General features: G+C 43.9%; 1 protein-coding gene across 2 annotated transcripts; it reads right to left on the minus strand.

The window, feature by feature from the left end:
* Positions 1 to 2,952: 2,952 nt before the first annotated feature.
* On the minus strand, positions 2,953 to 116,182 carry CREB3L2 (cAMP responsive element binding protein 3 like 2). 2 transcript variants are annotated; one of them, XM_059171957.1, is made up of 12 exons: positions 115,664 to 116,182; positions 51,790 to 52,066; positions 35,645 to 35,820; positions 34,075 to 34,162; positions 30,351 to 30,535; positions 28,240 to 28,386; positions 27,151 to 27,209; positions 25,830 to 25,898; positions 12,905 to 13,004; positions 12,506 to 12,632; positions 10,168 to 10,384; positions 2,953 to 8,524 (listed from the first exon to the last, which is right to left on the minus strand). In XM_059171957.1, exons 1-12 carry the CDS (start codon positions 115,763 to 115,765, stop codon positions 8,449 to 8,451), a joined length of 1,623 nt encoding a protein of 540 aa, XP_059027940.1. In that variant the 5' UTR covers positions 115,766 to 116,182; the 3' UTR covers positions 2,953 to 8,448. The 2 variants fall into 2 exon arrangements, with proteins under 2 accessions (XP_059027940.1, XP_059027941.1); XM_059171958.1 differs by having other exon boundaries at positions 51,850 to 52,066; positions 115,664 to 116,179.
* Positions 116,183 to 144,179: the final 27,997 nt, after the last annotated feature.

Raw genomic sequence — 144,179 nt, forward strand, 5'->3', positions numbered from 1 at the left:
AATAAGAGCTTTTTAGTATCCTAATTTTTTAGCTATGTACCATATAACTGAAATATTTTAAAATTTGATTGTACTGTAGGAAAATTTTGCCATTGATTCCAACAGCATTCTTTCTACCTCTTCTTACCCCCATTATGTCATATATATAGTCCCTACTCAGACTTTCCCTATAGCGCCCCTCCTAGTTCAACTACCGCCTTCCAGTTCTGATCCTGAGGTGGGTTTGCATGGAATTACGTGTGCAGTATTGGACATAGCACATCAACTATACTTTCTTTTCTGCATTTACTTACCATTTACACTCTCTCAAACGAAGTTTAAAAACTGTATCAACCCTTGAAAGCATTTAAGTAATAACTAAGTCAAACAAGGGAACATTTGGGGATTGAGGACATCTTTTCTGTCCTGGTGGTCTCTGAATATGTAGGTGGTTGTATTTTTACATTTGTTTCTCAGGGTGGGGGGTTTTCTTGGAACCAGCCCAAGCACCTGGACCGTCTCATGCACCCATTAGGAAACTCAACCTACCATCTGTTTTGCAGTAATACTGGGGAGGACATTACCGATGAACACTCTGGCAGCCCCAATTCCCAAATACTTTTCACTCAAGAAACATTAAACATTTTGAAACAGACTCTTGGAGAAGAGCACAACAGCCTCTCTGGCAGCTTTCATGGTATTCTTCAATGGTTATTTTTGTTCCTCCATCTAAAAACAACAGCAGAGAGGGAGGAGGAGAACACATGGGCTCCTCATGGGGCCAGAATGCTTCTTTTGAGTTGCCAAAAGATCTAGCAACAGCTGTGCCCATTGGAAGACAACATCAACTTGTGCCACCTGCCCAGGCTCACCAAATGAGGGGTCAAGTGTAACCAGCCTCTCAAACGGTGACTTGGATTATTTTTTAGGAAATGACTGAGATGAGCCATCTTCTCTTTTTTCCCCCCTCTGTAGAGACAGGGGATTTTTGAGGGAGATACTTTATCTATCTATCTAACCATCTATGTTAAAACTCCACCCTGTGAATTTCAGAAAAACAATATGGCAGTGGCACCTTGAAAAGCAATCCCACTGGCAGGGTCATCGGTGACTTAGATAACTTTGTGTCACATGCCCAGATGAGGCATAGCCTGGTGTCTCCCTACTCAGGCCTCTCAGCTCCTGTCTTTTGGGAACCTAGTTCTGTCATCAATTCAGCATCTTATCCTTGATTCCTTTCCCTGTGAATCCAGATGACAGAAGGACCCGGGAAGCGACGTACATGAGTGAACCAGCAGAGGCAGAGACATGTGGCCACCCAAGATGACCCATGCTACTGAACGCTCGCATTACTCAGCACCCAAAGTTAGTGGATCCTCCAGTCTTCTAAGGGAAGATAAAAATCTGGTGTTAGGAGAAATCTCTGAATGTTGAAAGTTAATGGGTAATTTTTAAATGTTTGAAACATCATGGGACCAAACCAGAAATATTTATGCACAAGCTGAAGGTCTGTAGTCTGACATAGGCTAACTCCTGTATTTTGACAAGTAAAAATCTCCAAGCTCTAAAGCACAGCACAGCATAGTTCGAAGACTCTGTACTCCGAGTTAGAGAAGAGTAAGGCTCACTTCTCTCATCTGTATGACTTAGAGTATGTTCCTTACCCTTTTCACATTCAGCTTTCTCAACTATGAAAGGGGGAAATTATATAACCTTCATAAAGTTTTTAGAGGAAATAAAGATCACAGATAATACATAAAGGTCACCTGGTGCAGAATAGGTGCTCAGTAAATATCTTCTTTTCCCTCACAGCTAGCAAGTTGATAAAACTGTGCAAAAATCCATTAACGTTTCTCTCCTGTATCCAGCCGGTTTCTTTCCCCCACTGTATTTACCACTGTTTCCTTGCCTTGGTGGCTCCCATTTTCAGAGACTGGGATATGTTTTTTAGCCTGGAACCTAAGCACAGGACTGGGCCTTTTGACATCTGCTCTCTGATTTACCTCTTTTCCTGGGAATGAGAACCACCACCCTCTACAGGTCTCACAGAAAAATATAAAGGCATGATTAATACAGAATGTTCTCAAATCAGAGTATTAGCCCCCTCCACTCATCACTGGGCAGATATCAGCATGTCAAAAGGGGGGCTTCCACAATCAGCTCCCAATATAAGAAGAAAAGAGGGAAAATGTGTTACTTAGAGCTTTTACAGGGAAAGGCCCCTTGTGTGTAAATAGAAGAGAAGGTCAAGGTGCTCAGAGGGGAAAGGCAGCAGGACACTAATGTACCCTTTGGCCCAAAGCAGGGATAGTCACGCTGCTTTAAAAAAAAAAAAAAAAAAAAAAAAAGGTACTTTTGTAGGTAAGCGCAGTCCATGGCCTTCATCTCTTAACATCCTGGGTACTCTTTCTGAGGCTAAATGAAGCCCCACTCTCTCTGAGTGGAGAAAATTAAATTTGAACGCTGAAACTGCAATGGAATCATGATGATTCTGCTTGAGTGTGTTGACCTTTATCAACCATTTCATTAGAATTTCTGGAGCACGACGCTGGGCTAGGCGTTCCCTGTGACTGTCCATCTGAAGAAAAAGCCTTCTCTCCTGGCTCCAGCCCAGACCATCATTCCCAGCATCCCAAGATGGGGATAGCAGTATTAAATCGGAAGAATTCCGTAATCTAGTTAGCGCACAGTTGTAGTAGACAGTGAACTCAGCAGTCAGGCGGCAAAAATCTCCAGAGAACGCTGTTTTTCTTCCTGGGACTGACTGAGAAAACAATTCCATGTCTCCATATTCCTCCAATGGAGGCTTGGATTTCAGTCCTACATATCAGACAAATTGCCGTTGGAGGCTCTTCTGTCAGCTAGATAATCAGAAAAGAATGGTTAGGCACACATAGATGAAAGCCACGCTCCTTCGAAAAGCAAAATGCTTTCAAAACCAGATGAGCAGAATTTGAAAGACAGGACAACGTGTTACTAATTAAGAAAAAAATATTTTTATTCGCAAGAAATGGAAATACAAAAGCGTAACAATTTTTCAGTTCATTTTTTCCCCCCACACTAAGTACAAGTATCCTGCAAAGCTTTTTTTAATTCTTGGTATTTACTTAGCTATGATAAAGACTAAAAAGCCATTAAAAAAAACAACAACAGCACAATATGACAGATAACAGACTCACAATCTGTTTAGACTTAAACACTGCTGGCCTACAGAACTATTACAAGAGAGAGTAGAAAGTTCGGCCTGTCCGCATGGCCATTAAAGCTCACAGGAGAGACAGTCTAGAGTCTGCTTTTGTTTCAGTAGGGTCCCTCACGATTCGCCAAGGTGTACTGGTGCTTTCCATAGACTCCTAAAGCATTTTCTCTGCAAGGGCAAGGCTCTAAGGAGGGCAGGCCACGGGTCCGTGGTGCAGAAAGTTCTCACTTAGCTGGTGAGCAAAGGACAGGAGCAGAGGAATGGAGTGAAAATCCCTGGTTTTTCTTTTCCAGGACGGAAAGCCTGCTAGTTGGAATTCACAGGGGACTAGATGAACAAGACAGGACATGAGTGTCGGGTGAGTACCTCCAGCAGAAAGCAAAGAGCTGAATGCTCACACAGTGGCCCCAGCACAGGGACCGGACAACCTTACAGGATCCCAGAGAGGAATCTGCCCAACCGAATCCACATACTGTACTTTCCACATCTCTTAGAGGTCTACCTGTCTCCTGGTAACGAGTTGCCCTGTTTTCTCTATAAAATGGAAAGCCTCGATGTATTAAGCACAGTACCCAGTACTTAGAAGGTGCTCAAGAAATAGTATTTCTCTTCCTTCTCCAAACCAAGACAAAAATAAAGCATTCCTGAATTACGATGCCCAAAGTGACAACTTGAAACAACACCTAGATTTTTCCTGTGCTAAGCGTGGGCTCTTTGGCCACAGAGAGGCAGAACATTAATCCTTGAACGGGCCAAGTTCCTTGGCCCTGAGAAAATGTTCTGCTGTGAGGATTGATGATAACTTTAATCCAGGTTGGCCGGTTTTTGATGTGACTGCAGCTCTACAAAATGGGATTTTCCTGATGGACAAAACCGCATTTCTTTTCTCCTGATGTGCAAATCCGATTGTGGTTCATTTTTAGGAAACCACTTTTGAAAAAAGTGGAAAAAGGCTCTTTCCCCACACTTGCTTCAGCCTAATACCACAAGGCTATCCGTAACATCTCCCAGGGACCAAGGAGTCTTCAGTCATCCTGGCGGATGTATATAAGGCACATTTAAGGCAGATATGTGCTAGAGACAAGGGGGACATTTGTGCATGTGTCAGAGAGAGAGAGGCTTAGTGCTTTTGTCTTTGAATAGCTATTGATTAATGAAACCTCCTCAGACCCCTGACTCCTCAACAATCCCTAGGGCTCCATGCAGAACTCTGCCTCCGTAAAACTGAAAAGCCTGAGGACTGACTGAGGGACTGATGGACTGACAGACTGATGGAACTGACTGACTGGGAAACCTGAAATCCATCTCTGGCTCCTTCACAGCCTCCCACTGGCTTCTATAACTGGCCTCCCAGAGGGGCTCACACTATCACATGTCCCCTAATTGTCTCAACATTCCAATGAAATGGCTCTCACTAGAGCGCTACCTGCTAATGGTTTCAGAGGTCCTGTCAGCACTTCGAGCAGGAGAACCGGGGTCTTTAATAAAGGTTTTGCAAAGGTTGCATTCGACGGAACCCAAGTTATGACTCATGCAGACCAGGGGGAGGCCAAAAACCTCCTCCTTCATCTCCAGTCTCCCCCACGTGAGCAAGACCAGCATGGAGGGTCCATTTCCTCCAACTAGAGTGGGATGTCTCCATTTGGTGGTCAGGCTCGAGGACGTGCCCCATAGGATGAGTGCTCGAGAGCTGGCCCCAAGATGCCTCTGATGCTCGCTTTGTGGTTTTCTTGGTCTGAGGCCGTGGAAGAAAGAAGCCATGAAGTGTTGAAAAATTTTAATGACACACATGTGACCAAAATTCTGGACAGGGTCTCACTGTGTCATGAAGCTGAATCACTTCAACACTCCCCGCTTCTATGGGCATCTGACATTCACGCCCTCTTTTGGCATTCAGGCTAAACGGAGAGATTGAGAGGAGGGAAAAAAAACCTGGGAATGATAGTTGGTTTGTAACTAAGTTGAGCTAAAAGCTGCTCTCACAACCCACAGATTAGTTCTCCAAATCAAAATCATTTTTATTAACAAAAAGGTGATCTCATTTTGCCTAAGCTGATGTCAAATCTCTCCCCGCCCCACCAAAAGCAGCAACCTAGTTCAGCTGTCAGATTTTTACATAACACTCTCCTTATGTGACCAAGGCTCCAGAGTCCTAACACTTCACAGGAATTCTTTCTTAAACGGGCACCGAGGCCTTTCATCTCCAGTATCCTTTTCTAAGCGGAGTTAAGAGCTGTGTAAAGGGCCAAGCTGGGGGGTGCCTGGGTCACTCGGGGCTCAGCCAGTGAGCAAGCGCTTGTTCTCGGAATGTCTGCAAGACATCTCCTACACCAGGGGAATCAAAGAGAAGGAAGAGGAAACGCTGTTTACCTGATGAAAACCAGAATTAATCTACTTATGAGTTGCCTATTTATTATTTATGGTTTATGGGGACGCTAACAGTCTCACAGATTTCAAAACTCAAGTTCGGAAGCCAACGTCTGCCTCTCTTTGAAATCTTCAGGGTTAACCAGGCATTACCGACAGGGGTATGGGACTGCTCTCTGGGGGGAGCAAAACCACCGATACCGGGGCTTAACCCCAGAACAGCAAAGGAGCACACATCCCTTCATCACTTGGCATTATCCAACTCTTTTGTGTCTTCTCAACCCCCTGGCATCCTCCTGAAGGGATAAGTGTTTCGTTCCCTTGACGTGTCCAAGTAGGGAGTGGAGGGCAAAGGCTGTGCTCAAAACAGCGGCAAGGTTGGTTCTTGGAACCCCCTTTAACGTGGCCATTGGAGCTCCCAGGCCGATGTCTCCTGTTTCCACATACAGCTTCAGTTCTGGAAGAACAGCTTCCCAGAGGAAACAGCCTGCTGTGTGGAGGTCTGGAGAGGGGGATGACAAGCAAGGGTAGCTAGGGAGAAAATAAAATCCTCAAGGTACTAAGGGGAGGTACCGGACATTTGCTGGCCTGTCCCTTCTCCTGCCTCAGTCAGGAGAGCGGGTTTCCCACGCTGGCTAATCCAGGAGGCTTCAAAACCTGATCTGGTTCCACCGCAGCAGGTCATTCGGCTGACCCATGCTCACACTTCTGCCCCCAATATAAGGCCTTTCCTTTCTCATTGACCGAATACTACTTGAGTTCCTTCTTCTTGCCTTTTTAGGCCCCCATCGGTGCCCTTGCCTGATAATTACAAGGCATTGTAAAGAGAGGGATGGGTCAGCAGTAGCCCATGACTACCTGACGCCAGCCAGGCCCAGGAAGATCTGGAGGCAGGAGGGAAGGAGGGAATGGAGATCAGAGAAGCAAGGGGAGGAGGCACATTAGTAAGCCCTCTTCCTCCACAGCTCACACAGCCTCTGCTCTCCCTCCCCAATGCAGGGGACCCTGAGACGGTGGACAGCAGCCCCAATCCAGCTTTACACATGGCTGAGAAGACACCCTTGACATCTCCTGGTCCGGAACTTTCCACCACAGCAGAGAGAGAGAGAGAGAGAGAGAGAGAGAGAGGAATCACTCACAGGGAGCCCCAGATGTACGTAGGCAGACAGAACAGGGATCTGCTTATGAGGTACGATGGAAAAATGCTAATGACAGCAAGTCCTGCATCCAATATGAATGGAAGGCCCAGGCATGGGCTTAATCCCTTGTAAGTGCAGGTTTCAATGACAGTGTAGACCGCAAAGAGAGAGAGACAGAGACAGACAGAGAGAGGAGTTAAAGCTAAAGGTCCTTTAGCTACTACTAAAAATAAAATACAAAATGCAAGCAGATTTCTTAAACAAAATCTCTCCCAAGCTAGGGAAAAACACTTAAAGGGGATCTTCTACATTATACAATAAAAAGGCAATTTCCATTTCTTATTTGTATGAAAGAGGAAAGAATTTTTTCAACTACAAAAGTTACTTTTAATCATTAAACAAACAGACAAAAAAAAAAGTAGGTCGGGGGGGTTTAGGTTTTATCTCTTTGGGTAAGCTGCAAAGTAGCCAAACCTGACTATAAAAGGTAAGACTATGGATACACAAATGTCACCTACTCTGACCCCAGGCCTCAGGCCCACCCCTTGTGTTGAGGCAGAAGAGGAGGGTAAAGCAGAAGTGGGTGGTGGGGGTTGGGAGTGGGGAGGCGCTAGGAGCAGGCATGGAAAGGCAAGCCAGCAAGGTTGTCTGAAACGCCTGTTGTCAAGGACAAGGGCTCCCTTCTCTTATGGGAACAGGACAGAAAAAGCCTCTGAACACAGAGCCACAGACCTGATTAAGGCATTACTCCATCTTTCCCTCTGACTTCATTCTGCAGGAGGACACAAGCTTAAGGGGATTTCCCGATTATAATTAGAGGCCTCCAGTGGAAGAAGGAGGAAGAGGAAGAAGAAGCAGAAAAACACGGGAAAAAACAAAAATCAAAAAACACCATCTGGAGGATTGGGGAATCCCAGAGCTCGGGTGCCCTCCTAGTTAGCTCCAAAGACCAGTTTGGAGGGAGACATTGGATCTTTTCAGTGTGGTTGCTAGCAGGGAAGCCTCAGCGAGCTAATAAATACTATTTACAAATGGGGAGGAGAAGCCGGGGAGGCAGGCCTAGGGGTATGTGGGGACGCCAGTTGTGGGGATGCCCTACAAGCAACAAGACGGGGCAGGTTTGCCTGGAGTAGAAAAGCCTGATTCTTTCAGGCATTGCACTTGCGGCCTGAGAATGGGGACGGGAGAGCCCTCGCTCCAGTGCGGGGAGGACGATCTGCGAGGGCTCTGATGGGGCAGAGTGGCTGGGGTGCTCACTGAAGGCGCTGGAACTTCCGGGGCTGTCGGGGTGCAGACACACCAGAGACCAAGGCTGAGGAAGGCAGGACGTCAGTCAGAGCTTTGCCAGATCCCAACAGGCATCCTGGAATTTTCAAGGCTAGAGTCTGGGGTCTCACATGAACAAGAGTCATCTCTTCTCCAAACAGATGGTCACATCCCATAGTGAAAATCAGGCAGTATCTTTTTGGCACTATTGGTAGAAACGGGCCTGCTTGTTCCAGCCCCAACCCTAGAACAATTTCCTATGGCGGTAAACAGGAGGGGGGGAGGGATGCTGGGCTCCCTCCTTCGGGGGGGGCATGGGACGGAGGGAAGGTGCTCTCTCACCACAGGTGGGAATCCCAGGCTGTCCTCCCATCCAAAGCCATGACGGCTTGCCCATGTCTTCATCCAGATCAAAGGCAAAAAAGGAAAAGCTTATGACAAAGGTGGTTTGGGGACAGGAAAGCAGAGTGAAGAGAAAGAGGGAGGTGGACAGCCTCTTTAGAAAGTGGCGTTCACTCTTCTGTCGAGTTCTACAACTTTTAGTGTCTCGTTCCCCTCCAGTTTGGCGTTGACCCTGGAAAGATACCAAAAGGGAAGAGTCTTAGCTGACTGACAACTACAATTCTCGTGCTTGGGAGTATGATATAATCATTCCATGACGGCAACTTCGTCAACTTTGAGGGCAGCCCCAAGCGGGTTCTCATTCTTTGCCCACCTACTAGAAATCCTCTGTTCCTACTAGAAATTCTCTGTAGTGTCTCCCGCTACCAGCCCATCAGCTCGTTCACATTCCTTCCTTTATCCCTACCCAAGAGGAAACATCCCAACCCAGAGGATAAGCATGGTTTGATGCTGATTTGTTATACATTGCTTTAAGCAAATATATCATCAGAGGATGAGTAACCCTATGATACACTCTGGAAAGAAAAGAATAAAAGGAAAAAGTCTGATCCCTGGTTTAGAATTTCAGATAAATTAAAAAAAATTAAGTTGAAATAACACTAAACATATAATAGAAAATAAACATGTTATTAAATTATATAACAGTCTAGAAAGTCTCTAGGCTCTCAGAGGAGGGCTTTGATGTCAGGGAGACATCTTAGAACAAGTGAGAGTTTTAATGGGGCCCCGAATAGTGGAGCCAAGAGGGGAGAGGACTTGGGGCATGAGCCACGTAACCAAGCAGTGGAGTGTTCCATAGCTCCCAATGGCACCTCTACAAGTTTCTCTGTAATGGAAATCATAACACCTAGCCTCTTAAAGTATTTAAAAGGATTTATAGATCACATTTGCATAGTACTTACGAGAGTAGGTGCAGTAAACATTCAATATGCATGTATCATGTAAACATACCAAGTACATGTAATTATGAACCTTTCCCACAGCTGTAGGGGGAAAAGCATTAGAATTTGCAGTTGAATCTTCAAGTGGGAGCCCTTGCATTGGAAGAGCATCATTTCTGGGAAGCACAGGGGTTAGTTCAGCTAGATCACCAACCAGGCCACACATAACCAGGAGTGTGGACGCAGACCCTCCTTCCTGTGCTGTCTGGCATTTTCAGGAACCTCCCCCAGCACAATAACACTATTTGACCATCCTTTATGCCTTTAAGTTTCCCAAAAGACTTTCCCCCCTAATGTCCTAAAAGAAACAACATACGGAGAATTGGAGCTCAGTGTTATTTTCCATATGGAAACCCATCTGTGCAAAGTGCCTCTCAAATGATGTCCCTCAATATAAATCTATAATTAAAATTAATACACATTTATTTGTATATAAATCATAAAACTCTACGCTGACATCGAACAGAACATACACACATCTCTAGAGGGAGAAAGGGAGGGAAAGGTCCTGAGGCTGCGTCTGCATGGTAAGCGCGCCGCTTCGGCTGGGCTGTATTTTTTCTATATGAGGTTCTGAGGGGAGGAAGGAGGGAGTCAAGCCACCATGGCCAGCTCCCCAGTGACAAAGCAGACACAAGGGCAGCTCATCCTAGGTCCTCCACCACCACACTCCCCCCACAACTCCATCTCTGTTAAGGGCAGCTGTTGGCAAGTAGTAGCCTCTCCAGAGTCCCAGGTCCCGGAGAGAGGTCCTGAAAGAGCACAAGACCTGGACTGGGCCCATGGGTAAGTCGACACCCCACATTCCAGGTTGCCAACCCACAACCCATCATGCACGCCTCAGGGGAGCCAGATCTATGTGTACTTGACTCACAAGTGTTGCTGTAGCTCCAATAGCATGGATTTCTCCAGGCTGGTCTCATTGGAGATAATGAAATGGGGAAGATCCACATCAGGCCTGGTCTCCAGGCCTGATGCCCTGAGCAGAGAGGATCCTCGGTCCCAGTGCCCAAGCTCTCCAGCTGAGGCTGGGCTGGACGGCTCTTCCAGCGGGGAATGTTCCTCGTAGATCAGCAGATTTCTGGATCTCACTGAGGACAGAGCAAAGGAACAGGTGTTAGGGAAAGACCACAGGGTTTATCCTATCCCAGCGCCAGAAACAGATGCTAACTTGTGGGTTCTTTTGCCCAGAATGGAGGGTGCCTGTTGGTGCTGGCTTTCCATAAAGGCTTCAGGGTTTCAGAGTTTTGTGCAGTGAAACATTGTATCAATTATCCAGTGCTGTAAGAACAACAGAAAGCAAATAGACATGAAGCAAACCTCCATCCCCACAGCTTTGAAAATAAAACTCCCCTCCTTGCCCAACCATAACCATCTGAGGGGAACAAGTCATGAAGAATGGGAGTCAAATACTTGGAGATGTCCAGACCAGCTAAAACAAGAAACATTTCCAATGAGTTGATCTTGCATGGAGAGAAGGCACGAGGGCAGAAAACTGCATTTTCATCTGGAAACCAGAGAGAAGCCCCAAAGCCAAAGCCATAAATCAAATGACAGAGACAGTTTCTTTGTTTTATAGGAGAGTTGCAGAGCTGGATGGCTCTGTAGCAATTTTCCACAACACAGAAACTCTGCTTTCATTGGCTTCCATTTAAATTTACAGATACATTCCCTTAGGGGGAAAAAAAAAGAATTTCCCAAGAGATCACTAAAATTATGTGGTTGAAATGCTAGCATTTCTGTCATAAACCTGGCAGAGAGATAACCACCCGGGGAAGATCAGAGACGTTTCAGAACAGCAAGACTGAGCCTGCTGCCAATCTAGCACCCAATTCCACACTTGCTCTTATTAGTGTGTGCAGGTATCTGTGTGTATGTTATGATGCCCAAAGGCTACTTCATTATTTCCTACATACCTAAAAGGGATCATTGAACTAGGTGAGGTTATCACACTTCTAACGCCTGAGTTAAATTCTCTAATTCTAAATTCTCTAAATCTTGGTCATAATGTGTTGTAAGACAGACCGATTCATTTCACGAACTCTTAACTATGGCAACATACAATTCCAATGAATAGAAGTAGAAACCCAGGGAAGTCCTTTAAAATGTCAGGGAAAGGGATGCCTGGGTGGCTCAGTTGGTTAAGCAGCTGCCTTCGGCTCAGGTCATGATCCCAGCGTCCTGGGATCGAGTCCCACATCGGGCTCCTTGCTCCGCAGGGAGCCTGCTTCTCCCTCTGACTCTGCCTTCCACTCTGTCTGCCTGTGCTCGCTCTCACTCTCTCTCTCTTACAAATAAATAAATAAAATCTTTAAAAAATAAATAAATAAAATAAAATAAAATGTCAGGGAAAGCTTAATGTCCCCCCTCCACCTACTACTCCCCCCACCCCGCCAAATCTACCTCCCTCCCCCTTATCAGAGCTCAAAAAGGAGACCTCAGAATTTGCCTAGAGCAAGAATCTGCAAACTGTATTCTGCCATACTCTGCTCTAGAGAATTCCCAGTGGAGCCTCAGGCTGAGGCAGGAGGGGCACAAGAAGGGAGCCAGATGCCTGGGCACCAGACCCACTGTGCCTTCTTCCCTCCCCTCAAGAGAGAAGCTACGCTTCTACCAGTTTTTTTTTTTTTTTTTTAATTTTTTATTTTTTATAAACATATATTTTTATCCCCAGGGGTACAGGTCTGTGAATCACCAGGTTTACACACTTCATAGCACTCACCAAATCACATACCCTCCCCAATGTCCATAATCCCACCCCCTTCTCCCAAACCCCCTCCCCCCGGCAACCCTCAGTTTGTTTTGTGAGATTAAGAGTCACTTATGGTTTGTCTCCCTCCCAATCCCATCTTGTTTCATTTATTCTTCTTCTACCCACTTAAGCCTCCATGTTGCATCACCACTTCCTCATATCAGGGAGATCATATGATAGTTGTCTTTCTCTGCTTGACTTATTTCGCTAAGCATGATACGCTCTAGTTCCATCCATGTTGTTGCAAATGGCAAGATTTCATTTCTTTTGATGGCTGCATAGTATTCCATTGTGTATATATACCACATCTTCTTGATCCATTCATCTGTTGATGGGCATCGTTTCTACCAGTTTTTAAAGATAAGACTTTCTCATAAGACCTCCCTCAGAAAGATGAGCTTCCAGAAAGCTCCAGACAAATGAAACAAGACACTTTACAAGTTGCCTAGTGCCATCTTACCGACAGAGGCTGTATACGGCTCCTGCAGAGAATGCTGGCTGGGCAGAGCCATCTTGGTGGCGGAAGGATAGGGCCCGTAGCCCTGAAGGAAGCTGCCGAATGCGACAGCAAAGCATAGCACGACCACCTGCAGGGGGGAGAGGGAGCACGGGGAGCTGTCAGTAACCGAGCCCAGAGCAAACCTCAAGCCCCGCAACAGCTAGGGAAGTGCAGGGACTCAGACTCCCCTTCCCCAGGCTGGACTGGGCCAACTGGTCAGCCCCGGGGAACATCAGAGAGAGCCACACAGCATCTCTAACCCCACGTGGACGTGGATGTGGCAAGTTGGGGATAGACTGGTGACTGGGGGCGGGGGGGGGGGGCAGGGCACTTGCGGCGCTGTCCCTTTGGGAAACTCACCATGAGGCATGTGCCCGTCTGTGTGCCCGCCAACTTGCAGGTGCGCGAAACCTTGCCCATCACCAAAGTCTGAAGTTTTTGTAGTTGCTGCAGGAGAGTTCTGCAAACACAGCAAACCAAAGCATGAAGAGTCTAAGACAGAGGAGAGTGCTTTCCAGCGACCTCTGTCCCCAGGCTCCAGGGAAGCTGCCAGAGCTTCGCATCTCAATTTGAATGCAGTGTCAAGGGAAAGTCTCGTTCGGAGGGAGATACTACGGACCCCAGTGCCTTTGAGCCTCCGTGCGGCAGGACTCCCCAGAGTTTGGAATGTGCCCCTCACTTTGGCAGCCTGTCCAGTTCTTGCGCTGTTTTGTGTAAGAGCTGAATGCCCCAAGTTATCCCCTACAATGCTGGGACTTGTCTAACAGTCCCTGAGACAAAACAAAAAAAAAACAAAAAGAACATTTAGCTGGGTGGGTGATGGTGGAACCAGCGGATCTCATTTATCTACGAGAAGGGAAACGCTGAAGAGGACATAAGGAAGGAGAAACAGAGACCTGAAGGAGTGGCCAGAGGTGGTGGCTGTCACTGGAAATGGCGGCAGGATCCATGAGCCACGGTCACTCAGATGGCAAACTTGAGGAGGAAGAGAGGAAAACCAAGGATGACAGGGAGGCACACAGCCAGGGGCACCTCACACCTATGGTCCTTGCAGGCTCACGGCATCTCTACGGTCAGAAACAAAGCCAGACTACGACAGAGCAAAGAAGTCTGCCCGACTGGACGCATGCTCAGAGCCAGGGCTCTTGGGAACCATCCCCTCCACACAGACTCTGCTCCTTCTCCAGGAAGAGACAGGGAGCAGAAGCAAAAAAGAGTTGTTCTCTCCCTAAAATTGGACAACTGTGCATACCCTTAAAAGGGAAGGTTTGGGATGAGAATCCTATATTCTGGTCTGTGTGACATCAGGTCACAGAGAGAGCAGATGGTGACATTCTTTGCAAATTCTGAACACTGCAAGCCGCAGAAAAGGATCTTACAACACAGCCTCCTGAATCAGAGCCTCTGGGATCAACCCGTGTGAGCAGCCGAGAGCTGAAGCTTCTTTTTGCTTCACTCCTTCCCCAAGCCCCGTGCACACGGCAAAGTGGAACCATTTTATAAGCAGATGCTTTTTCTCGAGGCTCAGAAATTTTCAACAAATTCATGCTGTGATGTCACATCAGAAAGCCAGACAAGCTCATTTGGAAACATCAGCAAATCACTTGTTTGCAGAATTCTGGGCTCTCCCGAGGAACCTGCCTCTAGACACAATCTACCTCCTGAAGAGCCTTCAAGTACTAGAAGGACAGGCTAGTCTTCTCAGAGTTTGCAGCCTCCACCCTGACAAGCACCAATGACATGAGTTTCTCCCAGGGTTAAGCCAAGCAGGGACAGGGTGGCCATAGCAGCTAGCTGGCTAAGATCTGGGGCAGAACTAGGGCAGTGCACAGCACACACACACACAAAAAAAAAACCCCAAACCAAAACAACAACAACAACAACAACAACAACAACAACAACAAACAATGCTGTGTGGTCCTGATGAATTTAATTTAAGCAAAACAAAATCATTCATCCCATGAATCAGTATGATTAATTTAAATTCTATTAACATGGACGTCTTTTTAGTACCTTATGGTACATTTTGTTGTTGTTGTTCATTGTTAACCTAGAAGTATAATCAAACCATTTGGACCTGGTTTCTGTATATTCAGGCAACATGTTCTTTAAGTGTTCTGTTCCTCAAAAAGTTGAAAATAGAGCTATCCTACGACCCAGCAATCGCACTACTGGGTATTTACCCTAAAGATACAAATGTAGCGATCCAAAGGGGCATGTGCACAGGAATGTTTACAGCAGCAACGTCCACAATAGCCAAACGATGGAAAGAACCTAGATGTCCTTCAGCAGATGAATGGATAAAGAAGATGTATACATATACAATGGAATACTATGCAGTCGTGAAAAGAAATGAAATCTTGCCATTTGCAATGACAATGATGGAACTAGAGGGTATTATGCTGAGCAAAATAAGTCAATCAGAGAAAGACAATTATCATATGATCTCCCTGATATGAGGAAGTTGACAGGCAGGGCAGGGGGTGTGGGGGGAGGGAGGGAAAAAAATGAAACAAGATGGGATCAGGGAGGGAGACAAACCATAAGAGACTCTTAAATCTCACAAAACAAACTGAGTGTTGCTGGGGGGAGGGGGTTAAGGGGAGGGTGGTTGGGTCATGGACACTGGGGAGGGTATGCGCTATGGTGAGTGCTGTGAATTGTGTAAGCCTGATGATTCACAGACCTGTACCCCAGGGGCTAATAATACATTATATGTTAATAATAAATAAATAAATAAACAAATAAATACCTAGATAGCTGGATAGATAGATAAAAAGTATCTATATGTTACTCAAGGCTAAGAAATTCTGATAGTGTGATTACATTAAATTCCTCATACAGAGAGCCTGTCATTTGTGACAATACAGATGATGAACCTGGAGGGCATTACGCTAAGTGAAATAAGCCAAACAGAGAAAGAAAAACACCATATGGTATCACTTATATATGGAACCTTTAAAGAAAAATCTTCTTTTTTTTTTTTTAAGTTGAACTCAGAAGCAGAGTAGAAAAGCAGTTGCGAAGGGGTGGGGGGTGGGAGGCATAGGGTGAGGTTGGTAAAAGCCATAAGAGGATTTAACGTACAACAGAATAACTGTACTCTGTCGCACTGTATTGGATGACGGAAATTTGCAAAGAGAGTGAAACTAAAATGTACTCACTAGGAAATGCAAAACAAAAAACGGTAAACATGTGAGGTGAAGGATGCATTAATTAACTCGATGTCAGGAACACTTTCACAAAGTATGCGTGTTTCAAATCATGTCTATTTTGAATATCTAACAATTTTGTCAATTATACCTCTAGAAAGCTGAGGAAAAAGGGAAAAAAAGAGCTTGCAATGAAATGATCAGATAATGCAGCAAGTTCTTCTCCTCACGCCTTTTTCTTCTTCTCCCAGCACTCTGGACGAGCCCCCTATTCTTAGCTGCTGGCATAGCTGCCTTTCCCAAACAGGGTGCTAAGTGACCTAATGCACACCCACTTCCTGGGGGAGCATTCGTTCTCCCAGCCCTAGGATGTGGCAGGCAGTAGCTTCCATTTTCTTGACTACCTCAGTGGTGCTGGCGCCAAAGCTTTCCCTGGGTTCTCCCTGCTGTATGTTGGAATTCTAAGACCTGCATTTGGCCATAGGGCACAACACTTTTCTCTCATATTCTGGCCTCCTTCTGTGGTACTGAGTCATGTGTTTGTTGCCCGCTAGACTACGGTTTCCTCACTTGCTTCTGAGGAGCCATCTTGAAGCAATGGCTGCCTTGGTGGGGGGGCCAAGCACCTCAACTCCCGCGGGGCACCCCTGTTGCCTGAGCTGGCAGCCTGAGGTACTCAAGTTCAACTGTGCTCTGTGCAGCTTTCCAGATGTTTCCAAAAACACTGTTTTTTGCTCCAAAGTCTTAAGGTGATTTTAAAGTGAAACCAATTCCCTATTTTACCAACCAACCTTATTCACCCACAATCATCCCACACTTCTTTCCTGCGAAAACCAAATCCATCAATTACTTGGAATCACTCCTCCCTTCAAATTTCTGGTTGCGATCACTAACCCTTCCCTAGACTGAAGACGCTCCATTGTGGCGCCTGAAAGCAGACCCTTCACAGACCAGACCTGCCTAAGCATGTCTACCAGTGGTAGGATGTTCTTGCCTCAAGCTGGGACCCCTAAGGACAGAGGCAAAATGCTGCAAGTGTGGAAGAAGGACCATCCAAGTCTGGCTGGGTGGGCAGGGAAGGCTAGATGTTTTCCAGTTGGGTGGAAGTTTACTTGGCATTCAGCAGCGCATCATCTCCCAACTCAAGATAATTATATTCTGAATCCACTGCAAATGAAAATAGTTGTTTAATGGTCCCTGATTTCTAACAGTCTATAATCCTTCTCTTTGAGATGAGCAAATGTGTAGTTTTAAAACAGATTTTTTTTTTTTTTTAAGCTTGAGATGTTGGTGGAAAGCAACAGCGATCGATCATGTGCTGTTTCCTGCTGCTGCTTCTCCTGCTCGGGTCAGTGGGAGTAAACTGAGCTGATGGTGGAAATGATGACATTCTGAAGCCCATCAATCAGCAACTCAGAGTGATTTCACCCAAGGAAAGTGATGGAGGTCATCCATCCCCAAATCTAAACAGATTCCAAGGATCCAATCAAGTCTGAGAAACTCATATATATTCATTCCTACAGCAGAAACACTTATCTTCGTCATAAGGAAAGGAAACTAAAAGGGAGCACCCGCTGACTGAGTTCTAGGAACCCAATATACTGAGAGATACCAAAGAACTGTCTCAAAGACATGTAATTCCTAAGTTGAAGCCCTCATATGTAAAAGCTGATTTTGTAGTTCATGGACTTTCCAATGTGCTATGACACATGCCCTTGTTGATAACCTAATAAAATCAAGAACCAAAATACCTCTCAGTTAGGTAGATTTTTCTTAAACCCAGTGACATTAATGTCATATCAACAATAGCCCAATGAAGAGATACATCCATCCTTAGAAAAGACAAGGTTACTGTAGGGGCACCTGGGTGGCTCAGTTGGTTAAGAGTCTGATTCTTGACTTCAACTCAGGTCATGATCTCAGGGACATCAGATTGAGCCCATCAGGCTCCTTCTGGGCATGGAGCCTGCTTAAGATTTTCTCTCTCTGCCTCTCCCTCTGCTCTTCCCCACATACACTCACTCTCAAGCTCACTCTCTAAAAGAAAAAAAGAAAAGAAAAGGTTACTATCAACAGGGGTCAAGCCACAGATGGCAGAGCCACAATAAAAATCAGGGACCCATACTAACAAGGTTTCTATGACAACGATACAAATAAAAACAATGACATGACATTGTTTGTCCTGTGGCACATCTCAGGCTATACCAAAGATGAAATGCCAAGTGAGAGGTTAAAGAATCAAGGGTGCTCCTTGACCTACGTCAGGTGTCTGGAAGTCAAACCTGGGCCCTGATTAGGAAAACGGAAACTACAAGACCTGTCCCTCCTTGAGACACTGCAAGAATGGACGGGGTGGCTTTAGAATTGGAGCATCTGCACTGGAACAGAGGATTGGCTGAGTTTAGATCTTGGTACCACTACTGCATAGTTTTAATCAAGTTATCTCAGTCCTGATTTTAGGTAGCCAGTCAAAGTGAATCCCTTTGACCTCCTCAGCTAATAAAAGAAGGAGAGAATTCCCCTTCCTGGAGTACTCTTGGTTTCTTGAAGCAAAGACACTCTTCCAGAGTGCCTGCTACCCCTTTCCATGGGTGACAGAAGCAGCCAGCCCTTTATAGGGAAGCTTGGGGCCTCCTAACTGAAGCACGGATCTGAGATGATGTGGGATTCTTCCTGATGCCCCTGGGACAGATGCCATGGCCTGTGACATCGGGAGTGTGGATGACGGACGTCACCCTGCTTGCACGAAGGGCTGGCTGAAGGAAAGGCAGCCATCAGGGGAAATGGAAGAATTATTTTTAAAACTAAAGCTATAAAAACCCAACCATAGGACAGACCCAACAGTGCATGCACAGCCCAGAATAAACTTTTTCTTTATTACTGTATTTTAAATCATCAGTGACCATGGCTAATTATGGCTTAATGAATTCTTGGGCTTCCGGGAGCAAGGTCTCAATTTAGAGAAAGGAGTACTCGTAGCAAACATTTATCTGGGCCAAGAGATTTTTCCACAACTTGTTAAATTGGAGTGTCCAACTCTTGATTGAAAATGCGGATTTTGTCCTGTGATGAGATGTAAAAATAAACTTAGTGACTGTCCTCACGCAGCTCCTTGTAAAAGAGCAGTCCGAGGTAGCAGCCGGCCTCACCCAAAATATATCGTCCCCCTGTATCTTAGGAGGAGGATGAAGGGAAATCGGACAAAGCGCTCAGAAGTCGCCAGGAGGGCGAGACATACTCTTATTACAACTGGGAATATATCAACAGCCTCGTGGTTTTGTCTTTCACTTAATCTAGTATTCTAAATTATGTTTAAAATGTTAAACATAAAAATTATGTTAAAATTATATTAAAATGTTAAAAATGTTTCCTTCATTTATGAGACACAGAGAGGATGAGAGAGAGAGAGAGAGAGAGAGAGAGAGAAAGAGGAAATGGTCATATAGTTATTACTGCCTTTTGTACTTGAAACATTCAGCTACCTGATTGCCCACCAGAGTAACAAACCAGAACCAGGGAAAAAGAGTAAACTGGGGGTTCCTGATAACTCGCTATGCCAGGAACTCTCGATAGATGTATTTTCCAACACATCTTCTAACACACCCGTAAGTGTAGGCACACGAACCACTCTCTGGAAAAGTCAGCCTCCTACAGAGATGCGGGAAATTTTTTTCCCTCCTTCCAGAACTATCAGAGCAGTGTTGTTTTCCAAATTCGCCATCATGAACCATTAGTGGGTTGTGGGAACACTTGGGTTGTCAGTGGTGAATTTTTTTTTTTAAGATTTTATTTATTTATTTGATGGAGAGAGAGAGATCACAAGTAGGCAGAGAGGCAGACAGAGAGTGAGAGGAGTGAGTGATACAGGGTGACGATATATTTTGGGTGAGGCCGGCTGCTGCCTCGGACTGCTCTTTTACAAGGAGCTGCGTGAGGACAGTCACTAAGTTTATTTTTACATCTCATTACAGGACAAAATCTCTCCCCACTGAGCAGAGAGCCTGATGCTGGGCTCGATCCCAGGACTCTGAGATCATGACCTGAGCCAAAGGCAGAGGCTTTAACCCACTGAGCCACCCAGGTGCCCCAAATTGTGAATTTTTTTAATGAAACAACCAGCTGGAACACATGGGATTGGGGGCTATCACGCATCGTAAATAAGCATCCAGTTGTGAAGTTATGCGTGTGGGGTAGAGGTTCCCATGGGATGCCTGGGTCGCTACAGAAAATGCAAAAGGATCACTACTGAAAAGTCTAAGTGCCACTCAGCTGGTGCACCCAAGCACAATAATTATATATGGCTGCATATCAGGTTGCTTTATGACAGAAGAGCCAAGCACCTGTGTCCTTCTGAAAAAAAAAAAAAAAAAAAAAAAAATCCCACCTGAATCCTTCCCCAACCCCATGCCCACCCTGGTCTTTTAGAGTAATTGTCTCAGAATTTCTGAGGGTTAGGAGGAGGGTGTTCAAAAGCTAAACCATCTACTTCCAAGTCCTGGGGTGGAGACGGCGAGAAGCTGGGGTACAGTGGACCATGATTTAAAGTTCCACACGCTGCATAACGAGATGTAAGGAGACTCACGAACCATCTCCAAGACTTCTAAATACTGAAGCGTGACATATGCAAATAAATAACAGTCACAGAGCGCTAAAACCCTAACCTTTGCATAATATTTACGTATGATCTTTTACTTAAGCTTTGAGGGCTGTTCATGGGGCTTTGGCCTCAATAGGAAAAAAAAAACAAGGAAGCATTTTTTCCTTTCTCTTTCTGTGTAATCGCTGTATCACAAAGGGTTCGCTGTGCTGGGACCAAAGGATACTTGTGAGATATTCCATTACCTACTTGTGCAGGACCAGGAACAAGAGAGCTCTAGAATGTTCTCTGGGGCTGTGGAATGGCTGACTTTGCCACAGACTTCCAGTCTCTCTGGGGAACTCTGTCTGGTACCCAAAGGGAGGTTTGAAATATTAGAAAGCTTATACTCTTCCCACAACCAGAAGTCACAGATACCAAAGAAATGAAAGTGAATTAAAGCAAGGTGAAGGTCTGTTGAGTGGTAAGTCACATCATTCATCAGTACTCCAGTGGCCTCCCCGAGTAGGGCAGCAGGGGGGACTGGCAGTGACGGTCAATCTACAGAGAACAGGGGAGCCTGGGGAAGAGGGTGACAGTGCGTCATGCAAATGGGCACAGGCATAGGGGCCAAGTAGAAAAATGAGGAGAGGTGGAACTCGGCGAAAGCCCAGTGCACATAGTTGGAAAGAGCTGTATCAGGAACCATGTGTAGATTCCAAGAACGAGACAAGTGGAGGTAGACAGAGAGGGTTAGAGCTGAGAGGACATGAACCCCATGCAGGACTCCAGGCACACAGCAGCCGGGTTCAAACTCCTGATGCACCAGCTTCGGGGATGGCCCCTGGTGGCTTGGTCTACCCTTCGGAGAAGAGAACTTGGGGTAGAGACCCACGCAGGCCCTGGAGATGACCCAAGGCCCCTGGGGCAGGGAATTCCAGAGTCCCAGGTTACCAGGGTGAGGACTGAGGGGGTAGAGTAAGAACTCCACATGCAAACATTGCCTTGGGCCTGCTGACTGTCTTCCCATGGACGGCTGTGTGGCTAGAGGTGAGCCAGAGCAGGGTCCCCGAAAACACAAGTCCAAAGCAAGGCCCTCCTATTCGGGTTTAAGTTAGCCCTGTGCTGGGCGAAGGCAGTGGTCCTTGAAAGAGAAAGGGGCATAGCAGAAGAAAAATGAAGATCTGTATCAATTTAAAACTTGAGTGGCTGAGGTTTACCGTTCTACCTCTAGACATTTGGATGACCTGAACCTCACGGTGCCTCAGGTCCCCCTCCAAAAAATGAAGTCAAATTAGGTAGTCTGTGCTAACGTGGAATTCAGGCCTAAGCTCCCACGCATGGCTCCACACATCGGGGCAGGAGGAGAGGGCCTGTGGCTCACAGCCTGACAGAGGCAAGGGACACAATATGGAACCAGAGGGCCAACAGAACCACCGACATGGGAAACTGCTGGGCTGAGCGGTGTGGGTCACCTGCACAGGAGTCCTCTGGAATGAGACGAGGGTAGGGCCGTCCAGAGGACCTGCAGCTTAGAGGGGTGAGGGATGGGCATGGGAAAACCAGCATGATTGTCCAGCAGCCACACACACACACACACACACACACACACACACACACGCGGGCCTCACCCGGACCTTGTAAGTGAAAATGTATTTCCTGATTGAGTGCAGGAAGACAGGCCCCCTGGGAAGCTATCTCTCTCTCATCTCACACATCTCCTGATGGCACGCAATTAGTGGCTCGCCTCAGCAGTGCAAGTGTGAAGGTGCTTTCTCACGGCTTGGCTCTGCTCCGAGAGGCTCCGGGTAAGGCTGCAGAAGTGTTAAGAGCATTTCTTCATTTTCTCTCCCGTCCTCATCGCCTTCCAACTTCCTGAGCTCAGAGAAAAGGGTCTTTACACCTAGAAACCAACAATGCGCTCTACCAGGTGGCCATTGCTAAGTCCAGCATTAACCAAAAGATTCAGGATTGACTCTGAATTGGAGCGCTCATTTTTATCCAGAGAGATGGAAAAGTCCCTCTTGGGGTGTAACACGGAAGTGGGAAAATGAAAAAATCATCTTCCTTTAATGTGGTCAACAAGGAAATAGCCACTCACTTTCCCCACCATGTCAGGTCCCATGACATCATTGCGCCCGCGATCCCCCAGCCCACTCCAGAGATGTGGGATCCGGTTCATGCCTGGCTCTTCTGTGTCTATCCAGCTACCTCCAAAGGATGATAATCCAAGAAACAGGGCCAGGAACACAAACACAGGTGTGTGTTCATTAGGCCCAGCCCTGTACTTAGTTCAAACACTGTGTCACTGACGCAATGTTGTGTGAGCAAAGGGTCCAAAAGTCTCCCTTGCCACATGCCCAAACCACCACCTCTTCGGGACAGGTGGATGGCAAGAGACTGCCAAGGTTACAACAGAGTCACTGTGGTTAGTGCCGTGTCCTCAGAGCAAGGCGAGGCCCTTGAGGAGGGCAAGACGCCAAAGGGATGCAGACCCACTTTCCTTGTCTCAATGAGAACAGCCCTGCGCTCATGTCTTGACCTCTCAGGCTAAAACACACTAAAAATTACTTAGAAATTATAACCCCAGGAGTCCCCTGATAAGATTATCTGATAAGAGCACTGACTACAGGTCAGTCAACTGTCAGCCACAAAAGAAGGGTTGTCTGCCCGCAAGGTTGAGTTTTGAAGGCAGAGAATACAGGGCCGCCAAGAGACAGAGCAGGCCTGGGGCACGTTGTTTCTTCAGTGGAAGTTCCAACAGGCTAAATGCTGGGAAGAATTTCCACACAGTCCATGAAGAAGAAAAGAGGAAACTCATCATTGACTCACAGGGAAGAACATGAGATAGGCTGACCCCACGCTCAAATATACCATATGTTCCCGTAACTCCTGTTCCAGAATAACTAATATTATTGAAATCGCCATGGCCATTATTTAAAAAGATAAAAGTAATTGGCAAAACACAGATTGTGTTACACAGAATCAGATGTACCTTATGTCAGTGTTCCTCACACGATAGCTCTTTATCAGCTTCTGACAGAAATAAGGACTCTGAGGAAATACACTGATATGAAAATATGCCCACTGTGTTCTGTTAAATGGGAAAAGCTCTTAATGAAAGAGGATGTGTGTATGTATAAATACGCACGTATAAAATATTACAAAATATAAATATCTCTGGGTGAAAAGATTTTAATTTTTTCTTTTTGAACTGTATTTCTAATTTTTTTCTGTGATGAGGAATATATTACATGTGTAAGTTGTTTATTTTTTGAGATACAGAGAGAGAGAGAGAGAGAGAGCGTGTGCACAAGTGGTGGGGGGTGTGCAGAGGGAGAAGCAGAGTCCCCATTGAGCAGGGAGCCCTATGCCGCATTTGATCCCAGAACCCGGGGAGCATAACCCAAGCCTCAAGGCAGACATTCAACCGAAAAAGCCGCCCAAGCACCTGGGTTGTCTTTTTTTTTTTTTTTTTTTTAAGATTTTATTTATTTATTTGACAGACAGAGATCACAAGTAGGCAGAGAGGCAGGCAGGGAGAGAGGAAGAAGCAGGCTCCCTGACGAGCAGAGAGCCTGATGCGGGGCTCGATCCCAGGACTCTGAGATCATGATCTGAGCTGAAGGCAGAGGCTTAACCCACTGAGCCACCTAGGCGCCCCACCGGGCTGTCTTTTTAAGTTTAAAAAATATGGGGGTGTCTGGGTAGCTTCTTTTAAGCATCTACCTTTGGCCCAGGTGGTGATCTCAGGGTCCTGGGATCCAGCCCCAGGTATGGCTCCCTTCTCAGCGGAATCAGCTTCTCCCACTCCCTCCCTGCCCGAGTACGCGCTCTCTCTCTCTCAAATTAATAAATAAAATCTTTTTTAAAAAAAAAAATACGATACAGTAAGGTCATCCGGGAGAGGGGAGGAGAGGCCCTTTCTAGGAGAAGCGGGCAGCAGAGCACTTCTCATCCCAAGCACCCCGCTCCCCAAAGCTGAGCCCGTACTGCACCTCTGCTGCCCCCGTGTGGCTGCGAGAAGACCTGGCACCTGGAGCCCTTCGACAAGGACGAACCTGGATCAAACTCCAGGATTATCTTGGATACATTCTTCTTCCTCTTTCACCAGTTCATAATGTGAATTTGTCCCACTCGTGAACATGGAGCATTGTAAGTGCTAGGACAGGCGTTCAGGACGCTAACAGGTGGACACAGACTCTGGTAGGGGTTCAGGGCCCGGAGATCTACTACGGCAGGAGTGAAGTTGGAGGTAAGAAGGGGCAAAGCCTCAGGAGACTACTTGACCACAAGGAACCATGAAAACAGAGCCCTAAAGCCCTTTGCCGCAGGGGGTCAAGGCGAGAGCACCTGGAGCCGGGGGTGTTTATTTACTTCTGCCATCCTCTGTGGAGCACCTGAGGCAACTGCCCTCGACCTGCTGTTTGAGCACAGACGTTCCCAGAAACGCAGAGGGAAGTCCAGTGGGTTACAATGTCCGATGTTCCCACTGATGGTAGTTTAAGCTTAGGAGTAGACAAGCCTGCTGCCTAAGCATCGCACCATGAAGACGGGAGCCAAATTTAGTGTTATCAAATGACAGGCAAATAGATTTAACCTGATCTCTTAACGATTGCAAAATCATTATTAGGCATTAATGCTAAGCCTTGAAATGATTAAGTAATATTCTTCTTACCTAAAAGGCTATTTTTCTCGGCTTGCATTGTCAGATCTGTAAAAACTAAGGGCAACAGGATCCCCTAACAAATATTTTAATTTTTAAAGTGTAGTAGGCACTGCGTACACATACACACATTCTAGATTAAACTCCCCAACTCTTAACCCTATACCTTAACCCCTTTTTCTTAATCCCATACCTCAACCCCTTTCTCTTGCATATGACCCAGGACAGCACTCAATACACTTCTCCTACATTTAGGCTCCAGAGCCAAGTTGCCTGCATTCAAATGCAACTCCACTATTTTCTGTGTGACTTTGGGCATATCACCTAACCGTCTGAGTCTCAGCGATCTCCTCTATATAATGGGGATATTAATAGGACCACCTCATAGGGTTGCTGGAAGGTTAAGGAGTTGACATCTGTGATGCGCTAAAAACAACACCTGACAAGAAAGGGCTAGAAGAGCCTGTTAACTCACTCTGTCCTACAGATTTTTTTTTTAATGGGTTTGAAATGTCATTAATTTTTATACACTGGAACTTAAAACAAACCTGGTGTCCTCTTTTCCTTTCACGAGTAAACACCATCTGTTACTAAGATTGGGTGACAATGAAGAGGCCAGTCCCTCCCGTCCACCTCTAAAGCTGAATGTCTTTTTCAGGAGAAACAAACTTACCATCCTTATTCTCCTCCAAGCTTCCTGCCATGTATTTTAGGAAAAGTAAAGAGAGTATGTGTGTGTGTGTGTGTGTGTGTGTATACAAGTGTGCGTGTGTGGAATATGGCCATCCCGAGTGCCTTCATACCTTCCTCCTACTCTAGTCCTGGATCTGCACCCCCCCACCCACTTTCCATTAGGCAGTTTCAACAGCTCTTCACACTAGCGACACTCACCTATTGGTGTTCTCCAGAACCTCTACCTTCTTCCGAAGCTCCAAGTTCTCAGTTGAACAAGACTCCACCCTACAGAGGAGCAAGAGAGAAGACAATTAGTTGTACCAATTGAGCGAATGCAGGTAGGGTTTGGAGAAGGAGGACTGGGCTTCAGCTACTCTAGGGAAGTGAGGGAGAGAGCCTAGCCAACCTCAGTTGGGAAGAAAGGTAAGAAGACAAAAGAAAAAGAGAGAGAGAGAGATGAGTAACACGTGCCTCAGAACAAGAAAATGAATAAGGATGGTACAAACTGTAAAGTCCTAGGGTGCTCTAACCTCGATTTCTTTTATTTCGTCCCTATTGCTCTCAATGTCCATCACTCATCTCCCTCATCTACAGGAGCCTGGATGCTGCTGGCTGTAGTCTTGGCCAGAAGGACTGATAGGGATAGACAAGGGGGTTGGAGAAAAACGCAACGCCTCAAGACAAGGAATCCAGCTGCAGGAACATGCCTCCCAGAGGCATTAAAGACCATCTTGACCCTAAAGCCTACAGAAAATAATGGAACATCATGGGACTACTTCATGCTCCAACACCTAACCTAGGAATGTAGAGACACTAACTTCCAGTAGGAATGTCAAGAACCAGCCAGGATCTGCTCGTGTCCCCAGACACACAGGAAGATTCACTTCCGGGTCGGGGGCCTCATTTCCGGGTCAGGGGCCTCATTTCCATCTTAGACCATATTTGTTGGTCAAGTGGAGAACTGTATTTCTAAGGCTAATACAAAATTGCGTCTCATTCATGTTTCTCGACAGCCCTCCTGATATTCTGGACTACTCAGAAGAACAAACGATGCCTTCGAGTGTTTTTGTGGGTAGTAGCTAGCTCGAAGCATGAATGACAGTGGACGGAAAGTAAGGAACGCCGGCGGCACTGGATGCACGGCCAGCGCGCCTTCTCTGGGGCTGAGGGATGAATTAGCACTGCTCCTTTCGGCGGAAACAGTGCCTCTCCTCTGAGGAGAGTTCCAGGAACGGGAATGAGTGTTAATATTTGCACTTGTTTGCAAGGAAGCCTTCGAGGATTTACTCTGGTTAGAAATGCTGTGGTACCAACACCTGCTAAGATTGAGTGCATTTTTTAACTTAAGGCCGTCCTTGTAAAGCCTCCCCCTCTCAAATCCACTAGGTGGCAGGCAAGACCTAGGGGATGGGCCAACCGGCTTTGATGGTGGCCAGAATGAACTTTATCCACTTTCCCTGAAAACAGAAGCTTGGCACACTCCCATTTTCCTAGGCAGATCACCCAGTAACACACCCAGTTTCGGCAGGAGGCTTACTTTTTCTCCAAGCTGTCCATGTATTCTTTCTTCTTTCTCCTACTTTCCTGGGCAGAAATCTGACACAGAAGGGGAGAAGAAAGGATTAACTTCCTGCGGCTCCGGAAGTCAGTTGTGTGTAAATGGAAGAGAGGAGTCTGTTCCGCACAGAAATCCCCAGAGTCCTGCTCATTTCTGTGGCCGTTCTTCATTGAGATAACCTGCTGGCTCATCTGTGACTCATCTCTTCTGACCTCCCTGGTTTAACCAGCCTGTGTGGTCACTAGTTCCCACCAAAGTGGGCCCCTCATGGGAAGCCTGGCAGGCCTGAGTCAGAACAGAATATGTGGGTCACAAACCATCTATGTCATCTTCAGTAAATGACTTCAACTCCATGGGCCTCAGTTGGCTCAACTAGAACATGTACACCAAGGCAGTTGGGCTTGATCAGACATAACCCCCTTCCTGGTTCTGCACAGGGACGAAGAGTGGTAACTGAACTCTCTTTTTCTTTCTTTCTCTGTCTCTTGCCTTCTGGCCTATCTGTACCCTAGCCATGCCCCCTGAACTCACTAGTCCTGATTTTCCCTGTAGGGACCTAGGGCTAGGAGACTACTAAATCCAGGCATAGGATGGCAGATTACAGGATTTTTTTTTTTTTAATCAAAAACCTAGTAAAAAAAATTTAAACACCCATAATGCATTTATATTAGTTTATTTATAAATTATACACATGCCCACGAGAAGGAAATACTACACACATCATAAAACAGAAACTTAAAAGGCTGATGTAAAAAATATTAATGGGAGTTCTAATGTTTTCCTCTTAGCCCGGAATGGATCCCCATGGGCACCAAGGAATAGGCACACCCAATTTGGGATCCACTGACACAGAGGATGGGTGGAGGGACTGGAGGAACACAGGGGTCAGTGGGGACTGTGTTCCTGCTCCCCACTGAGGGGAAGGGCAAGACTGAGCCTTGTCCCCCTTGTCCTCCCTCCATGAGATGGGCCAGTGTTGGCCACTGGGAAGAGGGGGATTGGGGGTACCCAGGCTTAATTCTTGTCATGGTCTCTGATCATAAAAGCACCTCGATTTAAAGGGCTCACCTTGTTCTTGATTTTCCTCCGAATCTTCTTCAAAGCCTTCTCCTCTGATTTTGTTAGAGGCAATTTGGTGGGGATGGGATAGCCCTCGGCGATCAGGGTCCTCTTCTCCTCTTCTGTCAGGACCAGTGGACCTGACCCTTGCAGTTTCTGTGCAGATTAAGGGGCAGAAAAAGGGTCAAAGCGGAACAAGGGGGCAACACTCAAGAAACATGCACAATTCAGGGGCGCCTGGGTGGCTCAGTGGGTTAAGCCTCTGCCTTCGGCTCAGGTCATGATCCCAAGGTCCTGGGATCCAGCCCTGCATCGGGCTCTCTGGTCAGCAGGGAGCCTGCTTCCTCCTCTCTCTCTGCCTGCCTCTCTGCCTACTTGTGATCTCTCTCTCTCGTGTCAAATAGATCAATAAAATCTTAAAAAAAAGAAACTTGCAAAATTCTGAGAGGAAAGGGTGCTCATATGCTTCAGGTGAGAGATGAGTAGTCTGAAGTGGAAGCAAAGATGGAGAACACAACCAAGGATTATCATTCAAGGGAACGGGTGAAGAAACCTCCACCCATCAATTCCCAGAAGGTACCCCAGTGGGTGAAACATTACAGGATTCATTTCCCACATCTCGAGATTTCATGGCCTGGGAGTGATGGGGGATTCACTTGGAGCTCTTGGTGAAAGAGTGTCCTTGTTCTCCTGAAAACACAGTTTTGCAAGATGCTTTCCACATACCAGGGGTCACTTCTTGTCCCCCACTAAAAGCTAAGGGGCCAGGGCTCCCAGAAATCCACCTGCAGGCACATCTCATGGAAGTCTCTGGCTTCGGACAGTCCCAGATTGTCCATCAGCAGTGAAGACCCGGGACAATAGTTCATCTCATTTAGCCCATCATAGAACGATGAAGCTGAGCGCCAACAACATCTGAGCCCCATATTCAAGGTCATGGAACACTCCAAAGAAAAGGCATCTCTCAAATCATAGCTTGTGATCAAGACTGAGACTGAATTAATACACACGGAATGCTGTAATACAACTCAAGGTGCATTCAGAATCTGGGGATAGAGACACATGAGTGTGTGTGATAAGGAAAGGCTTAAGGGTAGGAGAGGAGACTGACATTGGGTTTAAAAGGAAGGGGATGATTTACACAGAGAGAGGAGGGCATTCCAAGCAAAAGGCAGTATTCTGAAAAGCACTTGAAGATGCTGTCCTGTCTAGAATGGATAGGAAGTTGTTGAAACAGCAAAAGGTCAAGGTGCCCAGTATATAGTAGAAGTACTGGGGTTTGATACCAAGAGCTAATTAAGAAGCGCAAACAAGACACTGTAGGGGTGTGACACCGGGAGGACTTCCTAACATGGCCACAGATCCAGAACTCCGTGGGGCACACTGACTTTACACCGTCAAAATTATATTAACTGAGAGATGATTCTTACAAAATTTTTAAATATCTCATCTCATTCAAATGTTCTCTATGTGATATAAATTCAATACGGTTGATAATAATTTTATCATTCTTCAGATTTCATAGAAATCAATGAATTCTTCAGAATAGTAAAATGTTAATTCTCTGTCTCTATTTTTATCGGGGACAAGGTGCCCTTATACACATTAGGGATGAATGATGACTCGTGCTTTGGAACACAAGTCTCTGGGTTGGGAGTTGTACCACAGGCAAGAAAGGGTTAAACTATACTTTTGAGCTTTCGGCAACAAAACATTTCATCTCGGACAAAGTTTTAGGTTCATCAAAGACTGCTTATTTGAAAAACAAGTTATTTCCTATCATAGGCCACAGGATTACCAAAAGTGATGGTAAGTATCTGGGATGTGATTTTGAGGAGGAAGACAACACAACAGTGTGACCCCTTCTGCTCTGGCTGCGTCCAATGAAACAAACAAGCGGTAACAGGCATGTGCACCGGGAAAGGGCAGAGGATGGTGTTAGCATGGCGAGATCAATAGGCAGGTCTTAAAAAGTGTTCTTCAAGGTGGCTATCACCCTGCTTTAGCAACTAAACCTAAGAGTTCCTTACAAGAACAAGTGTCAAGTGGCCTTGAAGGACACCCACTCCCAGCGAAGCTCCAAGGGACCAAAGGGTAAGGGCTGCCGGCGAAATACTCACGTGAGGGGCCGTGAGGAGAGGGGAGCTGGACAGGGCCGAGGGGGCCCGCGCCACGGCTCTGGCAGGGCTGTGGGTCTGCGGCAGGCCGAAGGGGTGCAGGCGGGGGTTGGGGCTCAGGCTGCCCTCCGAGTCGCTGCTGTGGCTGCTGGGAGGGGTGGGGGGTAAGTGCAGGTGCTCCACGGAGGCTGAGGAAAAGAAAGCGGGTTTCATCCATCAGACAGCAACGAAGCAGGACCCGGAGGTGGTCAATCGGCTGCATGTCCACACAGCCCAACGCGGGTCAGCTGAACAAAGGGATGGAGATGCTGCGTGTGCGGATAGGGGAAGATCTCCAGTGTATTTTGTTAGGGGGGAGGGGGTAACATCAAGGTGCAGAACGGTATATAAAAGAGTCCTCCTTTTGTATGAAAGAGGCGAGCAGGTGAATACAGACTCCTATTTGTTTGTCTCTGCATAAAGAAACATGGGAAATACATAAGAAATCAATAAAATTACGACCTCTTGGGGGCTGGGGGAAATTAGGGTAAACCGTTAGGGTAAACCGTGGCAGGGCGCATAACTTCTCACTGTATTTGCTTCTTATCATTTATATCCTTTGACTTGTGAACCACGTTAATGGATCAGGTGCTTAAAAAAAAAAAAAAAAAAAATTAGCAAAACATGGAGCCCGAGAGCATTCCCAAAGGCTGCTTTGAGAAAAGCTCATTTGTTTCTGAAGGAATGTGCATGGCAGGGCCCCCAGGCAAGACGCCTGACATTCTTCCTTCAGAAAATCCTAAATCCATCTGTAGCTAGGTAGGGAGGCACTGGAAAAACGGTGCGTGTGTGTCTGGGTGTCTGTGTGTGTGTGTCTGTGTGTGCGCGCGCGTGCGTGCTGGGGGAGCCTTGCTGCTCCACAGTCCCTTCGCCTCCCCTCAGGGAGTCACAGACAGGCTGTCTGCTGGAACGTGTGAGCCGCAGTCGGTGTCATCAGTCACACATCTCCAGGGCAGCGGGGATGGGCTCCAGAAGGCACAATCCACTCTGAGTTCAGACTTATGGACAAAAGAGCTCTCCTTTTTCTGGTCTCCTTTCTATTCCTGCTAAGCTGAAGCACCTTGAGAGGCAGCCACTGGTTCTGAGCCAAGCGGCATAACCTTGGGTAAGCTTTTCACCCCACACTGCTTCGGGGCCCCCAAGACAACCGAGCCCTTTAGTACCAAAGGGGCAGCTCGGCCGGAGGAGAGCTTGGGGTCACGGAAAGGCTTCAGCCTCCTCTTCTCTCCTGTAACCAGAGACCACCTGAGGTGGGAAGGGCCTTCTGAGACACAAGTGACCCACCAGATCCCACCCAGAGCCAGTCCTGTGCCGCCCTCCCTGCTGTTCACAGCACACAGCTCTTTCTCTGCGCCTTCCTCTCTTCGTCTTTTTCTAACATAGTACCTTCACTAGATCCTTCCCCTTTTCTCTGACAAAGTCTTGCCAAAGAGCCCCCTGGGCTTTGTACAGTCTGCGGGCACTTCGAAAGCCAAGGAATATTCTAAAATAATCCTTGCATCTCTAATGCCAACATCGCTGCCAACGGTTCCAGGGGCCTTAAATATGCTTCCCCCCCCCCCGCCCCGCCCCTGCCCAGAACAGAGTCCTGAGAGTGTCAACCAAGGTGTCCAATGGCTTCAACAAAGAGGCCATTGGACCGAGGTGTCTTTCATGCTGTGGTCTATGTGAACAAACCAAGATCGATGCCTGTAGACACATCAAGGTTACCAAATTGAAACCCAAGGGCAACCAGTCATAGAGAACCAACTAGGCTTTAAACAACAGCCACTCAAGGATCTCCTGACTTTGCTTCCAACAAAGTATCAAAGTCTCTCCTGAGTGCCCAATGGTGGAAGACTCCCAACACCTTGTGGTTTGGCGCTGCCAATTTGAATACACTTTTTCTCCAATAAACTCCTAAAAATGTTAATATGCCTCAGTTTATCTTTTAACAATGGTGGGAGAAACCACCACTGCCACCACCACCACCACAAAACCCAAGAGCAAAACCTATCAGGGGCTCCTGCTGTCTGCCACACCGTGCTGTTACATTTAGAACTAGCCAACTGCACCTAGAGCTTCCTTGCCCCTCTCCCTTAGCATAGTCCAAATTATTTTAATATTTTTTTCTTTTCCAAGCAGAAGGTGCTCTACAAAAAAACAGAACTGGCACATCAGGAAAAGTGAGAGAAACTCAAATTTCCTTGTTCCTGCTTATTAAGAGCTTCTGACCTGGCTCTAGGTGCCTCGGTATCAGATTTCTAAATATCACTTGAATTTTCAACCAGTCTCAGATTACTTGAAAGGTCTGGGGACAGCAAGCTACTTTGCCTAGAAGCTCCACTGCTTCTAAGATATTGAATTTCCTCCTCTCTGTTTATCTAGGATAAGGAGGAAGGACTGCCCGCCACTTACTTTACTCTTGAAATGTTTCTTCTCTAGTGATCCCTGAGTCTGAAGCCTGAACCATCATTGTTACAGTTAGGACACTTTCTGAAGCATATGGCAACATAAACTAAAAGAGCAAGATGTATTGAATAGTCTTCATGAAAAAGAAAGGAATTACTTTAGAACAGTTAAGTAAGTGGAAAGCACTAATGGAGACCACTCCGTGGAAAGATATAGCGTTTCTAAATGGGTTCTAGTCGATATTGTTAATTTCAAAAATGTAATCGTTTCTTACTGATAACAAAGGCAAATACCAGCCCTGATTAAACTGTCACAGATAAAATCCCGAGTTCCTAGCAGAATGAAGGGCGTTATGCTTTCAGGAGAACTGCTCATTTGTAACACCCACACATTTTCTATGACAAACGCAAACATGACTTTCTTGTTTGTCGACCACACTAACAAACTGTCCTAATCTCATCCAGAAGACATCAATAAAAAGATGATGGTAGGTCTGGAGGCACAAAATTTAAAGCACAGGGCCCACGCAGGGGTATCTCCATTTTTAAAAAGGCCAAAAAAGCCTCCTTAGACTTTATGACACTTGTTGGCGGGGGGTGGGGGGGTGGTCAGTGTTCAGGATTCCCCAGTATGGGCTTCATCTGAGAACAAGAGGGAGAAGTCAGAAAGAAACTGATGCAAAGAAAGAAAAAGTGAAAAGTATGATACCTTAGAATACGACATTGGAATGCATGAACTAATTTGTAACTAGGAAAGAGGCTCCTTGTAACTACTGTCCTCCAAAGCCAGCATTTAAGAACAGTGGATGATCAAATCATGGATTCACTTGACAAAGGGTTTAAACTGAGTTGCTTTAAACAGGCCAGGTGCCTTTGTGGCTATTTGTCTATTGGCCTCTACTGCGCAGGCCCGCAGAACAGAGAATGGGGCTTGATTCATACATTCACACCCAGAAAGGCAACACTTGCCTTGTTCACCAGCACCCAAGTCATAGCTGACCATAAAAGTTTGGGGAAAAAACACCTCTGCTAGGAGTAAAAGTAAAATACAAGACTTAGCATAAAAGCCTTAAGCATATACAAATATTTAGATAAAAGATTTAACCATGTGACACAGAGGGGAAATTAAAATTTAGCTTTCCTCATTTGTATTTAGAACCAAGGGTTTTGAGAACAGAGCTATTTCAGAGAGCAGGCGATGCCTGTGCTACATGTGAACGCCAGCACTCTCTCCCACACCCCCTTTCTCCGCACCCCCCAATCCGGGACCCCAAGGAAGCCAGGAAGAGCAGACGGACCTTCTTTCGGAGAGAAGTTGAGGAACTGATCCACTTCATGGGGCTCCAGCTTGATCTTAGGTATAATGGTCTGGCACGAGGAATCAACCTAGAGGAGGAATTTCAAACAGTTTTTAAAAACCAGGAACAAACCTAGAGGGACACCAGGGGAGCGGCTTGTCATCCAACCATGTGTCTCCCTCTCTGGGCAGCCCCACTTCTCCGGGCTGAGCGCAAGCAGGCTCTTTCTCTGACAGGCAGGCGGCTTCCTTCTTAGACTTTCTCTCACCGCCTAACCTGGCTCTTCAGCAGACCGAGCGCTCGGGATTCCGAAGTTAAAAAACCAGGCCTTCTCTTTCTTTTGTTTTTATCATAATATAAATACCATAAAATAGTCTGGCAACTTTGAAAAGGGCCACAGGCCTCCAATAGTTTGTCCTACAGCAGGAGCTGCCTGAACCAAACAGTCTGTGATCCCCCCCAGGCTTCCTCGGGATTGAGAGTGTCGAACCATGAACACTCACTACAGAAGGAAGAAAAGGTCTCTGGCCTATGCGTGGAGTGAGGCCAAGACCCTGGCCTTGCTTAATTACACACTAAAAAATCAACCGAACTGACATCTCATGGTTCGAGAAGACTGAGAGGCACTCTCGAAGCCCAGTGCAATGAACAGAACCAGGCCGCCCATGAGAAAGGAATTCTAGAGCGCCGCTGTAGTGGGGCTCTGTCCACAGCCTCCCACTTTTCCCAGGGGGGTTATAGAGAGCGCTAAGAACAAGTGTGCATGAAAGCTTTCTACTGCTTCTGTGTGACCTCTTCCTAAAAAGGCACAGGTAGATAGGATGCCTTGCTCAGAGAAGTTCTGACTTAACATCAGTGGAGCCATTGTTTATAAACCTTTGGCTTTGAACTTTAGGAAATTCAGGACTGGCTTTCAACATCTGGAAGAAGATGTCCACGTATGATTCTGGCCCACCACTGGACACTGGAAATGCCTGGAGAGAAGGTGGGGTAGGCATGTGGGCATGGAATCCAACAAGAAAGAAATGCCCAATTTAGGATGTTTTCCACGTGTAATACAATAAAAGCTGGCAAGTGGGAGATCCCCAAGTTGGGTCAGAGCAACTCCACATTGCACAAGGAGAGGAAATCATAACACAGGAAACAACACTTCCCTCAGTGCCGGCATACAAGCCAAGGATTGCATCATCATTTAGTCCCTCTCTTTCCACTGGCCTAAAAATCGATCCCATGAGGAGTTTGGTTTTTTGTTTTTTCTGTTTTTTTAAACCATGGATATCGGTCTATTTATCTTAATTTTGTAACAGCAGTCATCGGAAAAATGAAAGCAGACTTGCTACCAGTTTTCTGAACAATGCCTTTAAAGGAAGTGGCATAATCAATGCCAATCCCAAATCAACACAGCCTTGATATATACATACACACATATGCAGCCTCTAGATCCCCCGAAACATCTAGAACCTGAAGCATCTAGAACCCCTAGCTCCAAAAATGGTTAAATGCCTTATTGGAGAATGAGGATGCATGTCTTTTGATCCAATGTGTGTGTAGGGAAGGAAAGTGAGCATACCCCAGTATTCATTTCCAGCGGGGGTTCCTCCTTCTCAAAAGGGGTGGAGATGGCTGTGATGGTCAAAGTGACGGAGGGAACAAGTCCTGGGGGCGGCTCCTCCGTAATCGGCTCTGTCTTGATGGTGGTTGATGGAAAGTCTGTAGACAGGTACCATTTCTCACTTTCCACTTCATCTGTGGGGAGAAGACAAGCACATGTATGAATCTGGTTGGGGGTATCAGACATAAGTAAAACAAGTGACCACTGACCCTGCTCCTCAGAAAAGAGCTCCAACCATAGGTCACGGAGAGTAGAATACGAGGAAATAAAGTGAGGATGTGAGAGAGGAGATAAATGGACAACGAAATGAATGGCCAAGGAAGAATCTACACTTGCATTCGTTGGCGTGGAAGTACGCCTAAAGGGAACCTCAAGGATCCACGTCAAAGAAACCTGCCTTCCTGGTCAGGGTCGGAAGGAGGCTGGGTAGACGGGAAACAGGACAGGAGGAAGAATCTCCATGTGTGATGTTGTGTACTTTTTGGTTTTCAAATTGAGTGACTGTGTTATCTATTTAAAAGTAAATAAGCACATTTTTAAAAGATTTATTTATTTGTTTATTCGAGAGAGAGCGTGGGGAGGGGAGGGTCAGAGGGAGGAGAGACACTCTCAAGCGGATTTCCCGCTGAACACAGAGCCTGACATGGAGCTCGATCTCAGGACACTGACACCAGGACCCGAGCTGAAATCATGAGTTGGATACTTAACCATGGCTTAACTGAGCCATGCAGGTGCCCCAATAAGTACATTTAAAATTAAGAAACAAATGGTGTGTAACCAGAGTCTCAGGAGAGAGGGCTGGGGACCATGGTGAGGTGGGCTCTGTTCTTCTCCCAGTGGACAGTTACTTGTTTTCTTTTTCTTCTCACCCCCTATTGTTGTCCTCTGGTTTCCCTACAATCCCAGTTATGCCTTAAGCTTGACCTAGACCTCCAGAACTTTAACTTAGCCCTCTGTGAAACTTCAGAGTTTGTAACAAACTTCTGCCTTTACTGAAATGGACCAAATATCTAGAGGAAAGAGCCGGAAGCGTGGATCTTGGCTTGCTACTGGCTTTCATAGTGATCACAGGCCTAGAGATCAGGACAAAGGAACAAGAACAGACAGAAGCACCTCTACAGTCAACATGCATTCTTCTAGGAGCTCATGTTCACCTGTTTCTTACCAAATTACTTCTGAGCCACTAGCCAAGCACAGCCCTGGAAAAAGAGGGAGACGGGCAGAAAAGACAAGACAAGGGGATTGCAAACAGGTGCAGAACAAGAAAAAACAAGTCAGAAATTCCCAAAGTCAGCATTCCTCACCTGAAACCATGTTTACTAAAATGAGGCAAAAATAAAGCAAAGATACATTCCTTGCTTTGTGAAAATGTTTAAACACACACACACACACACACACACACACACACACACACACAGGGTGAATGATTACTATACAGAAGAGCAAAGTTGTTCCCATTAGGAAATAATTCTACACTCAAGAATTGGACTCAGTGGGAACTCAAGCTTTCTTAAGGAAAGGTTTGTGAAAATCGTTTAAGAACTGCTAGACATGGGAAAAGAGTGGGCACAGAAGCGAAAAACGAGAAGTTCACAATTATTAAAATTGCGCTTCCTAAGCAACTTTCTTGAAACTCAAGAAAACATTAGATGCACATGTACAAAGGAGAATGATGTGCCCCCTTAAATTGAGTTTGTATCTGACTTGATTAATTATTCCAGCCCTGTATTTCCTGAGGCAAAGTAAAGATGGGCAAGACTTGTGTGGGCAGAAGATGTTTTCCTTTTGGAACTGGTTCTAAAAAGCTGCTGAATGCTATGGTGTGATGGGAGAATTTCCATCATTCGCAGGGGGCTCACCGCGTCCTGGCCGAGGGGGAGGGGGAGGAAACAAAGGGTCTTTTGATGGCAGCCAGAGGAGAGAGACCACAGTGGACTTGACACAGAATTCTGCTGGCCACACATGGGCTCCCTGCACAACTTAGAGAAGCAACTGGATGAAGAGCCAAAAGAAGATTCTAATGCCTCTTCCAAAATGAGCTTAAGAACCAGAAAATTCTGTCACCAGCGAGGAAGACTCACTCAGGACAGACAGATCTGGGGAAGAGCTGGAGAGACAGAGGACACAGATTCCACTTTCTCTATTTGGCAATGACATGTGGATGCCTTTTCCTTTGTGAAGTCAACACTTACAGCCTGTCCACACGAGCAGCATTTATCCCTGCCAGAGACTGGAAGGGAGATAGCGAGATGCAATGCAGCCTCAGCGTATATTAAAATTAACAGTAAGGAGCCATCGCTGAGAAAAGGTCCCACCAGGAAATTGTGAAATAAGGCCAGATCCTCAGGCTGTGCACTTATGACTACTATAATGAAACTTACTTCACGGCGGGGGGGGGGGGGGGGGAGAAGGCAAAAATAAAAACAAAAAGCAATACAGAACTATAAGACAAAATAAAGACAGGTAATGCAATCAGTTCTTCCTGTGTAGCTAAGTCATCCTCAAACATGGGACAAGATAGTTGATATTCTTTTTTGTTGTTGTTGTTAGAGAGAGCGAGCGAGCGAGCACAGGCAGACAGAGTGGTAGGCAGAGGCAGAGGGAGAAGCAGGCTCCCTGCCGAGAGCCCGATGTGGGACTCGATCCCAGGACGCTGGGATCATGACCTAAGCCGAAGGCAGCTGCTTAACCAACTGAGTCACCCAGACGTCCCGATAGTTGATATTCTTAATGCTCAATGTCCTGCGAGCCTATTTAAAAATTATATGTAATTTTAAAATAGGCTTGCAGGACATTTATATATATTATCTATAATATTTATACATATAGCTTATAGATATTATATATAATTTATATTCATATATAAATATATGTATATTTATATATATGTATAAAATCATTGCTATATCAGGAATGGAGACTGAAGGACAAACAATGATACTTGAACTACGAAGTAAAACCTCCTCTCTCAAAGACACTGAACTCTTCCAAGTGAGAAGCCCAGGCAAGTGGCCTCTCTTTTCGTGAGCTTTGTTGAGGACAAAACACCGGTGTTGCCTTTGTGCTTCCACTTCAATAAAGTAATTTATTACTCTAACTTGAAGATGATGTTTGAATTAGAAAGAAGGTTAAGGCCATTGAGCTCAAATACATCATTTTCTAATGAGGAAGTGGACACACAGATCCAGACTGCATGGTAAAATAGTGACCGTCCCAGATTTCTGCATTTCCAACCAGTAGTCCTTCCATCCAAGAAACAACTAAAAATGTAAATAAAGATTTGTGCACAGATATGCTTACTGTAGCATTATTTTAATCACAAAACACTGAAAAGAACCAAAACAGTAAAGACCAAGGGCAAGGTGAACAAATTATGATGCATCCACACGTGAAACATTTATGTGGATAATAATATTACACATGCCAAGTCTTTTTAATAACAAGGCAAAGAAAGATTTATTATAAAATATTACGAAAAAATCTACATACCCCTTTATATATTATTAATGAAGAACTGAAAGGAAGCATATCAAAATGGTAAAAATATCTCTAAAGAATAATCCAGAACATGAATGACTTTTTTTCCCCCTTTAGATTTTATATGATTTCCCAGATTTCCTGTACCAGGATATACTGTTCCTGGATAATCATATTTGGATATGGCCTGCTTTCTCTGCCTGCTCTGTTTTATGACACCTTATGATGGTAATTATTAGATAGAGGCCCCAGTGGCTCAAGGGGGGCCCACTCAGAATCCCTTGACTCAACAAGAGTCAATAAGTACCTTCATGTTTGTTATAAATTGCATAATTGGCCTCAGGTCTATACTCACCTCTCTATCCATGACCACTGCCATGTAGTTTTGCAGTGCCTTCCCACTGTGGACTAATCCCCACCTCGGTCTGGCCACATGACTTGCTTTGGCCAAAGGGATGTTGGCTTCCTAACATAAGTAAGTCTTAAAATGCACTTGCACAACTGGACTTACACACTTGTGCTTTTGACATCCTAATTAAAGTATGTGCCAGGACAATCTACTGACCCCAGGAGAAGGAGGACAGACACGTAAAACAGCGTTTGGCCCACAAAGGAGCCTGATCAAGATCAGCTAATTCCCAGCCAACTCAACATTCACTCAATTCAACATATGAGCGAATCTGGTTGAACCTAGGAAAATCACTCGACTGTCTTCTAGCTAAAGCAGCTGAACTCCAGCCAAGGCACAGATATATGAGCTATAATAACAAATGACTGTGGCTGAAGCTAGAGTCTTGGGGTGGTTTGTTACACAGTGACCTAGCTGGCTTATACAATCTAGCTGAATGTGTATACAAGAAATTAAATCCATTACATCAGAACCCATTGCAACAAAAGAGCTGCACTTACTTGCCATAATTCTTCTAAACCATCATTTGTGAACCATACCAATAAATTTGTAGAGTGACTGATTAGATCTACCTACCAGTCCCATCATAAAATAAATGACTGCATACAGAACAAAGTCAGCCAGTATGAAGTTTGGTGAGAACAGCGTTTCATTGGCAGATGACATTAGAGAGAAGTTCATCCTAAACTACAAAGTGTTGGCTTGTTCTCTGTTTCTCCCTAAAAATAAATATAAAATCAGAGAACACAAAATGACAAATGTAACCTATGAGGCAGGGTGTGAACAAAGGGCAGAGTGAAAGGAAGTGAGCAGAACACATATTACAATTTTCCACATGATCTTATTCTTGTAGTTTGACTTTACGGGCAAAAAGATCAGTAGAGCCACCATGGCTTAGAACTGGAATTATCCTTAGATGTTCGAGTTATTGGCTAAACTACAAAAACAAGAGTCAATACACTCTACACTCCCTAATTTCTAAAACCTGAAGCTCAGATATTGAGTGGAAAAAAACCATTTCCCCCCCCTTAAATTGTGTTTACATTGCTTTAAAGTTTCACTTTGGAAGGAAAACATTACCCAATAACTAAGGTCAGTAGCGCATACTGCGGGAAATAAGAACAACCCCCATATCATCCGATTTTATTTATAAACAGCGTCCTGTCAAAGGTCAAGCTCAACTGGCACGTTTCCTCAGCATCACAACTTAGCTATCAGCAAGGAAATAAAAACAAGCCACTGTCTCCTGGTGGTGAACAAGTCCTCCCCATCCAAGGACAAAATGGTGCCGCTGTGAGAAATGGCGCTAGACTCTGAGACTATTCCCACAGCAGGGTGCCCAGAGGGGCTAGAAAAGACACGGGAGGGAAACCAATGTGGAGGCAATACCCTATTGCCCATTCTCAATCATTTCCATATGTATTGTATAAACAACCGTAATGAACAGACCCTCATTCCTCAGGAAGAGGGGGAAGAAAAAAGATCAAACTCTGAATCAGGAGTGGGCAGTATCTTTACAAATATGTTACCTATTTTATGTTTATATACATATACACACATGTGTATATACAGTGTGTGTGTGTGTGTGTGTGTGTGTATTCTTAAAAAGCAAAATCCAATGGGGCCGATATCCCTTATAGGATATATACGTCGAAATATCCACTGGCTATTTATAGAACAGGGCTAACATGAAAAGGAAATTCTGTCAAGCCTGCCTCATCTAAATCCCTCAGCATTTGATAACCGTGTTTGCTCTTTGACATTTTCAAAGGAGTTGGGAAATCTTGACGGGTTTTTTTTTTTTTTAAGGCTTTAGTGTCATAGTTTATTGACATAACAAATAAACTTATTTGCTCCCCCAATGGGAATCTTATGGAGGGTTTTTATTTTTTAATTTTTTATTTTTTATAAACATATATTTTTATCCCCAGGGGTACAGGTCTGTGAATCACCAGGTTTACACACTTCACAGCACTCACCAAAGCACATACCCTCCCCAATGTCCATAACCCCACCCCTCTTCTCCCAACCCCCCTGCCCCCAGCAACCCTCGGTTTGTTTTGTGAGATTAAGAGTCACTTATGGTTTGTCTTCCTCCCAATCCCATCTTGTTTCATTGATTCTTCTCTTACCCACTTAAGCCCCCATGTTGCATCACCACTTCCTCATATCAGGGAGATCATATGATAGTCGTCTTTCTCTGCTTGACTTATTTCGCTAAGCATGATACGCTCTAGTTCCACCCATGTTGTCGCGAATGGCAAGATTTCATTTCTTTTGATCGCTGCATAGTATTCCATTGTGTATATATACCACATCTTCTTGATCCATTCATCTGTTGATGGACATCTAGGTTCTTTCATAGTTTGGATATTGTGGACATTGCTGCTATAAACATTCAGGTGCACGTGCCCCTTTGGATCACTACGTTTGTATCTTTAGGGTAAATACCCAATAGTGCAATTGCTGGGTCATAGGGCAGTTCTATTTTCAACATTTTTGAGGAACCTCCATGCTGTTTTCCAGAGTGGTTGCACCAGCTTGCATTCCCACCAACAGTATAGGAGGGTTCTCCTTTCTCCGCATCCTCGCCAGCATCTGTCATTTCCTGACTTGTTGATTTTAGCCATTCTGACTGGTGTGAGGTAATATCTCATTGTGGTTTTGATTTGTATTTCCCTGATGCCTAGTGATATGGAGCACTTTTTCATGTGTCTGTTGGCCATCTGGATGTCTTCTTTGCAGAAATGTCTGTTCATGTCCTCTGCCCATTTCTTGATTGGATTATTTGTTCTTTGGGTGTTGATTTTGCTAATTTCTTTATAGATTCTGGACACTAGTCCTTTATCTGATATGTCGTTTGCAAATATCTTCTCCCATTCTGTCAGTTGTCTTTTGATTTTGTTAACTGTTTCCTTTGCTGTGCAAAAGCTTTTGATCTTGATGAAATCCCAATAGTTCATTTTTGCCCTTGCTTCCCTTGCTTTTGGCGATGTTCCTAGGAAGATGTTGCTGCGGCTGAGGTCGAAGAGGTTGCTGCCTGTGTTCTCCTCAAGGATTTTGATGGATTCCTTTCTCACATTGAGGGCCTTCATCCATTTTGAGTCTATTTTTGTGTGTGGTGTAAGGAAATGGTCCAATTTCATTTTTCTGCATGTGGCTGTCCAATTTTCCCAACACCATTTATTGAAGAGACTGTCTTTTTTCCATTGGACATTCTTTCCTGCTTTGTCGAAGATTAGTTGACCATAGAGTTGAGGGTCTATTTCTGGGCTCTCTATTCTGTTCCATTGATCTATGTGTCTGTTTTTGAGCCAGTACCATGCTGTCTTGATGATGACAGCTTTGTAATAGAGCTTGAAGTCCGGAATTGTGATGCCACCAACGTTGGCTTTCTTTTTCAATATCCCTTTGGCTATTCGAGGTCTTTTCTGGTTCCATATAAATTTTAGAATTACTTGTTCCATTTCTTTGAAAAAGATGGATGGTACTTTGATAGGAATTGCATTAAATGTGTAGATTGCTTTAGGTAGCATAGACATTTTCACAATATTTATTCTTCCAACCCAGGAGCATGGAACATTTTTCCATTTCTTTGTGTCTTCCTCAATTACTTTCATGAGTACTTTATAGTTTTCTGAGTATAGATTCTGTGCCTCTTTGGTTAGGTTTATTCCTAGGTATCTTGTGGTTTTGGGTGCAATTGTAAATGGGATTGACTCCTTAATTTCTCTTTCTTCTGTCTTGCTGTTGGTATAGAGAAATGCAACTGATTTCTGTGCATTGATTTTATATCCTGACACTTTACTGAATTCCTGTACAAGTTCTAGCAGTTTTGGAGTGGAGTCTTTTGGATTTTCCACATATAGTACCATATCATCTGTGAAGAGTGATAATTTGACTTCTTCTTTGCCGATTTGGATGCCTTTAATTTCCTTTTGTTGTCTGATTGCTGAGGCTAGGACTTCTAGTACTATGTTGAATAGCAGTGGTGATAATGGACATCCCTGTCATGTTCCTGACCTTAGTGGAAAAGCTTTCAGTTTTTCTCCATTGAGAGTGATATTTGCGGTGGGTTTTTCATAGATGGCTTTGATGATATTGAAGTATGTGCCCTCTATCCCTACACTTTGAAGAGTTTTGATCAGGAAGGGATGCTGTATTTTGTCAAATGCTTTTTCAGCATCTATTGAGAGTATCATATGGTTCTTGTTCTTTCTTTTATTGATGTGTTGTATCACACTGACTGATTTGCGGATGATGAACCAAACTTGCAGCCCTGGAATAAATCCCACTTGGTCGTGGTGAATAATCCTTTTAATGTACTGTTTGAATCCTATTGGCTAGTATTTTGGTGAGAATTTTCGCATCTGTGTTCATCAAGTATATTGGTCTATAGCTCTCTTTTTTGATGGGATCCTTGTCTGGTTTTGGGATCAAGGTGTTGCTGGCCTCATAAAATGAGTTTGGAAGTTTTCCTTCCATTTCTATTTTTTTGGAACAGTTTCAGGAGAATAGGAATTAGTTCTTCTTTAAATGTTTGGTAGAATTCCCCCAGGAAGCCTTGACGGATTTTTGATGCAAAAAACTCTTAAAGGAAGAAATGCTAAGGCTGGGTTCTGGAGGCTGGGAGAAGGGAAAGCATTGATTGAATGTGTTGGAATCCTATTAAACAGCAGCCCACCACATGTTGGAATGAAAGGTAGAGGCCTGTCTGTCCATGGTCCTCTCCCTGAGAGCCTTGACCCTGAAACAACCTTCAGTCATGAGTGATTGGATGAAGTAGTGAAAACAGTAAAAATAGCAAACACTCCTCTGTGAGTGTTTACTATGTGTGTAAGTATTGGTCTAAGAGCTTTACATATTTTAATGTAATCCTAAGAGCAGCCAGGTAAGGCAGGTGCATCTAATTACACATACTTGCTAGACAAGGAACTGAAGAGATTAAGTGACTCACCCCAAGTCACCCAGTTGGTATGGGGCAGACCTGGGATTCTCACCCTCTTCTCTTTGCCCCTCTAGTATATTGCCAATCAGTGATTTTAATCTCCAGCAAAATTGAGTGTAGTCAATTAAAGTGTTTGGAGCCCATAATTAGCCACTACTAAAATGCAATATTGGTTCTTGCTATCTTCACCTTGGTTTGTATAGAATTCAGATCCCAGTGTTCCTGAGGTAGATTCCCAGGCTAAGACCAATGTTTTCAGTATTCACTAGGTGCCAGGCACTGTTCTCAGTGCTTTCATGTATCAGATGTACCTCTGGGATCAGCACGATTTCTCTCGAGCACTTCCCTAACTCTGTGTCCCTTCTGTGCCTGCGGATGGAGAACCCCTTTCCCTTACTGCCGTCATTCCTACGGCAGCCAGCTGGCGCGGTATATATTTAATTCTGCAGTCACCTGCTTAAAGGTAATAATATTTATTTGGTGGTTACTAACTGCCAGGCCCTGTTGTAAATATTTAATACACGTTAATTCATGGAAGCCCCACCACAGCAGTATGAGGCATGTACTAGTATCATTATTTTCATTTTAGAGATCAGGAAAGTGACACGAGAGTTGAGCAATGTGCCTAAGCTCACCCCATTAGTAAGTGGCAGGGTCCAAGTTCAAATTTAGACAGTTTGACTCTAGAGATGAGCAGGCATTCTGCATTGAGCAGCTCTGGTCCTCCTCTCAGACACCATGCTTAGAGTATGATATAAATAAATACCTGTGGAAGGCATGGTTGACTTCAAAATATTTAAGACACACAACAACCTCTCCTGTACACTTCTTTTCCCTAAGTAAAGTAATGACTCTCATGTGTGAATATCCAAAGTCATCTCAATTGCTAGATGAATGTCCACATTGTTTTCTGTTGCTATTCTAGCATTGCAGGGATTAGGCAAAGAAGTCACTCATTCATTCATTCTTTCTTTTCTTTTTAAAAGGGAAGCCTCATTATTCTTCCTGCCTATTAGGAAAAGAAAGCATCACCAAGATACAAGATCACCATCACCAAGAAGGGTGTCACCAAGAGCTTCTGTCATAAGCGCAGGGGCTGGACTCCGAGAGGACAAAGGCTCCTCTGCTTGTCCAACCCTACCTGAGTCTCAGCCTGCCCATGTGAGAGGACCTAGTTCCCCTCTGTGGGGAGATCAGCAACACAACTTCCTTTCTGACCCCTGAATCCACACGCACTACGATGGCTCTGATTGACTGATGCTCTCGTCAGTAGCTCGAACAAAATGTAATGAAGATACAGCTTGTTTGGTGTGTTTCTGTGACTTTCTTTGAGGCCCCACCTCCTTGGAACATCGCAACATCAAGATGTCTTCAACACTGCACGCTGCAAACCCGTCACTTATGACTCATCTCTCCCCTTTATCCCGCGTACAAGATCGTGTGCTAATCGGGCCATGGGTTTCAGCCCAATTAGTCCAAACCCCATTACTTCTCTGCCATCCATGTTACACACCTCCCCTTTCCTCCTCCCGGACCCGTGTCCAGGCACACCTTCCGTGCTGTGGCCTCATCCGCCACGTGACATCATTTACTTCTACTCTTCCCCAAAACACCATCCTGCTTTCCTAAAAATCTGTTTTCCCCCAAACCCCAAGTCTCGGCTTCCACCAGGCTTCACAATTACCAGCAGCACTGCTCCTCTTTAGCTCACACACTAGAGTTTTCATTCCCACCTGTGAAAACAGCTCCATAAATTCAGGGTCTCCACACTAAGCCTCCCTACTCAGCCATCCCTTGCCCTGGCTAGTGTGAAAAGCCCAACTCGCTTAATCGGAAGGAAGATAATTATTATGTCCCTAGTCCCACCCTCTCTAGAACCTGGAACAGCCACAGTTACAGTTCCTTATTCCACCCCAAATAAAGCCCCCTCGGCTTGTGCATGGTAGAAATCTTGTATTCGATCACTTCAGTACATGTTTTTTTTTTTTTTTTTTGCTGAGTCTGTTGGTATTTTATGTGCATTCTAATTTTGTTCTTATTCATCTGGGAGGATAGTGGCCATGTCTAGTTCTCTCTAAACAGACTTCCTCCAGCACTACTAAGCTTTTTCTTTAGGAAGAAGACTGAAATTGAAGAACAAAGTAAATGAGCACCTAGCATCCCGACTTAATTACAAAGGAAGACGACTAAAATAGCATAACTCATGACAATGCCTTCCACATGGTAAGGCACAAGACTTGGTCATTCAAATATAAGCTTTTTTTTTTCCCCTTTCAATCAGAGTATAAAAATATCCACAGACATTTTACTTGGATGTTTAACCTTCTCTCTCTCTCTTCTTCTCTCTCTGTTTTTGTAGAACACAAAACCCTGCCTGGCATGTGGTTAACAGCCTTAATCATGGGGAGAAATGAATGAGCTCAATGCAGGATGTCTTTCTGGTGGTTTTGAAGGCCAAGCCCACATTCTAAAGGGCTGGCAGTTGCGGTTGGCAAGCCCACATGAAGTTCTTTAGCTCTAGCGTTTCAGAGAAGTCTATCGTCAAATTCGGTCCTGAGGATAGATGATTCCTATGTAATCTTAGATCAGTGTTTCTCAACCTCTTGGCAGGCGGGGGTGGTGGTGTGTGTGTGTGTCACAGACTCTTTTGAGGATCTAAAAAAAAGGTATAAATGCTCTCAGAAGAAAAACTGACAAAAGTAGATAGAGCCCCAAATGTTGTATACAATTTTAGGGATCTACAGTCCATCTGGGTCCATGGTAAGTTAACAAGAAGAACAGCACTCACTACATATGCCCCATGGAACTGGCCTGGGGTTCAAGGAGGGAGGGACGGGGGAGAAGAGAGAATAAGCATGGAGAAAACGAGGAAGGACAGAGAAGAAGGAAGAAGTGGGAGACCGAAGAAGAGACGGTAATGGGGAGAAAGAGGGAGAAAAATCCCAATGAACCAGGACAGGGTACTCAGATTGTGTATCACTTTCTTTTAGGTTTAGAGGCAGCTATAGAAGAATTCCAGTTCATCTCAGGAAAACTGAAGAAGGAGCTCTGAATCACTGGCTTTCCCAGGTATAATGAAATGACGGCCTCACTATCCGTCGCTAGAAACAAGGACTCCTCGTTCTGCTTATGCTGTTTTCCCAATGCAAGAGAAAAAGGGTATTAAATTTAATGTGAACAGCAATTTTTTAAAGGCTGCCTCGTGATTCACTGCCTTAAACAGCTACCGCCCTTCTCCAACAGGGAGAAGAACACGTGGTACAAGGTGTTGGGGGGTCCTTGGGATTGCTCCTCCCTCGAGGCAGATGCAAACTGGGGTTCAAATGAATAAAACAATGCTGTTCCCAAACATTCGCCCCTTCACATAAAACTCAGGAAAATACAGGAAGCTAAGACCTAGACAAAGCTTTCCCGGGCAAGTTCCCCGTCTACTCATGTACGGTGTTTAACTGTGATTTCGCGGTCCAAATAGTTACTCTCCTTGTTCACTATTCCCTACTGATACAAGGGCTTTTGCTGGCTGAGAAAGGGGGCTCTAACTCAGAGAAATAACAATATTTGAACATGAACGGTGGGTCAGAAACCCTTTGCAAAATATATTTGACTCACTATTAACTGTTCTCAGCAAATTACTAGCACAGGTCTATTGCAGCTCAGGATCTATAAATAGAACAAGGCAGGAGGTGAGGGCACTGAAAGGTGTGTGCTTTGGCCTAATGATAAGAAAGGCTTCCTGGAAAAGATTCCCTGATTCTTTTTCCCCAACACTATTGGCATAGGCGGCATGGAGTTCCCCTACGTTGCATTTCTATCAATCACAATTAAAACACAAAGAAAGAAATCGTTTCATCATAGAAGAGAAGGAAACCTGCGTATTTGCAGTCATTTCGCTAGAGATCTTGCTTCAGAAGAATCAATGTCCTAGCCCTCAGGCCTCCCTCTGCTTCCCTCCAGTCACTCCCACTGTTTCAACGCTCCTCTACGCATCCAGGCCCCGGAAGCTCTGCCTCATTCAAGCCACCTTTCCTATGACCTTCCTTGCACACGTGCTCCCTCTGTCCTGAACTCCTCCAGTTTCATTTCCCCTTGGGACGTTGCTTATATTCTGTCTGGTAAAGCACATGGGGTAGGTCGCATTTTCACTAGACCCTGAGTTACTTAGCGATGGGATCTAAACTTCACTGCTGTGTCCTTTAAGTCTGTAGGTCGGTGTTTGACACACAGCAGGTATTCAACAAACATCCTCAAAACTGAGGGGAAAGTCAGTCTGCCTTGATCATCGAGGCCTTCTCTAGCTTGCATATTCTAGAACAGCCAGGCCACCCAGGGGCTGACAACCCCACAGACACTAATGGTCTCACTATAAGTGTGGCTTTGTGGTTAGGACTCAAGTCACACGGCCTCTGCCCTCTGTTCTTGCTGTGTCCTCTGCCTAGAAGCCTCTTCCTGACATGTCTAGTTCTTTCTCTCATCTCCTGCTGATCTTTGCTCGGACCTTACCTTCCAAGAAGGCTCTGTCTCGCCTATTTAAGATTTCAGTTCCCCCTCCCCTGTTATGGTGTGAATGTTCGTGCTCCCCGCGGATGCTTCTGTTGAAACCCTAATGTCCCATGTGATGGTATCAGGTGGAGGGCCTTTTGAGAGTGCTTAAGTCATGATGGAGCCCACACAAATAGAAACCGTGCCCTTATTAAAGAGACCCTAGTGAGCTCCCTTGTCTCTTTCACCATGCGAGGAAAGCCCAGGAAGTCTGCGACCGGAGAGGGCTCTCACCCAAACCTGCTGGCACCCTAATCTGGGACGTCCAGCCTCTAGAACTGTAAGGAAGCAATTTCTGTTGTTTATAAGCTATCTAGTCTTTTGGGATTTTTGTTAAAGCTTACTAAACGGACTAAGACACCTGCCCACCTCCTCTAGCAATGCCCTACCCCTCCTCCCGGTTTATTTTTCTGTATATTACTCATCACCATCTAATAAACCATATATTTTACTTTGTTCCTTTTCTCATTTTCTACTCCACCCTTATCTCCTAGAGCATAAACTCTACTAGGGCAGAGATCTTTGTTCACTGTGTTTGCTCTTTTACCCTCAATGCTTAGGACAGTCCCTGGCAGGTGAAGTACAAAGTAGTTACTCGACAGATCGCTATGACGTGAATCTGAAGAGTGAATCATAAAGCATTTATAAAATATCTACTTTTTCTTCCAATGTTTGCTTCTACACAAGATAGCTGCTAGAAGCCAAGAAATACCACCGGATCAAATGCACCCAGCCCAGTGTACCGGCATCATTAGAGACCTAGCAATGCCTGGAAGAAGAGAGCAGGTGTCTTCCCTGACGCCATCACCAGAGATGAGGAATGCACTTCCTCTTCCGCACCTTCTCCCTTAACAACTGACTGCACAATTAACTCAATGAAGTAACTGCTCATCGGATACCTTCCGAGTGCCAAGCAAGTACCAGGAACACATAATCACACCTGCTCACAGCCCACTCCAAATAGAGAACAGAAATATAAATAATGGCTGAAATATAAGGGCAAGTGTGACAGTCTCTACAAAAATGGAAAAAATGAAATAAACAAAAAAGGCGCTATGAAAACATAAAGGCTGACAACGTCCGGGGGGAGAGTCCGGAGGACACTGGGTTGAGTCTTGAGGGATCAGTGGGAATGTGACTAGTGGGGCTGATGAGAGGGCGAGAGAAGGCAATGGAAACTCCGAGTAGGGAAGGCCGTGTCCGGCGTGGCGTGGAGAAGTCACTGCCAGAGCCACACAGACGGGGAGCTATGGGACAACGTGGGGGAGGGAGGGAGGATGAGCCCAGCCCACAAAGGACCTCAAAAGCCACATTCAAAGGTTGGCTTCATTCTGCAGAACAATGGAGGACTGTTTGAGATTGTGTAATAGGGAATGAATCTGAACAGAAGTGAATATTCTTCATGAATCGTTTCATACCTTCATCCCATCTAATTCCTTGGAGTCCTGACTTTATGAGTACCCTAACTACCAGAGAAATATTTCCACTCATTAGTCCCAGAAACCAGCTGCATTAGATTTGTAGTTTGTCCCTGCGCTCTTAAAGATTATAATCTCAAGCACATTCGCAGAGTCTAACAGACATATGAAGAATAAACGAACAAAAAGAAAATAATCCCCCGTAAATTCAACGGGTAGGAACCCACTATCATACGTCATTGGAGCACATGGCCTGGGTAGTTGAGAAATCCTCCCCCCAAAATTTCCTGATCACCTAAGGTCCTGCCGGCCTCTTACAGCTCCTGGTTTGGAATAATAGGATTGCAACAGCAGCTAAGAACAATATCTTACTATGAGTTAGGTCGCGGGTTAGGCGCTGGTGCAGAGTTTCATGTTTAATCTTCGCAACAAGACATGGAGTCGACGCTGACTTGTCCTACTTTTATGCACAAGAAACGTAGGGTTTGACCACATGAAGTAGCCTGCCTCTAACTAGTCCCTGACATAGATCTTAAAGTGAGGTCTGGCTGCAGAATACATCACCTTCACCCCACCCTTAGCATACGTTCAACAATTTTATTGTTGGTTGTATACATTTCTCATGTTCCCGAGAGGATAGGTTCTAGGAGGGCAAGGTGTACATTTTTTTTTTTCTTTCTATTTCCTTCATTGTCTCACCCGTGAACTCAAGAACCACTAGGTGAATGAATGGCTACACTTTAAGGCACTGATCATATGTGATAAAGGAGTTCAGCCATGGAAGACAGTCACTTTCCAGACAAATGGGCAAACAGCTCAACACTCTAAAGCCAAGAAAACTCGATCTTGAACAAATATCATACAGATAGCACTGGCGATGGGCAAGAAAGTGTCACCTAGAAGGCTCAGTGCCCTGGGAACGCTCACCAAAATCTCATATGCATGTGGTCAAGGGACCGGACTGAATGTGGGTTGACAGGGTGCCCAAGAAGGATCTGAGGAGACGAGCGGTCAGAAAAATTCTTCTGAAAAATGACATGGAAAAAAAAAAAAAATGACATGACCTCTTAAAACCACGGGCTTCCTGGAATTATCAACCAGAGAAGCCCACCTGATTTGCAAAAGGATGCCCTGCTGCCCCATCTACAGGGTCAAAGAAAGCCACTCAGTGACAGCAAGTTCCCAGACCACCCGGCCAGGGGTAGAGAAATGTGCCCGCCCCCCTTTTGCATTTCCCCACAGCCCCAGCCCCAGGCTTTACGTGGAGCACGTATGGGGCTAAAGTGGGGGCCGACGAGAGTGTAACACTCACTCCGCACCCCCGAGGAGCTCAGAGCCATGGTCCCCGGTGCAGCTCTTGCTCTGGATTTACCGTCATTGACGCTGTCGCCCGAGGTAACGTGGGTGAACGGTGACTGGGCCCGAGGCTCCTCACACAAGGAGTAGCTGTGCTCCGCCTGGATGAGAGGCGCGGGGGATGTTGGGCTCGGCTCCACCTCCATCGACACGCTCTTCTCTGAGAGGAAAGGGTCATTCAGGAGCTGACCCAGCACGTTCTGGGAAAACTCATCCAGGAGTTCTGAGAAGTGCTACGAGACACAAAAGAGGAAGAAGTCTTAACCATGACCTGAGAGTTACCCAACATCCTCGGGCAGATCCGTCATCTGCTGCTTCTGATGAAGTCACTGACATACAACGTCCAGTCACCTGTGGCTAGGGAGCAAACGACCCCAAAGTTTAGAGGCTTCGAGTAACTACAATTTATTATTCCGCACGACCCTGCGAACTGGCTAGGCACACAAGCTCATCTCATGTGAGCTCCTTGAGCTGGAAGGTTGGCTGGGAGCTACGTGGGGCCGGGCCAGCCAAATGCCTGGATCCTTCCTTCAGAGACTGTGGCAGGCTGACATTCTTCCCAGGATTCCAGAAAGGCGCTAACAGGGAGGAAAACCAAAGCTGACTGGCCTCAGAAGTCGCACATCAACACTCCCTCCACATTCTTTTGGTCAAGGCAAGTGACAAGGCCAGCCCAGAGGCATGGGCTGGAAAAATGGACTCCCACCTCCTGACGAGAGGAACGGCAAAATCACGGCAGACAAGTGTGGGTGAAGGTCAGTGCAGATCACTAGAAGCCATCACTGGAACTATCTACCACATTTTCATTGGGAATATTTTTAAACACACTATCCTGTATGTCTACAGCATGAGGGTACTATTTATAGCAAGGTGCCAAGTTCAAAGGCATCAGAGGCCGCTTCCCTCTGCTCTCCCCACCACCGAGACTCTGTTCCTCTGCAGTTTTTCCTTAATCTCTTCTCATCCTCCATCTCCACTGAGTCTCCACTGAGCCCAACACCACTGAGTCTCTAGCCCACACCATGCAGTGAACATGATACAGGAATGGTCTACACACACATTCACAGGGACCCCTGGATCCCCTGTTCCACAGTCCCATAGGTACAGCCCCAACCACTCTCCCTCACGGATAGGGGGATGTTCATGGTATGAGGGTATGCAGAACAGGGTTTTTTCAATCTCAGCACTATGGACATTTTGGACCAGATAATTCTTTGTTATGTGGTGGTGGTGGTGGTGGGGTTCCTGTGTTTTATAGGATGTTTAGCGCCTACTCAATGCTAGTAGCACTTCCCTAGTTTTGGAAACTGGAAATGTCTCTAGATTGCCAAATGTCCCTGGGCTGGGGAAATGGAGGAGGGATTCATCCTTGGTTTAGAACTACCACTACCGACTACATTAAAAATAATAACAACAATGTGATATGGTGAGTGCTGTGAAGTGTGTAAGCCTCACGATTCACAGACCTGTACCCCTGGGGCAAATAATACATTATATGTTAATAAAAATAATTAATACAAAATAATAACAACAAAATTAAATTAAATACGAAAGTCCCCTTTGGCACCAGCTGCTAGAACCATTTCATCTTTCTTAAGCTTCCTGAGTCACAGACTAATAGTGTCATCTTTATTGATTAAATTTTAGGGACACTTCTGGTATAGAAAGGAAGTTACAAAAGCAGATAAAACAACTGGAGAACTGATCGCAAAAGGTGATGCCCAGGGTAGGCAAAGAAAGCTCTTGAGATCCACAGGCATACTAAGCCCTACGACTGAAGGTCAGGGAAGGTGCTCTGAAAATGAACACACCTTCGGGATGGGAAGGAAGGAGGTTAGAGCTCTAAGATTATGGTAGTTCTAGGATACAACTTCTCCTTTAATAAAGGAGAGAAGGAGACAATAACAGAAGAGGCCCTTGTAGGCGAGGTCCTCAGAGTCGAGTTTTGCCAACATCACCAACATAAGTGGCTGCATCTCACTGGGACAGAATACAGGAAAGCCACGGGCTTGAGCACAGCCTGACAGATACCAGCCATCTACAAGAATAAGAGAGGCACTTGGGGATGAATGCTCTGCACACAAACACATTTAGAACTGAAAAGCCCCTAGAAGCATCTCAGGCAAGAATTCCCAAAAGTCAAGTGCCTGCATCAAAATCACCAGGAGACTTTGTTTTAGTCAATTTATAATGAAATATTTAAGACATTCAGAAAAATTATAGAAAACAGTACCACGAATAAGTACGTATCCATTCCTTTGGGGAAAATCTTATTTTTCCATGTTTCCTGCTGCAACTTTTTTTTTTTAACTCTTTCTTTTTTAAAGAAATAAAACATGAAGGGACTATTAAAGCTTCCACCCATTTCCCTTCCACCCTCCCAAAGTTAACCAACACCCTGAACTTGGTTATCATCCCCACTCAGGTCTTTACATTCCTCCGACATATGCGTATTTCCACTACATACATAAGAACACTTTAAACTTTAAATAAATAGTACCTTCCCTCACACATCCTTCTGCACCTTTATTCCCTCCAAAAACATTTTTTAGATTCATTCATGTTTATACACGCAGCTCTATTTCATTCATCTGAACTTCTAATTTGTATTCCATTGTATTTACCTATTTCTTCTTTTTTTAAAGATATCATTTATTGGGGTGCCTGAGTGGCGCAGTCCTTAAGCATCTGCCTTCGGCTCAGGTCATGATTCCAGGGTCCTGGGATCGAGCCCTACATGAGGCTCCCTGCTCTGGGGGAAGCCTGCTTCTTCCTCTCCCACTCCGCCTGCTTTGTTCCCTCTCTCAGTGTGTCTCTCTCTGTCAAATAAAGAAATAAAATCTAAAATAAAAGATTTTATTTCTTTATTCGACACAGAGAGAGAGAGTACAAGCAGAAGGAGCAGCAGGCAGAGGGAGAAGCAGGCTCCCAACTGAGCAAGGACCACACCTGGCAACTCAGGACTCGATCCCAGGATCCTCGGATCATGACCTGAGCTGAAGGCAGATGCTTAACTGACTGAGCCACCCAGACACCCCTTAATCGGTTTCTTCTTGAGAGATATCTAAATATCTCATTATTATATGTGATACTATAATAAACATTATTGGAAATAATGGGAAATTTTAAAAAAAAATTACAAATCCTCTGACCCACCTTCGGAGGTTTTGAGTTGTTCAAAATCATCCGTATGAAAACCACCCCCACCACCTGTGATTCTAATGTTCACTTCAATTTTTCAACCTCCGAAGGGTGACCCCAACCCTACTCACCACCCCCACCCCCATACACCCCACTTTACAATTAGTTCCCTAGAAACTTACAATGTCCCTAGAGCCTGAGCTATACGCAAGTCAGAGGAAGACTCATGGCTTATTGAGCCACCATGTGTTAAACCTGAACTAGGTACTGGGGATACGAAATAAAAAGGAAGACAACAGAAAGGCCATAACTTTCCTGGGCTTGCCATTTAGGCCAGTGCTTCTCATACTCTGATGTTCCCATGAATCCCCTTAAGACACAGATGGTGACTCGCAAGTCCAGTGGACCTGGGGGTCTGCATGTCTAACCAGCTCCCCGTTAATGCTGCTAGTCCACAGACATGCTCTGCTGAGCAAGGAGCAGAACATCTGCAAGGCTAAGGTTAAGAGCCAGGTTTCCAGACTGTAAGATCACTCGAAGTCAGGGTCCAACTCCCTCAGCATGTCCCAAAAGACAAATTTCGTGGTTGCCTGATGGTGAATATTCTGCAAGTATCTGACAGAGTTCTTTCTGAGGCCAACATTCAGGGAGCAGAAAGAGAAATAAGTAACACAACGTTAAAATGCAAACTCAAGAGCCAAACTCATAGTCCCTGTAATTCCCAGCCACAATTCGCTCCCCTGAGCGACAATGTCCACTCTGGCCAGCTATGCTGACCCTACTACACCTCTGGAATCCTGTTCTACCCTGAGCCAAGGCTCTCTTTGACTGCCCTGCTTTCCCACGGAAGCTGCCAGGTTGGGCTACTCAGCGGACACCGTTTTCCTTCTCCTGAGCAGCAGTAATGAATGTTTTCGTGAACATCCCCCGGATAACCAATAATAAACCTTCTCAAACGCTGCTAACCGTCCCTGAACTCCCTCTACTTTGGGTTTTGTAGTAATTACTACGTTGCCGAACAATGTAGCCCTAAATGATAGACAGTCCTGAAGAACTTGCAGTCGTTCCTGAAGGCAATATGCTAACCTCCCCTCTGGGAAAAGAACCTCGTTGGGAGAAGGACCAGCCAAACCTGACTGCCACCTGCACCTAGGAACTTGGCAAGGTGATGAGCACTGAGTAGGTCCCAGGGGAATATCTGTGATTGAAAAGATATTGTCCCAACTTGTCCCAGCCGGGTTCTGTGACTCAGCCCAGCTGATCAGTTCCTGCTGGACCTCCCTGGCAGCTGGGGGCTCAGGGGCTCAGCAGACAGGTCACCATCCCCCTGCTGGAACAAGAATGAGGCCAGAACCGGCCCATCATTCCTGGCAGCTGGTGAGAGGGGGCATATGGTCTTGGAGCGAAGTGAACCTCCCCAAACAGGGAGCCTTCCTGGATCCTGCAAACACTTGAGCAAAGGACCGCGCATGTGAATCTGAGGGTTATGAAATGTTTATTTGCATGGCATAATAGCATTTACCATTCTGCCTAAGACTCTGGTCAAGCTGTCTGGATTTACAAGGTATTTTCATAGCTCTCCCCTCAATGAGTGCCCACAAGACCTCAGTCGCCTACTGTTTGAGCGAGGCCTTGAACTGAGGTCCTCTTATTTCAAACTGACCAAACTTGCCCCCAGTATTTCTTCCAGAAAGAGGTGCTGGAGCTTCACGATCCAAATACAAGGAGAAGTTCCATCGGGTATAACACCAGGAAGCTGCCACCGATCAGCGATGAGGACCTGGATGGGACCAGGTGCCAGGCCGTCTGGGGGAGAAGCGCTTCACCTATTAGAGTCCCAGAAAGTGAGCGAGGAGCTCTCCTATCAGGCAGACACATGTCCATTCACCAGTGAGAAAATGGGGGTTCGGGGAAGTCAGGTGCATTGCCCAGGGTTGGGGTCACAGGTTTCGAAGTCCACGCACGTAGTTTCCACTACGGAACAGGGCCTCACTGAAGTCTGTCTCCAAAGCCGACCTGTCGCAGGGGCTGGAATTTCAAAACACTCATGTAGATTTCACAGACAGCCCATCCACTCGTCCACCACAAACAGAGTCTTCCGCACTCAGTACAGAAACATGCGGGGGAGTTTCTAGACGGGGAGGCTCCAACATCACTTCTATGGGACGCCAGCAGTAATGATAATGGACAGGCCCTTGCCCTCGGTGCACGGTTCTGCCCAAGGGTTCCCAGTCCCATCACTGAATCTCTGGGTTGGAAGAAACCGCCTGACGGGGCTGAACCCCTGCCTCACGAGAGGAGTGTTCCTTGCCCACCTCAGTGAAGAAGGCCCTTGGCAACCTGCTTTAAGAACCTGAGTCAATGGGGCACCCAAGTGGCTCAGTCATTAAGCATTTGCCTTCGGCTCAGGTCATGATCCCAGGGTCCTGAGATCGAGCTCTGCATCAGGCTCCCCGCTTGGCAGGAAGCCTGATTCTTCCTCTCCCACTACCCCTGCTTGTGATCCCTCTCTCACTGTGTCTCTCTCTATAAAATAAATAAATAAAATCTTGTGTGTGGGGGGGAAGAACCTATGTCAAGGTCTCATCTTCTCCTGGTCTAATACCCAACATTTAATATCCTCCAGTCCGGCCTCAGCTGTCCTGTAAAGTCTTGCCTCCCTTGATTCTAAAGCCTGATACTTTTACTCCAATGCTACTCGTGCCCTTATGACCTTGGGTGATACAGCTCCAGAACCAGACTGCTCTGAGTTTGGATCCTGGCTCCTAGCTATATGGGCCTCAGTGCAAGAGGAGCTCAGATCCCTAAATTTCAGTCTGTTTCTCCTGTAATGTAAACAGAACAACAGTAGCAGCTTCCCGTTGTGAGGATTGAGTTAAATAATGCATGTGATACCCCCAACACTTCGCTGGCATAACAATCAATTTTTTAAAAAGTTCTTTAGGGAAAAAGAAAGAAAACTATAAAGATGAAAACAATTACATGTTGGCATCTGTACTTGCACACTGTCTTTTCACAGTGTTCTTTCTAGAATATCCTTTCATTTTCCTATCCATTAGGAAACTACCTAAAAAAAAAAAAAAAAGAAGAAGAAGAAGGAGAAGAAGAATCTATTTCTTTTACAAGTTATCCTAGACAGACATAGCTTGCAATAGGCCTCTTATTTCCCTGACCAGCTTCAACCCTTGGGAATATGTATCTCTTAATCAGACATATTTTTACTCTTCTTTGGTGTCCCTTTCATTGCCAAGTTACTTAAACCTTTTACCCTTGGGCCTTATAAACTCCATAATCAAGAAGTGAACATTTTCAGCCAGCTCCCTCTGAGCCCGGTACAGAGCACTGATCACATGCGCTCCCCAACTATCTCTTGTCTCAATTTATTATCATTCTACAATATCCCAGCCAAACTGTGAACAAATCTCCATCGAAACCTAGGCCTCCCTATAATCAAGAAAGAAGCGCTATCAAATGCTTAAAACATATATCCATGAGTACAGATCAGATCAATTAAGAGAAATGCTTAACCGGACATACATCATTTACTTTATTAAAAAAAAAAATTCTGAAGCACTGACATTGTGTTTGTAGGTCATTAACCAGCTGTCAAAGGAGCACACAAGAGTGGTGTACAATCTAGGCGGCCTGCCGCCGCTGACAATTGCCCCAAGAACTGAGGTCATGGGGATGAGAAAAAGGGAGGAGGAGGAACACAACGGATTCATCATTCTTGAGCTCAAACAACTGGTTGCATAGAGCTGTCATCCTTGTACTTCTGCTCGCCACAAAGTTTTGCTCCTTCCAACCGATACAGTGAGTGGCTACCCTGAGCAAGGGACTCTACCGGCCCCTATTTAGAGGGTGAATGAGGATCATCTTATAAAGAGATCATGATCCTGAGATGCCATACGGTTACCTGAAATGGATATCCTGGGCCCCTCTGCAGCAAGGAGCTCAGAGAGCATGTTCAAAGCCGTGGTGCCCTCCCGAGGTGGGCTGGACGGCATCTTCTGGGTTCAAGCTAACACAAGCAACCAGTCCCTGCCTGGGCTTCTCTGGTCATCACACCCTCTCTTCTGGATTCAGTTTCCTTGTCTGGAAACTGAGTGTGAGTGTGTGTGTGTGTGTGTGTGTGTGTGTGTGTGTCTGTGTGTGCTTATGGGGCGGGGAATCGTGAACAACTGGACTTTGGATTTGATTTCAGTGGTTTCTCCCCTCTTCTGATCTCTGTACCCTTTTGAAACTCAAATGAAAGCTTCCTACAGAAACTGGCCCACAGATGCAGATTCCTGGTGGCTCCCCGCCCCCTCCAGCCTGTCCAAGGTCAGGAGAGGAGGACTCCATGGATCTCCAGTTAAAAAACTCCCAGCAGGGATGCCTGGGTGGCTCAGTTGGTTGGGCCGCTGCCTTCGGCTCAGGTCATGATCCCAGCATCCGGGGACTGAGTCCCACATTGGGCTCCTTGCTCTGCAGGGAGCCGCTTCTCCCTCGGCCTCTGCTGCCACTCTGCCTGCCTGTGCTCTGTCTCTCTCTATGACAAATAAATAAATAAAATCGAACCTCCCCCCCTCAATGCACACACAAACCTCCCAGCACAGGTAATAGTAACACACACAAATAGTTAAAGGTCATGGCTATCAACACATTCTGCTCTAATACCCTATAATTTTCTAAAATGTTACAGGCAATACAAAATGCAAAAGCTTTCCAAAACTTAGGAAAAGGAGGGAAGTGCCCTCTTTCTGCTTCTTGGGCTAGTTCGCCCCGTGTTACCCGGTCTAGGGCCGTGAAACTGAGGAGGCACAGGAGGAACCCAGCGAGGCAACAGTACCTGGCAGCTCCCTCAAGAGGTACGGGTGGGGGGTGGAGGGGAGAGTCGGGGGCAAGGCGTGCCCCGGGCTCCAGTGGATGTGCTCAACAAAGATTTTATTCTCCAGGCCTCCTGCCTGGAACAGGGCTGCCTTGGCTGACCGCATCTGGCTCAAGGCTCACTCTCAGGCAGGGGAAGAAGGGTTTTTAGTGCAAAATTGAAGCTAGGAGCTTGCCGGGAGCGCCGAATGCTTCAAAGACTTAGAGTCTTGGACAGACATAGGGGACGTGGTAGAGGCGAGCTGACAACCCCCAGAGCCTCAAAGAAATGCGGAGAAATAATTCTGAGGGCACAGCTCAAATTCACTTTGGAAACCAAGGTTTCCCTCCAGCAAAACACACAGTTGGCCAGTACTGGACAGGAGGGAGAGAGGGAGGAGAATAAAAGGAGGGAGGAGGCAGCAGGAAGAGGAAGGAGGGGGAGGGAGGATGGAGGGGAAAGAGACATGGCCTCCCCTGCCACTCTCCCAGGGACAACTTCAAGGACAGTGTCCTTAGACCTGCGTGGATCTTGACCTGCAAACAGGATACAGCCTGATGCCTAGTAGAAGAGAACACTCGCTTTTCTGTCAAAAATCCCAAGAAAATAAAATACTCACAAATCAAACCCTAATACAGTGAAACTTCAAGGGCGCTCAGTTTTTTGTTGGTACCAATATTAAGGTATAATACATATTTCTCTAAATAAAGAAATGTGGGGTTGAGCTTTAGAATTCCTTATTACGCAGTTTGAAGGGGTTTGTTTGCGGGGGGGGGGGGAGTGTATTTTTTGTAAAGTGATATATGCTTCACTGAAATTTCACAAGCAGGAGCAGAAATTGTTTCTTAAAGAGCCAAAACACCCAGCCGTTGGTTTGTAGCACCCAGATGTCCCTCTCTTCGTAAAAAATAAAAGGTATGTGAAATAGGTCAGTCCAATTTTAAAGGCATTGGGGGATGTCTATGTAAAGAACCCTACTAAAAATCCACTGGTAGGGTATGTTCTATTTTTTGTAAAAAAGAGTCACCCCTAATTTATTTATTATAGAAACATTAATTTTTATGTGATATTTGTTTCCAGGGAGATGTACCAATACTAATCCCTTTTAAATGACATAATTTTTCATCATTAAGACAAGTAATGATGCATTTTCTCCAAATGCAATCCAATCTTGACGGCCTGTAGCAGGTCTTCTTGCTTAACAGTTGAGGTGAAAAACTTCATTATTTTATTTTATACAAGCAAATCAGCTAATGAGAGGAAGGGAGAAACACCCCATGGGTGACTTCTGGTAGGTGGCAAAGGAGAGCTCAGATTCAGAATTAACTAGCCCAAAGAAATTCAATCTGCCCAGTTCTTGGTTCATTTATATATATACCTGCAAATGTCTGCAAATGTGCTTCTTAGTTCTTCTGGAACCCAAACCAGCCTTAGGCTGGTAGAAGGCTTCTCCTTCTCTGGCTTTACAGTATCTAACCAGTCTCAACAGGAAGAAAAGTTGTAAGAAAATATAATTATTAATAATAATACGCCATGTTGAATGCACAGTGCTTTACACGGGACAAAACACTTCCACACCATTATTGTATCTGATCTCAACAAGATCCAGAATTATCTACAAGGTAGGGATGGGGACTGTGGAGAATGGGGGAGTAGGTCAGGATTCCTGGCTGCCAGTTCTGTTCCCTTTTAGTTTCAGCTTTGCCTGCTGCTCCCTGAACACAAACACAACCAGAACTCAGTAACCAGATTCCTGATTGCCAAACGCTTTTGGAATTGTAATTTGGGCCCGAGACCAGGACATCCCCTCAGATTGTGGGAGGAGTGCCTCGGGATCCTTTTAGAGCAGGCGGAGCTGTTCCAGAAATAACACACAATCCATATCAGATGGAGGAGTCCTCTTTGATTTAAGAAACTCAAACCATCCCCTGGAGTCCTTCTCCCTTCTCTTCCGTCACAACAGACAGTTGAATCTCCCCAAAGACAAACTCAAAATCATGATCAAGCCAACCATCCAAGGTGCAGGCAGTACAGAATCTGCCGTTTTGTTCTCTCCATCCACGGCGGAGCTGCCGAGAGCTGGGACGTGAGCGGGAGCCACCTTGACAGCCATTTCTTCCCTCGCTCAGTCCCGAAGTCCAGATTCTGCCTCCGCATGGCCAGTGCGAGCACTGCTGACCCGGCGGGGCTTTCTGCCTGACCCATACCACACGCCAAAGCCAACAGGTTTACTTTTAACCTTCCCACACTTAAAAGGCCCAACATAATGCCATCTAAGTCCAAACTCCCCATAGAGTTAAAGTAGATTTAAATTTCTTATTCACCATCTCCCAGATTCTCCGAAGTTTCTTCCTAATTGATGTTTTGTCCCTTGTGGATATCCTCCTTCTGTGCCTTACCTTCAATTTGCAGTTTTTACCCTTTTATGTTCTCTTTATACAAGCCAGCTGGGAGGCTTGTTTTGGCCCGTCTCTTCCGACTATGTCTCCTGCCTCCTCCACAGACAACTCCTCCTCCCCTCAGGTGTCCTCCACTCGAAACAGAAAACAACACCATCTCTTTGCCCCACCATACACCTTCCAGTCTTCACCAAGAAACACCCAGGGCATTCCCTCAGGGCCTTCGACTTTGAGAAAGGCATAAAATATTCATTGTTTCTATTCTCTTTGGGTCCTACCCTAAACCTACTAAAATCTGGTATTTTGCCATTCCAGAAAAAATTTCTGATTATGACAACAGGCCCCAGATCATAGGTGGATGAAGCTTGAAGAAATACTGGAAATCATCAGGGCCTACCTGGTCATTTTAATTTGAGAAAATTGAAGTTCAGAGAAGTATGTGAAACCTTTACACTCTTGATTCTGTAACCAGAAAGATGGTGACTATCATTAAGGATGGCCAAATGACCGAAGAGTCCCACAGACTTTCTTCATGGAATTTTTTGGACAGGACATATGGTTTGCAATGGGACAATTCTGTCTCAAGCTAAGATCCAAAGCCAAGGATGTCAGGTGTGAAAAACTAAAGGAGCTATAAAGTTTTCATGAAAAAACAAAACAAAACAAAACAAAAAACCAAAAACAAACCCTATGTATTTCTGAGCCAGATATGTCAAATCAGATTACCAAGATCATCTCCTCCCTAGAATGCCACACTAGGAGAAAGGGAAAGTGCTTCAAGAGTACGAGATACTATCTGCCTTCTTGTTCAAATGCACAGGGAGTGACTCACTGCCAGGAGGTACCACTTCACCCCCAGATAAGAGCAACAGGAATCCCACAGGTTGCCAAACTAGGAAACCCAGGCAAGTTCTGGCTTAAAGCCACTTAGACTTTTGCTCTGTCAGATCTCACAAGCGTGCTCCACCTCCCTGCAATACTGGCCTAAGGAAACACACTGGAGACTCTTAACCACGTGAAGGAGGAGGGGTCCATCCCCTCGAGCCAGGAGTCGGAACACATACATTCTAGATCAGCTCTGTAATTTTTAGTAGTCACCTTGAACTATTAACCCATGCTTTCTACTACAGCTGAAGTGAGGGAAAATGCAATCTGCCTTTCAAAATTGTCACAAAGATAAAAAAAAAATTCATGGACAGTCTGATTCCAATTTAATATGGGGCTATGGCAAATAAAAACTGGCTGAGAACCATGAAAGGGTTATGAACATGAGAGCTACAGTCAGCCACATAGTTATTTCTTACCTCCTTGACTGGCCAGTTAACAACTGTAAATATGGGGAACGTGGTACCTGTTGGACATCTGCACCTGCATGTTCCTTCCTCTTATGAAACCCAACCAGCTGAGGTAATGAATCCCCTTCTATCTCCAAATGCTATTAGAATCCAAGAGTCCAACACCTTGGTCAGGACAGAAATGTTGGGACTATGAGGAGTAAAGAACCACCAATTAGTTAGCTCTCTGATAACTGGTGAGATTGGAGAGACATTAGAAAGAGGAGCTCCATTATTTTTTTTTAAAAGATCTATTTATTTATTTTGAGAGAGAGAGAGAGCAATGAGCAGGGGAGGCGCAGAGGGAGAGGGAGAAGCAGACTCTGAAATGAGCATGGAGTCCCATGCAGGGTTTGATCCCACGACCCAGAGGTCAAGACCTGACCCCAAATCAAGAGTCAGAGCCTTAGCCAAAGGAGCCACCCAGGGGCTCTAAACTCCATTATTTTAAATGAAGAAGCTAAAGTTAAGAGATATCAGGCTTGATGTTTATTCACTTAGAACAGTTTCTCTCTCTAATGAGAACTCAATAAATGCGGTTTCATTGTTATCATGACTATAAGCTTTATATTTCAAACTTTGAAATTGGGACAAATTATTAAGCATTTCTTTGATCTATCAGTCTATTTACACAGATTGCAAGGCTCATTTGTTCCTGGTGATCTCATATTAGATTCTAGTTTGTTCTTTCACTTACTAAGGGGCTCCGTGTCACTACATCAATTCCTAATTGATAAATCTTCTTCCCTTTTTGAAAACCAGGCCCACATCTCCAGTCTTAAACCTAGATAGTCCTCTACAGACCACGATTATGGAGAATCACGATGACATCCATGTTTCTTCAGTGCTCTTTCATTTCATGCCCCAAATTTTCATGGAAACTCCTCACTCAACTTTCTAAGAGGGAACTGGTCACAGACAAGCTGGATTATCAAGTGTTCACTTGGTGGGGCACGGACAAGAAAGGCCCAGAAAACTCAAAGTAAACCAACGAGAGAAGAAAGAGATCACCCAGGAGGCTACTGAGAAGCCATGACAGAACCAGCAGAAAGCGAGAAAAATAGGACAAGTTGGTTGTGAAAAAATGTCCTGGACATGTTCAAAGACATCTCGCCCTGACTGTCAACAGCAGTGAGCCAAAGCTTCCCCGAGATGGATATTTTTAGGTTCTCAAGTCTTGCTCTGGAAATGGACTCCAGGTGCTCCAAAAGGTATGGGCTTTGGCCACCAGGCTGATGCTCCATCGAATAGCTACCATCCTGCCTCTCCTCTTCATTTGACCTCGGAAGGCTTGGAGACTGTCTAATAATGATGGTGAAAAAAAGGGAGCCTGAATTCTCTAAGAAAGACCATGAATGGAATGTAACGATCTCCATTTATCAGAATAAGCAAACTGAAGATATTTTGCTGTCCCTCTGGGAAACAACATGCAAACACATGTGAAAGCCTGAACAGCTTCATTTTCCTCCCCAAAGACAACGTAGGGCAATGCTTCTAGTTTTTTTCATTATTTAACAGGGGTGGATGCTTGCTTACTGAGTCACAAACAGGGAGCATTTGCTCTCTGGTCATAAAAGGTGCTTTTCCCTTATGTCTGAAGCCAGACAGGCTCAGAGATGACAGAAGGTCTGAATGTAATAAGGGTACAATGCTTTCGTGGGGGCAGGGAATGTTTTGGAAAGAAAGCCAGCAAAGATTCCTTAATAAATAAAATAAGAAGTCAAAAGGGCAACTGCTGCGGTGGTAAAAGGGAAGCTCAATTTGGAATTAAAAGGTCTAGGTTTAGACCTAGCTCTGTCACAACCTGGCTCTGTAACTTCAGGCAAAGTCATTTAACCTCTCCGGGCCTCTTTTCTTAGAATACAAAATAAAAGAATAAAACCAGCTGGTCTCCAAGGCCTCCTGCAGCTCTGGACATTCTGAGATCGGTTATGAGGTAGGCGGCCTCCACTTCCCCTCACCGAGGGGAATAAAACAGCCTGAAAACAAATCTTAAGCCTGAGTCAGTGTTCCCTGCAACTCCTTCTCTCCAGCCTTTTCTGAGGCTCTTTTGGCAAAGAATTCGTACCCTTGAGGATGACTGCGCTAACAGCTGGATGGTCCTTGGCTAATTCCTGCCTTTGAACAGCTGGCCTAGGAGACAAACAACCAGACAGGATTTTATCAGAAAAAATGACTCAACTTTGGCAGGCCAAGTATAGACAGACAGAACTAATCGAAGCTAAAGAGGGCTGGACTGCTTTTCCGTGGGCCCCCACTGCCTCCTTCCAGCCTCAGCAGTGCAGAACCACCCCGAGAAACGGGGGACAGAGAAAGGACTAGACAATTCCTAGGAAGCCCCAGAAGAATTCACGGCTGTCCTATCGTGTTTTCTGCTCCATTCCTTTGAAGAAACCAAACACTGTGAAGCGGTTGGAAGTTCTCAACCAGACCCTGTGGTTATTTTAGGTTAAAAAAAAAAAGATTCTCCATTGATTGGAAGTGTCCTGCATATCCCAGGGCCCCTGAACACAAAAGCTTCTCACTCCCCCTCCTGATGACAATCCAAAATCCACCACGGATTTCGAAAACCCGAAGAAGAGAACTTGTGATACGCAGACTCAGGCAGATCACGAAGGATGGCTATGTTCCTCCGGGGTCTTCCGTGCGTCTGTTTTCATTATTCACAGGAAACGCGGCATGGGGTCAGAAAGTTCTCTTGATGGCTGTCTGGGTCACTGAATTCTTTTCCCTCTACCACTCAACCACCTACCGACATCTGAGGGTCTCTCTCCTCAAGAATCCTCATACTCTCAACATTGGCAAATCTCAGTTTTCTAGTAGGCGAAATCTCTCTTCTAAAGTCGGATCCTTGGCTTCCCTTTGTTTAAACAGATTAGTGCCACCAGCAGCCCCCCGAGAAGGGCAAGGGAAAAGAAAACAGCCGCTCACAAAGCTGCACACAGAGTCTGGGTGTGGAACGGAGGTGCCGCCAGGCACCTCGCTGGCTCGTGATGTCTGCGATGGTGCAGTAAAATTAGTAAATTGTGCCAGTGCTAATACTCCCGTCTCAACAAAGTGGTTTGTTTATTAGGGCTTCTTGCTCACAGAAGATGTATTTAAAAACTTTATGAGTAACCTTGGGGATGGACTAGGGGAAAAGTAAACATCAAGCCCAAGTTTTGCCTTTGCCTTTGCCAGCCCTCCAGCAACGACAGGGAAGCCTGTAACACACGCAGCACTGGGTGAAAACAACACGATCACAACCTCCAAGAAGGATGTACTGATCAAAGGCAGATAACCCTGACTTGGTATTTATCATCTATCTGAAATGTGAGTTTGTTTCCAGAAATGAAGGTAAGTAAGCGATCTAAGTAAGTAGGTACTCAAAACGCTATTGCAGAAAGCTGTTTGTGAATTCATTAAAACATTAAAAAATACGTATGTGTATATATCTCAAAGAGCAAACATATTACAACTGAATTCCCTTTACTTTTCAGTTGTAGAGATTTATCTACAAATGCTTTAACGTCTAGGGAGATATCTGACAAAATGTTGACAAGTTTCTGCTTAGTAACAGATGTGTAACTGGTAATATGACACAACAGATGTGGGTTGTTTGTTCCTAGTTATATTTTCTACACTGAAAATCTGTGAGTTTATAATGGGGGGGGGTAAGCATTTGTTTTTAAAAACAGACTCCATTTAATCAAATTAAGCGAGACCTGGATTAAATAGTCCTCAGGGAACAAAGAACAGTGAAGAGAGCTGACTAAGGACAAGCATGGTCTGCCCAGAAGGCAGATTTTCTCTATTTCATTCCGGATAAAATAAAATAAAATAAAATAATAATAATAATAATAATAATAACAACAACAACCCACTGGTAGACCCAGGCTTACCGGATCACTGTGTAAGGACATAATATCCCAACTGGGTCCCCCCCCACCCCCCGCTCTGGCACTTTAAATGTTAAACACACAGAAATCTCTTCAATTTTGTCCTCCATTTTGATGACAATCAGGCCCCACCACTGGGCCTTTTGCCAACGAGTATGGCTACCTACTACAAGTGAACAGGAAGAGTTTGTTTTCAAAACCAGTTTCAATGGAGAGCTCTGTATGCCACAGAATCCCAAACGCTGAAAATGAGCTCCCTTTTATTCACCATCCCCTGACCAGGGTGGACCCAGAACATCTCCCAACTATGGGAGCTTTTATCCTTAGATTGTATTTAGTAGTGATTTCTGTTCTTCATGAATTAGGGCCACCAGTCATAAATCCCGAAAAATAATATCTTTCGTCCTTGCTCTTGCTCCACATCCCCTTCCAAAATTACAGTCTGCTACACGGAGAGAACAGACCAGCACTGGCCACTCGCTATCTCTCAGCCACCATGGGAGGCTGAATTCTAAGATGACCCCAAGATTCCTGCTCCCTGGTACACACCCTCTTAAGATCCCCTTCCCCTGAGTGTGGCCTGTATGACATGAGACTATGACGGCACTTCAGGGAAGGCAATTTTGCAGATATAATTAAGATCCCAATTCAGCTGACTTTGAGGTCATCAAAGCAGAGGTTCTCCTGAGTGGGTCTGACCTCATCAGGCAAGCTTTTTCAGAGAAGTTCTAGAAATCCCAAAGAGATTTTCCTACCGGCCTGGAAGAAGAAGGCCACCAAGAGTCCTACACATGTAAAAAACTGAATTCTGTCAGCAGGGGAGCCAGCGAAATTGCACCCAGACTCCTGACGGAGGGAAACCATGAAGGATACATGGTGTTGTTCTAAGTAAATAAGTGTGTGGTAATTTGTTATGTAGCAATAGAAAACTACTACACCCACTCACTGGCTATGTGTCTGTCCACTCCCTCACCCACAATCTTCTTGTCCACATCTCTGAAGATGTTTTTGTGGAGGAAACGTCAACCCTGAGGATAAATGTGGGGACTGGAGACTCTGTTAACCTTGTAGTCAGCCTCAAACTGAAGAGGGTGGCCCTACCCCTGACTTGTCCAACGTGTTCCACCCCTGTTTCTTGAACCTGATGCTTTGCTTCACCTCCCTTGTTCGCTCCTTCTGGGAAGTCAGGCCAAGATGGCGGCTATGACTTCATACCTGGCCTCCCAGACCACAGATCTAGGTTTGGATAAGTCTCTTTTTCCTGGCCAAGGCAAAGTTGACTTTTTTCTTTTACAGAAACTTTTACAAGAAAACCAAGAGATGGAAGGAGAAAGATTTTTTGAAATTTAAAAAAAAAAAAAAAAAAACAGAAACATTTACTTAGGACCTATTTCTTGTACTATGTTAACTAAAGGCTAGTCACAGCCTGGGTTGGCTGGTGTAGCTTCTGGAATATTCATCTCCACATCCGCTTCCCTCCCCGGCCCTATCTTTGTAGGAGGTTTACAACTATGCCAGCTTCCCTCTGGCCTGACTTGCATTTGAGTTGGCACCTTAACTAGCTCTGGGGCCATTCCACTCTGCAGCTTCCCTCCCAGGCCCTCCTGCTCTGGTTTCTGGCTCCATGGATAACCAGGTACCACCCATATGACTTCAACAATTCCTCTCCCAGGCCTCACACCGGGGACCTCACAAGATAACACTTGAGCGTCACTTGCTATCTTTGCGTCTCTTTGCTCCTATGTCTTACCCTTTTCTCTGACCTCTTCAGCTTTGACTCAGCTAAAATATGTTCAGAATTCACTGTCTCAGGCAACTGTGCTGAATTCTGGAGATACGGAAATGCTGTCATACAGCTCGAGGCCTACTAGGACTGCCTAAAACATGTTTAGTAGTCCACAGTTGAAGCTGGTACCACATTATGCCAAAACTCAATCCACAGTCAAATTATTTTTCTCAGTTAGTGCCTAAGCTTTGCCTTGCTAGTAGTCAGAAAAGCAGCATAATGGCGACCAAAACTTACCCTCAGCTTCTCTATCTCCTAAAAATAGGCACTATAGAGTTGGGCGAAAACCAATGTAATAGGATTTCAGTGTCTAAGTTCCATAGTAGGCTTCTCACTATTCAACTGTCTACTCATAGGTGCCCATTGTTAGTAAAAGAAGGAAACAGAATACTGACTTGCCTTAGGGCAACATGAATCAGTAGAGGTAAATACCTCTAAGAGGGTTCTCTTGACTATTCTAATGTGTGCTGGGCTCAACACAAGAATTCCTTAGTTTGAAGTCCCCTATGGAATCCAGAGGCATGAATATTAGTGTATTACTGAAAAATAACTTCATGAAAGCAAGCTGACCATCTACCAGCCACGTGTCTGTCTTGGACTGCAGTTCCCAGAAGGTATATCAAATGCATTTTGTTGTCTTTGTTCTGCGACCTACAAACATGATGAGGAAGTGGCCATTCACGTGCATTCTGGTGATGACAATGAAAATCAGCATGATCCCTGGCAACTGCCCATGTCAGCTTTGTTAACTCTGTCCCAGGCTTGAGCATCGCTGTGTATGAATCATCAGAAATATAATGGGACATTCACACAAGAATGAGAAAAAAATTTGAACAAGTTATACAGAAGATACCCTCTATCTAGTTGGGAAATGAGTCAATAGCTCACATCAGTATCCAAAGATCACTGGTCCCAGGGTAATCTCAAAGGCCAAGCCAGCAAAAACAAATGTTTTCCCTCAAGGAGATACCTACTATCAAAGTTCAGGAAAAAAATAGCCACTTAGACAGCCATTTTAACCTCCAGATTGCTGACCCCATCACCCCTACCACTGTGACCATCATGGTGACCTTATGAGAGTACTCCAGTAGTTGAGTTCCATCTTGTGCTAATGTCACACAGAAATTTAAAAAAATAATGCCAAAAACATTCCACCTACACTGTACAGGTGTAAACTAGACCTCAAAACACTTTATGAAGGACCTACATATTCTCATGTAATGGTAAAATTATCAAAATAAAGGGACTCTTTTTAGACTGCCCCCCCCCCACCCTGGCCAATCCCAGTGAAGTGGACTCAAAGATTGAGAGCTTGGGAACACCTTTTCTAGTTTGGGGATATTACTGTCAAGTCACCTCTTTATATTTCACTTTTCCTATAAACAAAACAGGTGCCTGTGCACTAACCTTTCCTCACACGACTTGCTTTACCTGGGTCTGGATATTGGCAGGCCTCTTCTATCACTTCATTCAACAGCCAACATGACACATAAAGCTTATCAACATCCCAGGCAAGATGAGGGAAAAAAATCTAAGGAAGACTTCCTTAAGGGTTATTTTGAAACATTTGTATTTCTTATCCTAGGGGAGAGATGTGTTACAAAAAATTAAATAGTGACATGGGCTTAGGCACTTATTGATGTAGAAGCCAACGTATACTCTTATTTGATAATGGTGCTGGTTGAGGGTGGTGATCTCCCGGCAGAGTTGCCAAGAAGCAAAGGTCACTGTCAAGATTACTTATGGATTTTCTCTAAGGATCTATCTCCTTGTCAACATAATTCTCATCATCAGAGGCATAATGAGGAGAGTGGCTACATATATTACTTTGTTAAATCTTCACAGCGAACGTGTGGATTACGTGATATCATTATCCCCATTTCACCAGTGAAAACATGCGAGCTCAGAGGGGGTCCGTAACTTGCCCAAAGTTGCACAACTGAGGAAGGGGCAGAGTCAGGAAATCAAAATCCGTTTCTCTGACTGTAAAAACTACATTCTTTCCAACATGCCCCTTGACCCTCCATCGTAAACATGTGGGTGGATGGTGTCTTGCATTTGTGGGCCATGAGGCTGCCACTGTGTTTTCCAGCGAGGGTATCGAGTCTCACAAAGCAGGCAGCGTTCACTGAAAGGAACCAGACTCACTCTCTGGGCCTCTGCTGAAGGCAAAATACCTGATAGTCATTTCAGAAAGACAGGTAAGGCCAGGTATGCTGACCATCAACCCACGTTTGGTTTTTTTTTCTGGGTAAATGAAGGGGACAGTTCCATCTCCCTCAGTGGGGCATTGTCACGATCAAATGACATAGACCACACCAAAGAACTTCGCAAATGGGAAAGCCCTGATAAATGGAAGGTGACATTATTTCCCTTATCCCCCACTAAGACTCAGAGGGCTATGCATCTGAGCTACTCCCCAGCAGGGCTTTTTTCAGGATTGAATTTGTTTAGGGTGGGGAGCGGGGAAGGATTATGAAGACTCCACCAACACCAGAGACGTGTGTTGGTGCCTTTCCACAGTGAGTCATTTACGGTTCAGTTAATCATGGCAAAGCCAGTCGGTACAATAGCATACACAGCCAATCCTCATTATAGGCAGAATTCCTATTTGCAGATCCGCCTACTGGCCCACATTTATTTGTAACCCCCAAATCAATACTTGTGGCACTTTCATAGTCATTTGCGTATATGCGCAGAGCGGCAACAATCTGGGTTTACACAAGTGCACATTCTCAGCTGAGTTTGAAGCTCTGTCTTTTTGTTCCAGCTCTCATTCTAGAAGCAAACATCCTTTCCATGGACTATTTAATCCCACATTTTTCACATTTTTGTTTTCTTTCTTGGTGATTTTGCTATTGAAAATGTCCCCCAAAGGCAGGGCTGATATGTTGGCTTGTGTTTCTAAGCACAAGAACGCCATGATGTGCCCTATGGAAAAACTATGTGTTAGGTAAGCTTCGTTCAGGCATGAGTTACAGTGCTGTTGGCTTGAGTTCAATGCTAATGAATTTTTAAAATATATTAAATAAGGTGTCTTTATACAGAAACACACCTAAAACAAGGTATGCATTATCGCTTAATGAAAATATTGGGACCAGAGGCTCATAGAAACCTAACCCTACATTTCCCCTACGAGCAATGATTTAGTACTCATTGACTCAGTGTTCACAGCAGCTTTATAGAGCGTAACTTCCCCCAACACAAGAACAGACTATATTTAGTCATTAGAATTTGTGAGCACAGAATATAAATTTGAGGAGGTGGGGGAAACCGCCTGCTATGCATGTAAAGAGTCACATATTAACGATCTAAAATCATATATTACAAAAAAAAAGACTGAGAGGGAATATACAAAGTAGGTAATAGTGCCTCTAAGTTAGCAGAATTAGAGAAGATTTGTTTTTATTTCTCCGACTTCACTCATGTTATTTTCATGGCTTAAAAATAAAATTCTAAGTGCAAAATAATTGCCCCCATTAATGTCAGTGAGAAAAATACGAAAGTCCTTCTTGTCAATTCTGTGACTAATCCAATATGAGGCAACACTTCCAAACGTAATTAAAACCATCTGAGGGACTGTTTGATTCACTTTTCTGAGAAACTTGAAAAAGATCTTCCTAACACGGATGGGACTTGGGGTCCAGCAACATCGAAGTTTCTCTTCGAGTTCTGATTTCTAACTCTACCCTATACTCAGCCTCCTGCCCTGCTTCCTCAGGGCTGATAGGACCCTGCTCCAAAGCCTCAGATTCTCAGTCCCTCACCTCAAATATCAGCCCAGAAAGGGAGTGCCTGTGCCTCCCTGACGGCAGTCACGGACCCTGTTTCATCACCTTCATGGCATTTGCCATTATCTTAAATTATCTTATTTATTCATCTGGTCCAGCTTGTATTGCCTGACCCCTGCCCCCTCCCTAGAATATAGAGGCTGTTAGGCTCATTGTCCGTAGCCACCTCACCCCCACCCCTCAACCTGGAAGGGCCAGATAGGAGGAGCTCAATAAATATTTGCTGACTTACTGACTCTCGGGTTTTCCTGATTCCTTTTTCTCCTTTGACCCCAAACCAGTGTTCAAACCAGTTATCTACCCATTATCTTATTCCAGGAGTCTAGGAATATGCCAGTCATCTTGTAAGTCCTTTCCACGTACACTCCTCTGTGTCCCTTGACTCCATCCCGACTCATTTCCTGGGAGACAGCAGGGTTCAGAGTTAAAGATTTCGTTCGAACTCAATGCAATTTATTCCAAGTGGGATTGGCCATTGGTGGTGTTTCGTTGAAGACCTGCTTATCGCTTGGCTGATTATTTGCTACTCTACATCACACATTCCTTCTTCATGACTAAATCACAGCAAAAGCCTCTAACTTCTCTGCACACACTCCAGGCTGGCTGAGCTTGAGGGGCTGTTGGAAGAATAATCACGTGTGAGAGCTGCTGTTGGTTTATGTTAATGTTCTCCTACCAGAGTCAACAATCCCCAACACATGACCCCCCCCCCCCGAAAGGGAGGTACGAGTGAGGTTGTGGAGGAGGGGGAGATGTGGGCTGGTGGTGAGCACCTGGAAATGTGACAATGGACAAATCATTTTATCTCTGTTGGGAAATCCTTTATTCACTTACCTGTGTTTTAAGGCCATGATGGGGATATACATTGAGCTGTTTGTAACGTCACATCTTAAATCAGAAAGCAGCTGTGGTATAGAAAAAAATGCTTTACCTAATCCTGTTTCCATGATGGTTTCTAGGCAACTGCCCAACGCTATGATCCTGGGTTTTCACACAGCCCAGTCACATCACACAGTCCTGTCACTTCGCCAGCAAGAAAAAAAAGCAGGGGTTTGTGAGCAGCAAACATGGAAGGGTAGATGGAACTTTCTTGATGAATCATAAGGAGCAAAAAATCCAGTCACTCTTAATGGAAAGATCAAAATCTTAAGAGGCCCCTGGCATGGGCTTCTGTCTGGGATTCTGCAGTTCCACGAGCATACTGGGAATTCTGCCCTTTGATTTGAGATACAGGTTGCATGTATTGTCCTGATGCATGAGGGATAGCTAAAATGACAACTAAAATTAGGAAATGACCTGTAGCATTGAACAGCTTCTGGGGACAAGAGTAGAGGATTACTTAATTTGCTCCAATTGTATATTATTTTCCTCAGGGGTAGGGGGAAAGACTAGCGAACTAATCCCAGGAACACAATCCACAGATTACAATGACAACTGGTCTCCCGGTGGGGACAGCTGAAAGCACCCAGGAGAAACAGGAGTAGAGCTGGGTGGGAGAGCTCATCTTGGGCCCACCCACGGGGCCTGCCGTGGCCCCCACCTGCAATTTCCATACATGTTCAGCAAAAGGAAAAGCAATGCAAGGAAACAATCAGGACACCGTGGGTGGTGTCACCCTCTATAAAGACAAGCAATGAAACTGCAGTCCGAACTACTTCAGCAGCACCTCTGTTTCAAAACACACCTGTTCTGTTTTGCCCAGCTCCCCAGCTCTATCCCCTGGAATGCTGCACAAAGGTGCTTGGGACGCTCACTGCTTTCTGTGTGGCAGTGAGCGGAGGCAGCCGAGAGAGTCAGGCAGGGGGCCAGAGGGAGGTTGACCAGCTGCCCCAGCTTGCCCAAACGTCCCTGGTTTTAGCATTCCAAGTCCTGCATCTGGGGAAACTCCTCAGTCCCAGGCAAACCGTGACCATTGCTCAACCTACAAAGGAGTAGAAAGAAAAGTGCAGACATTGCCTAAACACAGGCATACTTAGTCATTCAACACCCTGAGTCACGAGGAATCCAGACTCAGGAAACCCTGCTCTGCAGGTCCCTGCTGTAAAACGGCAGTGAGCCAGCGTCTGGGATGCTGGAGCTTCCCCACCCTGATCCCCACGCCTGGGTTCTTCTTTGACACCAAATAAACTCCAAAGGGCAGCATTCCTCTAACAGCCCACTGACAGAGACAGCGGTCCTCCTCCTCTTTACCCTACATTTGGACGTGAATGGTAGATGGCCATGGTGAACCAGTTGTTCCCTGCTTGGAAATAAGTGGAAATGAAATAAAAAAGCAGCCATGGTAGGAAGCGCAGAGATGTAACCAGAAGCATCCAATTTCAATATAACTGAACATTTTCAATTATAAACAATCAGATCAAAAGGGAGCTCCTTCCTGTTCTCAGAATGTCACTTCCCTCTGTAGTTTCCATCTCTGGGGCCTTGACGATCTATCTGCGTGCCACGCCGAGTAGCTCTAGGGGATCCAAGGCCCAGAAATGCCATACGGAAACAGCACAGAATCACAGCAACGATTATTTTAATCTGTATCTCACAATCCAGGTTCTAAATGTTATGTCAGTACGGAGAGCACACTGCCTCGCTTGAGAAGTCGAACCATTCAAAAGGTGAACGAACACTTCCCCGGGGGGCTGGCGGAACCTAGTCATCTTTTTTCCTAGGAAAAGGGATCTGTCACTGGCAGGAAAGTAGCAAAATTCAATGAACCCGGTTGTTGAAGAGCTGCTTTTAGAGGAGAACAGGTTTCCTTTTATAAAACGGAGGCCTTTCTAAAAGCAGTGTGTGTGAATTTAATCTAGTTTTCCACTGGTGTACATTCAAATTCTCAGAATGTTTGTCTTCTTTTCTTCCTGCCTGTGCCCTCGCTGGGCCCCTGCTCTGGTCCAGCCAGACTTAACGACATGGATTTCCCCCAACATGCAGCGCTCATCACTCCTCCTGGCCTTTGGACCCAGGGCCTGGCATCTGGAGTTCCCCCTCCTCCGCACCTCATAATCCGGTCTCTTCCCACATCCCCCTGGGAGTCAGGTTGCTACGCCCCCCAAGGGCACCAGAGCCTGAACATAACCTCCTCCTACTGCATTTATCACTTACTTTGTGCATTTTTTAATCTATTTCCTTCGCTCTCTCCCTCTGGGTGCGCTCTCTCTCTCTCTCTCTCTCGGGTAAATAAATAAAATCTTTAAAAAAAAAAAAAAAAAAAAAGAAAAACAAGAACATGCCTGGAGAAAGATAGACTGGGTATAAAAGGAGAATGATAAATGCAATGACCTTTACCTCTTTCCTCTACCAAAGTAATAACGGATCCATAAGTCAACACATTTCAGATGAGCTCTTACTAATTTTTGCTGTAACATAGGGAGGAATAATGATCATAATACAGCATTTCCTTCCAGAAAGGGAAAGCAGCATGTTTGGCACGCTCTGTAGCAGGCCTGACCCACTGCCGTCTTAAGGAGCTAAAAACCAAACCAATAACTTGCCAATTTTCTCCTAAATCCAGGCCATCACTACGGTTAACTTCTGTGGTCGCTGAGAAGCAGGCAGCTCTCAGATCTTTCTTTTCTTCCCTGACCATGCAGTTCCCTGGGGTCAGCGGGAATATGGTTCAGTTTAATACTCATAGGCCAGAAGACAATTCCAGAAGTTCCTGTTACCCAAGGCATATGGGCCAAGGCTATGGCTAACAGACTTTATGAACTAACACAAGTTAGAAGAGCATTCATATTTAAAAAAGGGATCCCATTAAGTTTGGGACTTGTAGACAAACCACTAAGATCTCTGGTGTCTGTGGAAGATGACTGGGATTTCTATTCCCTCAAAATAATCAGAAAAGAAATCCTTAGCTACTTAAACCCAGTCACTTGAGATCATCAGATGGATTAAAAAGAGTTCAAAACGTCTTTATTTAAGGAACCACCTTATCTGCCTAGCATTTGTGGCAATGCAATGTCTAAATGTTCGAAGACATCCAGTTAATTAAGTGGGGAGTCTCTTTTTCCGAATGTCATACCTTCCACATCAAGGGACAATGAGTAAGTTGCTCATAAGTCAGGACCCCTTGAGCTCCTCCAACCAGGTCATCCAACTGACTGTCCCTACTCTGCCAGCCCAGTGCCTAGATTTGGGTGAGTGGATCTGGTCACAGACGAAACCCAAGGAAAGTCCTAGAGGGTCAAGGTCAAATCTCCAGTGCCCACACCATACAAACTTGAGCTCTGATGGAAATATAAGGGAAATAATAACTCAAGTATCTCTTTTCAGTCTTGCAAATATCAATTCATGGGGCACCTAGGTGGCTCAGTCAGTTAAGCATCTGCCTTTGGTTCAGGACATGACCACAAGGTTCCTGGATCGAGCCTCACATTGGGCTCCCTGCTCTAGGAGCTGCTTCTCTTTCTGCTTCTCCCCTGGCTTGTGCATGCTCTCTCTCTTTCTCTCTGCCAAATAAATAAACAAAATCTTAAAAAAGAAAAGAAAAGATCAAATCATGAAAAAAAAAACAAAAACAAAAAAGATGAAAATTGAAGCCTAAGAGAAAGAACCTTGACTCCAAGGACTACAATTGACTTCCTAGTGAAGATCAGAGTCCTTACCTGGGGAGAGATGCAAAAATGGTCTCCTTAGTGTGCAATCCCTGACATTAAGAAGTGGTCTCTATTTCTCTCCTTGTTGTTTCTAGAATAGCTTTTTGAGTTGTTTTGGCTAACAGATTATGGAGGAAGTAACTTTGTCCAAGTTCTGAAGCTGGGCAGAACGTGACCTAAGAGTCTTCGACACTCCCAATCTCCCCCACAGAAGTGAGCTGCCACGTGAATAAGCCTGGGCTAGCCTACGGGAGGATGAAAGACCCCAGGTCCTGTACCCCCACCATTCCCTTCCTGTTCTACTCCGTCTGATCACCAGCCACCCTCAGGAGCTACAAGTTAAGCAGCACCTCACCACAGACTCATATGAGTGAACTCAGCTGACATCAGCACAAGAACGACCCATGTGAGCCAAGTCCAAATGGTTGGTTCACAGAATTGTGGGCTAAATAAATGGTTGTACGCTTTGAGTCACTAATTTGTCATGCAGCAAAAAGTCATACACCATTCCCCAAAACTTTCTGAAAGAGAAGAGATAATCATATGTCCAAATGGCATTCAATTCCTTGGAGACAGAAAACCAGACCAATAATTTCCCAAATACTCTACAAAGTAGGGCAAGTGAAATCATGATGAAAAATCAAATCCTAAAGACCGAATGAAATTATCATTTGGTAAATTTCATCCTTTACACTAAGGGAGGGAAGTGGACACAATATTTAGAAAATTTAAAGTAATTTTATTACTGTGCTTACTAGTGCAATAGAAAATAGAATGATAAAATCCTCACCCCAGTAACTTTCACTTCCACTCCCTTGCCTGTCACAGAAGTCTACTTATCCACATCGCAGGGTCCTAATTTTTATAATTCCCATTACTTTGTATCCCCACTATAGTCCTCTAGCAAAACCACAGAACAGCAGTAACTTCCACTGATTCCACTGACAGAAATCCTTTACTGGGTGCTTTATACACACTATACTTTGAATTTTCACAACCACCCCATGAGTTGAGTACAATTAGACCCATTTTATAGAGCAGTAAACCGAGGCTCGGAGAGGTTAAGTAACTTGACACAGTCACGTGGTCTGAATGTGCTGGAGACAGAATTTAAACCAGCATCTGTGTGATTTCGCAGCTCACACATTTTCCATGATGCAACACAGCCTTGACGGAATAGTAAGTGCTGGGCTCATAACATAGACTTCTCATGAGAGCACAGGCTCAAAATACAGTGACTATAAATAAATGCAAAAATAAATAAATACACACACACGTACATACACAGGGTGGAGAGAGAAAAAGATGCAGCTGTGCCAACTGCAACTCTGCCCCAAAAGTTGGAACTTTATTGACTTTGGCCAAACCCTTTCCGAGACTGAGGGAAAGAGAGAAAGCAGCAAAAATATAAGATGGTTAGGATTAAATGCTTGTGATCCAATTATCTAAGAAAAGACATCGCTGAAGCAGTGGTCTCTGAACCCAAAGCAGACAGAGCGGAACTTTCTGAAATTCACAGAAATGCAACTGGCTAATTGCCCATATTTGTGAAAAGTCTCCCATAACACTACCACTACTGAAGTCAAACACGGGTTTTATTTACACAAACAAATAAATATAATCTTATTTATCAATTATTTTAAATTTAATAGTAAACTATTGTCTGACTTGTATTTAAAAGAGAAATGTAGCCTTACAAAGTACGCCGACTGTTTTTGTAAGAAACTTGTATTTTCAAATTAAATCTTTATGCTCTCCCTGAAATTCATTTCCTTCTTCCAAATTATTTATAAACCAGAAGAGAGAGACGAGAATTTAAAAATTTCAACTGCTCTCAATTGTTTCGATTTAAATTAATTCCTCTGATGGCCTGAGATCTGGCCAGCATATAAACAGGCAACAGTTTGAGGGAAAGTGCGTTCAGTCACCTGAATCAAAACTGAGGAAAGAACACCACCATTTTTTGCCAAAGTGAAGCAGAGTCTGATACTCTCTGGTTGGGTCAGCTGTCACTTCCTCCACCCAACGGCCCCAGAGCTGGTGGTGGTGGTGGTGGGGGGGGGTCCTCTCAGGCCTTTCCTACTTCGCCTTCTCTGGAGGAGGTCCCTTCTTCCCCCCTTGGCTGTAACGGAACATTCAGATGGTTCTACGGCTGCTGCTAGGCCTCACCTCTGGCTGTGGTGTTCCAGAGTCACTCCTCTGTCACGCTACCCCTCCACTCCATTTCTACAGCAGGGGTCTTGCTCTCTGGTGAGCTGGTCCCTGGAGCCCTGATGACTTTCCTTATCTTGCCCAGGGACATACCTCATGAGTCCCACCGTGACTGCAGTCCCTACACTCTGTCCCTAGAAGTTCTCAGGCTCATCCTTCACTGTTTCCCCCAGCTGCTCCCGGCCAACACATCTGCCAGGTCTCTGTTGCTTCATCTTAGGAGGACACCCTCCTCAGACTCCCCGGTGCCAGCCTCCCATCCCCCGAGGCCAGACCCCCTCACTTCTCTGGGTGCTTTCCTCCGGACTCAGACGGCTTCTCCACGTATCCAGCCCTCCCTGCTCCTCCCCATGACCCCCTTCCTTCCCCATGTGCCATCCCACTGAAAATCCAGGCCGGAGTCAGGAGACTCTTGCTCCCCAAGGGGGAAGAACCAAAATGTTCACATGAAAAGGGACGTTGGAGGTTTTTAAAGTTTAAACCCGTCTCAGTGCAGGGTCACTGCCTACAGCATTTCTGAAGATCAAGACCACACGGACCACACGGACCACCGCCGAGCAGCTAAGCAGTCACGTGCTCAACTAAAAGCCGCCTCCTTCACCACGTTTGCTGGATGGCTGTGGTCTGGACCTTGGAACTTACTTGAAGCCTGTCAGCATGGACTCTGAGTTTTTAATTCTCAGGTCTCGACACTCACCTGGATGAACCACTGGCTCCCAGGCTCCCTCTGTGGGCCTTCACCCCCCATCTTCTCCAGCATCATTTCCCCTCATCTCCTGGCTCACAGGGCCTCCGCAGGCCTCCCCCAGGCCCAGAAGACTCCTTCCAGAACCACCTTCCCCACCTTCCCTGGGTTGAGGGCTGCCTGTAGGCTCAAATGCCACAATATCAGAGAGGCCTTCCCTGACAACCCCAGGTCAACGAGCCACCCCACCTGTTCTGTTCCCCATAACACTATCACCTCCTGAGAAATTACAGATGTGTTTGCTTTCTCCCTCCCTCAGCAGCACACGACACTCCAAGAAGGCTGGACCCTTGTCTGCTTGATTCCCTGCTGTATCCCCAGCACCCAAAATATAGTAGCTGGCACCAAGAAAGTGCTCCATAAATATTTCATCAATAAATGAATCCGCACTCCTTCCATGCTCGCCATCCCCATCACTCTCGTGTTTCCTTGCTCTCACACCGGCCTGTGTGCCCTACTTCCAGGGTGATTCTGCATATGGATTCTGACCGATGAGCAGTCCCTTCCTGCTTTGAGTCTCTTGGGTCTTCAGGCCTCTATCTGCTCCTTGACACCCTCCCCTTCCCACTCCAGAACCTCCTACCCCAACAAAAGCCTGGAGAAGCACACGGCCTATGTCATCTTCTAATTTGCTAATAAGAAGGATGAACAGAGATAACCAAAGACTCCTCTCTTCTTCAATATTAAGCTAGAATCTACATTCTCTTGACTACCTCTTAGCCGCCCCACCCTACCGCAAGGCCAACACCGCTCTCTTCCTTTTCACAAAGGTTCTGTTCCATAATCAGCTAGAGATGCTTTCCAGACATTAGTGTCAAGATTTTCCTTTTCAAAAATCTATACTGTACTCATTGCTCTCTAGTTCTCTTGTAATATATGCTTCATTTTAAAATCCTTGGGGCACCTGGGTGGCTCAGTGGGTTACGTCGCTGTCTTCAGCTCAGGTCATGATCTCAGGGTCCTGGGATCGAGCCCCACATCGGGCTCTCTGCTCAGCAGGGGGCCTGCTTCCCTTCCTCTCTCTCTGTGATCTCTTCCCTTCCTCTCTCCTTCTGTGATCTCTCTCTGTCAAATAAATAAATAAAATCTTTAAAAAAAAAAATCCTTATACTGGGGGCGCCTGGGTGGCTCAGTGGGTTAAGGCCGCTGCCTTCGGCTCAGGTCATGATCCCAGGGTCCTGGGATGGAGACCCACATCGGGCTTCCTGCTCAGCAGGGAGCCTGCTTTCTCCTCTCTCTCTCTGCCTGCCTCTCTGCCTACTTGTGATCTCTGCCTGTCAAATAAATAAATAAAATCTTTAAAAAATAATAATAAATAAAATCCTTATACTTTTTTTTTTAAAAGATTTTATTTACTTATTTGAGAGAGAGAGAGGAGCAGAGGGAGAGGGACAAACAGACTCCACATGGAGCACAGAGTCCTACGTGCGGCCCCATCCCATGACCCCAAAAGCACAACTTGAGCCAAAACCAAGAGTTGGATGCTCAACCAACTGAGCCATCCAGGTGCCTCCTTACACTGGTTTTTAACAGTCCATGCAACTTTTATATTTGTCCTCCAATGGACACCAACGCTTCTATCTTCTAGATACGTTCTTTTGCATTATTGTTTCTGTTTTTTATAGGTTGAATTTAAACTTTCTTCCAACTTCATCAACTATATATATATTTTTTAAGATTTTTATTTATTTATTTGACAGAGATCACAAGTAGGCAGCGAGGCAGGCAGAGAGAGAGAGGAGGAAGCAGGCTCCTCGAGGAGCAGAGAGCCCAACGTGGGGCTTGATCCCAGGACCCTGGGATCATGACCTGAGAGCTGAAGGCAGAGGCTTTAACCCACTGAGCCACCCAGGCACCCTCATCAACTGTATTTACAGTAGACTCTTTGTCATAGAGCCTAATTTTTTTCCCTGGATTCTTTGAAATCCTCCTCCCTAAATTTCTGATCCAGGAATAATTGTATTCAGGTGTTACTAGATTTGTTTTGAAAAACCTTAAAATAGAAATGGTCATTCCCCTTTTAGTTTTGGTAGGGTTTTGTTTTAAGCCTATTTTTGCTGCATGTGGCTTTTCTGTTGAAGAACAAAAGAAAAAATAAATATAGAGGAATGATAGCAACACCAAGGAAGAACTTAACACAATCTGCTTTCAGCAGAAACAGATCTCTAGAAATTCTAAACATCCCGTTATCCCCTTTAAATTTACCACGTTAAAGAAATCCTCACTTAACCTACCAGCAAGTCTGTCTACCTGGGCTCCCAAAGCACTCGTCACAACCAAAGCCATCAAAGTTTGTCAACAGGGGAATGTTTTCCTCTGATGTTTATTCTTCCCACCACTCCACGCAAACACTGGAGCACCTGGGGCTACGACTCAACAAATACAGGAATTCTAAACCATCCAGAAAAACCAGATCATTGCAGTGGAGGGGAGGAGGGGATAACCGTGATACGCAAAGGAGCTGGACACCGAATTATCTGGACAACCTGCTTCCCCTTCTTCCAAGGCTACCCTTTCTTTCCAGTGACGGAGACTCACAAACCAGGAGTAAGTAAAATCAAGATCCACCCCAGAGATTATCCACTAGTGGAAAAGAGAGCGATAGGGGAATGGTCTTTGTGAAGACACTGGAAAAGCAATGGCCTCCAAAACCAGAGGTGGGTCAGGGGACACTGCGATGCCCGGTGCCCCACAACAGCTCAGGCTGTGGCTGACTCCAGCAAGCACATTCTCTTGAGATAACTCACAGTTTCCCTATAAATAGGAGCTTTGAAGGGTTCCTGGGTGGTTCAGTTGGTTGAGCATCCGCCTTCAGCATTGGTCATGAACCCAGGGTCCTGGGATTGAGCCCCACATTGGGCTCCCTGCTCTACAGGGAGCTGCTTCTCCCTCTCCATCTGGCCTTCTCCCGAGCTTTGCTATCACCTGCTCTATCTCTCTCAAATGGATACATTAAAAATCTTCAAAAGAAAAAGAAGAAGAAGCAGCTCCATACTCTTCCCTCTCTCCCAACACACGTCGTATATACACACACAGCACACAAATACATTTATATTCTTGACAGGAGAACCAAAGCCATAAAAGACCGAAATCTGTGGAATTGTGCTGGTGTAAGCAATTGGGGTTTCTCTTCTAGAATAATTAAACTGAATCAATGACAACAGCTACTTGATTATGAGACTTTGGAGTCCACACATGAAATATTAGAATATTATTAATTTTAAAATATTAGGAGAACCCACAGGTGACTAGGCCACTTCGAGTGGTTCTTCTGAAATATTTTCTTGGAACACCTTAGGCAGAATCATGTCCTCAGAAAGTATTGATTAAACAGTCTTTAGAGAAGGTGTGTGGCCCATGTCAGAAGCAAGGAGCCCAGAAGAGGAAGCCCTGGGTTCCCACCTGAACGATGCACTCTCTGCAGAGATTTAAGCCCAGGCCTCAAGCTCTCTTCCACGGTCAAGTGAAATGACCAGGATGAGACCTCTAAAGTCTCACTCTCCCAACCCTGTCCAATTCTGCATCTGAGGAGGAGCAAACTGAAATGCTATTAGTTATGCCAAAATCAGCAATTGGGATATAGGTCCACTGACTCTACTTGCCTAGCCCTGGACAGAAATTCTGCAGTTATACCTTCAGGTCACTATACCAGGTCACTATACCAGAATACGGCCAACTGGCTGGCTTAACCAATGACAGAAACTTATTTTCCAGAGGCTGAGAAGTCCAAGATCAAGGTGCGGGCAGGTTCAGTGAGTGGTGAGAGCCCCGTTGGTTACAGACTGCAACTTCTTACTGCATCCTTACATGGCAGAAGGGACCAGAGATCTCTTTGGGGTCTCTTTTATATGGGTGCTATATCTTTTTTCAAGATTTATTTATCCATTTTAGAGAGAGCATGAAGCAGAAGGGGCAGAGGGAAAGGGAGAGAGAATCTCAAGCAGACTCCAGGCAGAGCACGGAGCTGGACGCCCAGTCAACCTCATGACCCTGAGTTCACGACAGGAGCAGAAACCAAGGGTCAGATGCTCAACCCACTGTGCCACCCAGGCGCCCCTACATGGGTGCTAGATCTTATTCACCTCGGGAAGGCTCTACCTCCAAATACCATTACATTGGGGGTTAGAACTTTCACATATGAAATCTGGGCAGACATAAATATTCATTCAGTCCACTGCAAACTTGTATCACTGGAGGGTCTGGTAAGACCCTCCATCACCTGGAGGATCTATTAAGACCCAGATGCCTGGGGCTCACTGCTGGAGTTTCTAATTCAGTAGGTCTGGGATGGCGCCAAGAAATATGCATTTCTAACCAGTTGTCAGATGCTGCTGCGGTCCATGGAGCAGATGTTGAGAACCACTGGTCTCCCGGGAAGGCACATGACATTCACTGATGGGATTGGGGACTTTGGGAGCTGAGGCTGGGAGAGGAGCCAGCCAACCAAGGCAAAGGAGCCAAAGAGGACACAGACCCAAGAAAGGGACAGCCATGAAATTCTTCCAGAAAGTGAAAGCACAGGGCTAGCTGCATCTTCTTAAATTAATATCCTAATGTATATTACCTTATAATTTGCAAAATGTGTTATTTTCATCATCTATCTTATTTCAATACTTAAAATATTTTCAATACTTAAAAAAAAAGTCCTAGTAGGTTGTAATCTGATGCTCTTTCAGAAAGCAGATAAAAACAAAAGCAAACTTAGTCAAGAAAGAAAACTGGAAATTCGGGGTGCCTGGGTGGCTCAGTGGGTTAAAGCCTCTGCCTTCGGCTCAGGTCATGATCTCAGGGTCCTAGGATCGAGTCCCACATCGGGCTCTCTGCTCCGCGGGGAGCCTGCTTCCTCCTCTCTCTCACTCTCTGCCTGCCTCTCTGCCTACTTGTGATCTCTGTCTGTCAGGTAAATAAATAAAATCTTAAAAAAAAAAAAAACAAAACTGGAAATTCATTGATAACTCAGTGTTCAAGAGAGAGAAGGGGTGTGTCCTTGGTGTTGAATGTGAATATTTAAAAGGCACATGTTAATTCTAGTCCTGGCTCAGATAGAGAGGGGAAAGCTTGGAACAAGCTAATCTTTTGGAAAGAAGAGGGAGAACGTCTCACTTCTAACTACAGGAAGTTCAACGTGGAGATTTCACAAAGAATCAGCGGTAACATACTGTGCCTCAGCTTCATGCCTCTGGAGTAAAAAAGAATAAAAATCAGCAAGTTATAAAAAGAAAAATTGGAGGCAAAAGGGAAGCACCTTTGCAATCTGAGAGTTAGCTAGAGCTCCCCTGAAAACGGTTTTATTGACAAGCTGCAAGAACTGTGGTTCAGCAGCGTTGTCCTGCTTCCCGAGGCTACGTGTGAGCCGAGCTCTTCTCCAGGTGGCACATCTCCCTACATACAGACTCTGAAGCATCCGGGAATGGGAGCACGGAAGGAGGTTGTCATGGACTGAATATCTGTATCCCCCTAAAATTCACCTGCGGAAGCCCGGGCCATCAACGTGATGGTATCTATCTGGAGGTGGGGCCTTTGGCAAGTGATTAGGTTAGGAGGTCAGGAGGGTATGATCCTCCTGATGAGATTAGGGCCCTGATAAGAAGAGACCAGGGAGCACCACTCACTGGTGCTTGCTTCCTGCTTGCATTCTCTCTCTCTTCCCCTGCACTAGATCTCTCTCACCCTCCCCCCTCTCTCCCCCCACATCCATCTCCCTCTCTTTTCCTCCCTCCCTTCCTGCCTCTTGAGTTCTTACTCCCTCCCTCTCTCCTTCCTTCTCACTCTCTCCCCATCCTTTTCCTTCTCCCCCACTCCCTCTCTCTTTGTCCCCCCACCCTCCCCATCTCCCCCCATCCAATTGGGAGAAACGAGTTTCTGTTGTTTAAGCCATCTGGTCTATGTGTTTTGTTACAGAAACTCAAGCTAAGTCAGAAGGGGAGTGAATATAGGTCAACCCAACGGTTCGGGGCTCTGAACTCATAATCAAGGTATCATCGCCTACCTAGTGACAATTAATCTAACTTCAGGCCAAGTGTCCAGAAAGGATATTTTTTTAATATAATAATGTCCTCGCACTAATAGCAGATCTAAAACAGAATAAATGCCAGACTTGGTTTGAGTCCCAGCTTGCCTCCAGAGTGGCTCCACTCCCTACCCCAGGTTCTGACCCAATGCTAATCTCAGACAAGAGAGGCTCTCTGTTTAACTCTGGAGCAGGACACCCTTGCTATTCACTTGAACCTGATGGGACAGTTTGGTTCTGGCACTTGGATTCTCTTCTAGATCCCAAACGCCATGGCTTCTAACTGGAGTTTGGCTTCCGACCAGTGTTTGCTGCCTACAAGTTCCCAGTAACAGGAGGCCTGCCTGAACTCCACTCCAAAGAACCTTCTTCCCCTGACAGCTCAGCCTCACACTGGCCACCTGCACGCACTGACCGCCCTCACCTACCCACGATTCCTTGCACGGTAGTACCCCATCCATTGGGTGCAATACCGCGTGAATTCCTAATGGCTACTGTTGGCTGATCACCAACTATGTTGAAATGAAGGATTCTTGCTTTAACAGGTGTTACGCCTCAACACAACACTGCAAGTAGATACTACTCTTCCCATTTGGAGGTGAAGAACAGGAGACTTAAAAAGTTAAATAATTCTTATAACTACACTCAAGTAAAAATAAATTAATACCTTAAAACATAAAACGAAAACCAAACAAACCAACGTTAAATAATCTTATCAAAATCATACAGCCAGTCAGTAAAGACTTGCAATTTTAACCTGCCTGCTTGATTTCAAAGTCTCGTCTTCCTACTATGCCCGAGTGCCATTTCCACCCCATCTTGGTGAACCCCATCCTTTCCCCACAGCTGATGCTTCGTTGGACCAGAGCTGGCCACCCTTCGAGCCACCCTCTCAGCCTCACACGGACGGAGCCATCCCAGCCTCCTCCAATAAGGTCCACAGCTAAGTCAGTACCCCTCCCCCATTCCCATATACCCCCTTTATCTCATTGCCTGATCTCTGTCCCAACCCATACGTGAATTTAGTTTGGCAACTCCCACCTGCTTCACCATCAATTTCCAAGTTGAAGCACAAAGTCATCAGGATGCATAAGAACAAGTCTTGTATATATCATATGGGGTGTCCCCATATCATAGGGACAAAGGAGATGACGGGAAAAGACAAAGGAAGGAGAAGAGAGAATTAAAAAAAAAAAAGCACTGAAGAGAGAGGAGGAAGAAAGAAGAAAGCCGACCACATGCTGCCCAGTTAAACAACACATGTCAAATAAGGACATTCATAAGGCTGCTTAGTCAGGAGGGACAGGAAAGTCTGGACCTGCAGCACAATCCCTGGTCTTCCCAGTCCAGCCAAAGCAAACTGTTCCCAGTCTGAGAAGAGAATGTGCCTGATATCAAGAATTACAAATCGTAAAAGCAATGTTTGATCTTTCATCAGACCCTAGATAGGAAAGGAAACCAGCTCTAAAAGACATCTGGGGGACAACTGGGGCAATCTGAACACAGACATATGAGAAAACAGTAGGGCATCCATGTTTAATTGTTTTGAGTGATAGGAAGCTGTTCCAGAGCACGTCTTTGTTCTTCAAAGAACATCTGCTAAAGTACTTAAAGATGAAATGTCATCGCGTCTCACTTTTAAAGGGTGAGCAATAAAACAACACACATACACACATACGGAAATAAGCTAATATGGTAAAATGTTAACAACTAGTAAATTTAGTTGGAGGATATATGTCTTCACTGCACTATTTTTACAATTTTTCACAGGTCTAAAATTTTTCGAAATAAAAAGCTTAAGGGAAAAAAAATACAAATTAGCCCCAACCTGAGAAAAGAAACTTCCATTAGCCTCAGGACATTTCCATTGATCCAGTAAGTTCCTGCCACTGACGGGGGATGTGGGGGTTAGGGGGGCATGGAGCTCTGGCTGTGGGCTGCCTGTGGAGAGACACCACCTACCATGGATGAGCAGAACAAGCTCCCTAACCTCCTCAAACCTCAGTCTCCTCACCTGTAAAATGGGGCCAAATATAATACCTAACTCAAGGAGTTAAAGACTTAAATGAGACAATTCATAATAATTATGAAAGATAATTCATCATCATCATATTATTGATATGAGAAAGGACCAAAAAAACACTATCCCCACTTAAACTGCCAAATAGAATCCCGAAGGCTAGACCAACTATTTTGTTTTAGATTTTTTTTTTCTCTTCCTCCTATGTAAAACACAGAGAAGCAATTTCGGAGAGATGGCATGTGCCGAAAACCGCAGATACTGGAATGGATCCATCTATCTATCAGGCTGTAAAGGTGAGAACAGGATGACACCTCTCTACCAAAGCTTCCTATAAATGTCCTTGAACTTGACGTTCAGGGTAAAGCACTTGCAGCAAAGAAACAAACTGTAAGAAAGAAAACTGAGCCTCCTGCCGCTAAGCGGGGCTGTTCAGGGAGCAGAGTAGAGGCTGGTGGGAAGCTGAAAGTCAAAACCGATTTCTTCTTTTGGCCAGAAAAGCCCTCGCTGGCCGGGACCCTGAGGGCTGGCTTCTCCCCTCCCCGCAGTAACTGCCCTTGATGGCTGGGAGTGCGGCCCAGACAGAGTGCATTCCTCAGGGCTGGAGAGTGGGCGTGGGGCCAGCAGCCGTTAAACACCACTTTTGTATCCTCCAGCAAGAATGTCTGGAACCAACAGCATGTGCCTTGTTCTAAGAACAGATTTCTCTTCGAGCAATTTCTCCAGCATACAGAAGATCTATTATACGGTATACATCAACCTATATCTGTGCTTACTTTAAAACTGTGTACTTCAGTGGGGGATACTCCGGAACATCCCTATTTTGTACAAGCCTAGACTAGGACATGCTTCCAACATCAGTAGGAATGGAGTCCCCGGATTCAGTTAGCAGCACCACGGAAACACCCAAATTTAAAAGAAAACAATGAAATCTACAAAGAGGCCTACAGTTGCCCATGTATTCCTGGAATTTGAGTTATATATCTTTAAAAAAAAAAAAAAAAAAGGTTTTAGAAGACAGAGAAGTTTTTACATGGGACACGAAGGGGAACTGCAGACACTGTAGCACCCCGAACCCGCTCCCTCGGGGACAAGGCTCTGACGTGTGGGAGCGCACAGAACATAAAGCCTTCTGCTGTGCATTCAGAAACCAGGGGCCTCCCTGCCCACGGCAAAGCCCCTGACCTCATGTTCTTCTGACCTTAATCATGGACTTCCCTGGAGAGTCACAAAAACCCGTGGGCTGTTTATAATGTGTACTCCGGCTCTTTTCACCTTTCTAATATTATTAATTAAAAATTAAGCAAATCTTTTTAAAAGAGAAAAAAGAAGGGGTGACACCAAAATTCCAACACTGGAATATTAGTTAAGAAACACAAGAGAGGGGCGCCTGGGTGGCTCAGTGGGTTAAGCCTCTGCCTTCCGCCCAGGTTATGAGTAAGCCCCGAGTTGGGCTTTTGCTCAGCAGGGAGCCTGCTTCCACCTCTCTCTCTGCCTGCCTCTCTGCCTACTTGTCATCTCCATCTGTCAAATAAAAAAAAAAAAAAAATACAAGAGAGATGCATAATGAAGACGACATAAGCATTAAAAAGTGATAGGTAAGAAATAAAGAAAACAAACGCGTGGTCACCAGAAGCAAGGGGAGGGGGTGCGACTATGGATGAAACAGCTGAAGGGGATTAAGACTGCATTTATCATGATGAGCACTGAGTAATGGATAGAATTGCTGACTTACTATATTGTACACCTGAAATTAATATGACACTCTGTTAATTATGCTGGATATTTTTAAAAAGAAGTAATAGGTAAATATTAAAATAAGAAAAATATCACTGGATGTTAAAAAATATGACACAAAAGTTATGAGGAATATTAATTATAGCTATATAAAAGAAAGACTCAGAAAATGTCTGACTGCTAATGCAACAGAAATTTACAGCCATTTTAGGGGGTTATAATGAGTTTTTAAGAGATGTCTCTTTTTTCATTTCTGTAATGGGATAACATTCTTTTTGTAATAACAGTAACAGTTATTCTTGATTTTAAACAAGGAAAACAATGAATAAGGGCAGATTTCTGATTATGAACCTACAGTTAAGGGAATTAAACACCGTACCCTTTAATACATTCAATCAATACATTGTGCATCGACCAACACAGGGAGTGTTTTCACACTAGCAAGTCCCCACATTCACACTCTGGCAACAAAATCCGCCTATTTGCTTTGGGGAGTGTCCCCAGTTGACAACACAGGGATAGAGGCTTTGGCGTCTCTGCAAAAATATTTATGTATGAGAATACATGACCACACACACACACACACACACAGAAAGTTAAAGAAATAACCTATATGAAAGCCTAAAATGATTTGAAATTCTGTAGCTAACAGTGGACTTCGTCACAGGGAGCCCTACTCCCATTTCTTGACTTGTTCAAAGACTTGGGTCCTCAGGGGTAGAGATCCTGGGAGTTCTCTGAATCCACAAGCTCACAGTGAGTGTGTGCTCAAAGTTGATAAGCTTTTCCCAAATCAGCTTAGTACCAGAATGAGGAACAGAGAACACAGTTTTCTAGACAGTGACCCACAGGTGCCCCTTCTCTTTGAACACAGTGGAAATCCACGTGTCCCTTGGAATCCAGAAGAATGCACGATGAGAGCCAAGTTAGTCTACTGTGGTCCTCAGAGGGAGTAAGCAGCCAAAGGTAACAGGAGATGCTTAGGGCCAAGAAAGTAGGAGCGTAGGGCCCATCGGCACCAGGTCCATTATTATGCCCAGAGACTCAGTATGGTATATCCGGGACATTGTAAGAGACAGGTTATTTTTCATAATGCCATGCAGGTGAAAAGGGACAATGGCAAGAGGGGTCTCAAGTCAGCCATGGCTTTCCAATTCAGTCTCAAAATGCTCCTCTGAGAAACCCACTTCCAATAGGTAATGATCCATATGGAGCTTCTAATTAATGACTCTCTTACCCATATTCACAGTTTAGTTCTCCACCAGTTAACCATGCAAGTTTTCACAAGATTACTAGCAATCTAAAAACATTTTATGAGTTGACATTGTAGGTTCTGAAGAGCATTTCCAGACCAATGATTGCCCATCATTGACTCTGCCGCAGCAAAGGTAGAATCCACTAGGAATGAGACATGAGAGGGAAGAAACTGTTGAGAGGCAGAAATACCCATATTACAAAATTAGAAATAAAAGTGAAGAAATAATAGAAATAGAAATAATTAGAAAGAAAAGTAAAATGCCAAGTATCAATCTTAAAAAAAATCCTCTTTTATTAAAAAAAGAAAAAGTCAATAAAAAGACTATTCCTATCTCCCCCATTGAATTCATCCACTGAACAAATATTTCTGCATGTTGGGTACTGAGGTATAGTGGTGATAAGAAGCAAACAGATCCTTGCTCTACTGGAACTTACACTAATGGATGAGAAGATGTCCATCAATCAAAATAATGAATAGAAAATATAAAAATGTTATAATCCCTCTGAAATAAAGGCAACCAGATCACCAAGAGCAGGGAGAGTTTCCATAAGACTCAAGCTCAGTCTAACAGATAAACAGCAGTTAACTGGGCAAAGGGAGAGGGGAAGAGTGTTCCAGACAGCGGGAACAGTATGCATAAAGGCCCTGTTGCTGGAAGAAAAAGACGTTAAACACTTAAAAAAGGGAATGGAATTCTTCGGGCTGGAGCACAGAATGCCAGGGAAAAGGTGTACAGAGGTCAAGCCCCAAGGGAGATGCAGGCCTTATTAGGATTTTTTTTTTTTTTAATCGTTAACAATATAAAGCCATTGAGTGGCTTAAGAAATGACAGTGATCTGGGCAGATCTGCATTTTGAAAATATTTCTCCTAGACCTGGGGATAATGGGAAGGAGAAGACAAAACAGATGTGAGGAGAATGGCTGATCAGTTATGCAGCAGGTCCTGGTAAAAGATGGGGGCCGCTTTGTCCTAATGAAGCAGCCAAGGATATGGGAAGAAGTGACCGAGTCAAGGCATTTAGGAGGAAATATCTGCAGGAGGCGGCGCGACAGACTGAATACAGGGGTTTCAGGAAAGGATGACGAGGATGGCTGGGAGGAACCTCGCCTGCCTGAGTGATGAGGGCCTTATTCATCCCTGAGATGGGCAACAGGTTTTAGGCACGGCCTGGGGGAGAGAAGCATCTCAAGTTCAGTGTGTGACATATTTCACTGAGAAATCTTTGAGATAGCCCGGGGGAGAGGTAAGCTGGCAACCGGACAATCAGGTCTTCGAGAGAGATCCAGGCTCAAGATCTAAATTATAGGCCTATCATAACATAGATATGGTAACTGAAGCAACAGAAGTTGCTCGAACAAAGGTTACAGAGTGAGAAGAGACATTTAGGCATCACGCCCTGAGATAGGCAAACCCTTTTAGAAGATTGTCCGACTCAAAGGAGATAAGTGAGAATAACGTATTTTATAAACTAAGAAGCATTTATATTTATATTTATATTTATATTTATATTTTATAAACTGAGGAGGGCTGGGAGACTGATATTTCTCTGTATTTTATAGGTGTAGAAATTGAAAGAGAAGTTACAGCTGAGGCTCGACCTGGCCATTGGTTATGTAGACAGACAGGGCAGGAGTTTAATCCCTATCAAAGCTTCAAAAAGTCCAGGAGAACAGACTGAGTTCTCTGTGAGCCCCAGAGGCTCTGGGAAGGGGGCTGAGAGGGACTCATAATAGACACGGTATTTCTTTTTGGGAACCCACAAACGAGTCCCACACTCTGGCCTCTGCAACACGCTGGCTGCAGCTCCCAGGGGGCCGCTGACACACTGTATGCTCACATCTGCAGGACTCCTGCCCCATCTCCCGTCCCTTAAAGGGTCTTTGTTGTTTGTTCCCCAACCCCACAGGCAGGACAGAGGGCCTTTGCTTCTGTTACTCCTTAAAGGCAGCACGAAGTTTGGGGAGCAGGGAAGTGAGAAAGAGACTTCATTCTGCACATTTCAGGAAGGACCAGGACCCAGGACTCAGGGGGAAGTAAAACCCGGGCAGCACACTCTCCTGGAGGCACGGCTCTCCTCCTGGGGCCTCAACACCCAGTTGTAAAATAGCAGGAAAAGAGAGAGGCAGTCAAGCCTTTCACAAAACAGCTTTTATTTTTCTCGGAGGAAAGCTGTTTTAAACTATATCCATGTGCTAGAATTAAAAGTGATTTCACCCTCAAAAAAGGGACCTTGGAATCACTCTTCCCAGCTGCACAGATCAAATGCAATTCAGCTCAGGCCATTGAGAAAGACACAGAGTGGGAGGCACGACCAGATGACCCTCAACGGCTTCTCAGCTCCAAGATGATTCGGCTCCCACATGGAAGAACCAGATGTTCCTACAAAAGAATCAGCATCTTTCAAAAACATCTCTTTTCTTTTCTTTTTTTTCCCCCTCTGCTAATATGTGAGTTAAAGGCACTCCGAATTTCAATTAATCGGCCTTGGGTTCAACATGGAAATTTTATCAGCCAGCAGTTTGCTCTCTCACTACTTTCTCTCTGGGGCTTTCCTGGGGAAACTTTCCTAAAATTACAATGGCCAGTCAGCCACCAGGCCTGTGCTCAGACGTGGTGACCCAATACTCTTTTGCACAGAGCAGAGGCAGTCGCTCTCTGCCCATCTCAAACATTAGGCCTTGGGTGGCACTGACCCCAAATTAGTCATCTGAAGTGTGGGAGGTGTTTTTTTTTTTTAACTCCAACATTTTAATTTGAAAAATGTCAATCAGAGCAAAGTTGAAACAATTCTATAATGGACATTATATGCCTACCTCCTAGATTTGACCATTAACATTTTATTATTCTTGTCTTATCACAAATCTATCCCCCACTCTATCATGCATCACCTCATTTTATTTTTTATGTGTTATGTAACAAACTGCAGACTTTTATATAAATACAAATCTGATCTGAGAACTATTTTAAAAAACTCCAATGCTCTATCTTCAAAATATTTGACTCAGTTAGTCTTGAAGTGGGGCTCGGGCATCGGTATTTTTAAAAAATCTCCTCAGGTAATTCAAATATGTAGGCAAAGGGATAGGCAAGAATGCATCTGCTTGCCATGAGCCCTGATCAGTGGGAGTGAGACAAAAGAATTCCAGAAGCTATGCAGCTTGCAGTGCTCAGCCTTCTTATATGCACACACCAACACACACAACAAACACAAAGGGCAAAAGATACGGAGGTGGGGGTTGGAACAATTTGCTTTTATTGTCTCAGAACGAAGGCCTCAGCAAGGTGTTGGGGGGCGGTGCAGGGAGAATTTGGGTCTAAAGACACTCCCTGAATTTGCTTATACACTGGTACATCACCTCTGCCCAGCTGCCTTCCTTCATCCTTGCCAGTTTCCTTCTCCTCCTTACAAGGAGGCAACAGGATGCCTCCTATCCACAGCAGAAGGCTGCATAGGAAGGGGCTACAGGTCTACTCGAAATCTAACAAAAAGAAGAAGAGGATTAGCAATAAACCCTGGCTAGGTTTCTCAGTCCAGACAACCCAGAAGGAGAATGCTATGGTGGCAGCAGCTGCTGTAGGAGCACCATCTCCCTTTTTGCTCAGAGACCCAGAGCACACACACGAGATAGTGAAGCAACAACTTCAAGATAAAACTATAGGGACAAATAATACCTACAAGACTTCAGAAAAAGGAATGACAAGTAGTGACTATGAGAAGAACCTTGGTATAAGCCCACTGGGTATCTAACCAGATAATTAGTAGCAATATCAGAAAAGCTTGGATATTAACTTCACGTTGAAGACAACAAACAGATCAATCATGTGCAACAACACCAATAAACCTTGTCGTGTTTTGTTTAAGAAATACCAAAGCAGGGGCGCCTGGGTGGCTCAGTGGGCTAAAGCCTCTGCCTTCAGCTCAGGTCATGATCTCAGGGTCCTTCGATGGAGCCCCGCATCGGGCTCTCTGCTCAGCAGGGAGCCTGCTTCCCTCTCTCTCTGCCTGCCTCTGCCTACTTGTGAGCTCTTTCTCTCTCTCTATCGAATAAATAAATAAAATCTTAAAAAAAAAAAAAAAAGAAATGTTGAAGCAGTATCCTGCAGTGCCTTTTAATGTGAACTTAATACTCCAGAATCAGGGAGCACACTTAACATTTTCTAAAGTGACTCCACATTAAAAAAAAAAAAAAAAAAATCTCATTTAATCCTCATACCAACCCTGTGAAGTCAATGGGTATTATCACTTCACTTTACAAATGAAGCAAATGAGTCCAAGATAAATAAAATTAAATCAGAGACTATTGAGCTCCACAAACCCAGAAGGTAATTATCTGACTTCTAACCACATTTTTGTAATCTAAAAGCACTTTACAGAAAAACTGAAATCAAGGTCAGATAGAATAATCTCTTTTAAAGCAGACTGAGCAATGGAAAAGATGAGCTTGAAAAGTAGTCAGGTCACAGCAAATAAAATGTCCTGATACCATTTCTGGTTCTAATTCCAGCAACATTTCAGATGGGTGCAGAAACAGTACTCTTTTTATGAAATGCAGATAAGCCAGGACGCTGGAGAGCCGTGCCTTGATCTGGACAATCTCAGCACAGTCAATGTGCCTGGAGCACTCGTGAGATTTCTGTGGATTTGGGGAGAGTCCACAATTTATCTCTGAATGGCCTATAACATCTACTTTGGGAAGATCTCTTTATTTGCTAGATGGAATGTTGCCCAATTCATGAATCACTTAATAAAGACAGTGAGATCTTTAAAAAAAAAAAAAAAAAAAAAAAAAAAAGATACCTACTGCATGTTTCTTGTTTTAATTTATTGGCAGAACAAAGGGGAGCAGTTTTTTAAAAGCAAGAGATTCACGCACAAGTCTATATTTCTAGCTTCTTTTAAAGTCAGGTACCTGCCAACTCTGGGTCTAAATTCTTGTCTATCAGCCTGGTGGGGCTGAGTGGCTGCTGCTTTCAGCGAACAGGTCCCACGTTCTCCCAGTCTCTGCAGTCCTTCCTGCTCCCCGTGACCCCCCCACACTAGTTTCACTCCCTGACAGCTTCACGCTCCATCTGCCTGAGCCCTGCGCTCAAGTCAACATGAGGGCTGATGGTCCAGAAAGGTGTGAATGGTCAGCCCGGATGCTGTGTGAGGGTTAGTAAGTCAGGTTACATTGTTTTCCAATAGCAGGGAATAGGCAATGAATGAATGTAGGACACTGGTCAGGCCTTGACATTGGGGAACAGGAAGCTGAATGGCCCAATCCACTGCTATTCCCACCAAATGATGAGGAATGATATCAATGAGGCTGACTGAGGAGGGCAGCAGGGGTGATGCTAAGTGCTGGGTCCCCACCAGTCTTGGGCTTCCCCACTTGGGCCGAGTGCTGCTCCAGAAAGACGCGTGGAATGGAGACAAGGAGGACAATCTCAGAGACACGAGCGTCTGGTTGACCAGTTGTCGGTGAGGGCCTAGAAAGAGCAGCAAAATGAGGGCAGAGATGCTGGTGGCGTCTCAGAGGTTCTTGAGAACTCAGAAGTTGTACAGCGAAACAGAAGAGTCACGATACAAGTAGCAACCGATGCTACTGTGGGAAAAAGGAAATTCAGAATACTTGTACCTTAGGCACACAATCTGAGGAACTGGGAATATTGGCCTCGAATACCCTTTTGAGAAAGGCTAGGGTCAAGTGTGAGCTGCAAAGGGAGAACCGCGGGGTTCAAGAGCAGGTGTCCACCGCAGGACAGGACAGCAGGGGGAAGAACGCCTTGGCTGCCGGGCACCCATCCTCTCTGGTCCAGTCATCCCAGCTCTAGCGTGTTTTATTCATTATCTTGAAACTTGAGTTTTTAGTTTTATTCTCCTAGTTCCACTCCAGGGTTAGAGCCGGGCAAACTCCGCCAGGGAGGCTAGCAAAGTGCCACGAGGTCAAGCCAAGAGGCCAAGAGATCCCACAGCACAGGCTGAAGCTAGTCCCACTGGACCTTAATTTCAGAATAGGATTCCCGCCCAGACTCATGCACCCAGATGTGAAACTGACTCCAAAGGGGCTCACAGGGGGCCAAGTCTTGGGCTCTGTCTGGCTTGACCTGGCATTAGCACTTGGTGCAGTGTGGCAGGGCTAGGCTCCAGTCAGCCTCACGGGAAGGGCAGCAGGACACCTTGCCAATGGTTCTCAAACTGTAAGGTGCAGGGATCACCTGAGGAGCTGCAGATCTTCAGTTTATCACCCAGAAAGTCTAGAGTAGGGGCTGAGATAATGGGTCAGTGACAAGGTCCCAGCAAATGCTGATACAGCTGGTCCATGGACCACGCTTTGAGTAGCAAAGCTCTAAGCCAGAAGTTCTCAACCTTCATTTCATTTTGGAATCACTAGGAAAGCTGTTAAAATTTCCTGCCGCCCAAACCTCACCCCAGAACCAATCAGATCTGAATCTCTTGGGCTGGGACCCATGCATCAATATTTTAAGCTGTCAGGTAATTATAACATGTACCCAAGATCAAAAACCATTGCTCTAGGCAGAGGGATGGTCAAATGTGGAGGCTTGTAGTTCCAGAGTATTCATCTGGCCTGAAGCCTACTCGAGGGTGGGGTCAGCCACAGAAGTGACCAGAGGCCTAGTTAAGGTCTCAGCCTAGAGGGCCACACCCTGAAGCCTGGAGAAATACAACCAGAGAAATGGGAAGGAGGGGTTGCTGGTGCCCAGGGCTTCCCCCTAGCATTATAGACACATGTAAATAGAAAACCTAGATTCAAATTTCCCAAACGAGGGAGCAGGCTCCTAAAATACATAACTGGCTCACTTATGTTTGCTCCAGAACTGGGAGAGCCACAGGCTGGAGGTTCTCAGTATTTCAACGGGGAGGGGTGGGGGATTGTTGGGGGAGAAGAAAAGAAAGGCAAAATAGGGCAGAAGTTTTCCACCGTTCCCAGGAACAACTGCTCAGTGATGTGTAGGAGTGACCAGCTCTTCTCTTGGCTACTCCTCTTTATTTATACACTGGCTCAGTTACTCCACAATGTAACCCCTCCTGGCTGCCTAACCTCCCCATACACATGGAAAGTCAACTCTGCAGTTTCCAATCCCCGCTTCCCAAAAGACCCTCCACAATGCACAGGACTGCTGGGACCACCTCCAGAGCCCACAAGTCCTTGCAAGGAGACAGGAGAATCTAAGACGAGATTCTAAACCCTGAGTTCGGGTCCACTTGCTGTCAGGACCAAGCAAAGCTCCAGAAACAGCGGCAGAGTCTGAGCACAGTCAGAGAAGAAAGGAAGGGCCTAGAGGAGAGAAAGAAAAAAGGACAGCAAAGGACACGGGACTGGGACCCCCCACGGCACCCAGGTCAGGAGTGAGCCAGCCCTCCACTAAACCCAAATTCTAGGAAGGTCTCTGCTCCTAAAATGTCTTCATGTTTACCATGTTTCAAAAATGATTTCAATGGCTCAAAGGAAACCTACAATATTAGGTCAAATACAATTCAAAAAGGATGTAGAGAAGAATCTGTGATGCAGGAGGATGAGAAGTTCGGGAGAACAAGGGAGGGGGAGCTAGTGTTAGCACTGGGTGTCATGAACGAGTATGTGGGCCAGAGCCCTCCATTTATGGTCAGAAAAGACAGCTTCAACCTTTGCCCGCTTTGAGTCAGTATCTTGAGAATACTACAAAATGTCTGTAGTAAGATTTTTTCTTCTTTTTTTGGCATATGATGTAAACCACTCATTTTTTATGCATTCTCCAAAAAAAACACTAGGCAGTGGAGGGAGGAGTTTGTTCCCCCAGAAGATAATACCAAAGGGTTAGGTTTAAGGGACAAACAGTGCTACTTGTAGTGAAGCTGTCTTTAGTGCCTAGAGGGTAAGCTCACCTGTCCGTGGTCAGGGTCTCATGAGTGCACAGCAGCAAGTGGGAGCCGGGCTTCCCTGGAACATTCTGGGGGATGGACAGCAGCACAGCAATGGTTCTCAGCCATGCACACAGGATGCTGGCAGTGGACACCCTGAGTACAGACCACCATATGCTAATGTCCTAAGCTCTAATGTGATTGTATCTGGGAGTGGTCATAAGGGTGGGACCCCCATGATGGGTTAATGTTCTCTGGAAAAGAAACCACAGATCTCTCTCTCCACCGGGTGAGGGCACAGTGTAAAGAAAGCCAGAGGAAGGATTTGCTAATCCCTTGATCCTGGACTTTCCAGCCTCCAAACTGTGAAAAATAAATGTCCATTGTTTCAGTCACCCCCTCTAAGATATTTTGTGGCAGCAGCCCAAGCTAAGACACCTAGAGACTCTCAATGCCAGACACTGGCCACCTGCTCTACCAGGGGGCAAGAGAGCCCGAAACACTGGTTCCCTCATTTTTCACCTCCTCAGCCACATGACCCCAAGGCAAGGATGGTGAATGCCCTCCAAGCACTAGCGGGCCCACAGTTCTAGCACTGAGGAGACAGGCCGGGCCCCCCAAAGAAGTGAGCTTCTTCCCAGCCCACTCACATTTCAGGTAAAGGAGAAGTCAGGGCAGAAAAGAAATGTCAGGGATCCCAGGCAGTCCCAGCAGATGGGGGAAGGGAGGAAGCAGACACTGGGAAAAAAAAAAAAAAAAATCAAAGGGAAAGCGGCTACAGAGCTGGTGGGCTTTCACACACGTTCCAATTAATCTGGCTAACTTCATCCTCTCTCTGTGAAGAACCCGTAGTAAACAGGGTCGCCTTCAGGCCGCTCTTCTAAAGAAAACACACCGGGCTTCACGCAGCCATTAGCCAATGGCCCCAGCCAGGCAATGATTCTTACTCCCAAACCACTGTTTTTAGATACCATTGCTCTCCACCAAATAACACATCCCTGCTCACAGTCAGGTCCTCCAAACCGCCTTCTGGGCCTGGCTACTCCGTCTGCCCCAGATTATCTTGTTAGCCTGTGTCTCTGCTTGGTCTTCCACAAGCTGATTGTTCTGGAGGCCTTGCTAGGCTTCGCTCCTCAAGGGCAAGGCTGAGCTTCTATTTTTTTGTAATCATTCCAGGAGGCTAGATTCCAGGTTCTGTACTCAGAGGCCCCCAGTAATTTCTGTTGGCCAGCTGCTTTTCCTGAGAAAGCATAATCAGACCTTTTGATTCCCATATACAAACCGCCTGTGTCCCTGCCTCTCTCCTCCCTGGTGAAAGGGACTTCACAGCCCACTCACATTCTGGGCACAGTTTATACATCTGGGATGAGCCGCTAGGCCCAGAGGTGCCAGAAAGCACACTTGGGGGGTTGGGGACACATTGAGCGGAGAAGTAGAAAGGAAATAAAGCAGTTCTCTTATCTGGGACATGAAGGGGTTGTGCTCAGCCATACTGAAGGTCCCTATGAGCTCTATGATCCTGGAAGTTTGGGAAAGCATTATTTTGTAGTGAGGCAGACTCTGCTGCTTGGCCACTTAATATTCATCCTGTCTTCACCACCTCACCACCAGGAATGCCCATGTTGTTCAGAGTAGCAAGGTGCCCGGCTAAACCACTCATGTTCCTGGACACTCTGTGACAGCGAAAGATAGCCAGCGAAACCCTGCTGGGACCTCATAGCAAGCCTTGGCTTTTCTAACACAGGTACTACCCCCTTCTGCTTTGCCATCCTACTTTCTTCCTGCCAGGGAAGCTGATGTAATGCTGGAGGTGACGCAGTCATCTTGTAGTCATGAGGCAATGCCCAGGAGGACAAAGGTCTACCTGCTAAAGAAGGCAGAATGAAAATGTGAGACAACCCTGGGACTCACTGGCACTGTTCACCCACTACACTGGTCCTGGAAAGCCTCGCTCAGGATTTCTTGGTTCATAAAGCTAAACTAATGTCTAACTTAGTGTATTCTGAAACTAAGGGACATATACAGTTCCAACTCTGAAACTCTGGGTCTTGTTCTTTTTTTTTTTTTTTTTTTCGAGAAGCAAATTTGGCACAGGTAACAGTTCCTTAAAAGGGCAAGGAGGAAAAATAAATCTACCTACCAGGATATTTTTCTTTTGGTTGGCAAATCCCAAAGGACAAACTCGTCATGAAAGTCAGCTGCATCTCATAAAAAAAAAAAAAAACAATGGAGGGCTCACCAGTCGCCCAAGCAGCCAGCTGCTTTACAGCTCCATGGAGTAGAACCATCCAGTAACTCATTCAAATTTGTTGGCCTCTATAGCTAAGGATTTTCTCCCATTGGCATTCAGCCCCATTACCAGAAATTTGGGGGTGTTGTTGTTATTGCTATTGTTGTTGTTTAAAATAAAGACATATGACATCCAGGAAGGGTAGAGACACAGGTTTCTAGCAGGTCCCTCCCAAAGCCCCACTGCAATTGCCAAAATAATAACAAGGTATTACCGGAGTGGGTCCATTCCCACGCCAGAATCTCTATGGAACCTCTATTGGATAGGATGCTGGTTAGTCCAGATAAAAAGTCAGGCAGAGAAGACTGACTTGGAACCTGCTTCCCAAGAAGGTGGGCTCAGTGTGGGTTCTCTGGCTCCACTGTCCTTATATCAATACTTTGAAGTCAAAGGCCATATGCAGTCAGTTTCTATGCCAGTTGCTGCAGCTTAGCAACAGCATTTGGGGGCTTGGGGGGGAACAAGCAGGGAGCCCTTCAGCCTTCTCCCCAGTTCTACAGCTGGCCCACATGGGGCTGCTCCCCCAGGCTCACTGTTCTCTTCCCACTCTCATGCTGATCGATCCTTAGCATCTCACAATTTGCCCCAGAAATGTTATCGTACGAGAAAAACACTGCAAATGATCTTAATATCCACTCAGAAATAGTTGCTTCAGGGGATGCTGAGGGGCGGGCGGATGGTCCAGACCCCTTTTGCCTTCCCTCTTGTGTTCTGAAAAATATTAACACCTGCCACCAACCACCCCCTGCGAAACCTCCACAAACAATTTCAGTTCTGCTGAAGCAGGTGCCTGAAAAATCCAAGTGTGAATTTAGTCCATGCAAATCAATATCAGGCCTTCAGCTTAGAAAGATTCAGGTAGGAACATTTAAAAAAAAAAAAAAAAAGGTTAAGGTTTTTTTCCCCCCAAATGTCAGTCCCTATCAATCGGACCACACTAGGGTGAAGAGGGTTGAAGGTACAAACTTAAACAGTTGTAAGACAAAGGTTCTGGGGATGTGACGTACAAGATGATGACTACAGTTAATAACGCTGTGTTATATATTTGAAAATGACTAAGAGAGTAGATTTTAAAAGCTCTCATCTCAAGAAAAAGAATTTATAATGATGTGAGGTGACAGATGTCAGTGAAACTTACAGAGGTGATCACGTTGACTATAGACACACATCGTATCTTTACGTTGCCTGCCTTAAACTTATAATACAATGTCAGAGGTCAACTGTGTCTCAGTAAAACTGGAGAAAGTAAATAAATAACAAATACATCCATACATACAATTAGATCACATTAGAGAGGCTTTATTTTGCTTTGGCATTTTTTCTCCTCTGAAGTTTAGATAGAGCTCAGCAAGGGTTTTCTTCCTCCGCATACTTGAAGTTACTGAAGAAAAAAAAAATGGAGCCCAGGGAACTACTTTCTCCTAAGCAGTGGCCACACGCCAGGCGCGGGCACAGACGCATTATTCATATCGTGTCATCATCCTTGCTCATGGCCTTGTGAACCAGCTTCAGAAGGGTACCCGGAGGAGGGAGCGCCTGAACCAGACAAAGCCTGGAGTCATGGCTTCCACTCAAGCAGCAAATATTTTACGGAGTACCTGTGTATGCTCAGCCCTGTTCTGGTAGCTTCCTAACCAGTGTGCCTAAGGAGTGCCCCAAGCAGAGGCTGCTGCCGACAGAGCCCATGGGCCGTGAGCCGTGAGCACTTCTCCTACGGCTTCGGTGCCCCCGCAGAAAACATCCACAAGTGCCTGTCCAACAAAGCTTGGAAGCAATGAATAAATGATTGCTTGCCGGTGATCAGGGCTATGAACCAAACCTTGTGCTAACTCCAAATCCCTGCCTTGTGTACCGACTCCCCGGTCCCAAGGCGTGGAGCCATTGGCAGACATTGGGACCTGCAGAATCCCACAGCAGAAAGAGCAATAAGCAAGTGGAACATTCATCCCGCTCCCTTACTCAACCATCCCGCCTCTCAGCTGGGCCAGCCTTCACTTCGGTTTCTCCTCTAAGTGTGTATTTAAATCAGAAGGAAACACTAGGTTTCGACCCACCTCATGTTCCGAATATGTAAACACAGCTGAAACACCAAATGGTTTTCTGGCTGCTCTTTTTCTGCTTTCCGTTCGCATCACACAAGAAAGTGCCCACGTTCAAGGCCGCTGGGGCGGGTGGGTGCCTTCAGTTAGAACATGGTGCCCTGGAGCCCAAGGGCAGCAGGTTTGTGCCCGCCTGGGTCCAGTCCCCCTTCTCTGCCTCCTCGGACCAGAGCGCCAGGCCTTCCAGCTGCTTCCAAATGGGGGGTCATGGGCTGCCAAGAGCCCTGGAAAGAAAACTTGCAAATCCAGAGCAGAACCAGAAAAACAACTCCTGGCCAGGCCTCAGAAATGAATACCATCTCAGGGTAGAAAGTTAAAAGTCACAGTTACAGAGCTGGGCTTTGGGCACTCTGGTTACAAAAAAATACGGTATTTCCCTCACCCTACTTTTCAAGGAACAGCGTCCAGTGCCTACACTGTTTGTAAATGGAAAGCTGGGGGTGGGAGAAATACCGCATTTTAACTTTTTCATTGTATTCTACTGAAATCCATAGGTCTGCTCTTAAATTGTTTGGAGTAAGTTTTTATTAAAATAAAACACACACACACACACACACACACACACACACACACACATCCATTTAAGGCCCTCGTGGGTCATTGTGGCCTCTTGCTGGACTACAAAAGGAACCTTGTCTGTGACTAATTTTAATTTTTTTATTTAAATTCAACTAGCCAACACATTTTCAAAAAAAAAAATTCAAAAAAACCCCCCAAAACCACAAAGTTAAAATCCAAAGCTGCCACAGGTAACCCCAGCTTATGAATCCAAAAGTGTTTGGGAGTTCACAGCACATTCTGCTAAATTTTACTATGAACCTAAAGCCAGTCTAAAAAATTAAATCTTTTTTTTTTAATTTGTACACATAGGTGCTTCCAGGGCATAAGACATTTTGTTACTGAAATAGTGGATTAAAAAAATCATCCAGTTCCCGGTCAGCCAAGAGACCGCTCAAACCCACCCTGCAGCTGAATTTTCGGGGCGGCTCCCAAACGTCGTGTATCCTCCCAGGTGTCTGCTCTGCTGCCGGCTGAGAAGGACGGATGGCCGGCCGGCTTCCTCTCGGGGCAGCGGGGGAAGCAGGATTCTCCTTCCTTCCCACCCCCTCTTCCTTTGGCCCTCGGTCCTGGCTGCAGGGCTCCCCCTCCCATGCCCGTTTCTCCTCTCCCACGGAGGGCTGGGGGCCCTAGCAGGTCAGCAGAGACCGAAGGAGAAGCCGGCCCCAGCATTTAGGGGACAGGCCAGCAGCCAGGGGAGGGCCGCAGGGTGTGCCCTGGGAGTCCCTTTTGCAGGTCCTAAAACCCAGGGATTCCTTGTAGCTGCCCATTTGCTTTGAAACTGCGTCATTTATTTTAATGGTTCCTTCCCCTGGAAAACCCTCAGGCTCCCACTCTTACGACAGCACCATTTGTCCTCACCTACCCCTATTATATCATATAAAAATGGAGCCAATTCAATTAGCTTTTTTTTTTTCCCTACTGAATATTGTGGCTGTATCTGTGATCAAATCCATCTTTGGCCACCAATGGGTCTACCTAGTACTTTCCTCGTGCGAAGAGTCAGAAGAAATAAAGGGAAATGTTCAAACTTTACAGGTATTTGGCAAACCCCAACACTCTCATACGGGTGTCGGAGGCCAGAGGCCAACCTTCTGCACACCCCAAGGCCAGAAATGGCACATGCACAAAGGGCCACATGCACAGACTCCTGGTCGCCAACCAGAAGGACATCCAGGGACAGACGGACTCAGCCTGGAGAGAAGAATGAAGGACGTACCCTCATGAAAGGGCATGGGTACCCTGACAGTCTCCAAGGCCAATATTAAGGATTGCTGTCAGGTTTGTACAAAAACAAAGGGAAGAAAGAGGCCGTGTTGTTTCTTACCCACCGTGCCTCTTTACTCCTAGTTCTGGTCTGTCTGCCTTCTGCTCCTGCCTGGAAGCTAGGCCTGCCACGGAGAGAGTCACAAGCTCAGACCACAGGGAGGCCACTGTGCCCCCGAGACCCAGGTACTGTGCTGAGACGACACGCACACCGTCCTGGAAACCAGGTGAAATGCACACTTAGCCTTCATTATCTCAACCAGTCTGTAGCAACGCTCTCTTCTCTTGGATCCCGTGATGGGATTTTCCTGGATTTTGTCCACATTTTCCTGCCGGTTCTTCCTGAGTCCCACCTACAGATTCCTCTTCCCTGGCCAGCACGTCTAGGGCCCCGAGGGCTCTGTCCTTGGCCTTCCCTCACACTCCACTCTCACCTAACCTCCCTGGACGAGCTTCTGTGGGCTAGGGGCTTCACCGATCCCCTCCAGATTTGCAAACATCCCCAGTATACACCTCCAGACCAGATCTTTCTCCAAACTCCAAACCCAAGTTCCCAAATCCCTTTGAAGTAGAGTGCCTGGGTGTCCCATGAACACGTCAGACTCAGTGTGTCTGAAAGTGAACTCGTGATTTTACCCACCAAACTCATTCCTCCTCTAATTTCCCCTTTCGGGTCACTGGAAGCACGGCCAACTTAGTCTGCCACTTCAGAAACAGGAGGTGTCCCATGTCCCCTCCAATCCCCCAAGGCCACCAAGTCTAGCTCCTAGCTCTTGCCTGATGGATGTGCTCCTCTCTGGCAGGTTCAAGGCCCTCACTGTGTCTTGTACAACCTCGTGGGTGAAAAAGCCAGTCACAGATCGTCTTGCCACCATTAATTTTACCCTCCAATCCATCTGTCGTAATCCCCAGGGTTTCCTTTCTAAAACATATTTTTGCTCCTGTGCGTCTCTTGTTAAAATCCCTAACAGACTCCCACTCCACTGCCCACAAAAGAACATCCAAATGGGGCACCTGGGTGGCTAAGGTTAAGTGTCTGCCTTCTGCTCAAGTCATGATTCCAGGGTCCTGGAATCGAGTCCTACATCGGGCTCCCTACTCAGCAGAGCCTGCTTCTCCCTTTCTCTCTTCTGCTCTCCCTGCTTGTGTTCTCTCTGTGTCTGTCTGTCCCTCTCTGTCAAATAAATAAAAAATAAAATCCTAAATGAAAGGACATCCAAATGGTTAACAAGATATGCAGACCTTTCATGATCTTGTCATATCTCCCAACACTCCCCCACAGAGTACTCTCAAGGTATACAGAACTATTTGGGATTTCTAGAATCAACCAAAACATTTTGCACATTCCTACCTTGTACTTGCTGTTCCCACTGTCTAGAGAACTCCTATTTATACGTCAGGACCCACTGTAAATATCACCTGCTCTGTGGCGTGTTCCCAACCTCTATCTCGTTTGGAATTGTGATTCCTCTGTGCTCCAGAAATACTTTGAATACAGCTGTAATGCAAAATGTTCCCCAGGTATTTAATGACTTGTTTATATAGCTTCCCTCCCACTCAGCTAGGAAAGCCACAAAGTCAAGAATGTATATCCTCCTGCCTAGAACATACGCAGGTTTAGAAAAGCAGTTCATTAAGTGTCTCAAATTGGAGGAAGAACCGGCTATGAAAGACATTTCCCCAGGATGCATGGGCAGGAAGCCACGGGAAGGAAGGAGTTAAACAGTTCAACCTTTACAATGCTATGATTGGTAACCTTGGATTTGAATTTCTGTTTAAAGTAACTGGCCAGTGAGAAAGCACTTTCATCACAAATCCTTATTTCCTCCAAGTTTTCTAAAAACATCACCCTATCAGTTTGAATCCTGCAGGCTCCTTCTCAGCCAAAAGGAATTTCCCTTTAAACAAAAACTATTCAGACATTTCCAAGATATGAAATGTTAAAAACCAGGATTTTCTACTCAGACAACTAGGAAACTGTTTGTGGATTTTTTTTTTTTTTCCCCAGACTCCTCTTATTTGCCAAGAAGTCTGAAGAGAACTTTTTTTCTGATGCTAAAAAAATGTTTCCTACCTCTGTGCCTCTCTGTTTTTCCATTCTTTATTTTGTCTGGGTTTTACCGAAGCAAGATCTTAAGCTGGGAAGGAGACAACATGACATCTGCCAACTGGGTTGACCCAATGATACAGGCAACCAACTAAATCTCCTTGTTGGGTGTTTGAAATCATTTTTCAAAGCTGAGAGCCTTTCAAAAGTAGGAGCATGATACCCAGAACAGAACGATGGGGTTAAAAACAACCTTTGGGGCCGTGTGATACAAATGCAGTGTTTTACAGCTGGATAAAGGGAGACCCCGAATGTCACGTCACTTGCAGCACAACGAGTTCACACAACAAAATGACTTAAGCTCCAACAACAAACTCTCTTCCAAGAGCCGCCATTGAAACTTCTAACCAGAACCAGGCATAGGAATGTGGGTGGCTCAGAGTCTCCCATCTCAATTCTTTAAAAAACCCTCAAAGCTCTTTAGTAATGCCAGCACAGGTGAAGCTCAATAAATTACTCCCGAACAGAGCAATCTGGATGCAGGCAGTTGCATGGGAGCTTGACACAGCGGTACACAACCGAGGAATATATGGTACTTCTAAGAAGGTATGTCTGATTTTTGATTGACCTTCCATACAGTCTTAGAAAAAATTAGACACCACCCCAGAACAGCACAGAGTGTTTCTCAAGCCCATGAAAAACACAGCTTGCATCTGATGGGTGACGCTGACTCTAGAAGCATCCCAGTGAGCTTCTCATGGGTCTACACTGCAGGAGAGCTGAGCCAGTAAACATTCCCTGAGATACAAGAGGTGCAGTGAAAAGGGGGTTCAAAGTGTCCCCTGCTCTTCTTAGAGGGATGCTTCATGAAGATTCAAGGAATACCCAGTCAGAGCTCTACCAGAGCAAATGAGGGCCCAGAAGAATCTTGGGTTATACCAAAGAGCTCCCACTTTCTGTCAAGAGACAAATATCAGATACAAAGATCTGAGAACCAGCTGTATTGAAGGTGACAGAGGAGCCCAGGGGACCATACAGAAAAAACAGAAGGCCAAGTATCAAACTCATATTTAATTGGTGACAAGGAAGCCCAGGGAAGAGGGAAAAGCTGAGCCCACCAGACCATCATGGAAGCCAAAGCAAGAATGAGTTATGAGATGACCTTGTAGTCAATGCTGTGAAATTACTTCCACGAGGCCTAGTAGGTAAGGACAGAGAAAAGACTGGATGTAGGGGTCAGAGAGAAGTCAGAGGACCTTCTAGCAACAGAGGGAACCAGAACTGACAGGGTACAGAGGTAAGTAGAAAGGATGGAGATGCAGGCAGTAGGTCCTGACGACTTGTTTGAGAAAACCTGGCAGTAAGCAAGAGAGAAAAAAAAAATGAGCAAGAAGGGGCAACAGCATCTGGCAAACATGTGGTCAAGGCAGAGACCTGTGTTTACAGCAGAAGGTAGAAGCTGGGGAGGGCAGGAAATGAGGATGTGTGAGACTAATAACAGGCCCCCGTGATTCCTGAGTGATGTCAGACTCCTGAGGTCAGGGCATCTCCTCCTCAGAGAGAAGACGGTTAACTTAGTGGAGACGGGGGTTCGGGCTGGGGCGGGGAAGAGTACCTATTATGGGCCAGGCAGTGACATGTGAGGTCACCTGCCCAAGGTCACTAGAGAACCAGTGACCCTTGACACACGGAATCTGCCTGACCCCAAAGCCCACCCCTTTCCACACGCTGGCCTGCATTCCCATGAAGACTGGGGCTGTTCAACAATCACCCACATTTCCACCTTGTTCTTTATAAACTAAACAAGAAAAGATATTGACCCATGTCGCTTTCACACTAAATTTTCAGATTTCCAGAAGCATTTATGAGATTTCAGAGTTTAAAAAAATATATTAACCAAAGAGGTCAAGGCTACCAAGCTCATCTATTCTCCAAGGCTGCCTCACTCCACTCCACTTAATTAGGCATCAAGCAATAATTGTGCTTCTCTGAGCATTCTGCACTTGGCTAAGCATCTTGGGACTACAGAAAAGCCAAAGTCATGTCCCCTCTCCTCAAGGAGCTTGTCTTTCAGTTGAGCAAATCTTTACTCCTCTAGGCTTCAGATTCTTGGTAGATAAAACAGGCCAATGCCTCCTCTGTGCCTATAGGATTTGATTACAGGAAAAATCAAGGTCACTTAGAACTTCATTTGAAAGAGAGGGAGAACATGTGGTGAGCAGGGAGGAAGAGGGATAGGTTCAAGGTTGACCCAAAGATCATGGGTCTCGTCATTTTCTTTCAATCCCGATTCTGCACCAACAGGGAACATGAACACCCCCCTCTTTCATAAAATTACTCAATTGGACAGTTCAGATGTCCTACAGCTGTAGGCCCCAAACCCTACTAAATGCCCCACCACGGCCTAGGGCCATTTGCCCTAAGACAGCAGACAAGTCAGAGCTATGCCAGTCTGAGGCAGGCCGCTCAAGGTGCCTACAGGCACACATGGGCTTATCTATACTTGAATGGCCACAAGCAACGGAAAGAAACAGCTTCTTTGAAAACTGACATTCAGCTTTCCACCTGCTGATCTGAGGTTGTGTGGACCTCGAACGAAACAAGTCATTCTTGTCTTGCATGATAAGCGTGATTGCAGGCTTAGTTAGTTACCTCCGGCCCCAATATTTGACCTTGATACAGATAGGTCAGATAGTAGAGTGAATTCTACATTTCCTTGTTAGTGGGTTGGGACACCGCAGCACACCCTCTCTGTTAGCCTTTGTGTGCATTTCAGAGGTCAGTTCTGTCTAATCTTCCTTCACTGGGTGTTATTGGCACAGCTATATAATACTCTTAGAGCTTTGCAAGTGGCACCGGACTTGGTTTGATCTTTTGTTTCCAATGCTAATTATTGTGGATTTAAAAACATTTTCCATCGGCTAGCCCATCTCTGTGCGGGAAACAGCTACTGGTCCAACAAACACACTAAACAAAGGACTGCCAACTTGGACTATTTTTCTAATGATCAGGACAATGGCACCGGCTGACCCGACAAGAGCTCCTCAACCCCGGCTTGACTAATCTGAGCAGTGTAAATTCCTTTCCAGCCCTTGGTTTTAAAATGGTCAAGTGACCCAATCCTTGCTGATGACGCTCAAAGAGAAATCAGTTGGTGGGCTTCTGCAAAAGGTTTCTTCCTTCCTAAAAAGGGTTACAGGAAGAATTAAGCTCTCTTTTTCCTCTGGAGGTCATTTTGAATCCAACACCGGAAACTCATGTAGGAAAGAGCTGTTTTCTGATGGCATCCAACCCAAAAATGAAATCTGCACATAGATGGACGGATGGCATTTAGAGGAGTCGCTGAGGAGCACCTCGGTGGCTCAGTCAGTTAAGCATCTGTAATTGGCTCAGGTCATGTTCCCAGGGTCCTGGGATCGAGCCCCGCATCGGGCTCCCTGCTCCACGGAGAGTCTGCTTCTCCCTCTCCCGCTCTCCCTGCTTGTGCTCTCTCATTCTCTGTCAAATAATTAACTAAAATCTTTAAAAAAACAAAACAAAAACAAAAACAGAGGAGTTGCCAAATCAGCCAAGCAAGGAGTTATACCCCTAGGCCTCTTATGACATGACATAATTTACTTATTGTACAAGCAGTCTGAATCCGTTTCACTTACTTATAGCTGCATACATTATAATTTAATTCAATAATTAATCTAGAGTCAATGCCTCGTTTCCTGCAAGAGCAACTTCACATCAGACCACCCTGCTTCCACAGAACGTTTACCTGGGGGTCTTTCAAGAAAGAGGGCAAGTACAAAGCTCAGTCCTGCCCTCTCACCTTTCAGAGCTGTGCCCGAGTCTACCTGCCCCCAACCTGTGTTATCACCATGAGAACAAGTTTAGAGACAATAATATAATGGGTCAAAGAAATTTCACCAAGCCACTGAAAATCCTTTAGATCATAGATAAATTAGCAACATAGGTAACTGGCTGCCTTATGAATAAGGGCCCCATATCTAGAATAGAAGAACGGTGAGCACTCCCTCCACTCCCCGAATATTCCTTCCCTACAACCTAGGGATTGCCTTAAATTCTCCATTTAGAGATCCACCCTTTTGAGCTGATATAATTACTATTAAATCTAAATGCCCATTTAGGGGGTCATACGTTAAGCCTCACTAATAATTAAATATTCAGTGTAAGTGCATCAGATTTTTCATGAGAGCAAAATTTAAGAGGGGGAGTTAGAAAGAGAATACCATTACAGCCAGTACTTGGGGTCCAAGACGGGAGGAAAACATGAAAACAAAGTTCAAGAAAGGTGAAGTGAGGGCTTTGGAGACAAAGTCTATCTGCTTTGCAATTCTTCCATGAGAACCCATCACTCATCCTTCCGTTTGTGGAGATCAGGTGACAAGTAATGATCTTCTCAAGCCAGGAGGACCCCAGGTTCCCCCTCAGAACCTGGCCAGGGCCAACAACAGGAATTGTCCCCAAGGTGAACATCAACCGAAAAGCCTCAGTATCCCTCTGGAGCCATATGGGTCGCTGGGCCAGCCAGGAGGAAGAGGAGACCAGCAGCCTGTGAGATAAGCCAGCTCCATCCCAGCACTCAGTGACAGAGGTGGAAGTCAGATGACCTTTACATCCAGACACCAGGCGGGTCCAACATCCCCTTAACTCTCCACCTCCCACTGTCTGGAACCGGTCATTTCACTTTGAACACCAACTAGATATAAAATTATAGTGCGAGGCCACCAAATGACCTTAACACGGTCCTGGATTTATACGAATAGCACTGAAGACAAGCAGAACGTCTGTCATTATCTTTGCAAAGACTTCAGAGTTCCTATTGCAGAGGTTTTTTACAAAGATTAAAACCATTGCAAAAATTGGAAAAAAAAAATCCCTATTTTCCAGATTGTTAAACCGAGATATAAGAAAGTTGCCATGGTCATAAAGTTTACCAGAACCAAATTCACGGTTAACCCTCCATCCTTAGAGACCCTTTCCACCCAGAGCTGCTGCTTCCTCCTCTCTTCCCCCAAGGCCTCCACTGACTTGGGAAGTGTTGAGTTTTAATGGAGCATCAGATCCTCTCTTCTTCCCCTAAAGAGACTCAGGCTAAGATTACCTCCAGTCCAGTGTTACATGGCACCTTTAAGTTTTAATTTTACATTTTTTTAATACATTCAGGAGTCCAAGTCAGAACAGCATACAAGGAATAGCTTGTAAATAACTCCCTCACCCCTGCTCCCTCTCTTGACCTCCAATCCCCAGGTCCCCTTGCCAGAAACAATTATCCATTTCTCAAGCATCCTTCTGAATACGAACAGTGTATATACAAGTAGATAAAATGCATAGCCTGTTTTGCTCTTTAAATTACAGAACCCCACAACAAATTCCCAGAAATGTAATTTGCGCAGAATCTTAGAGGAACACGACATACATGTTAGAAACGCCCAACATCCAGGTAGGCTTGGGGGAAGGAACCAGGTTTCTCACAAGTATTTCAAACCAGAAAAGAGACACCACACACTCCTCATCTTTAGATCTGCCATCTTTTCTAAACCCACGTTTAGCCCGTACATGCTCCAGAAACAACAGTGCTCGTAAAAGGACTACTCGCTGATTTAAAATAATATATTGTCATCTGTATAGAAACTATTTTTTAAGCTCCAAAAGGAAGCCCAAAGCTCTCATAACCCAGGATCTAATGAGCAAATGCATATTCATTCTATCCACACACTTCATTATTTTGTAGACTTCTATCCTATCCCCCCACCCCCGCACCGCCCAAACCTTTGTCCTTCTGAACCAAGAAGACTTCTTCACAACTAACCAAATGAGAAAAACACTGCTCCTGATGGTTCACAGAAGTTGCCAGAGATGGTATGTCCCAGGTTCAGGCAACTTGAACCTTCTCTGTTTTTAAAATCAAGCAGGTGACAGGTTTTGCTAAAACAGAGCATGAGCGACCATGCATGCGGTAACTAAATCCCTATTTAGACCTGGAGGTCAGACTATTCCACATTTTGGACTAATAGCAATAATAACCAGCTCTGCAACTGGATACTCAACAGAGTTCAAGAAACAGATGGGAAAGTTATCTATGTTCACATCTCTGGCAAACTCCCCTTAGTTTAGAGGGAATATAATCCAGTTGTCTGTATGACTAAATCCAATACCTCTTTCAACACTAATTCATATACACAGTGTGTTGGCAATGACTTGTAGCAATGATGAGTGGCATTTTACAAGAGTGAGTTGCCCAGAGGAGAGACACATCCCTAAGTGGCAGACATAAAAGTCGTTAAAAAAAAAAAAAAAAAAAAAAAGTAGAAGAAACATAATCACACATCACTGCTTCATCACAAAAACATTGAAAAACTGAGCTCTTAATACCAAAAGGAATGTAACGGTGCAGAAAGATCTTAACTAGAGCCAGTACAAATGGTTCTGTCTGGACTTAAAGGTCATAGTCACAGGTAGCAGCATCTCAAATCCTAGTCCGTGATCACACAAGTGCAAGTCACAGGCTGAAAGGAAACCTGTATGGCTGCGCGCGCCTAATTCATGCCACCAGCTGAAAGACAGGCCCAAAGCTATGGCATGACAGCTGCTGGATGAGACATTTTCACAGTATGTTTAAGTACAAAAGAGAAGAGCCGCCCACCCCCCCAACACAAATCCCGTGTCAGCAGAAACACCTGGAGCACCCAATCACCAGAAGACATTTGAGGACCAAGGTGCTCTAAGCTCTGTGCTGACAACAGGAAGCACATCTGGGCCCTCAATGCAAATGCAGCCCACGTGGTCTCCTCAGGGGAAGCCTCAGTGAGCAAAGCCCAGATCCCAGTACACATCTGGCTTTTGCCCCAGCATGAACTACCACTCCCTCTCCACCCCGCACAAGCCATTCTCAGTCATCACAAGTGCCTTGGTGGGAATCACAGGGAGGCCCTCATCCCTTTTCCCAAAATAACGTCAACCAGAGGCAAAGGCCAAGGAGGGAGGTGGAGCCTACAGGCCATTTTGCCAAAGTTTCAAATATCCTGGCACTGACCCCCTTAGAAAAATCATGAAGGGGAAACAGCCAAGCTTCTCGTTTTCTCATTAGTGATCTCTCTCTCTGTCTCTCACTCTCTCTCTCCTCATTACAAACTTCTGCATTTCTAAGAAACAAAAACCAAACAGATCTCACATAAAATCATATTAACATTGCCGGCTGTTGGAAACAATTTCATTTCGCAAATGTAATACCAATGATTTGAAATTGAAACTTCTAAAACACATGGGCAGAATTCCTGTGACACTTCAATCCCCAAAGGGGTCCCTGAGGCATAAGACTGAACAAAGAACTGGTGAGCGTCCCACCTTCTCCAAAGCTTTTCTGCAATATGCGGCTGCCTCAGATTTTCCATACTCTGCAGATCTTTCCCCTGAAGAGAGAGGAAGCAGACTGCTTGGCTGTACAGTTAAAGAGCCCAAATAAAGCAGTCTCTCTCCTTGTATCAAACGGGCTTTCCCAAACGCACACACACGCACACACACGTGTACTTCCTGAAATATAAACAAAAAGTAAAGAGAGAGAAAGAGTCTGACAGCGAAAGAAAGAAAATGCCACTTGGTTTAGCTTTTTAAAAACCTTCCCACCAAGTCAGTAGCAAGCTCGACAGTGGCGCATTATCCTCCACCACGACCCCCTTCGGCTTTACAGTACTGACAGCAAGAGCAAAGGACACTGCGATGTGAAAAAGACTCGGGAAAAGACTATAAATTGCCAAAGGAATACGAACTGTCACTGCTGTTACCGAAACTTGCAAAGGGCCGGGGGCCCGCAGTTATCTCTTCGGATCGAAAAACCACACCTCTCCCTAGATCTCCTCTGGGCATGCCTGCCTCGTCCCAAAGACTTCCCACGTCCCTGTCCCCAGCAGTTCCCTTATTGACAGTGCTTCCCCCTCGCCAGCTGCCCGGTGCCCGCCCCGCGAGTCCTCACCGTAGGGTACATAAGAGCCTCGGTTTCTCCGGGCTCTGACAGCTCGCTCAGCTTGCGGTCCCACTGCAGGACGCTCTGCTCCCCGCTCTCCAGCACCTCCATGCTGGTCCGAGGGACGCTGGGCCGAGGATGCTGAGGGCAGCAGGGGAGCGGGCAGAGCCGCCTCGGAGGGTAAGGTCCGGCTCCGCGGGGCGTGTGTGCGTGGGTGCGCGTGTGCGTGAAGCTTATGCACTTAGGAAAAACCGTTCTCTGCTCTGCCCGAGGGAGGAGTGCTCAGGGCTCCCGTCCGGGGTCCTCGGAAGTCTGAGAAGTGCCGGGGGAGACAGGCTGTCCAGGGATCCGGCTGAAGGCTGCAGGGGTTAAAGCAGGGCGCGCATCCAAAAAGAAGGCAGGAGAGCAGCTCTCATCCCCAAAAAATCCCTTCGCAATATGCCCACTCTCCGCTACTGCTCCAGACACAAACTTTGAGGCTCCCCAGGGCTCCTCAGTTCGGCTCCAGGACCCAGCTATGACTCCACCTCCTTCTAGGGAAGCGACCAATCGGATACTCACCTCGCCCGCCCTATCCAATCAGAAGTCTGGCTTTCCTCCCCGTCCCGCTCCGAAAGGCGGGGCAGAGGGAAGTCTCTGCCCAGGCTTTGGAATGTGGGCGGGGAGAGCCTTTGACGTCACCGGGGAACTCCTTCTGCCTGAGCGCAACCAGCCACCGCTCTCTGAGGCAGCGGACCAATGGAGTGCTTGAGTCTGAGAGTGATGGACTGAGAGATTGGCCAGTAATAAAGGGGCGCCTGGGAGGAACAGCCAACCAAATAGCGACAAGAATACATTTCATAAAGGTGGGCGGGTGAACTCCGTGCCCTGGGTTAGAACCCATAAAAGTTCTCGCGCGCTTGTGGAGGGGAAGAGAGCCGCTGTGTGGGCAGATTTATATACTGTCTTAAATATTATATATGCTTATATAGCGTCTTAAATATTTTCTTAATGTATATTAGCTCCTTTGAGTTTTGACATTTTTAAAAAATTAGTTACGTATTCACAAATATAAATACTCCGCATTGTGCGTGAATTTGTATTAGCGCATTCCTAGCAAATAGTCATTGTCTGTTCCTCACGTTTTTCTCCCTAGTTTTCTTATGCTCTTCTCCTGACACGTTTTTTATGGGCTTCATTTTTTCTTCTTTCAGTTCACTCTACAGACATTATTGATAAAAGTCAATGGCTTGCTTCATCAGGTCCTCAAGAGTTGTGAGTTATGACTTTGAATTCGGGGACACCAGGTGGCTCAGTAAGTTCAGCGTCTGCCTTTGGCTTGGGTGCCAGGGTCCTGGGATCCAGTCCTGCACCCTGGGATAGTGCCCTGCATTGGGCTCCTTGCTCAGTGGGGTGTGTGCTTCTCCGACTGCCCCTTCCCCTCCTCCTCTCTCTCAAATAAATAAATAAATATTATTTCTTCACAGAACTTAGGTCTCCGTGGAGGAGTCAGGCAATAAACAAAGGAAAAAGGGCATAATGTAAAAAAAAATTTTTAAAGATTTTATTTATGAATTTGAGAGAGAGAGAGAGAGAGAGCACACATGGGGGAAGAGCAGAGGGAGAAGGACAACCAGACCCATGCTGAGCCCAGAGCCACACTAGGGGCTCCATCCCATGATCCCAAGATCATGACCTGAGCTGAAATCAAAAGTCAATGAGTAGTGGCATGATGTACTTTCAGAAAGGGGTAACTGGTATAAAGAAAATAAAAGCAAGGTAAGGGTATGCGGCAGTTCTGTGCTCTTGTAGATAGCACTCGGGGAAGCTCCTTCTTGGAAAATGACATTTGAGCAGGGACCTGGATGAAATGAGATTTGGGGAGGAGCTGGTGTTTTGCTGACATACAGGGAGGCCCACCCATATGGCTGCAGCAAGACTCGCCAGGTGTAGTGAGTGATGGGAGAGGAGGCCTGAGAGATGGGCAGGGACCCGATCACCAGGCTGCCTAGATTAGGGAAGAGAGAGCCTATTCTAACACTCTTCCCCCAACACTGTGATTTTTCTTTCTTTCTAGACCCCTTCCTTAAGGGAATCAAATTTGTTGGAAATATAATTTGCTCATTTTATTTTTAGCATTTTTTATTGGTTTGCTCATCTTAAATATAAAGGAGTCTGCCAGTCGTCTCAAGTTTCTTACAATGGCACATTCAGATATTAAGTATTACTTCCTCTCCTTTGCAAATATTTCCCGATGAGTGGGGTCAGTCAAAGATCTTGGAAGTCTGTGGTCTTTAAACAGTGGATTATCATGTGAACTATTCCATTTGTCTGGTCCTATCTCCTGGGACTTTTGAGAATACTTTAAAACTTGAGTAGAAATTCCAGTTTATGGGCATGTACCATCTTTGTGTAATAAGTTTCTCACTCTTCTCTTGGTCCTTGGTTTTCATTTTTTAATCTGCTGCCCCCTTCATCACATCCTTTTAGCATAACTCTCGACATAAGTTAGAAACACGTACATTCTCCTTAATGTTGGAATACAAACCGTTATCAAGCATTTCTGCTTTTGATAAAATCAGCCCCTAGTTATGACCCATGTGGTAGGCAGCTTCAAAGATAGCTCCAGATATTCTGCTTCTTGGTGTTTATACCCTCGTGTAACTCCCTGACCTTCAGAGTGGGCTAGACTTCCTTCAAACACATAGAATATGGCAAAAGTAATGGGCTTTCAAGAAAGATTCTGGCTCCTCACTTGCTTGACCTCTCTTCCTCGCTTGCTTGCTTGCTCCAAGGAAAATCAGCCGCCATGCTGTGAGCTGCCCACATAGCAAGGAACTGAGAAAAATGTCCAGCCAATAGCCAGCAAAGAACTGAATCCCTCAGTCCAACAACACTTGAGCAGCTGCATCCTGCTAATAACCATGTGAGTGACCCTGGGAACAGATTCCTCCCCCCAACCCCAAGTTGAACCTGAAGATAACTGTAACATTATCAGAGACCCTGAACCAGGGGACTCAGCTAAGCTGCACCCAGATTCCCAGACGACATATACTAAAGGTAATACATGTATGTTGTTTTAAGCCACTAATTTTTTTCTTCCTAAGTAATATAATAGTTGGTACTCTAAATGTTTGATGAAATATACCTGTATTCCAAAAATACTGTCACAATCCCTAATGGTGAGTTTTTTCATCCTCCTTTGAGGATGTTCATGTTTCCTTCTTCCATTCAGTGTACACAAGACTTCACACCAGCTCATTTCTCGTTCTACACTTGAGTCTAGCATCTGTCCCTTTCCATCTCATTCTTAGGATTGAGCAAGTGTGATGACTTTTTTCCCCCCCAGCTCTCTGCCATTCTTAAAAAGCAGCAGCACTTACTTCCCTGTCTTTTTTCTTTTCTTTTCTTCTTTGAGATATAATTGACATATAACATTAGTTTCAGATGTACAACATAATAACTCAATATTTGTATATATTGCAAAAAGATGACGATAATGTCTGGCTGTAGTCAACAGGATGTGTGCTACATTCCCAGGATGTAATTATTTTATAACTAAGGTTGATACCTTTTGACCGATTTCACCCATTCTGCCTACCCTCTCCTGCCTGTGGTAGCCACCAATCTGAACACTTTGTATCTATACATTCAGTCATTCAGTTTTTTGTTTTTATTTTTATATCCCACATATAAATGAGATCAGATGGTATTTGTCTTTCTGTCTGACTTATTTCACTTAACATAACACCCTCAAAGTCCATCTATGTTGTCGCAAATGGCAAGATTTCCTCTTTTGTGGATAAATAATATTCCATTGTGTATGTATACCACATTTTCTTTATTCATTCATCCACTGATGGACACTTAGATTACTTCCATGTCTTGGCTATTATAAATAATGCTGCAATGAACATGGGGCTGCAGATATCTTTTCTAGTTAGTGGTTTTCTTTCCTTCAGGTGAATACCCGAAAGTGGAATTGCTGGGCCATATGACAGCTCTATTTTTAGTTTTTTGAGGAACGTCCAAACTGTTTTCCATAGTGCCTGCACCAATTTACATTCCCACCAACGGTACACAAGGATTCCCTTTTCTGCACATCCTCACCAACATTTGTTGTCTATTGTCTTTTTGATAATAGCCACTCTAACGGGTTTAAGATGGTATCTCATTGTGGTTCGCATTTGCCTTTCCCTGATAGTGATGTTGAACATCCTTTTATGTATGTATGTATATTTTAGACAGAGAATGCATAAATGCAGGGATCAGAGGGAGAGGGAGAGGGAGAGAATCTTAAGCATGCTCCGCTTAGCACAGAGCCTGATGCACGGCTCCATCTCATGACCCTGAGATCATGACCTGAGCAGAAATTAAGAATTGGAGGCTTAACCGACTAAACCACCCAGGCACCCCTGTTCTTGATATATTTTGGATATTAACCCCATATCAGGTATGTGATTTGCAAATATCTAATGCCGTTTGGTAGGTTGTTTTTTTGGTTCGATGTAGCCCCATTTGTTTACTGTTGCTTTCATTGCCTTTGGTTTTGGTGTCAAATCCAAAAAATCATTGCCAATAACAATGTCAAGGAGCTTTCAACCTATGTTTTCTTCTATGATTTTTTGGGTTTCATGTCTTACATTCAAGGTTTTATTCCCTTTTGAGTTAATTTTTGTGTATGGTTTAAGATAGTGGTTTTGTTTGATTCTTTTCCATGTGGCTGTCCAGTTTTCACATCACCATTTTATAAAGAGACTGTCCTTTCCCCATTGTATATTCTTAGCTTTTTTTAAAATAAATTAATTGACCTTATATGATTGGTTTCTTTCTGGGTCTCTATTCTGTTCCACTGATCTATCTGTTTTTATGCCAATACTATGCCTTTATAATACAGTTTAAAATCAAGAAGCATGATGTTGGGACACCTGGGTGGCTCAGTGGGTTAAAGCCTCTGCCTTCAGCTCTGGTCATGATCTCAGGGTCCTGGGATCGAGCCCCACATTGGGCTCTCTGGTCAGCAGGGAGCCTGCTTCCTCCTCTCTCTCTCTGCCTGCTCCTCTGCCTACTTGTGATCTCTGTCAAATAAATAAATAAAATCTTTAAAAAAAAAAAACAAAAAAAGAAGCATGAGGCCTCCAGCTTTGTTTTACTTTCTCAAAATTGCTTTCCCTGTTTCGGGATTGTTTGTCCTATGTCTCTGAAAAATGTCATTTGAATTTTGATAGGGATTACATTGAATCTGTAGACCACTTTGAGTAATGTGGACATTTTAACAATATTAATTCTTCCAATTCATGAAGCAAGAAATACCTTTCCATTTATTTGAATTTTCTTTAATTTCTTTCATCAATGTCTCAGTTTTCATTTACAGGCCTTTCACCTCCTTGGTTAAATTTATTCCTAGGTATTGCGTTCTGTTGGATGCAATTGTAAATGGAATTGTTTTCTTAATTTCTCATTCTGATAGTACATTATTAGGGTATAAAAATCCAACAGATTTTGTGTGTGGGTTTTTGTATCCTGCAAATTATATTGAGTATGTTTATTAGTTCTAACAGTTCTTTGATGGAGTATGTAGGATTTTCCAAATAAAATATTGTGTCATCTACAAATGGAGATGGTTTTACTTCTTCCTTTCTTATCTTGATGCTTTTTATTTCTTTTTATTGCCCAATTGCTGGGACTTAAACTTCCAGTACTATTTTGAATAAAAATGGTGAGAATGGTCATCCTTGTCTTGTTACTGATCTTTTCCCACTGAGTATGATGTTGGCTGTGGGCTTGTCATTTATGGGCTTTATTATGTTGAGAGATATTCCCTTTATAGCTACTTTGTGGAGAGTTTTTCTTATAAGTGGATGTTGAATTTTGTCAAATGCTTTTTCTGCACTTATTGAGATGATCATATGAGTCTTATCTTAAATTTTGTTAACGTGCTATATCACATTGATCTATGAATGTTGAGCCTTCCTTGTATCCTTGGAATAAATCCCACCTGATTATGATGTATCATCCTTTTAATGTACTGTTGGATTTGGTTTGCTAATATTTTGTTGAAAACTTTTGCACCTTTATTAGGGATATTGGTCTGCCACTTTTTTTTTTTTTAAGATTTTGTTAATTTATTTGACAGAGAGAGATCACAAGTAGGCAGAGAGGCAGGCAGAGAGAGAGAGAGGAGGAAGCAGGCTCCCTGCCAAGCAGAGAGCCCGATGCGGGACTCGATCCCAAGACCCCGAGATCATGACCTGAGCCAAAGGCAGAGGCTTAACCCACTGAGCCACCCAGGTGCCCTTTGTGTGTGTGTGTGTGTGTGTGTATGTGTGTGGTGTCCTTGTCCGGTTTTGGAATCAGGGTAATGCTGACTTCATAAAGTGAGTTGGGAAGTGTTCCCTCCCCTTCCATTTTTTGGCAAAGATTGACAAGGCTTGGTATTAATTTTTCTTCAAATGCTTGGTAGAATTCAGCAATGAAGCCATTTGGTCCTGGACTTTTGTTTGGCGGTTTTTGATAACCAATTAAATTTCTTTACTGATAATTTGTCTGTTCAGATTTTTTTCTTTCTTCATGATTCAGTCTTGGTAGGTGGTATGTTTCCAAGAATTTATCCATTTCTTCTAGGTTGTCCAATTTGTTGGCATATAATTGTTCATAGCAGTCTCTTATGATTCTTTGTATTCTTGTGGTATTGGTTGTAACATTTCCTCTTTAATTTCTGATTGTATTTATTTGAGTCTTCTCTATTTTTCTTCGGGAGTCTAGGTAAAGGCTTGTCATTTTTTTTTTTTTTTAATCTTAAAAAGACTCTTAGTTTCATTTTTCCCCATCATCTTTTAAGTCTATGTCATTTACTTCCACTGTGATCTTTGTTACTTCCTTTCTTATCCTAACCTGAATTTCATTTGTTCTTTTTCTAATTCCTTGAGGTAAAAAGTTAGATTGTTTAGTTGAGATTTTCCTTGTTTTTTAATGTAACCATTTACTGCTCTACTGCCCATTTTGATGTAGGTCTTTTTCTTATTGGCCCAATGTATAGGAGTCGCTCGGCTGGTTTGGGGATTTCTTTCAGAAGAAATTGTTCTGTGTTTAGCTTCAGTGGGCCATGGCAGAGTGTAAGTTCAGGATTCTCCTACACTGCCATCTTGAATCAGAGCCTCCTGTCTGTTCTTGGTAAATAAATGGCATCTGAATGATTGGAGGTCATGTTTTCCCAAAACCAAAATAAAGTACAAAGCCAACAAGATTTTTTCCTGATTTTTTGTGATATTATTTCCTCTATTTCCATGTCCCAATCTATTTACAGTTTTGCTCTAATGTTATCTATGCCTTCATCCTAAACATTAAGATAAATGGTGTCCAGAATTGGGCACTTGACAGATTTCCACATCACAAAAATAAAACCCTCCTTACAGGATGGCATGGCCCAGCGCATCCACATGCTTTCAATCTGAGTATTCAATAAATATTAGTCTCTTGATTTTCTCTCTTTTTATGTCCTATAATTTCTTCAGTTGATCCACAAGAATTTGTTAAGTACATTTTGAATTCCAGACATTATATGTATATATTTTCCAGGTATAAAATTTCCTCAAAAAAAGAAATGGAATCTCACCATTTACCCTTTTCCTAGACCAATGGCTAGGAGAAGAAAAGGCCATGTTTGGTCAAGTATGAAAAGGTAACCCAATGGCAGATGCATCCAGTCTGGTGTTTTCAAGCTTTTCTGGAAATCAACTTTTACCTCAAGGCTTAGCCAGTAGATGAATATCTCAGCACCTAAGGAAATTTAAGTTGGTGATAGAAAGATATGGTTGTTTGGGTCTCTGTCCTAAACGGTCAACTTTCCTCTATTTCCCACAAATCAGAAAAAGAGTTCAGTGACAAGCCTGTTGCCTTTCTTGGTGAGAGGAAAAATCTCCCCAAGCCCACAAGAAAAAGCTATACAGAATAATAAGCAAAAACATCCCTAGAGCCATATCCTGATGGTGATACATGACACAAGCCTTAAAGAGTTGGTCCTCCCAAATGAAATTGTATGTCAGAAAATATGTGTGAGACTGGATAGCAGTTGGCTTAAAAAGGTCTTCCTCATCAATGGTGAAGAAGAGGAGCAGGCAAGAAAGCTTGCCATCACAAAAAGTTGCCAAACTCTGTTAGTCTCCTACGGTTGCCATAATAAAGTACCACAAACCAGGAGGCTTAAAGCAACAGAAATTGTCTCACTGTTCTAGAAACCAGAGGTCTTAAGTCAAGGTATTGGCAGAGCCATGCTCCTTATGAGACTCTAGATATGCCTCCTCTTGGCCTCAGGTGGTGGCTCTCCAACCTTGGTATTCCTTGGCTTGCAACTATGTCATTATGACCCTTGCTGCCAATGTCACATGGTATCCTCCTCCGTGTGTCTGTATCTTCATGTGGCATTCTCCTCCCTATTGCTCTTCTTTTAAGAATACCAATCATATTGAATTAGGACCCACACCACTGTAGTATGACCTTATTTCAACTAATTGGATCTGCAGTGATTGTGTTTCCAAACAGGGTCTTATTCTAAATTATTGGCAACTTCAACATATATTTTGGAGAAAACATTTCAATTGATAATGCCTGTCTAGACATCATCAACATTACCCCATGGGTTCCTAGTGCAAGCACATTCCTTTCTTGATAATTTTAATGCCTCTAAATGTGTCTTTGATTCTTTGGTAAAACTATCATAGCCCACCCCCCCCAAAAAAAAGCAGACTTCCTTACATTTAGAATTTAGCATTCCTGTTGTTACTCTGCAAGATTTATGCTATGCCTTTCTACTCCTCTTCTGTCTTCTTTTCATACATGTCCATTCAAGAGCTCACCCTAGTACTCTCCCAGCAAACACCGAGTCCTCCAAGTACAGCCCCTTTGCCTTTTGTATTGAACCGAGTGTGATTATATGATCAGATTTGGATTTTTGAGAACTTCTCATTCCTCAATTTCTAAGAAAGAGGACTATGAAAGCCCAGACAGCAGGCTAATAAAACCATATTGAAAATATAATAAAGGTGCCTGGGTGGCTCAGTCAGTTAAGTGTCTGCCTTGAGCTAAGATCGTGATCCCAGTGTCCTGGGATTGAGTCCTGCATGGGGATCCCTGCTCACTTGGGAGTCTACTTCTTCTCCCTCTGCCCCTCACTCCTCCCCTCTCCCCCTTGCTCTTGCTCTCTCTTTCTCTCTCTCTCTCCCTTACATAAATAAATAAAATATTTAAAAAAATAAAATCTAATATAAAATCTGTAACCTCTTCCAACCTTAGTAAGATCAGAGATAGCAGGAGCCACCATGAACAATAGCAGTTGCACAGGTGTGAGGAGCTATAGCCACATGTCCTTGGCCTTGCTCTACCGTTGCTGTCCCCAGAGATCTTGATCCCCACCCTTTCAGTGCCACAAGGCAGCTTCACAATCGTGTTCTGAATGCACACTCACACTGCTTTGCCACTGAGACAGCCTGCCAACAATACACTACAGCTCCTTTTAGAATGTTAGAGAAAATTTTCTGAGTCAAGTGGCTGTTTGAAAAAAAAATTTTATTCAATCCCTACCTTAAAACTTATATGGAAATAAATTTCAGATGGACTAAGGACAAAAGTATAAAATAAAACAAACCTATCTAGAGGAAATAGTGATAAAAGACATATAATTTTAGTGTGAGAAAGGACAACATAATATAAAAGGCAGAAAAAATATAGGAAAAGCTAGATTTACTTACACATAGATAGATGTGTGTGCGTATACACACACACACACACACGTATGAATGTGTGTGTGTCCACACAGAATATGTAATTTGAGTAAATTAAATTAAAATATTATCCATGTTCTTGCTAACCTGAGTGTTTTTTGGTGAAGGTCTTTTTAATTTATTTTTCCTGGTACTCCCATCTCATCCCAAGTATATGGTGTTAACAGCCTGGTGTGTACCTTTCCACACTTTTCTTTTTGTCTGTATAGTTTATACAAATACACATAAAGAGGAGCTTAATCACTGTTGTGTTATGCACACTTCCCTGCATTTTGCATTTCTCACTTTACAATAGAGCTTGGAAATCTCCCAAGTCCTCTGATATAGATTTAGTGCATTCTTGTTAATGACTGACTGATAAAGCACCACTAAACAATAAACTAAACTACTAAACATTTTAAGAGTTTATTTGAGCAAAAACCGATTGAGTCAGGCAACATTCAATCTAGCAAATACAACAGAACTCCAAGGAGCTGTACAAAATAAAAAACTTTCATAGGCAGAAGGGAGCAGGAACAAACAAGTTGTAAGAAGCCAAAAAGCAGGTTAGTTATGCAAGGTTACTATCCTTTGGGAGATGAGATGGCAGGGTCTATCAGAGAAATTATAGGTGCTGATCAGGTGGTTCTTGATCGATTCCATTTCTGGAAGCACTGAAACTTTAAGTTAAAAACTTGGTTTGGTGATGTGGGGCTTAGTATAAGCAACTCCATTTTGTGCCTGTTGTCCTGATTTTAACAAAATAAAGCACGTTTTATTTTCCAGTTGACAAACATTTACTCCATTTCCAAAATTTACTTCTGGAAACATCAGTCAGATGACGTGGGATAATATGCTTTTATCTTTTGAATTTCCCTGTAAGTGACCTTCGCCCAGATATGGAAGATCAGGCTCAGGTTGTTGAATTTCACAGCCTTCAAGCCCCAGGTGCTTAAGGATTGGAGATGGGGTTCCAGGAGTGGAGCTTAGTAAGGGGTAGGGTGCTGAAGTGGCCTGAAGGGCCAAGGAAGGGACATGGGCTACAAGGATATTCTTTGCCATGACGCAATTTTGCCTCTAACCAATGTAGGTCCTCACTCTAGGAAACTGTTCACACTGAGTCACAAGAGAGACCATAGATTACTAAAAGGAGGATGGAAGATAACTTGAAACTAAAGATCTGAAGTAGAGACAACAGGAACTGAAGTTTCAGTGAGAAATATGGTCATTTCTACAACACTGCCACCATGTGGCTGTGGAACATTGCATGTAGCAAACCTCAAGTTTGGGTTGGAAGAGTAGTTACTAAATAGAATCAGTTCTCATGTTCTATCTTAATTTGTACCTCCCAGGTCAAGGAATAAACGTGTCCACCAACCCAAAGAGTGTCCTTATGCTATTTCCAGTCAGTACCTCCCCATCATCATTTCCCAACTTCCATTAGATCTGCTATTCTTGAGCATTCTATAAATGGAATCCTATAGTACATACCCTTTTCTGTGTGGCTCACAGTGTCTTTAAATTTCACCCATGTTGTTGCATGTGGTCAATTCCTGGTTATTCCCAATAATGGGACTAAATTCTCCACAAACATTGAATTAGTGAATACTGGGCCATTGCTTCTAGGGGAAATTGGTTCTAGGGGAAATACAGCAGCAGGTTCCTGTGGGTCTCAGTATTAACTCACCTCATCAATACATATAAACAAATATACCAATATATACAAAGGTATAAAATCAAAAGCAAAAAAAGCAAAATCAAAACAAATACTTTGTTTATCTGTGTTTCTGTCTAAAGATGCCTTATCTAATGTATATCGTTGGTTCATTAGCTTTGAACTCACTGCCAACAGCACTATAGGAGCTATGTGTCTGAAAGAAGCTGATCCAACACGTATATTTTCTCTGTAAGGCAAGGCACAGCCTTCTTGCACTACACTTGGATCATTTTGAATGGTGAAATCACCATCAAAAAGCATAAAAATATGAAAAACATAGAACTAAATGGACCACACAAAGAATGCATATTTACAGTATGAGGGCTGAAACAAAAAGACAGAGCACGGCTTTCTTCATCCCCACTGAAAACCTGCCCACCAAGCAATTAAAAGTTTTTGCTACTCTGTGCATATTCCTGAATGGCCATGAATGCCACATTGATTTCAGGCTTACACATACATTTTAGCAAATAGGAAAATTCTCAAACATAGAATCCATAGATAATGAGGGTCAATTATATCAATACTTTGTTCTTTTTTATTGCTGAGTAATATTCCATTATCTGTATAAAGCACTCTCTGTTTATCCATTCACATAGATGGAATTTTGGGTTGTTTCCTATTTAGGGCTATGATGAAGTAAGGTTCTATAAACATTCTTATAAAAGCTATTTTGTGAAACTGCACACATTTCTTTTGGAGGTGTGAAATTACAGTGCATGTTCAGTATTATTAGAAATTTTCAAATGGTTTTCCAGAGTGATTTGCTATTTCATACTCTCATCAGCAATATGAGAGTTTAAGGCATTCCACGTCTTCACACCTGCCACTGACGGTCTTTGTAATCGTATTTGTTCTTGTGGGTATACACTATGGTTTTCATTTGTATTTCCCCAATGATTAGTGATGTTGCATACATTTTTATACATTTATTAATCATCTGGATATATTTATGATGTTCCTTCTCAAATTGTTGTCCATTTTGAATTGGGATGTTTATCTTTCCTATAACTGATATTATGGCATCCTTCTTATATTCTGCATATAAATCCTTTGTCAAATACAGGCATTGTAGGGAGTGGGGGAATGGGATAACTGGGTGATGGACATTAAGGAGGGCACTGGGAATTATATAAGGTTGTTGAATCATTGACCTTTACCTCTGAAAATAATAATATATGTTAATTAATTTAATTTAAATTAAAAATGTATATATTTTTAAAATACGTGTATTATAACAAGTAATGTAATAATGTGACTATTTTCTCCCAGTGTGTAGTTTCCCTTTTAATGTACTTAATGGTGACTTGTGATGAGTGGAACTTTTACATTTCAATTAAGTCCATTTAAAAACATTTTTAAAAAATATTTTATTTATTTATTTGACAGAGAGAGATCACAGGTAGGTAGAGAGGCTGGCAGAGAGAGAGAGAGAGAGAGAGAGAGAGAAGTAGGCTCCCTGCGGAGCAGAGAGCCCGATGTGGGACTCGATCCCAGGACCCTGAGATCACGACCTGAGCCGAAGGCAGCAGCTTAACCCACTGAGCCACCCAGGCGTCCCAAAAACATTTTTTATTTAAGGCTAGTGCTTTTCATGTCCTAAGAAATCTTAGCTTATTCCTAGGTAATGAAGTCATTCTCTTATTATTCCTAAAAGCTTTATAATTTTACCTTCTACATTAAGGTCTATAATCCATCTCAAAATAGATTTTCTGTATGATGTAAGGTAGAGATCAAGGTTGATTTTTCTTCATATAGACATCCAATGGCTCTAGTGCTGAAAAACCTTCCTTCTTTAAAAGAAACTTGCATCATTAATTTGAGAGCTTTCTTCTTTTTAAAAGTGTACTACAGCTATACATTCCCCTCTTAATACTGCTTTTACTGCATCCCATATATTTTGAAATGTTTTATAGTCACTGTTTAGTTCAAATACCAAGATCTATTGTAAACTTTCCTTTTACCCATGGGTTACTTAGAGGTGTTTCTTCATTTCCAAATATGTTGGAATTTTCTGAATATCTCTTAGTTATTGATTTTTAGTTTAATTCTATTGTGGTCAGAGAACATATTGTGTAGTTTCTCAGTCTTCTGAGAATTTTTGAGGCTTGGTTTATTTTGGTGAATACTCCACGTACACATGAATGTGTTTCTCTCCCTCCCCATCTACCTTTCACCAACTTGTGCTCTCCCTCTCTCGCTTATCTTTAAAATACATAAATAAAATCTTTTTTAAAAATGGTAGTTCCTAGATCACACTGATATAAAGGTATGCTTTTCTCCAGGGTGATTTTTTGGCACAGTGTAAATTATCTCGTTGCCCAATATACTTGGAAGTAGAGCCAATCACTGTGATATTTACCTAAATCAATTATTTAATGGGAGTTGCAAAATGGTGATATTCTAATTCTTTCATGAATAATCTGCCTCCTTTAGTCAAGAAGCATTATCTCTCAAGTAGAAATGAACTCTTGTTCCTTGCCAAAGGCAGAATGAAAGTTTAATTATTTTTTAACTACTAATTTCTATTTTATCTTATATAATAATTATCTGCAATGATCATCTGTAAATCTTTTCTGCTCCTCTTTTCTAATAACTTTGGACTTGTGAAGTTGTATTTGTTTACTGTTTTTATAATCACTAATATTTTTGATAATCAAATTGCCCCAAACTTTACCAATGGCAGCTTGAACAAACTGACTTCTGTCTTCTTGATGTCACCCCAGTAGTCTCTAATGCTTCCTTCTCTTTGGCACACCCAGAAATGACAAGCTCACCTTATCCTTTCCCAGCCCCAGTCCTCAACCATATCTCTGAAGAGTTCTAATTCCCTAGAGTGGAGAAAAGTATGTAAATACCTAAATCCGAGCTCCAGGAAGGCTCACTCCTAGAATGTCATTGTTTTTAGACCCTTTCAGTATGCAGAATATATGTATGTATTTTTAGCTTGAATTTATCCTGGTATATCCAACTCAGATTTAACATGACATGGCATGATTTTACATTTATAGCTCTCTAACACTGAAAATCTTGGTTCCTAATAATTTTAAGATATGTATTTACTTGCTATATTGTAGATATAATACACTTTCAAAATTACAGTACCAGTATTACTATTAAAAATAAAACTGTTGACAGAGGAATACAGTTTATTTGTAGTTCCCTCACTCTCAAATTCCTTCTTTTTTTTTTCTTTTATCCTTAATCTATATTCACTAAAGCTGTACAAAGTTCTGTGTAGAAAAGTCACTTGGAATAATTGTTTTTTCTCTGAGATTCTATTATCAAGTGGATATATAGTTAGGTTCATTGGTTTCCTTTTTTTAAGGCTTCCTTTTTTCCTTTTACGATCTAATTTTTAATATGAAAAATACATACTTTCAAGGTAAAAATTATATTAAAATACTATACTCATGGATTTGCTTTTATTCCAAAGCCTTTCACCAGGACTCCAAACTACCACCATCTCCACTAGAGGGAACTATTTTTACTTATTTCTTGTTTGTCATTCCAGTGTTTCTCTATCAAAACTTTTTCCTTAGCTTGCATCTTATAATCAATGAAATGTAGAATATCTGTGCCAAGCAATATACATTTTAGTTCTGATGGCTTTTGAACTTCACAGAAAAGATATCTTACTATTTGTTGTTTTCTAGGACTTTTAGTCATTCAATATTCTATTATGAAATTTGTACATGTTCTGTGTAGCTGTTGTTTGCTCAATTTCGTTTGAGTTATATTATTCCATTGTGGAATACAGCACAAGTCATCTGTCCTTTTGTCAATGGCATTTGGTTATTTCTGGGTTTTCTTCCCAGAAATAACTGTGTATACTCTTGCTAATATTCTATTTCAGACAAAGTGGACTTCAGAGCAAAGAGGCATTTCATAATGATAGAAGGGGCAATTCTCCAAGAAAACTTAGTTCCTGATATGTGTGTACTTAACAAAGTAAGAATAACATTTTTAACAAAAAAGCCATAAAATACTTGATGCAAAAGCTGATAGAGCTAAGAAGAGAAAGGGAAGAGAAATAGATTAATCCACTATTATATTTGGAGACTTCAACACCCCTCTATCAGAAATGAAGAGATCAAGAAGGGAAAATCAACAAGAATATTTGAGCTAAACAGCACCATCAAACACCTGGATCTAATTAATAGTATGTTAATAATAATAAACATAGTCTATAGACTATGTCATCCAAAAATAAGAGAGTGCATATAATTTTCAACCTCACACAGAATATTCACCAAGAGAAGTCACAGTCTTGGGGTGCCTGGGTGGCTCAGTTGGTTAAGCATTTGCCTTTGACTCAGATCATAATCCCAGGGTTCTAAGATCAAGCTACATGTCGGTTTCCCTGCTTGGTGGGGAGTCTGCTTCTCCTCTCCCTTTGCCCCTTCTTCTGCTCATGCTCTCTCTCTCTCTCTCTCTAATAAATAAATAAAATCTTAAAAAAAAAAAAAAAAGAAATCACATACTGGGCCATAAAACCCATCTTAACAATCTTTTTTTTTTTTAATTCAATTAACCAGCACATAGTACATCAATAGTTTCAGATTTAGTATTCAACAATTCATTGCTTGTGTATAACAACCAGTACTCATGACATCACATGCCCTCCTCAATAACCATTCTTAAATGAACAGAAATTACACAAAATATGCTTTCAGACTACAATGGAATTAAACTAGAAACTGATAACAGAAAGATAGCTGTTGACTTCTTGACTACTTGGAGATTAAACAATACATTTCTAAATAGCTGATAGATCAAAACAAAATCTTGAGAAATTTTTAGATATTTTGAAATAAATGAAAATGAAAATATGGTTTATCAAAATTTATGGGATGTAACAAGAGCAGTATTTTCTGGAAAATTTATAGCATTGAATACGTGTTAGAAAAGAAGAAAGATCTAAGATCAATAAAATCAATAATTTAAGCTTCTACCTTAGGAAACTAGAGAATAAAGAGCAAATTAGATTCAGGGTGCCTGGCTGGCTCATTTGGTGGAGGGTGCAACTCTTGATCTTGGAGTCATGGGTTTGAGCCCCATGTTGGGGGAGGGAGGTTGGAGATTACATTAAAAATAACAGGAGGCAAGATGGCAAAGGAGTAGGGGACCCCGTTTCAACTGGTCCCCTGAATTTAGCTGGATATATAACAAACCATTTTGAACACCCACAAAATCAGTCTGAGGTGTAAGAATATAAATCTGGATCTCTACAAGCAGAAAAACAACTGCTTTTTGCAAGGTAGGACATGTGAAGTTGTGAATCTGTGGGGAGATATCCAAAGATAAGTGGAAGAAGGAGGGAGCCTCCATTAGCTGGCTCCTGGAAAGTGACATAACACCAGAGTGCAAAATCAGAACCCTTGGAAATCTGCTTTAGTGAGATGCATCCCTCTCTGAAAGGGGCTCTGGAAATGAAAAGACAGAATTCTAGGTGGGGGAGTGTGGTCTTGGGATCCAAGGAGTCACAGCAAATGGGGTGCCTGAACTGGTAGAGTGCCCAAGCAGTGAAGTTGGGAAGCAGGTCATGGTCAGCAAGCCCAGGAGGGGATTCTCAACTTGGGTTACTATTAACTGAGAGTTCGGCCAGTCAAGAATTGCTCTTTTCCTGAGCAGCCTGAAAAGAACTGGAACCTGGGGGCCATTTGTCATCCCCTGGGTGGGGTGAGACAGCTGCACCCACAAATGGACAAAAGCTAACAGGGTGATAGCAACCTGGAAAGGGTGGCACCCAGACATGATGTGCATGTAAACCTGTGGCTACTTGTGACTTTAGAGTCACAAAGGGCAGTGGCACTCCTGGGCCCATGGGACTACCCCTGAAATAGTTGCAGTGGGAATGCACCATGCAGGTTTTGGCACATACAGAAGCAGAGACTGTTTGTCCAGGAGGGCTTATCAAAGAGAGAAGACTGCAATCTTTCTGCACTGGGTCAGAGGTTTGGGCATAGCATAAGTGAAAATATAGAATCTCTAAGGGCAGAAATGAAATCTAATCAGGCCACACTTAAAAATGCTATGAGTGAGATGCTGTCTAAACTGAATACTTTAACAGCTACAGTAAATAAGGCAGAAGAGAGAATAAGTGATCTAGTGGATAGGCTGTTGGAAAGGAAGGAAATTGAGCAAAACTGTGATAGACAACTAATATCCCATGAAAAAAGGCCTGGAGAGATTAATAATGCCATGAAACATTGCAGTGTCAGAATTATTGGGATCCCCAAGGGGGTGGAGTGAGAGAGAGGTCTAGAAGGTATATTTGAGCAAATCATCCCTGAGAAATTCCCTAATCTGGGGAAGGAAACAGCATTCGTGTCCAAGAGGCAGAGAGGACCTCTCCCAAGATCAATAAAAATAGACCCTGACATATAATAGTGAAGCTTGCAAATCTTGCAAACAAAGAAACTATCCTGAGAACAGCTAGGGAGAGGCAGTTCCTTACATATGAAAGGAGGAACATCAGAATAACATTAGACCTATGCACAGAAAATGGCCAAGCCAGAAAGGGCTGGCAAGACATATTCAAGGTACTAAATGATAAGAACATGCAGCCAAGAATACTTTATCCAGGAAGGCTGTCATTCAGAATGGGAGGAGAGATAAAGAGCTTCCAGGACAGGCAGAAACTGTAAGAATATGTGACTCCCAAGCCAGCCCTACAAGAAATATTAAGGGGGATTCTGAAAGTGAAGAGAAATCCCAAAAGTAATATAGACTAGAAAGTAACGGAGAAAATCTACAAAAACAGGGACTTTACAGGAAATACAATGGCATTAAATTAATCTTCCTATAGTTACTTTGAATGTAAATGGGCTAAATGCTCCAATCAAAAGACATAGGGTAACAGACTGTACAAAATAGCAGGACCCATCCATTTACTGTCTACAAGAGACTCATTTTTAACCTAAAGTCACCTCCAGATTGAAAGTGAGAGGATGGAGAACATTTATCACATTAATGGACTTCAAAAGAAAGCTGGGGTCGCAATCCTCATATCAGACAAAATAAATTTTAAACCAATACTGTAGTAAGAGATGTAGAGGGACACTATATAGTACTTAAAGGGACTATCCAACAAGAAGATCTAACAACTGTAAATATCTATGCCCCACAACACAGGAGCAGCCAATTATACAACCCAGTTAATAACCAAAATAAAGAAACATTGATAATAATACAATATTAGGAGATTTCAACACTCCAAAGCAATGGACAGATCATCTAAACAGAAGATCAACAAGGAAACAAGAGCTTTGAATGATACATTGGACCAAATGGACTTCATATTTACAGAACATTCCATCCTAAAACAACAGAATACTGATTCTTCTTGAGTGCACATGGAATAAATTTTCTCCAGAATAGATCATATACTGGGTCACAAATCAGGTCTCAATTGATACCAAAAGACTGAAATTATTCCTTGTAACTTTTCAGACCACAATGCTTTAAAACTGAAACTCAGTCAAAAGAAGAAATTTGGAAGGAACTCAAACACTTGGAGGTTAAAAAGTGTCCTGCTGAAGAATGAATGGGTCAACCAGGAAATTAAGAATGTAAACAATTCACTAAAACCAATGAAAATGAAAACACATTGGTTCAAAACCTATGGGATACTACACAGACAGTCCTAAGAGAGAAGTACATAGCCATCCAAGCCTCTCTCAAAATATTAGAAAAATCCCAAATGCACTAGCTAACCTTACACCTAAAGGACCTGGAGAAAGAAGAGCAAATAAAAGCCTAAACCAAGTAGGAGAAGAGAAATAATAAAGATTAGAACAGAAAGCAATGAAATAGAAACTAGAACAGTAGAACAGATCAATAAAACTAGAAGCTGGTTCTTTGAAAGAATTAAAAAGATTGATGAAACTCTGGCCAGACTTATCCAAAAGAGAAGAGAAAGGACCCAAATTAATAAAACCATGAATAAAAGGAGAGAGATACTGAAAGACCTGTGGATCCCCTTACCCAAGAATTCAACACTGCCACAGGATGCAAACAGCAAGAGGTTCTTTATTGTTACGCAGGTGCCTGCGGGTGGTCAGCGCGCGCCTGCGGGTGGTCAGCAGCTCCTGCTAGCTGAGCACACCTGGCTGGGGTGGTGCAGGATTTTTATAGACAGGTACAAACAAGTCCCAGATGGCTGACAATTTGAACATTTGAAAAAAGGCATACTTGGTGTTAGCGGATTGGCTTTGGAAGACCCCGCGCGCGAAGAGAAAGGCGGGAAGGGGAAACAAAGAGGGGAAGTTTGACCTTATTACTCAGCAGAAAGACATCCTGTCTACGTGACCTACGTGACCATGCAGCCCCCTTACCTATGTGACCATGCCTCGGCTATTAGGAGAAGGTATCTTGTTCAAACAGGAGACAAGTGTCATGCCCTAAAAGCCAAGCAGTTACAGAAAGGCAAAAGAGCAGTTACATTGAATTCAACCCTGGGGGAAGGGTCTTTTCACTGCAAGGGGAGAAGGGGTACTCTTACACAACAAAAGAGCAGTTAATTAGTTAACGACAGGGGGGGGGTCTTTCAATACAACTAATACCATGGAGATAGAGACAATTGTTAGTATTTATTATCATCAGCTATATGCCAACAGATTAGGCAACCTGGAAAAAAAAGATGTCTTTCTGGAAACTTATAAACTACCAAGACTGAAACTGAAAGAAATAGACGATCTGATTAGACCAGTTACCAGTAGTGAAATTGAAGCAGTAATCAAACACTTCCCAAAAAACAAGAGTCCAGGGCCAAATGCTTCCCCAAGGGAATCCTACCAAACATTTAAAGAATGAATGAATACCTATTCTACAGAAGCTGTTTCAAAAAATAGAAACAGAAGGAAAACGTCCAAACTTGTACTATGAGGCCAGCATTATCCTGATCCCAAAACCAAAGACCCCGTCAAAAATGAGAATTATAGACCAATATCATTGATGAACATGAATGCCAAAATACTCAACAAGATCATAGCCAATAGGATCCAACAGTATATTAAAAGGATCATTCACTACAACCAGGTAAGATTTATTCCTGGGCTACAAGTGTGGTTCAACATTTGCAAATCAATTGACATGATAGAGCACATTAATAAAGGAAAAGACAAGAACCATAAGATCCTCTCAATTGATACAGAAAAAAACATGTGACAAAATACAGCACCCTTTCTTGATTAAAACTCTTCAAAGTATAGGTATAGAAGGAACATACCTCAATATCATGAAAGCCATCTATGAAAAGCCCACAACAAATATCATTCTCAATGGGGAAAACCGAGAGCTTTTCCCTTAAGGTTAAGAACATGACAGGGATACCCACTCTCACCACTACTGTTCAGCATAGTAATAGAAGTCCTAGCCTCAGGAATCAGACAACAAAAAGAAATAAAAAGAATTCAAATTGACAAAGAAATAGTCAAACTCTCTCTCTTCTCAGATGAGATGATACTTGATGTGGAAAACCCAAAAGACTCCACTCCCAAATTACTAGAACTCATACAGTAATTAAGTAACATGACAGGATACAAAATCACCAACACTAACAGTGTGACTGAAGAAAGAGAAATTAAGGAATTGATTCCTTTTACATTAGCACCAAAATCTACAAAATATCTAGGAGTAAACCTAAAAAAGAGGTAAAGGATTTATACTCTAGAAACTACAAAACACTTATGAAAGAAATTGAGGAAGACACAAAGAGATAGAAAAATATCTCATGCTCATGGATTGGAAGAATAAACATTGTTAAAATGTCTATGGTGCCTGGAGCAACCTACACATTCAGTGCAATCCCTACCAAAATAACATCAACATTTTTCACAGAGCTGGAACAAACTATCTTAAAATTTGTTTGGAAACAGAAAAGACCCTGAATTGCCAGGGGAATGTTGAAAAAGAAAACCAAAGCTGGGGGCATCACTATGCCTGACTTCAAGCTATATTACAAAACTATGATCATCAGGACAGCATGGTATTGGTACATAAATAGACACATAAATCAATGGAATAGAATAGAGAGCCCAGAAATGGACCCTCAACTCTATGGTCAACTAATCTTTGACAAAGAATATCCAATGGGAAATTGGATAATAAATGGTGCTGAGAAATTGGATAGTCACATACAAAAGAATGAAACTGGACCATTCTTATACACCATACACGAAGATAAACTCCAAATGGATGAAAGATCTAAATGTGAGACAGGAATCCATCAAACTCCCAGAGGAAAACATAGGCAGTAACATCTTTGACATTGGCTGCAGTAACATCTTCGACATCAGCCACATCAACTTCTTGAAAGACATGTCTCTAAAGGCAAGGGAAATAAAAAGCAAAAATTAACTATTGGGATTTCTTCAAGATAAAAACTTCTGCACAGCAGGGGAAACACTCAACAAACCTAAAAGGCAATCCATGGAATAGGGGAAGATATTGGCAAATGACATATCAGACAAAAGGCTGGTATCTAAGATCTATAAAGAACTTTCAAACTCAACACCCCCGAAAAAATAATCCTGTCAAGAAATAGGCAGAAGACACGAACAGATACTTCTCCAAAGAAGACATACAAATGGCTAACAGACACGAAAAAAATGCTCCACATCACTACCTGTCAGGGAAAAAAAAAATCAAAACTACAATGAGATACCAATATACACCAGTTAGAATGGCTAAAATTAACAAGACAGGGAACAACAAATGTTGGCAAAGATATGGAGAAAGGGGAACTCTCTTATATTCTTGGTAGGAATGTAATCTGGTATAGTCACTCTGGAAAATAGTATGGAGTTTCCTCAAAATGTTAAAAACAGAGCTACATTATTACCCAGAAATTGCACTAGTAGGTATTTACTTCAAAGATATAGATGTAATATAAAGAAGGGGCACATGCACCCCAAGGTTCATAGCAGCAATGTCCACAATAACCAAACTGTGGAAGGAACTGAGATGTCTTTTCACAGATTAATGGATAAAGAGGATGTGGTGCATATATACAATGGAATATTACTCAGCCATCAGAAAGGATGAATACCTACCATTTGCGTTGACATGGCTGGAACTGGAGAGTATTATGATAAGTGAAATAAGTCAAGCAGAGAAAGACAATCATCATATGGTTTCACTCAAATGTGGAATATAAGGAATAGCACAGAGGACCATAGAGGAAGGGAGGGAAAACTGCATGGGAAGATATCAGAAAGGAGAAAGACCATGAAAGACTCTTGGCTCCAGGAAACTGAGGGTTACAGAAGACAAGGGGTTGGGGGATGGTGTAACTGGGTGATGGGTATTAAGGAGGGCATGTGATGTGATCAGAACTGGGTGTTATATGCAACTAATGAATTGTTGAACAGTACACTAAAAACTAATGATGTTTAGCCAACTATATTCTGGCTAATTGAACATAATAACAAAATAATAATAAAACAAATTTAAAAATAAATAGCAAATTAAATTCAAAATAAATAGAATAAAATAACAAAAATTAGAGCAGAAATCAATGAAATTGAAGATGAGAAAATCAATGATTTTTAAATCAATGATTCTTTAAAAACATCAATGAAAGTGATAAAACTGTGACCAGATTTACTCAGGAAAAAAAGAGAGAAGAAACAAATTACCAACATCAGAAATGAAAGAGGGGCCATCACTACTGATGCCATGGGAATAGATGCACTAGACCCAGGTGATTTCAGTGGTCTCAAATATTTGATGAAGAAATTGTACTGATTATCTACAATCTCTTAAAGAAAGCAGAAGCAAAGCAAATACTTCCTAATTTATTTATGAGGTCAGAATTACCTTAATACCAAAACCAAAGACATTACAAGAAAGGAAAACTACAGATGACTATATCTCACAAGTTTTAATGAAAAAATCCTCAACAAAATATTAGCAGTTTGAACTCAACCATATATAAGAAATTATATGCTATAACCAAGTGGGGTTTATTTTTTTTTTATTCACAGGTATGCAAGACCTGTTCAACATTCAAAAATCAATTAATGTAATTTATCAGATAAACAAGCTAAAGAGGAAAAAGTATAATAGATATAAAAAAAGCATTTATGACCCCCATTCATGGTAAAAAAAAAAAAAAAAACCCTCAGCAAACTAAAAGTAGAGAAAACTCCTCAAGTTAATAAAGAAGGTCTTCAAAAGCCTACAGCTAAAAAATATTTACTAGTGAGACACTAGATGCTTTCCTAATTAAATCTGGAACAAGTAAAAGATGTCTTCTCTTATTACTCCTGTTCAACATCTTATTGGAAGTCCTAGGTAATATAACAAGACAAGAAAAGGAAATAAAAGATATACACATTGTGAAGGAAGAAATAAAAATTCCTTTGTTTGCAAATGACATAACTGTCTGTGTAGTAAATCCCAAAGAATCAAATAAAAATCTCCTGGAACTAATAAGCAATTATGGCAAGATTGTAGTATAGAAGATTAATACATAGAAATCAAATGCTTTCTTATATACCAGCAATGAACACTTGGAATTTGATTTTAAAACATGGTAATGTTTACATTAGCACATAAAAAGTGAAATACTTAAATAAATATATGTATATGTATAAGTATAAACAATAAACAAATAAAATCCACAAGATCTATATGAAGAAAATTACAAAACTGATGAATGAAATAAAAATTCTAAATCTCCCTGATGGCTAGTGATGATGAACATTTTTTCATGTGTCTGATAGCCATTTATATGTCTTCATTGGAGAAGTGTCTGTTCATATCCTCTGCCCATTTTTTGATATGATTATCTGTTTTGTGTGTGTTGAGTTTGAGGAGTTCTTTATAGATCCTGGATATCAACCTTTTGTCTCTACTGTCATTTGCAAATATCTTCTCCCATTCCGTGGGTTGCCTCTTTGTTTTTCTGACTGTTTCCTTTGCTGTGCAGAAGCTTTTGATTTTGATGAAGTCCCAAAAGTTTATTTTCGCTTTTGTTTCCTTTGCCTTTGGAGATATATCTTGAAAGAAGTTGCTGTGGCTGATATCGAAGAGATTACTGCCTATTTCTCCTCTAGGATTCTGATTGATTCCTGTCTCATGTTGAGGTCTTTTATCCATTTTGAGTTTATCTTTGTGTACAGTGTAAGAGAATGGTCGAGTTTCATTTTTCTACATATAGCTGTCCAGTTTTCCCAGCACCATTTATTGAAGAGACTGTCTTTTTTCCACTGTATATTTTTTCCTGTTTTGTCGAAGATTACTTGACCATAGAGTTGAGGGTCCATATCTGGGCTCTCTACTCTGTTCCACTGGTCTATGTGTCTGTTTTTATGCCAGTTTTCAACATTTCCGTAGTGATTCGAGGGTCTCTTCTGATTCCATACAAATTTTTGGATTATTTGCTCCAGCTCTTTGAAAAATACCAGTGGAGTTTTGATAGGAATGGCATTAAAAGTATAGACTGCTCTAGGCAGTATAGACATTTTAACAATGTTTATTCTTCTGATCCAAGAGCATAGAATGGTCTTCCATCTTTTTGTGTCTTCTTCAATTTCTTTCATGAGTGTTCTGTAGTTCCTCGAGTACAGATCCTTTACCTCTTTGGTTAGGTTTATTCCCAGGTATCTTATGGTTCTTGGTGCTATAGTAAATGGAATTGATTCTCTAATTTCCCTTTCTGTATTTTCATTGTTAGTGTATAAGAAAGCCATTGATTTCTGTACATTCACTTTGTATCCTGCCATGTTACTGAATTGCTGTATGAGTTCTAGTAGTTTGGGAGTGGAGTCTTTGGGTTTTCCATATAAAGAATCATGTCATCTGCGAAGAGAGAGAGTTTGACTTATTCATTACCAGTTTGGATACCTTTTATTTCTCTTTGTTGTCTGATTGCTGTTGCTAGGACTTCTAATACTATGTTGAACAAGAGTGGTGAGAGTGGGCATCCTTGTCGTGTTTCTGATCTCAATAGGAAGGCTGAAAGCTTTTTCCCATTGAGGATGATATTTGCTGTGGGTCTTTCATAGATAGATTTTATGAAGTTGAGGAATGTTCCCTCTATCCCTATACTTTGAAGCATTTTAATCAGGAACGCATGCTGGATTTTGTCAAATGCTTTTTCTGCATCAATTGAGAGGACCATGTGGTTCTTCTCTCTTCTCATATTAATTTGTTCTATCATATTGATTGATTTGTGAATGTTGAGCCATCCTTGTAGCCCAGGAATGAATCCCACCTGGTCATGGTGGATAATCTTTTTAATGTGCTGTTGGATCCTGTTTGCTAGGATTTTGTTGAGAATCTTAGCATCCATATTCATCAGTGATATTGGTCTGAAATTCTCCTTTTTGGTGGGGTCTTTGCCTAGTTTGGGGATCAGGGTAATGCTGGCTTCATAGAAAGAGTATGGAAGTTTTCCTTCTGCTTCAATATTTTGAAACAGCTTCAGGAAAATAGATGTTATTTCTTCTTTGAAAGTTTGGTAGAATTCCCCAGGGAATCCGTCAGGTCCTGGGCTCTTGTTTTTTGGGAGGTTTTTGATCACCGCTTCAATCTCGTTACTAGATATCGGTCTATTCAGGTTGTCAATTTCTTCCTGGTTCAATTTTGGGAGTTTATAGTTTTCCAGGAATGCATCCATTTCATCTAGGTTGCTTAGCTTATTGGCATATAACTGTTGATAATAACTTCTGATGATTGTTTCTACTTCCTTGGTGTCAGATTCAAATTAAAACCACATTGAGATATCACCTTACACCAGTTAGAATGGCCAAAATTAGCAAGACAGGAACAATAATTAGCAACATGTGTTAGAGGGGATATGGAGAAAGAGGAACCCTCTGACACTGTTGGTGGGAATGCAAGTTGGTGCAACCTCTTTGGAGAACAGTGTGGAGATTCCTCAAGAAATTAAAAATAGAGCTTCCCCCCCCGCAAAAAAAAATAGAGCTTCCCTATGACCCTGCAATTGCACTACTGGTATTTACCCCAAAGATACAGATGTAGTGAAAAGAAGGGCCATCTGTACCCCAATGTTTATAGCAGCAATGGCCACGGTTGCCAAACTGTGGAAAGAACCAAGATGCCCTTCAATGGACGAATGGATAAGGAAGATGTGGCCCATATACACTATGGAGTATTATGCCTCCATCAGAAAGGATGAATACCCAACTTTTGTAGCAACATGGACAGGACTGGAAGAGATTATGCTGAGTGAAATAAGTCAAGCAGAGAGAGTCAATTATCATATCGTTTCACTTATTTGTGGAGCATCACAAATAGCATGGAGGACAAAGGGAGTTAGAGAGGAGAAGGGAGTTGGGGGAAATTGGAAGGGAACCATGAGAGACTATGGACTCTGAGAAACAATCTGAGGGTTTTGAAGCGGCAGGGGGTGGGAGGTTGGGGAAACCAGGTGGTGGGTATTAGAGAGGGCACGGATTGCATGGAGCACTGGGCGTGGTGCAAAAATAATGAATACTGTTATGCTAAAAATAAATTTTAAAAAATAAATAAAATAAAACAGTTATAGCATTTACCCATTCAAAAAAAAAATTATAAATCAATGATGAGTATTCCATGTATGTAGACAGGAAAACTCAATATAATCAAGATGTCAATTCTTCATAATTTGATCTAGATTCAACACAATCCCAATCAAAATCCCAGGAAGTTATTTTGTGGATATGAACAAAGTAATTCTAAAGGTTATATGGAAAAGGAAAAGACCCAGAATAGCCAACACAATATTGAAGAACAAAGTCAGAGGAAAGACCCCAAATAGCAAACATAGTATTGAAGGAGAACAAAGTCAAAGGACTGATACTGTCTGACTTCAGAGGTTATTCTAAAGCTACTATAATCATGACGGTGTGGTGTTCCCAACAGAATAAACAAACGGATCAACGGAACTAGTCTCTGACCTTTGACAAAGGAACAAAGGCAATCAATGAAGGATACTTTTGTAACAAATTGTGCTGGGAACAACTAGATAGCTATGCATAAATAAATAAATAAATATAAAGACAGGTCTTACACTCAAAATGAATTCAAAATGGGTCATAGACCTAAATGTAACTGCAAATGAACTCAAAATGGGTCATAGACCTAAATGTAACTGCAAAACTATAAAATTTCTTGGTTATAGCATAAGAGAAAACCTAGGTGGCAATGAGGTTTTTTTTTATACAACACCAAAAGTATGACCTACAAATGAAAAAATGGACTAAGGGTGACTTCATGAAAATTTTAAAACTTCTGTTGCAAGAAAGAGATACAGTTAAGAGAAAGAAAAAAACAAGTCACAGATGGGGAAAAACTTTTGCACAATGCATATGTGATAAAGAACTGGTATCCAACCCAAAATAATAAGAAGAATGCAAACTCATTAATAAGAAAATAAACAACCCAATTTAAAACAGAGCAAAATATCTGAACAGACACCTCGCCAAAGAAGGTACACAGATGACACATAAATATACAAAAAAATGCCCAACATCATATGTCATTAGGGAATTTCAAATTAAAACAACAGTGAGATACCATTACACATGTTAAAAGGCTAAAATGCAAAACACCAACACTAAAATGCTGACAAGGCTTATAGCCACACAAAACCCTGAACATGAATGTTTATAATAGTTTTATTTTTAATTACTAAAACTTAGAAGCAACCAAGATGTCCTTCAGTAAGGGAATAGATCAACAAACTGGTATCCATATACTGGAATATTATCCAACGACAAAAAAGAAATGAGCTAATAAGGCACAAAAGGATATGCACATTGCTAAAGAGTTCAATTGGGAAAGCCTACATCCTGGATGATTCCAACAATATGAAATTTTGGAAATGGAAAAGCCACAATGATAGAAAAATAAATAAATAAATAAATAATGAGTGAAAGATCAATGGTTACACAGAGGGTTGAAGAAGAAATGAATACAGTTGGAGCATAGAGGACTTTGAGGACAGTGAAGCTGATCTGTGGGATATGAGTGGTGGGTACATGTCATCATGCATTTGTCAAAATCCATAGACTATGCAACTCATGGTGAAGCTTAACATAAACTATGGACTTTAGTT

Source organism: Mustela lutreola, chromosome 4, assembly GCF_030435805.1.
Source record: "Mustela lutreola isolate mMusLut2 chromosome 4, mMusLut2.pri, whole genome shotgun sequence".
In the NCBI taxonomy this organism is placed as follows: Eukaryota; Metazoa; Chordata; class Mammalia; order Carnivora; family Mustelidae; genus Mustela; species Mustela lutreola.

Bases quoted from the DNA above. Each gene is read 5' to 3' on its own strand.
- CREB3L2 (XM_059171957.1), bottom strand. From the start codon at position 115,765: ATGGAGGTGCTGGAGAGCGGGGAGCAGAGCGTCCTGCAGTGGGACCGC. The intron at 28,387-30,350 runs GTGAGTATTTCG...TAATCTGCACAG, and splicing joins CTCTCCTCACGGCCCCTCAC to AAACTGCAAGGGTCAGGTCC. The intron at 27,210-28,239 runs GTGAGCCCTTTA...CTTCTGTGTCAG, and splicing joins GGAGGAAAATCAAGAACAAG to ATTTCTGCCCAGGAAAGTAG.